The sequence below is a fragment of the Pseudopodoces humilis genome, chromosome 3 (assembly GCF_049639895.1).
Source record: "Pseudopodoces humilis isolate 2021_Gansu_Grassland_sample_001 chromosome 3, ASM4963989v1, whole genome shotgun sequence".
In the NCBI taxonomy this organism is placed as follows: Eukaryota; Metazoa; Chordata; class Aves; order Passeriformes; family Paridae; genus Pseudopodoces; species Pseudopodoces humilis.
In genome coordinates this window covers 93,440,610-93,562,006 of record NC_142202.1, presented here as the reverse complement: position 1 = coordinate 93,562,006, position 121,397 = coordinate 93,440,610, and the positions used below count along the sequence as shown (strand labels likewise).

The 121,397-nt window shown below is 38.1% G+C and overlaps 1 protein-coding gene across 2 annotated transcripts; it reads left to right on the top strand.

Moving 5' to 3' along the window:
• Positions 1-34,460: 34,460 nt before the first annotated feature.
• Positions 34,461-110,463, top strand: MYOM2 (myomesin 2). 2 transcript variants are annotated; one of them, XM_088052717.1, is made up of 39 exons: positions 34,461-34,559; positions 39,452-39,525; positions 41,393-41,525; positions 42,508-42,627; positions 44,311-44,449; positions 44,635-44,792; positions 45,642-45,734; positions 55,160-55,248; positions 55,329-55,379; positions 55,658-55,822; positions 60,132-60,293; positions 62,124-62,265; positions 63,863-64,062; positions 64,775-64,828; positions 67,415-67,542; positions 70,487-70,670; positions 73,868-74,042; positions 75,386-75,507; positions 76,306-76,326; positions 77,682-77,869; positions 80,288-80,414; positions 83,469-83,647; positions 83,809-83,923; positions 84,492-84,648; positions 84,741-84,847; positions 86,603-86,647; positions 87,120-87,256; positions 92,301-92,445; positions 92,562-92,621; positions 94,003-94,070; positions 97,835-97,948; positions 99,332-99,419; positions 102,486-102,524; positions 103,204-103,309; positions 105,967-106,130; positions 106,454-106,490; positions 106,613-106,635; positions 107,422-107,477; positions 109,392-110,463. In XM_088052717.1, the coding sequence occupies exons 3-39, from the start codon at positions 41,419-41,421 to the stop codon at positions 109,716-109,718; spliced, it is 4,392 nt and encodes a 1,463-aa protein (XP_087908843.1). In that variant the 5' UTR covers positions 34,461-34,559; positions 39,452-39,525; positions 41,393-41,418; the 3' UTR covers positions 109,719-110,463. The 2 variants fall into 2 exon arrangements, with proteins under 2 accessions (XP_087908843.1, XP_005521996.1); XM_005521939.3 differs by lacking the exon at positions 76,306-76,326.
• The last annotated feature ends 10,934 nt before the right edge of the window (positions 110,464-121,397 follow it).

The window sequence follows — 121,397 nt, the reverse complement described above, 5'->3', positions numbered from 1 at the left end:
TTATGCTCTCCATTAGGGATTTCTGGGTAATTGTTGTTTTTTCTTTGTTATCCATCCAATCAGTAAATGTTATTATGTTTTTTCTTACAAAGGAAAGACAAAATTATACAAATTATCACACAGGTAAATATTTATGAAATGTTTCTAAGGCTAATAAAAAAAAGAGAAATATTTTCATTTCACAATGCCCTGGGTGTTTGGAGCTTGAAATATTCTGCAGCAAAAGCATTTTCCTAAATGCAGATTAGGATATACTCCAGTTAACTTTTATTTCCTTTTTATCTTTTTTGTTTGTCAGTATGTTAAAGTGCATTATTCATTTATTGAAGTTACATGTAGGTTCTTCCAGGATACTTTCCTGTATTATGTCACATATGTCAGATTTTTGGCTAGAGTAGATTTACAGCAGCATAAGTGAAAACAGAATCAAACACAATTTAAATTTCCTACTTTGTCTCCTACTTATTTTCTCATCAGATATTTTGCTTGACATGAGGTCATATGACCTAGTTGAAAACTCCAATATTCATAGATTATGTGGGGTTGAACTTGCTGTAATTTCTTTCATTTCCTTACCTGTTGCTGGCTTTCTTACATTTTCTTAAGAAGGGCTAAATTCTGCTGCTGATTAAACCAGGGTAGATCTGGAATAGCTCAATAAAACATTTGAGATTAGCAGATTTTTTTTTTCCATTCATCCCCAGAGTTTTGAGTCTGTTACAAAATGACCGGGGGCATCCTTTGGAAAACAAAAAGTTCTGACTGAATAAGACTCAACCAGTCAGTCACTTGAATGTGTTTTGGGTTTTTTTTTTCTTCACTAGATTATAAAATTTTTAACTGTAATTTTTATTTGTGTTATGAACTACTTATTGGGAAGTTTTGTGGCAATGATGTTTTGTCTCAAGTATATACTCCTGCTTGATTCACTGAACATTTTGCACATCTCTCAGGATGCTTAGACCCCAGGCTCAACCTTCAGGTTTAGTCAGGTAATTTATGTGGCTTGGTCCAATAACCTGTGCCGTGATTAATTTTCCAGTTCTGAAATGCTAAATCAAACAATTTTAGCACAAAGGATTTGGATTTCAAAGACCTCTCAGTTTGGGCACACAGAATCCCCTGTTGTTGCCCATTTCCAGGTGTAATGTGTCACACATGTCCATATATTCAAAATTCACAGTAAGTTTTCATAGAAAAACATCTGCAAGCAGATGGTGTTGACCTGTATTCCTCTGAAGGCAGAGAAGTCTTGCTGGAAAGACAAATACTCAGTTGTTAGACTGTGCAAACAGTCACATAAAGCTGTGAACTCGCATGTCATACTGAGTAATTATCAAGTGAACAACAGTGTCATCAAACATGACTTTACAGCCTGTGGACAGACGTACCCATCATGGTGGGGACAAAGGAAACTTAAATCTATGCCTAGAGACAAACCCCATTCCTGTTACAGGATTGGATTATCCAGGCAGGTGTCAAGAGAAGAAAGAAGTCCTAGGCTAAATAACAGCATGTTGCTAAAAGTAGGTTAGGAAGCAATAAGTGTGGCAGTACCTGCAGTCTTCTTGAAGTGTCTGTGAAGAGGATCTCTGTCTCATAAATCCCAACCAGTGCAGCTGCTGGTGAGCAAGCTCAGGCAGAGGGAGGGGAGCACGACTGCCTGACAGCAGTGACACCTGCCTGGGAGGTCACTGGCAGTGAGCAGTGACAAGAAGGAGCTGAATGAGCATCCTCTGAATGACAGCTGTCCTGAGGCAGAGTCCTTGGGAAGGGGAGAGAAAAACAGTACATGCCTGGCCATCTTGTGCCATGCCCTTCATTGCTGTGCTCTCCCCCTGTGCTGGCAATGCTTGTTCTCAAATTCCCTGCTGAGCAGCTTTATACATGGGGAGTCTTGAAGGTAATGACATTTTATCCTCCTTTTTTTTTTATTTCTTTTTTTGCCTGTTTTTTTCTTTGTCTTTTTTTCTTATTCAGTCTTTTCTTTTTTTACCTCTCTCATGCACTTTTTTTTTTTTTCCGTTTAGAGATTGTATGTATTTGTCTCTCAAACATTTCAGTAGGTAACACAAGGAGTCTGTTAATTTGGAAAAACTACCTATTGGAAACCACTGAAACTCCTTTCCTCAGGAGGCAAACTTTCCTTCTATCGTCTAATAATTTTCTTTCCTTAATACAGCCCTAAATTTTTAGATGAAGTGTGGAAGACTTAATCTATGTGCTTTTTGGCAAAATGGAACCATGAGCTGTTCACTTCCTAAGAAAATAGAGAAAGTTATGAGCAATTAAATTAGTCATAATGCAGACTTAAGAGTTCGGCACCTTTTGTTAAGCTTACCTGAGCTTTTAGTCGCTGCAGAACTGCAGCTACAGCAAAAAGTAACTGCAGGATTAAGGTATAGACCAACTAGGAGGTCTTTGAGGAGTAAAATAAGAGCACAAATTGCAGCAGAATAAAGTAAATTCCCACATTATTTAGAAACTGTTATCTCAGTGATCAGGGAGTAATTCACTAATTACAGATAAGGTGGTTCTCTTTTCCTGTGTCATCATGATCCCCATCTCCATGTCTCATCCCATTCTGTTCCCTGACCTGCTGATCTGCAGTTCTTTGTCAATGTGAAAAATCATTGCAGAGTTTGACAGTAGAAAATTTGTAGGAATTTTAACTGTTCTGCACATGTAAGGGGATCTGTCATCTGCAGTGATGGATCATTTGTCTCTCCCATATTTTTCTAATTAAAGAAAAACACAATCTTTATTAGAACTAGAGAAATAAAAGCTGAGATTAAAAATACCTTCAGGGAACACAAGGAATATATATTTTCATCATTGCCAATCTCTTTTTAGATTGTAATGAAGTCCTAGACAGGCAGAGAGTCTTCTTAAAAATACAGTTTAAACTATTAGGAAAATGCAAAGTCATGCAGGTCCATGAAAGAGTTCCTGGGTTGGGAGCAGCATGGTGCAGGAACTTCCATGAGCTAATTAAGAGAAGATGAACCTCTTTCCTTTACATTCTTACTGAAGTTCTCTGCTCCTGTGTATCTACTGAAAGCAAATGCTGATTCTGACTGTGTGATTCAGTAGCATACCTTGGAGTGCAGTACTCTTTCACCCTCTTCTAAAGCAAATTAAGTATTTCAAAATACTTATTGAAAGAAAAATTGAAAGAAGTTCCTTAATTAATCATCAGCTTCCTTCATATTGCCTTCTAACGTGCTTCTTCAATCAATCCAGTGTTACTTAAATGTAGATTCTGTCTGTGTTCAAGTCTAGTTTGTCTTTGACAGAGTTGGAGTATAAGGGTATGATGGCAGTGCATATGGAATGTTTGACAAGCCTGGTCCATAAAAAGCTGATGCTGGCTCTTACTCATCTGGCAGGCACACTAATGGGAAGGAGCCCAGCCTGTCGTTTATCTCATCATACCTGCTGCCATTGCTGTATCAGGCTTTTTGAGCAGGTTGTTGGTGTACAGATGTGTGTCAGAGTACCTATCACTACATATGCCTGTAACATGTTTTTATCCCAGTCTAGCTAGGGGCATTGTGCCTCCAGGCAAGAAGAGGAAGTCTCTGCTCACCTCATACTCTTTGTTCTGGCTCCCACTGCTTTCCTGACCAGACTGCCTGGCTCAGTGCCTGCAGAAATGAGCAGAGCTGTATATTCCCTCTCCCAAAAACAAGAGGAGCACAGCGGCTCAGTTGTTACTCCTTTGTAGGTCTCTGGGGAGAGTGCACTTCCAGGCTTCCTCTTACTCAAATTACAAGGTTGCCCTTCATTCCCAAGAGCCAAGAAAAAAGCTCAGCTTACATGTGGTAAAAAAGAACTTGTACAAGTTATTTTTGAAGGGGCAGTAAAAAAGTCAGTATTTGCAGTGGCTACCCTTGATGTTGCTACTGTATTTGAAACAGCTGGAGTGTAGGTCCCCTCATTGGACCCAGGGCTTCCTCATGCGCAGTTTAAATGTGAAGGGATTCAGGCAAAAGGTTTGCTGTCTTTGAACTTTCCCTGCTATCTAGAGGCACTAAAAAAGGCAAAGGAGCCAGCTGAGTGACTGCAGCAGTTCATCTTTCACAGTGCTGCACGGGCACTCTGCAATGCTGTGCTGTGGCAGATGGCAGCAGGTGAGGAGAGAACATGGGAGCAAAAAGGGGCTTGAGTGGAGCTTTCTTAGTGAGAAGAAATCAGGTGCAGATTACCTGGGAAACAATTCCCTGTTAAATGTTTTTTTGACTCATACATATGCTTGCACATAATTTGAAAAAGATAGATAATTCTATGGGCAATGAATAGTTAGTTCCTGCTGCTCTTGTATGAGGAACTAGAGACATCAAGAAGACCTAGTTTCATTTCTGATTCTGCCATAAAATTCCATTTATTACTGGAGAAAAGCTGTTAAAGCTTCAGTTCTCTCCAAAGAGAAAAGTGGGGAGGGTCGGGATGGAGAGAAAGGTGATTCAACCCATTCTGTGTTGGAAATTGGGTTTTTTTCATCAGTAAATGACTTTGGGAATACTGGCTAATACTGTGGAGTGCATTTTACTGTTTCAACATTTTACTGTATTTGCTCCATGTGAACAGAATATTTTCTTCCTGTGAAGCTGACCAGAATAAAAAATGAGTGAAACTGTTCCTACTTTTGTTCCTGTTTGTGGCCTTCTGCAGCATCATTCCTGGGCTTTGAAAAGGCAGTGGGATGCCTGCCTTTCTGTAGAGGCACAGATATCTGCAGTGGAGGAGCCAGGTGAGTAAAAACCCTGACAGTTTGGAAATGATAATACCTCTGCTGTGACTATTCCTCCACCTTCATCTCCAGCCCCTGTATTTTATATTAGCAAGGATGTGTAGTTTTGAGAGAAGCGTGATGAAAAAGTGGTGCTCTTCCTCACAGTCTCTTTTGAGAGACTTTATCTGAAGTTATGTTCAGTGCCTTGCCATCTGCACATAGTTAAGGTTACAAATCAATTTTCAGTTTTTTCACTTCAAATTTTTAAGATTTTGGGTGAGATTATGTTTTATGTTTTTATCTTCACTCTCAAAAGTTATGTCAAAAGTACTGAACAGGTCATTAGAGTACTTTGCGTGAATTAAAACAGATAGGACCTTCCTTTTTCTTCTTCTGAAATCCTAAAAGGGTAAAATCTCATTAGTGTTGAAATGTTTCTTTTTGTAAACTTCAGAGAATTTTGAATTCTGTCAGAAGAAAAAAAAAAATAGTAAATCCCTAATACCTAATACAAGGTAGAAAAGAGCCAACCACACATTCCCTGGAAAGGGTTGCATTTTCATTATATTTCATAGGCCTTGTCAAGGGCTGCAAATCTGGATACATGAAGTCAAGATAACAATGCTGATCTGTGCTTCCTGAGAAACTGCTTCTGGGACAGCTCTGCTGGTGTCTGTCGAAGTGCAGTTGTAAGGATCTAAGGTTTTAAGGATATCTAAAATACACTAGCCATCCCCATTAAAGACATTTTAAGTGTTTCTGGTGGTGTAGTTCACCAAACAGTCAATTCTTGCCTCTGCCAACCACTGGTGATTGCCACAACACGTCTGGTTTAAAATTTCAAAACAGAGTAAGGAGAAACACTCAGCAGTTCCTTTTGGCAGTGTGGTAGCTCTGTCTTCATCCAAACCAGCTAGCAGGAGAGCTTTGCTCCATTTCAGATGCACAACCTGCTTATGGAAAGAGCTGTTTCCAGCAGTCCTTTTGCATATAGCTTCCTCTTCCTTTCAAATCTGGAGACTCGGATGTCTCTATGCTGAAAACCTTTTACAGATATTGGAGTTTAGTGAACAGGGCAAATTGTTTCTTTTGGGTGCTCAAGCATCCTGTGCAGCCTCTTGCATTCACCACTGACAGCCGTTTGAGAGGGAAAACTCACAAAGAGGTGCTATAATACTTGTTAATAGTTTCCCCTCATATCCGTTTGCCAATTTTCTCCTGAGTAGCTGGCCTATATGTGAATTGAAGCCAAATGTATCTAAGTTTAGCTGGGTTCTTGTGATAGTAAAGACAGCAATTTCCTGTCGGCGGGATGGGGCTGCTGCGGACGTGGAGCACAGCCCATTGATCCAAGCTGCCATTTGTGGATACGACTTACTTTAGCCTGATTATAGCTTCAGCAGAAACTCCACTTGGGAAACCACACAGTGTGCAGGTAATTGGAAACAGAGCCTGGCACAAATATCTTTTAAAGTTTAGCACTGGCCTTTGAATTTGTAAATAGAAAAGGTCTGTGACTCTGTAGTAAAAACGGTGGCTGCCCTAGTAAATTTCAAGAAGGAAACAGAGATGTTATTGTTTTCTCCCTCCCCATATAGTTTGCTTTTTGTTTCTCTCTTTGATCTAAGAAAACTGTAGGACAGCTTCTTTAATTAAGGGGCAGTAGACAAAGCTTTGCCTGGAGGGTGATGTTTGTGTTGATGCACACAGCTAAGCTTACAGGCTGTTTTTTCCTCCACCTTTTTATTCTGTTTAGAAAAGCAAGACGCTTTCCATATGACCTTTTTAAAGCTTATAATATCCCCTGTTTTAAAGGATACCTCCCACTGCTTTCAAGAGTTTGTATCTAGGCAGATGACTTTCTTTCTGGTTTTTGCACTTTTTCTTTCTGTTTTATTCATGGGTGGGTTTATGAGCACAGCACTCATGGTAATAGTTTACATAATTATATATAGGAAACATAAATTTCACTTCTTTGTCGTTAAGTAACTGGGATTTCAGTAATTTCCTTAGCCTTTGTGCTACTTCTCCATTTTTCATTGTTCTTTTTTCTGCTTGTACACAACTCCTTTTACTACTCCGTAAAATGCCAGATGTGATCACAGTCGTTATCAACTGTATTTTCAGCAGAGATTATATCAAATGTTTTATTTTTCACTTGTCACACGGACACCTTTCAGCTACAGAAAGGATCATCTGATTCACCCTGGAAAATACGACTTTTCAAAATCATCTGTGCTAAACTCCTACTCATTCAGCATCTCCTAGGTGACAGTGACTGCACGTACTCCACGATCATTTAAAATAAAATATCCCATGGTTACAAGCACTGGTTGAATTATGATGGTGATAGCAGGGTTTGTTATCTAGCCCAAAAAGCTGCAAGAGATCACTGGGAGTGTGAACACTGTGTTTTTTAATGCAGTTCAAAGATCTATGTAAGACAGAATTTGGATACTAGTAGCAGTATTTTAAGTTGGGTTGTCCATCTGACTGTTGCAAGCATCACTGGAACAGAACTAGGAAAAGGAAGGGAAAAAATCAGTCAAAAATATCTCAAGATAAAGAAACAGTATTTTGAGTCTTTTAATGAATGTTTATCTGTTAAAAAATCAAGTATTTCCAGAGGTAAGTTACTTACTATGGGATGTTAAGATATTAGTTATTAGTACAGAGATACCTCTGCCCAAATTAAGGTGCAAAAGAGACTATATGCTGAAATTCAATAGTATGGATTTTATTTAGCAGTAAATGTGAGACAGGGAGAAAGAGAGAGAGGGAGAAAAATAGGAAAGGGGTGGGGGAGAGAAAGAGTGACAAGAAGCAGGCTGAGTGGAAAACCCACTGCTCTGTGGATCCTGGCAGCATCCCGCTGATCCTCTCCTGGTCTTATTGGTTGTGATGGTCCCACAAAAAACAGAGTTCAGTGGGTTAATAGTGTTCAGGCTGGCTGGGACCAGGTACCTCCTCTGGCAGGGAAGTTTTACACTTCCTTTCTTGCCATAGGCTCTGGATTGGTTGCATCATTTTGCATCAGGTGCAGTCCTCTGGTGCAAGGCCTCAGGAATGAGTCTGGGGGTGCTTTGGGGGGGGGGGGTGGGTGTCTTTGATGGGCTGTGATCCCTCCTCAGCTGCCTCTCTTGTGAATGACCCGTGGATGTGCCCTTCCTGGGGTGGGAAGGTTTTACAACTGAGCCAGTTTGTGTAAGGGAGGGTGGATGCTCCCTCTGACCCAAGTTACACCACACACCCAAAAATTCTCCTCCTCTCACCCTGGCCTAGGGAAAGTGTGTGCAAACCTAGCCTCAGTAAATGAGTATGTGGGGTTTGGCTTTCCTTGTGGATGCATTTCTTTCCTAAGACACAAGATAATTGGATGATAATGCCACCCTTATCTCAAGTTCCTGTTAGGTGGCTTAACTCACAGTCCAGTTCCAGTCAGGAGGCATATTCAGACAGGCAGCGGGCTTAAGTGGTCACATCCTCTTTATACAATTTTGCTATAATGGGCAAAGTCCTTTTAAAAAAATGTGTAAGCCATTAACCATAATATTTCAGTGTCTCACATGGGAGGAGACAGAGCTATTGACTTACTGCTAGTAGGTGGCATATAAATCTAAATGAAGCAGGCAATAGTAAAGCAAAAGACATGAAATTTGCATAAACATGCAAACTGGTGGGTTGGATGACAAGTAATGATAGTGGCAATGCAGAGGTGCTGGGACAGGCAGGGGATAATGATCTCTCACAGCAGATGAGACATGACTGGAGCATAAGCATTGAGGAAAGGTAAGAGCTGTGTTCTGACAGAAGGCCTGTTCCCATACCCAGCCTGCAGTTTTATTCACTAGCATTAATGACTGCTACTCTACTAAATTCCACTTGGCATAAACAAAGTAGAGGCTTGAGAGTGAGAGATGAAAGGTTTATAGTCTGAGAGCTGTGCTCAGCTCCCATTCAAATACCTCCCCTGGGTCACATATTTGGCTTTCTGTTACCTATTGCACCTCCTTGAAACAAGAAAACACACTGTAATTTCAGATCAGAATATGGAGGAAAACCTGAAATGCTTAAAAAAAAGGAAAATGCTTTGGTTTTCACCTTTTGAAGATTTGAAAGAGCTTGTAAGTTTGTCGGTCTGGGCAAAACAGCATTGAGCATTATCCATTGCAGAGTTAATACAAATTTAAAAACACTGATGGAGTAACAGTCAGTCAGTTAGAAATTGTGTGGGAGGAGGGTGTCAAACCTGTCCTGTCTCTAGCTGCAATCTATCCAAAGTGCTTAAATCCAGAGCTGAAATGGGTTGTCAGATAGCCCTGGCTCGGTCTCCCCAGCAGCCTGTGATGAGCAGGGGCTGGGAGCTGTGGGCTGCTCTTCCCCACTCTGCTTCCTCATGGATTCATTTAACTGCCTAAGGGCTGCTCCCAGCTCTCCCCATCACAGGGCAGGGAAGGCTGAGGAGCAGGCAGGGATGGGGAGGAGGCTGTAGAAGCAGAGGCATTACTTGTGTGGGCTTGTTCACCTGCACAGAAAATCAGCGACTCATGGTCCTAGTTACAGCTCTACATCCTATTTACAGGATGGAGGACATCTCTGGTGCCAGGCCTGATGCCTCTACACTGTTTTCACTCTCTGGGCTATCTGAAGCAGATCAGCTTTTATAATCATGCCTAGAGCACCCAGTTCTGCAGAAGGCTGCAGTGCCCTGCTGCATCGGGAACCCCTGACAGCCTCAATCCTTCCCCATCACGTCCATCTCTCCCTCATTTTTAATGGCAAATTCATGACCTCAAGCCCATACTAGATGGTAGTGTTTTTACTAGGAGAACTCTGGTGCTTCCTATCCCTTTGGCTGGGTAGCTTGGCCAAGCTCATGATTTATATAGAGGTAACAGGGACATCTGTGAAGTATTAGGGCCTTCACAAGTAAGTCAGCTGTTTGTGGGAATGACCTGGTATAGATGGAGTGAGTTAGACTGGCAGAAAGTTTCTCTGTGTGATTGATTGTGATCAGTGGAAAAAGTAACACTGTAATTAAGGAGACATTTTTTCTACTAGGGTAAGGTACAGTTCACTTAGGGAGGCTTTATGGCAGAGCTAACTAGGAAAGATGGTATGATCAAAACCTTAGAGTTTAAATTACCGAAATGCTTGCGTATGCCAGTATTCCAAATTATTTTTAAACAATCCTGAAGGAGTAACTAATATCTAACTCCAATGTCTACTCTCCAAAATAGCTAGAGTTATTTCCCTCATACAGGCGATCATATGTTTTATTATTTCATGCCATATGCAGCAGTTTGCTCAGAAAAATCTGAGAAAGGCATTTAGAAACACTTCTAGACTGCTGGCTGCATCAACAGGATGTGATGATAAGAGTTCACATTTCCCTGGGCAGAGAAAAGGGATGAAATAGTTTATTCCCTCATATACAATAAACAACAGACAATTGTCTCTGATACACAGGATTGATCTCTCTCCCTGCATTTTGTGCAGTTCCTGACCCCAAAAGGAGGTTCTGAGAGGTCTGTCTGAATTAGAGATTTTTAGTGTGATAGGTCTAGTTGGTGGACTTGGAGATAATGTAAAAGGAGCTGTATGACAGTGTTGTAGGTTTTCTGTTGTGCCCAAGGAGGCATTTATGTTCCCAGGGCATGTGGACTCATTCTGTGATGCAGTGGAGATGAGTAAGTTTTGTATGCCTGGAAAAAAATCTGATATGAATGAATTAGTTTCATGGAATCATTAAGATTGGAAAAGACCCTTACGATCATCACAACGATTGATATATTTACAAAGGGGGCAGTGAGCACAAAACTGGGTTTGTCATAAATCTTGTCTGTATTTGGAACAGAAGTACTCTGGTTCACTGGGATTTACCATGCACATTCATACCTTGGCTTTGCTGCCTAAAAAGATTGTTTTCCATGTGGAAACATTGAGAGATAGGATATAAAAATGTGCTGGACACTGAGGTTTGCTGCAGACAGATTGCTTCAGATTCTGGTCCCTTTCTTGGTTGAGCAGAGTTTTAATGCATAAGGCTCAAGAGCCCCAGGATCAGGAGTAAAAACCAACATGATTGATTCTTTCTCAGCTGTGAGCCACAATCACTGTAGGCAATGGTGTCTCTTGTCATCCCTCTGATCTAGAGTTTGCATTCCTCTCAGCAGAGAAGCCCAGTTTGCTGCAGTGCATGTCTTCCTTAACAAGTGAAGTCAAAATGCAGCAGCAACACTATGTGGTAAGCTTATACTGCGCTTTGCTACTCTAGTTTTTCTTCAGCTGTAATTCCTACCATCTTCTCCACTGGCTGCTGTGAGTTCCTCTGGCATCCCACATCGGGTCACTGATGTGGCAAAATGAGGCCATCACTGGAAACTTGGTGCAATGATTAGAGTGGCAGCTGTATCTGTCATTTTCTTACACAGCTCTCAGAGCTCTCCTCTGCTGTGTCCTCTCACAGCAGCTTCTCTTGCTGGATCAGGTTTGCGGTGAGCAATACTGCTGATCTGCCAGGCTGGGCCCCTGCACACAGGATGCTTCTTTCTTGTTGACAGCTTGCCTAGGAGGGATTTTTTGCTGCAGACCTTGGAAAAAAATTAGAAAAAACAGAAGAGATAAATGTTGCCCTTCCTTCTTTGTCTGTGTGTGAAAATGAGCATTTGGGATTCTGCCTCTGCTGCCACACAAAAGAGCCTTTCTCTTTGCCTATCCTCAGGCTGAGTTTCCTCACTGGTGCCAGTGTTCTCCTTTCTGGATACCATTCAAAGGACAAGTAGCAGTAACTAAATGTCCTCTGCTGTTCAGAGGGGTCACTGCATCTCACATAAAATACATTATGTCTCTAAACCCTTAACCAATCAATCAAAGACATTGTTCTGTTTAACTGTGTAACTGAGGTGGTTTTTTTCTGCATTTGAGTAGCTTAACCAATGCTTAAAGGGTATTGTATACTCCCATACACATGCATTATTTTTCTCCTTAAATACATATAAAATATCCTTGAACCTTAAGAATAATAGCTGCTGTGTCAGCAGATGCTTGTGCTGAGCTTAACAGTTTGTGCCAGCATAGTCTTGCTGATAAAATGCTGTACCCAGGTGAGACAATCAAGAACAGGTCTTTTTTTACTGTAATTAGATCAAATTTCACCTCTGGGATTCAGTGACATTATTCTATGTGGAAACTAAGCATATGTCCGTGCCACACTGGTGCCATATATGCAGACAAGCTCAGAAAGAGAAATACCTCAGGGAGAAAATCTTATTTATTGGCTTGTAGATATATTAAAAATGTGTATTTTCTTGAGGACTTTGCTCCAACAGGTTAGTAGTGAATGAAATACCTTAGCTTTACCTTTTTTCTTCTTTCAGGAGAAAAGAAGCTTTGAAAATGTGTAGGGAATTGCAGGACAGTGTAGGAGAAGCTGACTACGATGCTGTCAAAGGGAGGTAGCACAAAGATGGCAAATAGTAAAATGCAGAACTGGAAGGTGCAGCAGCAAGATGTGAAGTCTCTTAACTAGGGAGTGTAGTATATCCAGAACTGTAACAAATTATGTGAATATTTTGGTAGATGCAGGTCTTGCTTTTCCTAACTCAGGCTATGACTGAGCTATGCTGTTTTCAGGGAGACTCACCTGAGACTGCTTTATGTTGTACATAATGTTCCAGGTGGACAACAAGCTCAGGCTGTTGATTTGAACATGTTATTCCTCTGAAAGATCGTGTTCTGGTGGTCTCAGGGAAGAAAACTCAAAATTCAAAGTTATTAATCTTCTGGAATTAATGAAAGGCTGGTTTTCTTTCCATCCCATTCCCAGACCGTTTAGGCAATGTGATGCTTGAAATAAGTTTTACGGGGTTTATGTTTTTGTTTTGTTCTGTTGGGTTTTTTGTTTTGTTTTTTTGCTGGACACTATTCCTGGTTTAGCCATTTGGTCTGTGTCATGTTGCTCCCTGCCTTGTAGTAACAAATGTATCAGTTTCCTCCTGCTTCCTCCACAGATCTTACCTTCTGTGTCACCCACATGGAGCCTGAGTGTGTCTTTTCTCCCACATGCCACGGCTGGCAATAAAAATGAGCTTCATGGAAACAAGGAGGAGTTTGCTTTCCAGAAGTGCTTTATCACACAGAGTGTCCCAGTATGCAGCTTTTTCTGGGGATGAAGTCATGCAGATATTGCAAAAAGCAAGGGGAGGGCAGTACAGCAAGAAAGCTGTGGGCTATTCCTAAGTGGAGTAAAAAAGAAAGGAATTCTCTTCATACCTCGAGCAAAAGTAATGAATGACACTAATTTCATATCTTGTGGATGTGAAATTAAATGTGAATTGTTTTTCACGTTTAATGAGGTAGGGGGCAGCTGGCCAGGTGACAGAATCCCATGGAGTCCCTCAGGACAGAATGGGAAGAAAAGGATATTGGGTTACCATGTGAGTCTGTTATATATATAAAAGTAAAATCTACCATTTAGTGAAAAGTTTGAACGGGAGCATTATTTGTAAAATGAGGATTAATTGCATGGGTGAGACAGGCTGAAATATTGCATCTACTTTCAGGCATTGTCCTTGACTGGAAATGTGGACTCAGGGGAGAGAGTTCAGAGGGAAGCAACATGAGTTTTGGGAAATGAAAAAAGCTTCAGAGCACTGGCTATGTTTGATTTAGAAAAAGAAATTCTGAATGAGGAACATGAAAAGTCTTTCATTATGTAAAAGAGCACTATCAATGATTGGTCAATCTCTTTGTTTAGGAAAGAAACTAGATTAATTTTTGCTTACTCTCCAGATAGAAATATTCAGGCTGGATGCCATGACAAATTTGTTAAGGTAGTAATATTCCTATTAATCTACTAATCTAAAATTGCACAACATCCTTTTTTTTTTTCTTTTAGTTTATTGCTAAAAATCTCAATGCCTGAAATGCATTACTCTGTATTTTGTAAGTTCTAGAAGTGTCTTTAGACCATACATTAGACCATTAGTACTATTAAGTAATTTCAGGACAAACTGAACAAAGATGCCATGTTTCTAACAGTATATGTTTCTATTTATCTTGAGAGCACTGTCTGAGGACTTATGGGCTCACCCACTCACGTGTAATCTCACGCTGAACTTTGGGAAGAGCTCAGCAGACTGCAGTCTAATAAAGCACAGGAGGAAAGTAACTTTGAGAATGAAAACCCTCAAAGAGGATAACAAACATGGAAAATGATTGATTGATTAAATGATTCATGAAAAGGATGTGAGGAGAAAGAACAATTGATAGCATGTGAGAAAGTGACCTTGGCAAAACAAGGCATGCAGGTGACGAAGGAATATCTGACACAGAGCTGTACAAGAACTGTGTGAAAGGGGGGGAGTGGGCAGACTTCAGGCAGTGGCAGATGAAGTGTAGGAGGCAGCAAAGAAAAGCTGCCACATACATGAGGATGAAGTAATAGATTTCCTTCCCCCTTCCTTATATTACTGGATGGAAGGGGAGTGTTTTGAAAGCTCTGTAAAGCAGAGAGATGGCATTCTTCAGTATGGACCTACTCTGCACAGCTCCCGAAGAAGGCTTAGTTGTCATCAGGAACTAGTGGCTCTTCCAGGCCTGCCTGTTCAGAAGCACTTTCCTATTTTGGTCACTACAAATATTCAGTGTTATCTGGACCTCATGTTCCTTCTCCTGCACCAGCCTTATGTGTGAACATAGACAAGTCTTGTCTGTTTTAGTTTCTTTGCTCCAGTTAAACCCTGAATTTACACTTTAATGATTCCATTCCTTTTTTAGGGTTTTTTTTCTGTTCTCATAAGGTATGCTGTTCTCCCCTGCTACAATTACAGACTTTAAAGATGTTTGGTCACCCTGCCATATATGCACAAGCTGCTTCACGTCCATACTCCTCCTGTGGTACTTGTCTCTCCCCTGCCCTCACTCCAATATTGCTTAGCAATTGCTCCATTTTTAAGTCTACCAGATTCTGGTATGATAGATAGATAGATAGATAGATAGATAGATAGATAGATAGATAGATAGATAGATAGATAGATAGACAGACATACATACGTGTATATACTATTAAAATGAAGGGTTATGGCTGTCATGGCTGATCCTTAGAACTACTGCATCCCTAGGATACTTTATACTGCACTATAAAACTGTCTTACCTACTAGCAGAGGAGGACTGCCTCCAAACTGCCATGGCCAATGATGCTTTGCTCAAGCTGAATCCTGCCTGTGCTCAGGAATTGTTTGGGAAAGAGCCATGTCTTATAGTCCAAACGAGAGGAATTTAAATACTGTTACAGTATTGACGACTGAATTGCCATACCTGGGAACCTCCTGTTATCTTCACAGAATCACTGGATTGGAAGAGACCCCCAAGATCATTGAGTCCAACCCAGCCCTAATACCTCAACTAAACCATGGCATCAAGTGCTACATCCAGTCTTTTTTTAAACACATCCAGGGATGGTGACTCCAGCACCTTCCCAGGCAGACAATTCCAGTACTTTATCACTCTTTCCATAAAAACCTTTTTCCTAATATCCAACCTATATTTCCCTTGGCACAGCTTGAGACTGTGTCCTCTCGTTCTATCAGTTGCTGCTGGGATAAAAAGACCAACCCCCACCTGACTGCAGCCACCTCTCAGGGAGTTGTAGAGAGTGAAAAGGTCACCTCTGAGTCTCCTTTTCTCCAGGCCAAACAACCCCAGCCCCCTCAGCCACTTCTCACAGGGTTTGTGCTCCAAACCCCTCACCAGCCTCGTTGCCTCCTCTGAACGCGCTCAAACGTCTCAATGTCCTTCCCAAACTGAGGGGCCAGAACTGGACACAGCACTCCAGGTGAGGCCTCACCAGTGCTGAGTACAGGGGGAGAATGACCTCCCTGCTCCTGCTGGCCACACCATTCCTGATTCAGGCCAGGGGCCATTGGCCTCATTGGCCACCAGGGCACACTGCTGGCTCATGTCCAGCTGGCTGTCACCAGCACCCCCAGGTCCCTTTCTGCCTGGGCACTGTCCAGCCACACCATCCCCAGCACTATAGGGAGTTATTGTGGCCAAAATGCAGGACTTGGCACTTGGGCTTATTAAACATCATCTTGTTGGACTCTGCCCATACATCCAACCATTCCAGGTCTCTCTGCAGAGCCCTCTTTGCTTCAAACAGATCGACACACCCTCCGAGCTTAGTGTCATCTGCAAATTTACTAATGAAATACTCGATACCCTCATCCATGTCATCAATAAAAATATTGATCAGAACTGGCCCCAGCACAGACCCCTGAGGGACACCACTGGTGACAGGCCACCAGATGGGTGCAGCACCGTTCACCACCACTCTCTGGGCCCGGCCATCCAGACAGTTCTGAACTCAGCAAAGAGAGCTCCTGTCCAAGCCAAGGTCTGCAGCTTTTCCAGGAGTGTGCTGTGGGAGACAGTGCCAAAGGCCTTGCTGAAGTTGAAATAGACACATCCACAGCCTTTCCCTCATCCACCAGGAGGGTCACCTGGTCATAAAAGGAGATCAGGTTGGTCAAACACGACCTACTCCTCCTAAACCCACTCCTAAACCCCCTCCTAAACCCATGCTGGCTGGATCTGATACCCTGGCCATCCTGTAGGGGCTGCATGATGACACTCAATATAAACAGTTCCATTACCTTACTGGATACTGAGGACAGGCTTATTGGTCTATAATTACCAGAATTCTCCTTCCCACCCTTCTTGTGAATGGGCATCACACATTGGCCAGCTTCCAGTCATCTGGAACCTCACCAGTGAGCCAGGACTGTTGGTAAATGATGGAGAGTGGCTTCACAAGCTCATCTGCCAGCTCCCTCATCACCCTGGGATGGATCTCAACTGGTCCCATAGATTTATGAATGTCCAAGCAGCTCAGCAGTTCTCTGACTGCCTCCTCCTGGATAACAGAGGGAACATTCTGCTCCCTGACACCATCTACCAGCCCAGGAGGACAGTTGTCCTGAGGACAAGCTGTCTTCCCACTAAAGACTGAGGCAAAGAAGGCGTTAAGCTCTTTGGCCTTCTCCTCATCTGCAGTTACTAAGTTCCCACCCTCATCCAATAAGGAGTAAACATTGGTCTTACCTTTCCTTTTACCATTAATATTTTTGTAAAAACATTTTTATTATCCTTTAAAAAAGTTGCCAATTTAAGTTCAAACTGAGCTTTGGCCTCTCTAATTTTTTTTTCCTACATGCCCTGGCAACCTCCTTAAATACTTCCTGAGAGACCTGACCCTCATCCCAAAGATGATGCATCCTCTTTTTATTCCTGTGTTCCTTCAAAACCTCGTTGTCCATCCAGGCTGGACGTTTGCCTCATTGACTCGTCTTTTGGCACACAGGGACAGTCTGTTCCTGTGCTCTCAAGATCTCTGTTTTGAAGCACACCCATCTTTTCTGCAGTCCTTTGTTTTTAAGGGCTGCTTTCCAAGGAGCTCTCTGAATAAGTCTCCTAAATAGGCCAAAGTCTGCCCTCTGGAAGTCCAGTGTAAGATTCTTATTGATGTTCCTCCTGATTTCACCAAATATTGACAATTCTATCATTTCATGATCACTGTGCCCCAAGTGGCCTCCAACCACCACATCTCCCACCAGCCCATTTCTATTTGCAAACAACAGATCTAACATAGTACTCTCCCTGGTGGGCTCACTCACCAGCTGTGACAAAAAGTTGTTCTCCACACACTCTAAGAACTTCCTGGATGGCCTCTTTTCTGCTGTGTTAAGTTCCCAGCAGATGTCTGGCAGGTTAAAGTCACCTACAAGAACAGGGGCTGGTGATCGCGAAACACTCTCCAGCTGCTTATAGAATAAGTTGTCCACCTCTTCTTCCTGGCTGGGTGGACGATGACAGACTCCCAGTAGGATGTCAGCCTTGTTGGCCTTTCCCATAACTCTTACCCACAGGCATTCAACTTCATTGTCATTAGTTTCAATACCCATGGCATCAAAAGCTTCCCTAATATAAAGGGCCACCCCTTCACCTCTTCTTCCTTTCCTGTCTCTTCTGAAGAGCTTGTAGCCATCCAGTGCAGCACTCTAGCTATTTGAATCACCCCACCACATGTCTGTGATTGCGACTACATCATAGCTTTGCTGTTGCACCATGGCTTCCAGCTCCTCTTGTTCATTGCCCATGCTGTATGCATTAGTGTACATGCACCTCAGCTGGGCTGCTGATCTCACCCCTAACTCAGGGTCTAACTTGGGCCTGCTTCCCAGGAGCCCAGCTGCATCCCCTTCCTCCTTAAAACCTAGTTTAAAGTCCTCTCAACACGTTCTGTCAGTTCATGAGCTAAAAATCCTTCTGCCCTTAACAGAGAGATAGAGCCCATCCAGTTCCAGCAGGTGCCATAAAAGTTGTCCCACGATCAAAGAACCCAAAATTTTGCTGATGACACCAACCCTTGAGCCACCTGTTGATAATGTGGGCTCTCCTATTCCTTTCAACATTTTTGTCTGCCACCAAAGGGACTGAGCAGAACATTACCTCTGCTCCCACCCTGTCAAACACTGTTTAGGACCCAGTGTCCTAAAGCCCCTTTTAATTGTCCTGATGTTCCTCTTTTCACTCTCATCACTGCCAGCCTGGAGTATCAGCAGTGGATAATAATCAGAGGCTGAATCAGCCCAGGGAGTCTCTCAGAAATATCCTGTACCTGGGCCCCAGGGAGGCAGCAGCCCTCCCTGTGTGGTGGGTCAATATATGGGGCCCTCTGTTTCCCTCAGAAGGGAGTCACCCACTACAACTACACTTCTTTTTCTTTTAGTGTTAGAGGTGGTGATCTGTCTGACAGATGAAGCTTGATGAGCAGCCAGTGTGTTCCACCTTCAGAAGTCGCCTTTAGGGAAGGCTGCCACTCCAGGGTCTGATCCAGACAGACAAACAGGATAACAACCCAGCCAGCCTCACATTGGCTGTTATCCATGTTGGCATGAACAAGTCTAGGTTGTCTTCATCAAGCCGAGGGCATGCAGTTTCTGCATGGGAAGATATCATGCACTTGCTGCTGTGCAGTGATGATATACAAAAATAAAGCTACTTTGCAAATCTGATGAATCTGAGAGAAAAGCTTATGTTCTTACTCAGAGGGCTACTGCATGTGCTGTTAAACACAAGGCTAAGAACAATGTCCCCTCTGAGAAGTAGATACAGGGGCTGTTTTTGCACACCTTTCACTAAATATGCAAAGATCAACATTTTCTGTAGATCTATGTGTATCTATGAAGCAGAATCTGGGAAGGGAAGCTGGTGTGTTTTTGTGAAAAGCTGAGTTCCCAGCAGAACAAGATAGAGCTGAAATGACTCTGAGGACTGTAGCTTGTTGGAAATGTATTTTCCTAAGGGATGGTGGCACTGCTGTTGTCTGGACCAACAGGGAAGAAACACGTGGTGCTACTTGTTACACATGATTTTGTGCTTGTCCTCCCCTGCAAGTAGGTGTAGCCATAATTCTATGTAGTCAGATCCAGTTATGTGAAAAACCTTATGAATTTTATTGGTGAAATACAGGGACCTTTTAAGAATGTAGGGTTTAAGGATTAGGTAGACAAGAATTTGTGTGGTGGAGGGTCTGTGCTTTCCTTCTGGAAATATAGGTGCTGATAGAATTTAAATACCCTTCTGAACTAAATTACAAATTCAGCTCGAACTCTTAAACACACTTGGGGTTCTGATATTTCTGACCACTTTTTGCCCTTATTATAATAACTCTCTGGAAATGCAGCTTCTCGGAGTGAACCTGGTGTTGTGAGCTGACAACTTCTTGCCTTGGGGCCCCATCTAGTGGGTAGTGGCTTCTACTGAGCAGCAACAAGGGCAACTTTATTTGTGTTGCTGAGAAATGAAAAGCAGGAAAAAGAGCTGATACAAAAACTCCCTACAGAGCTTAATAATCACAAATGAAACAGTTGTTCGTTCATTCTTGTCCTGCTGTAATTTTTTACTTTCTCTCTACAATGACAATGTTACTCTGCATTTTGTGCTGGGGGATTTTCATAACATAGTGGCGGCATACCCTAATCACAGGGGAAAAAAAAGATAAAAAAAAAAGATGAGCAGAGAGGACAGAAGAGAAATCAATGTCTTCTCTGTACCCCTGCATTTCTTTTATTAATGGAATGGCTGTATTACTTCGCTGAGTGTGCTGCAGTCGTTGGTAAGTGACACAAGGATATGAGTATTACTCTGTGAAGTTAACCATAAGTTAAGAGGCTTCTTAGGTAAACTTGAAAATGGAAACCATTCCAGCCACACTAAAAGGTCTGTCAGAGCCAAACATTTAAAATCTCTATTTTTTCTTGACAGAAGTGCTTATAAACCAGATGCTACAAAGTTAACCATGTTCAGACAGGACCTGTTTGTCATATGCATTTATTAGAAAAAGTAAATGTCTTGATAAAGGAAAAAAGGTTTTGTGGCTATGAAATTTTCCTAGTTCATCTGTCAAAAGAATTTAGTGAGCCAAATTGGATTTCAATTGCACTTAAGTCATTCAGAGTAGCTCAAGGGAGGAAGATGAATAACTAGACAAAACATGTGGCCATAGCTGTCTAATATTTTGCCTTTTCAAAATAAAAAGAAAAAAAAGAAGGAAGTAGCTAATCTGTCTGGTAAGGACAAAGCTGTTTTCTCTGGCCAATGTATTTTACAGAACTAGCTGTTTTGAAAACAATGCCTGTAATATAGCTAGTAGGCTTTCAATTTAACATAAACCCCAATAAAAGCACTTTCTGATGTGCTTCTGTGCTATCTATATCTTCAGAGAACATCGTAAGGGGATGGAGATTGGGTACTCATTTGTGTAATAGAGTTGTTTTGCAAAAAAGTTATTTTATAAAGGATAGTCTGATTATTTTTATTAAGCTGCTTAGTGGGTTTATTTAAAAACTATGGATGAAATTCCCAAGGTAGAGATATTGGAAGATAAATGAAAGTCTGGCTAAAATGAAAAGACCATGGTTGAGAAATAAGCCTTTCCATACTTTGACTGTTGACCTTGAACATCTCTTGTCTTAGTTATTATTTCTTGGCCTATTCTTTTTCTTTTTAGATTTAGTGTGTGTGTGGAAAAGACAAGTGAAGTAACTTTCCATGCCTTGAAAATCTGACTATTTGGTTTGCTATTTATAAAGGAGGAAGAGTTTTAAAAGACAGTATGTGAGTGTGTTTTATTACGAAAGAGTAATCAACAAATAATTTCTCCTTTTATTATTACTGACAAATTTTTATTTTTTTTAGTATTTTCTATTGGTTTTTAGCCTCTTTCTTTTGTTCTTTAGCTTCTATAACTGTCATCCCTTTAACAACACACTTACATTTCCCTGTTTTTTTAACCTAGGTTAGTTTTATGCTGTCTCAGGAGTCATGTGGAGAGTGGGAAAGATCTTTAGCTGTGCAAATCCTGGAGAAGCTCCAAATTATTTTTTTTCCCCTTCATTCTGTTTCTCAGCCTGTAGAGACTAAAATAGTTTCCAAAATAAATGATCCTGGAAAAAATTACATTCAGAATAAATTATCTGAGGCACAGTGCTGGAGTTAGAGCAGCTGGAATGGTCCCGTAAGTCCCATTACACTGACCAAAAATTGACCTAGCTCAGCACCCCAGGAAAAGCATGAAGGTCTGACAGAGGTGAATGCTTACATGATTTTTTAGGAAACAGATCTTATTTGTGAGAGAAACTTTGTATCACAAGTACATATGTTCTACTCTAGACTAAATAGCAAATGCCTTTTGCACTCTGATTTTTGAGTTTCAGAAAAAGTCCTTGGACTGAAACAGTACTGATTCTAATGATAAATGGAAGTCCTTCTCTTGCCTGTATTGAGTGTCCCAGGTTTATTCTATATGGTCTCCTAGGTAAGCTAGTTCAATTTGATATTTAATAATCAAATTTCAGAGATTGGGTAGTGTCAAAAATAGCCATTCAGAGAGGGAAAAATCAGTCTCTTTTTATTCCATGTGGAAGTCAATACTGAAGAGGAGGAGTTGCAGCAGAGGAGCAGAGCCCCAGCCCCCCCTAAACAGCACAGGGATGAGGGGATGGGCAGAGGCAGGGCAGAGTGCTAAACCTCCAGCTGCATGGCCAAGAGCTGTGGCTGTCTCCAGCTCAGAGGGCAGGCTGTCCCTGAGGAGACCTTTGGAAAAAGGCCTAATGCTTCCTTCATTCTGACCTTGGTCTCGGTCTTGGTGAACCACTAGCAATAAAAGCTATGAGGCTGGAGGGAGCAGCCTTACATCCAGCCACTCTCCTGGCTCATGGCTGATCTCCAATCTGTTCCTCAAACTACATGGTGCAGGCTGGGCCCTACACCCATGGCTGATCTGCTGTCCTGAGCTTTCCCACTCAGGGAACCTCAGAAGTGAAGGGAAGACAGAAGTGTATCCTAAGAATTCATAAACAATGTAAGTAAACCTTCATTGTGGCCTGAAACTCCTCCTTGGACATGAGAAGCCTTTGCTAGCAATTCCATATTCACAGATGTACTTATCTGTTGAATACAAGCTAATATTTATATAAGTATGATATTTAATATGAAGTTTGACATTTATCATTACATTGCAGCGTAAAGTTTAAACAATTTGCAATATTGAAATCACTGAAACTTGCCTATTTAAAACTGGAGTTTTAAATATTTAAGTATCATAATATATTGCAGAAGTTAAATGAAGCTTTAAAATAAAATCCAGCACCTGAACGGACCAGTTTTCTAAAGGCAAATGCTATTTCATGGAAACCTTGCTCTATTATTTTGGATTCCTTACTCACCAAAAGCTACATTCTGTGGTATAGGGCAGGCAGTAGACATTTCCTGATCAAAGCAGTTTCACTGATGGCCAACAAAATGCAATGTGATTGAAGAGAACTCAGAGGTGTGGAAGTGACTTTCACCAACTTTCCTTCCCAAATGTAACTTTGGAGTTAATAAGAGCCTCCTCCTGCCCTGCCCTTGGCCACATCTCAGTTCCCCAGGGCCAATCTACAGCTTATCACATTCCTGGGCATCACTAAAAAGAGCCTGGCTCTGCCTTCTTTATACCCTCCCTTTAGGTATTTATACACATTCATAAAATCCCCTGAAATTTCTTATCTCCAGGATAAGCAGCCAAGATTTCTCATCTCTCCCTGTATATCAGTTGCTCTAATCCTTTAATCATTGTCATGATATGTCTGTGTAAATATTTATGTATACAAATTTTAATAATGCACATAACAGTTATTCCAAGTATGGTAAATGAAATACTAGTTGGTAGTCTTGTAAATGGTGGCCAGAATTATTAAGTCATGAAACTTCCTTGAATGTTTTAAAGAAATCGGAGGTGATTCTGGATATTATTAATTTTAAACAACTTTCACAGGCAGCTGTCTTTGGATAGCTGCTATTTAAATTATTTCCTGGAGGAAGTTGTTGATCTTTGGTGTTGATCTTTAGCTGTAATGTATCTGTTCTAGAAAGATATCATCATACTTGGTTCCTCTTCAGATCTCTTTCATACACAATGATTTATCTTTCTTCCTGACTTGGTTGCTGTTCTCTATTCTTTTTTTTCAACAGAATACATTCACAAACAAATGTTCATTAGCTTCTGGAATGGCAGATCAATTCTTTGACCTTTTCCTCCTTAACATCCCTGGTGTACATTTAATAACTTTTGTCTTAACATAAGAATGACTTTATTTCACCAGGCCTAGAGGTACATTTGGTGTCCTTGTCCTGTCTACAGCAAATAGCAGGTCCCTAGGAGGAATTTTAAGAACAAAGCAAATGTATGTGTTGTGCTGCTCCTACAAGCAGTTTACATCAGCTTACCCAATTGCAGGGCAGGTCCTGTACGGAAGGAATATAACACCTCTTCAGCTGTGAATTCAGGAGGCCTGGATATGGAGGGCTGCCTTCATGAACTCACCATGTTCCAAGTACCTGTGAGTTCCATCAGCAGGAAGTTTGACTGGCTGCAGAGAGACCCATCAGAAGACTAATGGATGCCATTATTATGTTGGTAAGTTATGTGTTACTCTGCTTGTTACATGTCTGAGTGGTGAGAGAGAGTGGCATTGTCATCCTGGTCATTGTCTCATCCTCTGGGCTGGCACTAATGATGGGACATCTGAACATCTCCCTTTTCTTCTTGAGAATTATTAAGGGAGGTATGGGGAGGAGGGAGGAGGTAGAATATCAAACAATAATAATGGAGAAGGCACACAACAAATCAGAAGTCAAACTGTTGAGACAGCTGCTCTATGTTACCTGAGAGTTGAGCTGTAGTGGACTATTTCTATGTGGTTGTCACGAGGCACAATTGTGTCCCGGGGCATGTGCCACATGAGGAAATTCCTGTCATACTTCTGTTAGAAAGGGAGTTAATGCTGCATGTACGTTCCTTTCTGCTATTAGGGGGATTTCATGTGTAGTCTGTTTTCTTTTCGGTGCCATATCTTTTGTCTGGCTGAAAATGGAGTCAGTAGTTCTGTTCCACTTGTATCATATATGAGTTAAAATGTGTGATTGATCAAAAGTGTGCAGAAAACCAGTTAGATATTAGTTAGATGGGCATATTCTGTTGCCCATCTAAATTCCAGAAAAGACATCTGTAAACAGGCCTCTGTTTACTGGTTTCTTTCATGATTCCTGCAAGGACATGATCTTCCAAGCTGTCAGGCAGTCTCTTCACCAGCAGCTATCACAATCAGCTTTATACTCTTTACATCTTCATACTAATTCTACCTTGGATTTAGCAGGAAAAAACATCTACAATGGATATTTGTCTTTTTATAGACACAAAGCTGAAGCTCAAGTCAAAGCTTTTATATTACAGTTTAGGAATGCAATGCAGGTTCCTTAATTAGCATTTCCTAGAAAGCTTATAAAAATATCATAATCCTAAGGCGTCCTTTTTTTAAGGTTCCTTTTCCTACACACTTTCTATTTTTGGTATATTAATTTTTTTGTAAGAGAATCACAGAATCAGAGGATGGGTCATGTGGAAGAGACCACAGTAGATCCTGTGGTCCAACCTCCCTGCTCAAGCAGGGCCATCCTAGAGCACAGGATTGTGCCCAAATGACTCTTGAATATCTCCAGTGAAGGAGACTCCACAGTGTTTCTGGCCAATCTGTTCTAGTGCCCAGTAAAATTCTTCCTCATGTTCAGGTGGAACTTCCTGTGCATCAGTTTCTGCCCATTGCCTCTTGTCCTATTGCTGGGCACCACTGAGCAGAGCCTGGAAACATCCTCTGACACGCTCCCTTCAGATACCTGTAGCCATCTCAGTCATCCCTTCCTGAGACTGAAAAGGCCCAGCTCACTCACCCTTTCCTTGTACAAGATGTTCCAGACACTTAATCATTTTCATAGTCCTCTGCTGGACCTGCTCCAGGGGCTGCATGGTTCTCTTTCCCTGAGGAGCCCAGAACTGGACAGAGCACTCCAGACGTGGCCTCCCCAGGGCTGAGCACAGGGGCAGGATCACCTCCTGTGACCTGCTGGCAATGCTCTTCCTAATGCACCCCAGGATATTATTGGCCTTCTTGGCCCGAAAGACACACTGCTGGCAAGTTCATACTACTTCTCTGATATGAACTATTACATGGAAGGTAATGATAGGCAAATTTCAACTCTGAAAAAAGCAGCACAATTTTTTTACACTAAATATAATAAAAAGTTGGAGAAAGGCACACTGCTGGTAAGGTATCACTGCAAACTATTTCTTCCACTGCTTAATGTTTGCCATGATCTATGTCTGTCCCTCATCTCTGGTTGACTATCCACTATTATGTCAACACATAGTTCCAATTTCCTTGTTACTTCCTTGCCTGCTTGCATTATCTCCAAAGAATCATTCTCTTTTTTCACACATCTGGAAAATTACAAACCCAAACTTGTTTCAATTCTTTGTTTTTTTTCTACCTTGTTCACAGAGTACTATTTCTTTGTTCTAGAATACTGCACTGCCAGAATACAGTCAGTATATTGAACCAATATTCTGTCTAGCAATTGCAGTGCAATAGCAGTGGGAAGGTGAAGTTTGAGGGTTAGTATGTGAGCACCTTCAGAGGAACAAAATACGGTGTTTTTTTAAATCCGAGAAGCCAGCAAAAAACTACAGTGCAGAAAGTAATGCTAAGCAAATTTAAATTCTAGAAAAAAAGGCACTTCTTTTTACATACACTAAACAATTAAGAGTAGGAGAAAAGTGTAAGTAGTAAGTAAGGATTAATTCCTGTATATATCCAAATTAAGACCTATTTCCTTTTATAGTACAAGTACTTCAGCCAGCTGGTGTTTAAACCATGTTTTATCAATTGTGTGGTGTCACTGCACAGAAGTAGCCAACACAACTAAATAGACTCTAAGGTATAAATAAGACAACGATGACTGTGATACTCTGCCCTCAAACTATGTGTTTCCAGTCAAGAGTTCCTATGCATTGGAGATTCCAGGCAGCTGGTTTGGGTCCCTTTGTCAGGTAAAGAATATCCATCTATCATTTACTGAACTCATTGGGGATCTAGGCAACCTGAATGGTTTCTGTAGTGTTGTGATGTTGCTGTTGTTGTCCTGTCTTAAATACACAGACATCTTGACGACCACACTCAGCCCAAGATTTTTTCATCTCCTGTGCTGCTGCAGTATTTGTGTCACTTGGGAAACACTGCCAGTGGATGGGATTGGGTACAAGTGTAATCAGAAAGGCCACCGAGGCAGGGAAGGAGGACAGCTGTCCTAAGCATTCAGAGCTTTACATTCTGTGCCGTTCTGAAGTGACGTAAGCCTCAAGATATTTATTAAGCTGGATGAAAGCCTGCTTTGGTCTTGCAGCTCTCTGAATATGCCTACCGTTTATTTAGAGTATGTTACAGTAGATACCAGATGCTGGTGGTACTTAATGCTGCCTAATTGCAGTTGAAAATCAGAGTAGAAGTAAAAAAAGTAAAAAAAGAGTAAAAAAGGTGCAAAAATTTTACTGCCATCTCAATCTATCTGTGTACCTGGGACACATAACGATCTCAGATTAAAGTTAAGACTAATAGAAAAATTGTTCGATTCAGATATCAGTAAGGTAGAAATCAAAATATATGTAATTATATCTTTAAGATTATCAATCAGTAATGTAAACATTACCTTGTGATTAAAATACAGTTGTAGAGCAGGCCAGTATGTGAAAAAAAACCTGGTCTGGATGAATGATGAAAAAAAGAGAACAAATTGAGAATAACTTCTCTAAGTTTTATTTTAATGTGAACAGTGTTTATGCAGGGAATCCTACAGTTTTTATTTGGGTAAAAACACCCTTTGAAATGAAATGAGTCTTTGAAGTGTTGTCAAATGGGTCAAGGACACTGGTGGATGACTGATTTAGTGGCAACTGAATGGCAAAGAGTGAGAAGATTAAATAATTAGTTAAATGGCATGGACAAAGGTTTCAGCAAAACAGTAGCAGGAATGGAGAAAACTGGTGACCTCCAAATGTAGCTTGACCTGAAGCACCATTATATGGACCAGAGAGAGAAACAGTATTTGGAGATTGTCATGGAATAATCAAGTAGGTCTCTTCAGTGTGAAGATGTAATGAAATACTGCTTTGTTTTGTATGCACTATGGCATTGCTCTTGAAGACCTGGAGAAGCAATTACTGAGTAGTTGGAGAAGAATCAGTGTGGTTCATTAACACTTCTGCTAAACAGAAGTTTTTTTATTTGTTTTTTCTATCAAAACACTGCAAATTTGGGGCCTGCCTGAGACCATCAGTCTTGGCACACTTGTTATATCTACCCATGGTAAACTCATTCTTTTGGCTTATAGCAACTACAGAATCCAAGATATACAGCAGTAGTGAGGAACAGGAATTAAGGGGTCCAGCTTTATATTATAACTCCTTAAGAAAATTGTGCCTGATCTGCATTTGCAATAGTTCTTGCCCATTTACAGTGAAATCTTACTAGATCTTTGTCCTGGGGTGACTTTATGATACTGGTATCCCCAATCGTCTGGTTTATGTTATATATTAAGTTCTGCACCTTTAAGACTGGCTTTGAGAGCAAGAGAGGGGGAAGAAGAAGCGCGCAGTTTGTGTTAAGGAAAAACATCACTCCCACACATCCCGCTCCTGGACTGTGGTGTCTGCAGCACGGACAGACAGCGGGACAGAGCTTCTCTCTGGCTTTTAGTTAGTTTTAGCTAGCTGAGGCAGAGGAGTTCCCTGGACCTTTGTTTGGTTTTTTTTCCCAATTTTCTTGGATCTGTGCAAGCCTGCTCTGGACTGAACACCCAGCCAAACCCCGGGAGCTCACGCCTGTGGCCCACCGGGGCCTGGGCCTCGGCACTTTCCAGCGCCGGAGGGACTGATAAGAACCTGAGCGAGCCGAGCTACACCACATGAAAAGGACTTTTCTTCCTAGACTTGCCATCCCATCGAAGAGGAAGAGGTTTTATTATTTAATATTACTCAATTTCTGTTAAATAAACAGCTTTTTCCACTTCTCTCTAAGGAATTTTTTTTCTTTTCCCGGACCAGTTAGTGGGGAGGGGCATTTCCCTGGGGAAATCCCCATTTGGAGTTTTCCTTCCTAATTTGCCCTAAACTAAGACAATCTTCTTTCCTCGGAGCTGTTGTGGATGTAAGTCATTTAGTCCTGAAATAAAAAAAAATGTAATTTTTGTAATGAGAGTTACCTGCTTCCAGGAATACAGTAAAAATTCATTATTCTAAAGTACAGTAATGATCATATATGTCAGGCAGCATATCGTATGCCATGGGACATACACGTCATGGCTCTGTGCTTTCAGTGACATGAACTGTTGGATATGCCATAAAAAGTTCAATGACCCTGAATAGAGGGGTATGTCTGAACTTGATACCATTTGAGGTTTTCATGTCAGCTCTCACGTTGGACTCATGCAGGTGCTGCCGTGTGATCTGCTATGTATTCCTTTCCTTCTCTTTTTCCTCTGTGAAACAGGAGCAGATAATTTCCACATTATCTGTGTGAGGATATGTGGAATGTGAGAAGATTTTACCTGAAGATGTTGGGATGGGGTGAGTGAAGATCCTGAGCACTGGACCAGGGGTGTGAGAATTGGTAGACCTGCATAAAGTGATGAAGAAATGCTTAGGGGAAGAAATCAGAGGAACAAAGAGAGGATTACCTAGAAAGGGCTACAGAAGGGGCTGACAGCATATCAAATACACCTATCTGACTGAGCCCTGTGCCTGATCACCACAGTCTGTCCTGTCTTCATTCAAACCTTTCTTAACTGTATATCTGTGACACCTCACTCTTCATCCATGCGTGTGAGTATTGCATAGACTGACTGACAGTCACTGGGGGAACTGGCTGCTGGCTATTGGTGTCAGACTGGGGGTTTTAGGTGCCCTTACACCCTACATATAGCTATCTGGGGGACTCATGGGTGTGGGGTACCTGCAACATCAGCCATGGTGAGAGTGTGCATCGTGAGAGTTTACAGCAAGCATGACACAGACAGAGAGAGAGTGGGCAACCAGGCAGCGAATGTGTGTGTGCTTGTGAACCTGGAGGGTCTCATGTCTGTGCTTTCACCAGTGACCTTTGGCTTCTGCCAGCCCAAGAGGAGAAAGAGACAGAACCAGAGTCAGTTCCAGTCAGAGACACAAACCCAGACACAGAGGTTATGAACATTAGAAAATTTCTTTTTGTCTTTTTCTCCCCTACTGTGAGAGTACCCAAGAGCCGGCCCTGGCTGCCCAGAGAGGTTTTGTGTTCTTGTCATGGTCTAACCCCAGCCAGCAGCCAAACCCCCCACAGCCACTCGCTCACTCCCAGCAGGATTAGGGAGAGAATTGGAAGGGTAAAACGTACTCCTGGGTTGAGATAAAGACAGTTTAACAGGAAAAGCAAAAACTGCACACGCAAACACAGCAAAACAAGGAATTCACTTCTTCCCAAGGGCAGGCAGGTTTTCAGCCATCTCCAGGAGAGCAGGGTCCCATCACACACAGCAGTTACTTGGGAAGACAAATGCTGTCACTCCAAATGTCCCTCCCTTCTCCTTTCTTTCCTCCATTTTATGTACTGAGCATGACATCATATGGTCTGGAATATACCTTTGGTCAATTTAGGTCACCTGTTCTGGCTCTGTCTCCTCCCAGTGTCCCATATACTCACAGTTCCCTTGCAGCATGACAGTGTGAAAAGCAGAAAAGTCCTTGGCTCTGTGTAAGACCTGTTCAGCAATAACAAAAACATCTATTATCAACCCTATATTCAGAAAAATCCAAATCACAGCTCTATATCAGCCACTGGGAAGAAAATTAATTCTACCACAGCCAAAACCACCACAAGTCTTCATTTTGGAAATATTCAAAATCTGGACATGGTTCTGGACTACCAGCTCCAGGTAGCCTTGTTTGAGAAATGGGCTGGATAAGATGACCTTCGGAGGTCCCTTCCAACCTCAAACATTCTCTGACTCTGTGCTCAGTTGTCTGTGCTTGTCTGATGTGAATCCTGTGTGTAAATGCTGTCACAGGAAGTAACTCCCACAGCTGACAGCTACTGAAGCCCAAAGACATTAAAATAGACTTTCAATGGTGCTGCTTAATCGTGGATTCCGGACTGCAGCTGCCTTGCCTTCGTTTCCAAGTGTGGCAAAACCTCTGGAGCACACCACTGCAGCGTTAGTCCCAGTCTCTGCCTTCTTACAGCCTATGGTTCTCTCTAGATTTAATGTGCTGTTGATGATACTGGAGTTAGTGATAAAGATAACAGTTGCAGCAGTAGATATCTGCCAAGTGTGTTGTGCGACACTGGAATAAATATACCAGGAGAAGACAAACATCTTTATGGCCCTTGTCTTTGTGCAGGACTCATTGTGAAGGTAAATGAAGAGATGCCACTGAGCTGATATTAAATCAAGAAGGATACAAATCTGAGCTTTCCTGATTCAGTAAAACCATAGCACTGACTCTGATGGGCTATAGAGTGGCTTCTTGGACATCAGGGGGACACACTTCTGTTTAGATATCTAAAAAAAATAATTGATTTGCTGTAGCTCAGTGAGTTGTAACTCAGTGGTGTGTTTGTCTTCTTAGATATAAATGAGGATACTTACCAAAAGATTTACTTTGCCTTATATTTCAGGAAAAAAAATCCCAACATTTTGTACGCTTAGTATTTGTTCAAAGACTTATGCTAAAATTGTTTGATGTTCTAGTTTAGTCTAGCTCATATAAATTGCTGATTGAAAATCCTTGTCTGGCTATTTAAAACACCTTGCATCTAATGTGGGTTTTTTTGTTGTTGTTTTGTTTTCCTTCAGCTGCCACTGTCCTCTCTCCTGGGAATTGTACACCCTTCCCTTAGTTGGAAGTGTATTTTCCTCCTTCTCCTCCAAATTACTTGACTCTTCTCTGGTCTCATGTCCACACAGCATAGTCTCACTTCTGGGAAGGGTAGTTTTAGCTTTTGACAGTTCTCAGCTGCATGAAGCCAGACTTAAAATGCTTGCAAATTGTGCACTGAAAAAAAAAAAAATCGGGAAGCTCTAGTAGAAGAAGAGAAAATGCATCAAGAAAAAAAAAGAAAATAAGCAGAAAAGAGGAGGTACAGAGAGAAGTGCTTAGGCTTCTTAGAAGTCAGTATAGGTTTGATCTCTCCCCATATGAAAGAGGCAGTAAGGTGTATTTCCCTTGGGGATTTGTGCTCAGCTGCACAAATCTGCAGATTTACAGTGCTGTCAAGTGCATCTGTTACTGTTCTCTTGCTACCTAATCTTCATGAGCAGGTGCACTCCCTCCAAAAGTGTTTTGAGTTCATTCCTTCAGGTGGTGATATTCTCCTCTGAGACACATTCTATTTGGTTTGTATGTGGAGCCCATAACTGATAATCCTGAATTTCTGACCAATGGTCAATTTCTGACCATTAACAGAGGAAAGAATATGATTTAATTTTTTAAGTGGTTGAAATTGCATGCACTGTTTTGTCTTTCATTTGTAATACCAAGGAAGATGCTGGGACTTGGGTAACTGTGAAGAGAGACTGCTCAAAGATCACCAATGCACAGTGTCCATTGTTCTAGCATGGCTTTAGAAACCTCACCACGAGGCTGTGTGAATAACTGGGACTGCAGCAGAGATGAGGAACCTCATTGCTAGTTACCAATCTTTTAATTTATAAGAAGCTGTAAATATACATCAAGAATTTGAAGAAATCAGTAGTTAACATATTAACAAAGCTGGCCTTCAGAAGCTGCCATACAAATATGCATTAGGCTTTCTTGGAGTTGGAGAAAGCTAAAAGCACAAGGCTGCTTTAAGGCACTCTTACTGGCTAAAAACATACCTCTTTTAACACCATTACATTTCATTTCATTACTATTTTGATGTTTAATCAAATGGCTAAAAAGCTAACACCTCTTTTTCCTGAGCTCCAGTTCAGTTCTTTGTCCTCCCCTTTGCTGGAGTAGTTGAGACATTACTTAGGCCTCTATCAATTGAGCAACCCCACCAAGAGACTGGCATAAGATAAAGAAGTAATTCTAAAATATCAAATTCACAAAAGGATTTTAGCACATTCTAAGTTTAAAATGCTTGAATAATCCTTTTGGTACCCTGTTAAATCTCTGCTTTAGAAAAGTACTTAGGGAAGATCTTCTGTTTAGGAAGTGGAGGGATCAGGAGAAGGCACTTTCTGTGTTAGGGGCAAAGTAGGAATATAATGTAAATTATTTCATAGTTAAATCCTGGATAATTTTTGGTGCTCTGCTGCCTAAATTTCACCACCAGTGAATAACACAATATTGCAGTTTTCCCTTCTATCTTATTTTGTAACATCTATGAAGAGAAGAAGAATTTATCTATTGTCTTTCCTGGACATAACCTGGGACTGGCCCTCCTACATGGCTTGTTCTTGCCTTTGGCATTTTTCCCAGAGTCCTTAAGATGCACTTCCATATTTCTGTCATCCAGCCACACCCTGAAGAAAACTTAAAATAGAAGAGTGCTCAAGTGTAAAGGCAGACAGAGATGGCTGTAAATGCCTCCATTTCTGTAGAGATAATAAATATAGAACAAGAAATGAAAAGCAGAGCGTAGTGAGAACTTTAAAGTTTTCCTGAAAAATGACCTTTTTCCTCCCACAGGAAAATTCAATAGGGGAGAAGAGATGGAGCTGGATAAGTAAAGTGGGTTTGCTGTGGATTATTACATGCTAATTACTTTGACAGCTGCTTCTGAAGCAACATCTACATTCAGGACATATGCAGTCATTCCACTCTGCCTGTCTCTGTAGATCTAATTCTGTCAGACTGAGTTATAATTCAAGATCAATGGGAGGAAGGGAGAAGTCTGTTTCAAGCAAATGGTAGCCCTAGATGATACAAATGTAAGAAAGATCCTTACCAGAGCTATTTAGGAAACTTGGATGAACACTGTAGATGGGATAAGAATCAGTTATTTAAAGGCTTTTCCACCTTTTGCTCTGCTTTCCTGTATGTATACATGAGAATAATACATGACTTAAAAAGAACATTGTTCATATATCAGTGTCACATACCAAGCACTGGAGGAGATTGTCATTTAGTGACTTTGACCAGATTTCTATATAAGTAAATTGAAAATAGATCTTGTTATATCCAAATCATTTTAAGATCAATGAATTCTCTACCTTCTGTATGTTGCTGACTCACTGATTATTTGAGTAATTATGGGCTAAGTCATGAGGTGTGAATAGGTCTGCCATATAGCCAGGTTTTCCGAGTCATGTTGTCCTATTTTCAGACAGAATAAGAGGAATGTGATTAATTATTCATGCTTGTCACAAAGCCTTGTCAGAGGTCCTACCCTTCCTTCCCTTCCTCCATATGGGTGCAATCTCTGTGGGGCTGCCTACCACCAGAATGGGGCAGAGTGCCTGTTCCCAAGCCTGCCAGCTCTGCAGGGCCAGTGCTGCTACCACATGCCATCTGGACATGTCAGAGACACCACAGTAGTGCCTTGTGGCTTCTGCACAGAAACCTAGGAGCCATAAAGGCAGCAAGCATCCATTTTAGTTAGCAATAATTGGGAACCATCAGGGACCACCAAGGTCTCACAGCGTTGACTGATTTGGCTGTATTTTTGCCTCTGCATGTTTATGTATCTGTGCATATTAAATTCTTCCCATTTTACCTACAAGACATAGAAAGATTTATCTCAGTCAGATTGACTGGTGATGTAATAGAGATGGAAACAGGGGTTTTATACAACTGGTATGCCTTCATATGTTGCAGACATTCTCACATCCAGAGAGCTCTTAAGGAAGCAATAGGGAGGCTCATTTTACAGCCCAAAGCACCAAGGGAATCTCATGTCTCTACTAATAATATTCTGGAGTTTACTTCTCCTCACTGGTCTTCTAAGTTACTGATTATTTTAAAACTTCAAACTTTTCTAAATAAAAGATTTAAAGTGTTTTCTGACATTTAATTGCTTCCCATGTGCTTGGTGTTGCTGGGAAAAGAAACCCCACTTTTAACATAAACAATTGCCTTTTTAAGGAATGAGATTTTTCTTTTATTAAAATACTGCATATTATTAAACTGCATATAGGCTAATGCTTTTCTTTTGCCTTTATATCACTCCCTTATTGCGTATCAGGCTGACCTCAGTTTTGGAAGAATCACTTGGTTAGTTCTAAATATAGCACTGCATCTGCCCTTAAATAGGACTGAAGGGGCAGTAGCCTTTAGAGAGGGGAATTATTTGTTTTCCTCGGGCAGTGTTTGCTAAGCTGGAAAAGGCTGGTCTTCCTCTCTGCTTTGCAGTTTTTCTATATCTTTTGGTAAGTCCATTTTCTATCCATGTTTTTCTTGTACAGAACAATGAGAGTGATTGTAGGAGGAGGCTGGGTGCTTCCCTGTAAAAAAAAAACTTTCCTCAGGGAAAACAAGCGGTAAGTAGGACACGAATTGATTAATGAAGAGAAAAGCAAAACAAAAACATAAAGTAAGGTTGTTTTGTCCTGTGCATAGTTTCCATTATTGTGTGTTACATTTCCTCTGTTTCTTTCTTCATATAAAGAACTACATTGAAGAAATCCATAGCTTTATTCGTATGTATGCTTCTCCAATTACACAAATATTGGCAATGCCACTTTCTTGTGAGCTTATACCGTATGATTTTTCTGAAGTCTGTGTGTAAATAATTAAGCATAAAACCATACAGTAGCTGGAAAAACTATTCGGCCTGTTGAAGAATGGGATGTAGCTAGGTCAAAAAACAGTCTGTTTTTATTTTCTGTCTGCCATGCTTTCAAGTACACATTTCCAGAAGATGTGCTTCTGGTGTCTGTGTTGCTCTAAGCTAAGTGATATGTTCTGTGCCACATGAAAATTCCTGCTAAATACCACTGATAGGGTCTTGGGAAATCAAGTTCATGCTCTTGAAATTATGCATGTGTGTTGATAATGCCTATGAGCTAATAAAAGTACCATAACAAAGGATAATGATTGTTGGGATGATGGGAAATTATTTTTATCATCTCACTGTCCAACATTTTTAGCTGTCCCATTGAAGGGAGATAATACACTTGCCAAGTGAAAGGAAGACTTCAAACTTTATCAGAACCTGTTTCAACTCTGTGTGTTTGGGATGTTAGAGTGGCAAGGATTCAAGTCAATGTGGACAAATTTAGCCTCATTTAATTCCCAGTCTTGTATGATCATGAATTCATAAGGTAACATCCACATTAGTACCCTGTCTGGGATGTGTACTGTTCAGCTTCTGTCAGAGACATGGGAAGAAAGTCAGTTTGGAAGCTTCCACTCCTTTCCTTCATGAGAGTCATAGAAAATGCAAAGTTACATTATTTTATAGACTCACTAGAATACAGGAACTGGTGCTTTCCTCCACAACAATTACCTTGCTGGAGGGAAGGGTACCCATGGCTCTGCCTGCTGCTCACCTCCACAGAGCAAAGGTCCTGACCAAGGGTTGTGGATAGGACTGTGACCACCCATTATATATTTCAAATTACCTCCACACTAACTGTTCTGGCCAGAGTGTGAAGCAAGCCACCTGGGGACTATTACAAAGTGAAGGTGCTCATTCTAACTAACCATAGATGTGCTGTAGCCAAATGATTGCATTAAATTGCTGAATCTACCTGTATGTCATTGAAAACATATGAAATTAATAAAAATGATAGGCAGATCTGTGATGGCCGGTGCTGTCAGCTGCTTGAAAATGTTGCTTTGCTGGATATTCAGATATGTAGAAATAGAGAACTCAGTTTTTTTAATTTTTTTTTTAAATTTTAAATTATGTTTAATGAAAAAAGTGATGTATGCATTGTGGGGGATTATTTGACTGTTTAAAATTGATTGGTGAACTGAGGAAAATACTATTTCCATGAAAAGGAGGTATGATCAATAAACATAAAACCAACTAAGATGTAGCTAAAAAAATCAAAGAGAAAAACACAAAAGGTGTTCAAACTTGCTGAATGATGTCTGGAATTCAGCAGAGTAAGCAAGTGGGAATTCCATATAATTTTTTATTTTTTAAATGATAAGAATTTGTGTTCTGTTATCAAAAAAGCTAGAACTGAATTCTTATGCAGTATGAACAAGATCATCAATGGAAAGACTGAGACATCTTAAAATGACAGTATATTTGAGAAGGTTTTTTTATTCACAAAACATAATTTTCTGTGGAACATCAAAATATACACATGTGTACAGAGAAAAAAGACTGGAGAGACATATTAGGAATTCTGTCAAGTCAGTTTTTTATCAAATTAGACAGTTTCTTATCAAAATGGAGAAGAATTAACCAGATCCTCTGCATCCCATTCTGTTAAGACTGCAGTGCCTAGAACTGCATAATGACTCAAGGTGGTTTTACAAGATTTCCACCAAAGGCAGTTTATGGGAGAAAATGATAATATGCTATTAAGTCTACAGTCTCTACAGCATGGATATAACCATTTGGAAAGGATCACATATTTTTTGAGGCAATATGGGATTTTTTTTACTGGTCATCAGGAGCAACCAATTAATAGAAGGTGGCATTTTATTCTATCTTTCATTGTGGTATGTAGGTGATATGGATTTAAATATATTTTATCAATTAAATATCAGGAGCTTTTATGCACCATAAAAGTAAAAGTTGGCAGCTTCCTGAAAACACTTCACTTTGAACAATGTAGAGAACAGCTAGCAGAACAAGAGACAGACAGAGAAAAAATGTCTAAGTTGTGGGAAAAACAGAACAAGCCCCCAAATAAGTGCAAATGGTCAAAGAAATTTCTGGAAACTCGTGGATAACTTTTGGCACTTCTGCAGAATGCCAGGAACAGAGATGAGCAGAGAAGTGCATGTTGCATGCTACAGCACTGGCAGGTCAGGCTGAGAAAATACATACTGTACAGTGCATTGCTCATGACACGAGCCTTGTGAATCTGGGAGTGCAAGTTGTCTATCTATGGCGAGTGCAGCCATGTTCTTCTTACCATGGCATTTGTCAAGCCATCCATCAATTTAGTTGGTTGTGTGCCTGCTCTCTGGGGCAATGTAAATGATCATGCTAGAATTTACTGCTTGTCCTTTAAATCTTAAATTAACTCACTTATCAGACTAACAATGTTTATATCAGACCCTTGGCTTCTCTGCTCAAGAATGTGGCCCCTTGTCACGTGGCCCTAGATGATGGCTTTCTATTCAGATCAGTATTACTGTGCCACAAAACTATGCATATCCTGACCTGGGAGCTTGGCCTTTTACTCACGGTCAAGTAAAAATTGTTATATACATGGTACAAAACATGAAGAAATACATATTTATGTTGAATAGTCTAATTCACCTATGGTTTATGCAATTAGTCCTTAAGGACATTTTGATGCAGGTAATATTTTTCTTTGTATTTAATAGTCTTGTGAGTGGTTTATACAGCACATAGATTAGTACACTTTAGGTACTTTTGATTCTCAGCATTTACAGTCATAGAAACAAATAGGAAAAATAGTAATAATAAAAAGAGAGGAGTACAATGGTGCTGTATTGCACTAACCATGTAAAGGTCAGATGAGACACCAAATGTTTTAGGATCAGTTTTTTTCCTGTAATTCTAGGCCTTTTTCTTGAAATCCAGCGCTGTTCATAGGATGTGCATGGATGTAACTCAAGGGTTGTTTATGACACACAGGCCATGTATTTCAGCCAGGCCTCCAAAATTCTTGCAGTAGAACTTGGTAAATAAAACTTGAGATTTACTTTTTTAATTTGTTATAATTAGTCAGATAATTAATTTGTCTTTTTCTGGATTTAAGCTTTGTTGTTGCTGTTGTTATTGGATTCTCAATTTTCCACTGGGATTTTTTTCCACCCAATTTCTCTGCCAGACTACTTCCTTCATCTTATTTTTGAGTCAGTTCTACCAATTCACTTACCAGTGTAACTAGGTCTCCAGACACTGTCATTAATAAAAATTTTGTACTGGGGTTAAGCTGTCATCAGCATATCATGTTCTCTAACTTTCTTAGTGGTAGATTGTCTAAATATTAGAATATATTTCAAACATCTCATATAAATGTGTATCAGTGAAAAACTGCTAAAACTGTCAACATATTGTTCCTAGGAATACAGTATAAACTTCTTTTATCAGGAGCTCAATACCCAATATGCTGCTTTTACAGTGGGACTTTGATTTTGCTCTTCTGATACTTGTCTTTTCAGCCTTATTAAGTATTAAATACATACTCTGCAAACGTTTTTGTAATTAACTGGTGATTATTATTACATTTGGAATTGTTGCCAGGCAGCTCCCCTCTGTGTTAACAGAAGGCAAAGTGAGCCTGGCTGCTAACAAGCTCAGTGAATTTCTTGTATGAAGGCTGTGAGAGGATTGCTACACTTGTTCTATACTAAAGGTGTTTGGGTAATGTGAAAAATATATGAACCCAAATTTGTGGAGTCCTAGGTGCTGACAAATAGAAGAAGATACTCTAGTTAAAATGTAAGTTTTACATTTAGTGAAAAAAGCTGGACTGTAAATAGCAATGGTGTTTTCTCCTCTCTCAAAAATGAAAATAACTTAGACTCAACCATCCAGATAAATGTGAATTTCTCTACAATCCTTATAAAGTGGATCTCAGTGTGAATTATATACATAGCAAAATTTACATTGCATGTTGATAAATTCACAGAATTATTTAACATGGCCACATGTAAACCTGAGTAGTGCTGAACAGTGGCGTGAGCTTAATCTGTATTTGTCTATTGTACCTTCATTTAGGCAAAAGAGAGCTAATTAAAAATAGGAAAAAAAGTAAAATTATACAATTAATTATCCAGTTAACATATGAACTAATGTGGAAATCCAGTGTCATATACACAATAGTCACAGTTAGCAGGAGGAAAACCAGTGTTTGATGTCTGCAGATGTAGCATTACATCATGTACAGATATCAAAACTAGGAGAAGCCAAGGCTGCTCATGAGTCTCTGCAACTCTGCTCATGTAACCAAGACATTGTGTCATATGATGAGTTAATAGGTCCATGAGGGATCCATGTCAGCTCAGCATTGTATGAGGGCATCTTACTAAGCCAGCATCTCTGTGAGGTGCTGAACTAACTTGGGTCATGCTAACTTTCTTATTTCTCTATAAATGTGGCAATATATTTCTTTAATGCCCCCTAGTAATGTTGTAAAACTGTTTAATTTTTGTTTTGCAGTGTCTTGTGCTTTGCCTAAAGCTCTCATTACTGAACCTGTGACTTGTCATATCTCTTGAGAAAGAGCAGAAAAGGTAACTCTAAGTTATGCAGAAGATGCAGTTATGAGGTGATAAATTGTAAAAATCTCTTTAGATCTCTGAACATTTTAAAATAGGATGTGACTTCTATTAAATATATGCACTGTTTGCTTCTTAATTTTTCTTGGAAAAGTAAAAATAGCTGATATGAGAACATCATAATTTGCGAGCAGCTCACTCTGCCCTTGATAATCTGCAAGTAAGAATCAGACACAGCTACAGCTTTTCACTCTACTTCACCAATGACTAGCATTTAATTTGTTTTAATAAATACTATATGCTGGAAACGTGGTGTATACTGTCATTTTAACTTGTTAAGTGTTTTTTCTAAATTAATTTATAAGACTTCTATTCAAATCCCTTTGAGTTTTCATTTAATATTCATCATGAAGCTGCTTATTTATGTGACTTTTAGTTACAAATTTGGACTTTTGGTGTGGGTCTGAGGCAGGTTCTTCTTGGCATGGTCCATGTCCAGGCAGGGCCAGGCTGTGGGAAGCTGGAGACTGGTTTTGCTGTGTCATTTCTGGGGCAGAAACTGATGTCCCTGGGGACTGACATAGGGTCCTGGGCTATGGGCAGGGTAGGAGGAACTCTGGGGGAGTCTGGGCTGGGACAGTCAGGTCCATTGCTGTCCTTAGGACCCTGACAAACTCCTAATGTGTTCCCTGGGTGAGCTGGTGTTGCTTCACTTGCCATGGGTACCCTGAGGTGGATCCCAGGCAGTGCCTCAGCCTGTCCCCTGGGTGCTGGCATGGAGCTGGCAGCCTGCACTGTACGGGGAGGGTGACAACAGGGATGCTCCCCTCAGCTTTTAGCAGGGTATTGGATGTTACTGCAGTAATTTACCTGACTAAATCTTCATCTGCTTTACAGATTTATATTGGGAGCTTGCTTCTGTTGTCACTGAAGTGCAGGTGCCTTGTGGGGGAGGTTTTGGCTGTTCATTTGTGATCCCTCACCACAGTTTGGGATAAATGGCGCAGGAGTAGAGAACCCCATACCTAACTGAGACTGCAGTTATACAAGATGGCACCTACTTACAACATGGCTCATGATATTCCTCACTTTTTCAAGAAGTTGTCATCATATTTCTAATGAGCACAAAGGCATGCAGACACCTCTGTGTTCTTTTAATGATATGGTTGGTAATCTGCTTAACTCCAACTCAGTGGGAAACATGCTCTATCCCCATCCACTCCTTCAGGAGCACCCTGAGTGTTTCTTAAAACCTTCTATCCAAATATTGATCAAAAACTATGCCATGCTTTGGAAAAAGTGTGCAAGAAGGAAACCAGAATGATTGATAGTCCAGAAAAAAACCCACAAGGAAAGATTGCATGAGCCAGCTTTGTTGAGTTTAAACAAGACCGCAGGAAAGAAAAGTAAAGAAAATCTTCAACAGGCTCACAAAAGTGAGCAAATACTGTCTATTTGTTGTCATGGTGAATTGGACAAAACATAGGGAGCATAAATTGCCAAAATGGAAAAAGTGAAAGGTTTGAAGAGCAGAGAGCTGAAATGTCGAACAATGGCCAAAAACCTGTCAAATTTTCATCCCTGGAAATTTCTCTGGAGGCGTTAAATGACATCTGCAAAGAAGGGGAAAAATGATCTAGGGAAATATCTTTTACACTGTCATCTATGATTCCATAGCTCATACTGTATGACTGATAAGATACAGCCTGAGGTACCCACGTGTGTGGCTGATAGCTCTATTTGTCACAAATTGGTGCAATTTTATACATTTGGACATGTTCACACACATGTCTACATATCAAAAAATATCAAACCAAAGTGCCTGAAATATATAGCTAAATGTGTGCATGGCTAAATATATGGCTAACTTCACTCTCTGCAGGAATTACTGGTTGTCACAGAGGAATTATGTCTTCAGTAGCAGTGCCATTTTACCAGAGGAGGCACAAGCACTTTGATCAGTCCTATCGCAACATTCAAACAAGATATGTACTTGAGGAATATGCAGCAAGAAAGTAAGTGACATGTTTTGGGTAGTCAGTTCTTAAAAACAAGAAACTTACCTTTCCTCTCAACCCCAAAAAAATGTGATTTCTACAGAATGATAGTTTTGCACTTCATTTCCTTGTCTATAGTCTCCCACCAGCATAGCTAAACTTCCTAGCAGCATTGCAAGATACCTACACACACCTTGTAGCTTAGGATCTGTCTTGTTTGGTACCTCTGAATTGAAAATTCTTCCTTGTACGCTAAAATTGAAACTCTGACTTATGAAAAATTACTATGAAATTTATTGTAAGCCACAGAAACAGATTTTTACCCATTTTTCCACATGACATAATGATATTCCTTTTCCTGAAGTTGGCTATAACTATAGTTTTTGTCATTCAATTTCCTTTTTTTAAACTTAAATGAAAGCTCAATGCTTCTCATTTGAAATCTCAGAATTTTAATCAGAAAATGCACATTCTTTGTATGGTTGGTTGTGTGCCTGCTCTCTGAGGCAATGTAAATTGTTGTGACACTTTGTATTGTGATTGCTTCAGAATCACCCTTCTCCCTACTTGGTAATTAACATGCCTACCTAGCTGGTCCAGATTCCCTTATGAAAGAGGACAGTTGCAGAAAGTTCAGTGAAATATAGAAAAGCTTACTTAGAAATAGACATTGCCGTGGGGAATCTTCATGATTTGTGTGTTAGACGGGCCAGTACCCTTGGGGTTCACTGAAATGCTATCATTACACCTGAATGATTGAAGGCTGAAATAAATATAAATTTAATAGAATGAAATAAAACATCTAATGATCCCCTGTGACAGATGATAGGCATTAAGCCCTTGAAGGACAAGTGTAGTCAATGAAGATGCAAAGGTTTCTCACTGAAAAGTGCTCAGTCGTGGTGTTCAGCTCAATCAGCTCAAAGTAATTTCTTTGACGTTTGTGAGTTCATGTTTTACCTGAATTGCTGGGTTATAACAATGTCTCTTATATTTGAAGGGCTGCATCCAGGCAGGCTGCTTATTATGAATCGTCTGGCTTGGGCAAAACAACGTGTAGACTTTGTGCCAGGAGGGCACGCACCTTGGCGCATGAAGCAATGCAGGAATCCAGGAAAAGGTAAAGCTCTGTTGGTCCAGTCTGACCTGTGTAGTGGCTCTGGTCCCAGCTCTTTTGCCAGGGCTCTTTTCAGAGTTGACAAGACTGGAGGCTTCTCTGTCACTGTTCTTCACTAATCTATTTTGGCTGGAACACTAAATGACTGAGTGTCACTTTCAGTCTCATATTTCAACCCAGAGTTGTTCCCCTGATGGCCACTCTGACCCTTGAAAACAGCTTTAAAACAAAAATAAATTAGAATCCACCTGGTACCCAGAACTCGTTTCGAACAGAGCTGCTCCACTATTCTTAAATTTCTAATTTGCATAAATTTAAACATTTTAAATTCTTTCCTGAATATCAAAAGCGATATTACTGTCATGTCTCAGTTGCCACCTTGATGAGAAGTCCCAGAGTAACTGTGCTGATGACAATATTCCCCTTCGTGAATTTCACTGTTTCTGCTCTGCTTTGCTCTACAGTTACTGCACTAAAGACATGGAGGATTTACATTAAAGGAAGGAATTCTGTCTTGTTTGTAGAAAATATGTTGTGCAAATCATATACATCCATTTGGTTCTGGTAATTGGATTGATTTGAAATATATAACCTCAGAACAGAAATCTCTAGAAAAATAAAATAATTTTGTTTAATTTAGGTTTTAAAAACTGTTTTTTATTTCAGCAATATTAGAAAAAATGGCAAGACATGGCTGGTATTTAAAGTACATTGAAATGTACTTTATGAAGTATGAAGAATGAAATTGTTTTTAAGCATCACACAAAAAATATCTTGATTTGCTGAATTTCATGGAAGTTTTCTTATTTGGGTTATGCTTTCAGACTCTTGCCATGTGTTGACTATATTGACAGACATGTTAGAAATACCTGATATTCAATACCTTCTTTTGTCCTGGGTAGGAAAAGAGTAGCATAAGCTGTTTACTGAATCAGCATGAATGAAGGAAACTGAGCTAGCTCCTCCTAAAAACATTTATGAGTTAGGGTATTTTTAGGAATTCTGAAAAATTTATGGAATTAGGTCTTCAGGGAGCAACTCATAAATTTGTCAAAACTTTATATTTTCCTGTTAGTTTCTATAATATTTCCTGCTCATCCTTGTCAAGGGACAGCTTTTTTTTTTGCATGCAACTATTCATGAAATTCTTGTGAACTCCTTGGTCTGTGTCTTTCAGGTGAGGTCAGGTGATACAGCCCATGGAGCTGCAACAGCTCCAAAGTTCTAAAGCTTCTGAAGCTAAAGGTACTATGTAAGCAAGGCACAACTTTTAACAGGCTGTGAACAGGCACAGAACTTGCTGTCACTCATCTGCCTTCTTGTGTCCATGGAAATGAAAATCATGGGCCAGAAGGAGGCCAGGCAGGTTCTTGATCTTGGTTACCAAAGGACAGTGGGGAACCATGTCCATGCAACCACAGCAGAAGTCAAGACTTAGAGCTATGGCCCCACAAATACAGGGGGAAAGAATATGAAGAAAAATTCACAGGATCTCACATACTCAGGGTACACAGATAGATGCTAAGAATGATTCCTAACCTAAATTGTGCATCCTACTGGTATGGTCTCAGAGCCTTTTGTTGCCTGATATGTATGATGTGTATGAGTGTATGATGTGTATGATGTGTATGAGTGACAAACTTAAAGCTTCACAATGGTTACCTGATTTATTTTCTTGTCCCATAGGAGTCATGAGCAAAAGTCTCATGTAAGTGATGAGAAAAGAATCCGTTTTGCCAGTGAGTTGTCTGCTTTGGAAAAAGAGATTCACACAGCCAGGCACCGTGCTCGAGAGCATCTGGATAAACTTGCTGTGCAAAGAATGGTACCTGCAGAATCTTTTTACAAAAATTTTTCCTATGTAAAAATAATTACAAGATATATTGAAATTTAGGCCTGTGTTTTAAATATGAGTAGTTATTAAGCATCTTTTTGTGAATTTAAAGTTAGGTCTCCTACCCTGTTTGAGGCTGGTGACAGATGCTTCTTTTCTTTTCCCATATTTAATAGGTAGAAGAAAATATGGCTTTGGAAAGACATATCATTGAAGAAAGAATAAGTCGAGCCCCTGAAATTCTGGTTCGCCTGAGGTCTCACACTGTCTGGGAAAAGATGTCTGTGAGCCTTTGCTTTACTGTACAAGGATTTCCAACCCCTGTTGTACAATGGTAAGAGACTGGCCTTTCATAGTCCTCTAAAAATGTTGTTAAGCTTTTTTCATTTGAAAGTTATGCCATAGCTGATAAGTGTCATGCATATAATGGCTTTGTTAAATCCCCTTTATAATCCTCCTAGATGTGCTGGATCGTAGCAGTTGATACTGCAGTGGAAGGAGTGGGAGGAAAACTTGTTGAGTGGCCCCGTGCAATGTGAGAAGCAAACTCAAGCATTTCAGAAGGCTGACAGTGGAAGGCATTCCAGTCTTTCTGGACATTGAGTTTCCTGTACACAAAGTAGCAAATGGCAAAATACACAGAACTCACAGGCTTCTTTCTAAGCCTGGATAGTCATGCACAGCACCACTGTTGTTATGGGCTGTATCTGTGGTCACATCGTGTTAGCTTCTGTTGAGGAGGACATAAAGGTCCTTGCAGCTGCCCTCCTCTCTGGGCAGGTGCTGTCCTGTATATATGAAAACCTCAGGCTGCACCGTAAAGACCTAACACAAGACATAATTCTGTTGCTGCTCCCCATTTTTGTGCTGAAGCATTTTACTGTGGTGCAAGATAAAGTTTGCTTCCCATCTTGTGTCAGGACTAGTGGACTTGAAAGTTCAAGCCCCATGCTATCCTCTCTTTACTTTTTTTCCTCATCTTCTCAACTGAGGGCACATCTCTTTCCACTTCCTTGCTGCTACGATGGTCCTGCTTTGCCTTCACGGCCCAATATGTACCTATCCATACATACTGGAAAATACTCCTTGCAAGTAGTGAGAGTTCAGAAAATAGTAAATGATATCTTGAAATGAATAAATAGTTGCTGATATTTATGAGTTTTATTTTTTTCTTGATTGTCAGGTACAAAAATGAGGAATTGATTTTTCCTGCAAGTGATCCAACAAAGTATAGAATTGAAAGCAAATATGGAGTACATGTGTTACATATAAACAGGTAAATCTTTCTGGAGAATACAACAGATTTTTTATACCCTATAAAAAGTAATTTATATCAAATACAATTAAAAATTCACACAAACACTGAATCATTAAATTCAACACACTTTTCTGTTGGTATTCACTTTTAGGCTGGAGAAGGTTCACTGAGTATTAGATTATATTAGATTTATTAGATATTATTAGACATATTAGATGTATTAGATATATTAGATTATATTAATATTATATAATGAAAATGAAATGATAAATTAGATATTTGTATTCATTAACTTCAGCAATCTACAAGATATAATAAGAAGAGGCAAGTAGCTGAAAAAATGGTAGTTCCTTTATTTATTAGAATTATGTCTTCTCAGCATTTGAAGTGGAAGATTTTATGTTCTTGTCATGATGAAACTCTTTTAGGTAAACAAAATTACAGCTGGACAGGGCAGGGATACATAGATGTATTTGTTTTACTATATGGTAGGTTCTGCTTACTTTTTTATCTCCTTTTTTTTTTTACTTCCAAAAAGTAAGGAAGTGTAAATTACTTTTTTAAAGTTTCTAATTTATTTAATTTTATTTTTTCAAAATGTTAACTTTGTGATATAGAACATGCTTGGTATAACAGCTTCCCATAAACTAATCCCATGCTTTCTGAAACAAATGAATGTTTACATGACTGCGTGACTTGATGTAAGCTTTTTAAAAAATAGAAAAACCCAAATAAAAGTGATGACTGCAGTATTTAAAAAGAAAATTAATATCTAGAACAGAGACCCAAACCCTTTTAATTTCTCCAGACCATGAGCATCAGATGTGCTGAAACAGCTGGAATATTCGTGGCTAACACTTGGCTGGCCAAACATTTAATCTTCTATCCTGTCTCCATCTGTCAGCAGTGGAAGCAGCCCTGAGCACAGCCTTGTGGCACGAGTACAGAAAATAAGTGCATCATTCCTTCTGCTTTTGGGAAAAACTTCTTGCCTTTGTCATCCTGGAGCCAAGTCCAGCCCAGCTGTCAATCTTTTCCTAGCTCAGGATGGGAGAAACATATCCCTGTAGAGAGAACCTGGCAGCAAGAATCACCAGGTTGTTGCTTCCTAAAATGCTTCAAAGGCACCCAGTCTTCTACCCCCAGGCCATGGATAACTTATTAACTGCTCTCTGTATCCATGAAACCTGTCCATACTGCTGCTTCTTCCCACCAACATTACTTTTGAAGACAATAACAGGAGGTTAAAAAATAAAATCAGCTTGTCCTTTTGCATTCCTCTCCCTTTTAGCAGGGAAATGGAAAACTCTCTCCTTTGTCTGGATATGTGTGAGTGCCAGTCAGGAGATGAAACTTTGGTCACTTCCTGATGGTGAGTGATTGTGACTATTTCTCTTGGCTAGCCACTCCTGAGGAACTGCTTGGCCAGTCCAGATGCCAGTTTGTAGTATGGAGGTCCTCTTGTGACATTTTGGGAGTAAATATCTTTCAGAAGAAATGAGAATCAGTGCTGATGCTGCTTTCTGAGCACATGTAACCATCAGGCTGAAGGGTAATAATGGCTTACATGCCTCTGGTGCTTTTTATCTCTTTTCTCTGTGGTTATCAGCCATGTAGGCATAAACAGCTTTGGGAATTTAAGACCCAGCTGTATTTCAGGCAAGTTCAGACATATCACAGAGTCATTTATTGGCACCCACTCGGGTTTCCCCATCCCGTGTCTGCTAGTCCCAGACCTGTATGTACTCATGCAGACTCCCTCACATTCAGCCAAGCTGCCATCTTCAGAGACTCTTTCTCCATTTCTCTTTCATTCTGTCTGGCAGTGTGGTCTTTTTTGTCACCTAAAGATTCCTGGCTGCTCTCCCACAGATTTCCCTTCTACACTTAAAGTATTACTGGGGGATGGTTATGATTTATACAGTTTATTAAATTAGAATTTCTAATTTAAATATTTTTTCTTTATTACTAATCCATTTTATTTCAAAACTTGATCATCAGCTGTATTTTCTGTCCTAAAAAGCAGAAAATGGACACACAGGAAATGGAAGAAAATTTTGCTAGTGCATAATTAACATTAAGTGTATCTTGTATTGAAAGAAATAGATATAAAGGTAATGGTTAAATTATATAAATTATTAACGTTTTTATACAAATATGTAAATTAATTCTGTATATTCCATTAATATCTTTGTGAACTTATATTTTGTATTTTATGAATAATTTGTTCTTCTGGGAGGTGGAGCCACTGGGAGTTTCTTCCTATCCACTTTTTCTCTTGTGCTCTTCTCAGCTGTTCATATTAAAGTGCTGAGCTGAATGTAATCCTATCCACAGCCGCTCAGAACGGCCTTGGAATTTCTTGGCTACTTTTCTAGCACTTCAGCGAAGCCCAGGGAGTGAACTTTTTCCTTCTGATGCAAGTGTGATATTTATTCCCGTGAGTATTCCCTGATCCCAGTGGAAACATTCTTGAGGCAACGAAACCTTACCATCACCTTGTTGTCTTAAAGTAGTAACTGGACACAATTTCATCCCCCACTGTTTGCTGCTCTCCAGAACCCATAAGCCTATACAGTAATAAGATAATTTTAATTTCTCTGTCTCATATTTTTTGTGATGCAACATTCTCAATTATCACATTTTCTGTGTGCATTCAGTGCTATTATGATCATATACTGTCTTTTCCTTGCTCCTTTTAAACTTCTTCAAATGAGAGTTTGAGCTCAAGATCTCCCTTGAGCAGTAAAGAAAAGGAGTCTGGAGTTCAAGACTATTTTTTGCACATCTTATAATTATAGCAGAAGAGATATGCACTGGGGTAGTGGTTCATCCCATCTTTCAACTCTCATCTGATAGGTTATTAGGAGGAGACTGTGAGGAATCCTTGGAGGAAAAGCTCAAGGTAGTTGAAATGAATCATACGTGTCTGAGAATGTGCGGGTTTATTTAAAATGTATTTTTTATCCCACATAATTTAGTTGTGGATAGGCACATATTACAAGAAAAGATTTCTGTATCAGTGGTAGTCAAAATGAGCGCGGTCCAGCTGCAAAGTATTTTCCGTCTTAGTGAGTATCTTAGTAATTAACAGCTGTAACATTTTTAACTTCTTAGTTGCTACTGCTTGTTTAGCAACAGAGTTGGGCTTTTTTGTTTCTTTGTTTATTGTGATGACTTATTAAGTGGATAAATTGGTTTTATTCAGCTGTGGTTGACTGTAATATTCCCGGCTATGTTGGCTGGTGCGTGGAGGAGGCAGCAGGATACTCCTGCCTGGGTTATTGCGGGAGGCTGGGCTGAGCTGGGCTGGGCTGAGCTGGGCTGGGCTGGGCTGAGCTGGGCTGGGCTGGGCTGGGCTGAGCTGAGCTGGGCTGGGCTGGGCTGAGCTGAGCTGAGCTGAGCTGCAGGAGCAGGGAAGGACATTCCACTTCCCAGAGCGCTGTCAGTGTGGTGTGGCCGCACAGATTCATAGGGCTCAAGGTTTGACAGCATTTTGCCTTTTATTAGGGCCTCTTCCTTTCCTGTTTAGTGAAGTCACAGCCTAGCAGTGCGTGTCAGGGCGGAGGAGGAGGTTTGCAGCTGCACGGGCAGAAGCGTGCGGCAGAGCCAGCAGAGTGCAGTGTAATACCTGAGCCAGCGGCCCCTCATCTGCCGCTCCATCCTCAGCCCGCTTCAAAAGGAAAAGCTTACAAATTGAATGAATTCTCTTCTAGCTTTCTCGTTTAACAAATGACCCTGTGCGATCAGTAGAGTGCTATTTCAGTTTGATTAGGCACAAAAGGTTTGAGATGATTTAATCTGGAGAGGCAGAGAGCGAGGCGTGCCCTTCCTCGGCTGCAGGTGGAAGCAGTGCAGAGCAGAGGTGTTGAGACAAAGGCGATCCTCTGGCGTAGCCCGCAGAGCCTTTGAGCTGTGCAAGGTGGGTGGGTGATAGACTGCAGCTCCCTGGGTTCTGCAGGTACGCAGTAGCCAGAAAAATGGTGTACTGCTCTCCTTTCCTTGCTGAAAGGCAAACAGCCCCCAAATATGTGACCTTCTGACTTGTCAGTCACTGTCCCCTGTAGCTGCAGTAGCTGTGGGCTTCAGGAAGTGACCACCACATAACAGAGACCCTTCTTCCTTAAGCATGAAATCCAACCAAACAAAAAGAGACAGTCAGATTCATTCTGACTGGAGAATCAGGAGATGGCAATTCTGCAGAGTATTTCCAGATTTTGATATCACAAAGCCATAACACTGAAAATTTTGTCATTTGGATCCAAAGGAGTAATTTTTAACTCTGTAATTTACTACATACTGCCTCATGTTCTTTACATGCACTAAAATGTGTTCTAATTCAGGCAAAGATGCTATTTCACTCTTAACTCCTGTGTTTAAATCTACACTAGGCAGTTGGATGAATATATGCATCTTAAATAGATGTTTCTGCCTGGGGAATATTCCCCGCGCAAGTATTAGCACTTCAGAACCTCATGTGGATTCAGAGCAATTTAATTTTCACAAAAAAGTATTAGTACCTTGGGACAGACACAGTTCTGCACTCACATTTTATGCTCCCTAAATGTACTCTATGCATATTTTATCTGACCTTTGTAAAGGCTGAAAAACACATTCTCCACCATAAAACAAGAATAACTGTTAGACCACACCTTGCCTCCTGGGTACTTCAAATGTAGTTTCTAACTGGTCTTGACTCAGTGCACTTTACAGTGCAATTTAGGAAATCTAAGATTCTTTTAGCATACAAGAAAATAGATAATTTCCAGGATAATCCTCCATCTGAGCATTATCTAGCAGAAAAGTCAGAACCTTATGTAACTTGCTAGCCTGTCCAACTCTCTTCAGAGTGGATATGAAACAAAAGCGCTGTCTAGCTCCTAGCCACTAAAACTCTACATTTTCAATATAAGATTTAAAGGTGTTTCAGTGAGTACTAGGCTGTCTAAGATGGTTTATTTCTCTTCTGGAGAGTCAGATGAGTGATCATAGAAAAGACATATAAATTGCTTTCAAGGCAGTCAGCTACAGAAAATGGGTAGAGTCGTTATGACCTCTTAACTAGCAAGAAGTGTCTGGCCTGTGAAGTTGTGTGTTCATAATAACAGTCAGAACCTCATAGAACCTCATTTCTCTTCATAAAAAATCAAAGCATGCTGTAAGAATGTGGTCAGCTATTTGGTCAGTTACTTCTTTCTCATGTTCTCTCTGAGAAAATTAATTATAACTCTATCTTTTGTCAAATATTTGCTTTCAGATTTTGAACTCCCTTTGGCTAAAGATATGACCCTTTTATGAATCTCCTGTCTGTTCTAGAGACATTTAAGATCATATTCTGTTTTCTCTACCTTGGACACCATCACAAACAGAAAATGCTCATCAAAAATGTATTTTACTGTTTATTAGGAGAGCAAAACTATGGGGAGGGAATTGAGATGAGCACAAATATATATCCATTTGAAAAGTTAGTCATGGTATCTGCCATTCTACTTCATTTTTGGGAGACAACTTTGCAGTTCTTACACCTTTAAATTTCTAACACTTTGAGTGGTTTAGCACAGTTTGGGACCCCAAATGAGTTCACAATACATGTTTCTCTGTTTTCTGTATTATTTTTAGGCCACCTATTATTTAATAATAAATTTCTCTTTAGATCCTAAATCCTGTGTAATGCTTACAGATATTGGTTCCTATTTGACTATTTTATCTGTTGTTCTGCTGAAGAATTAAGCCAACACTGAGAGCAGATAATGACTGGTTTTAAGTGAGATTTAACCAGAGTTAACCTCAGTCAAGCAATGCTGATTTTTTAATCTTTGTTGTTAACACTCTATAGCAACAACAAAATGTTAGAGAGCAGTTAAGTTGGATTTGAGAGAAGTGAAGCAGCCTGAAGTAATTCTCTGTTTATGTGAGGAAATGGCCTAGTGCAGCTGTGCTGGTGTGATGTTCATCACTCATTTATGAGCTGGGTGCTGTGTGCTGTCTAAATTATGTCCGGGCCAGGGAGGGATGCGGCCTGATCAGCATACACAGGGTGGCTCTCCCAGCAATGTCCTGCCAGGTGTTAGTGTGCACCATCCTTTGGGAGGGTCTAGCTCATCCAGGAGAAACCTGGGCATGCAGGTGAAGGCACTGTGCACCTCTGTAGGTCTTTTGCAAGATGTGGGTTGGGCTGTGGCTTGAAGGGCAGGAAACCTCTATAGGGCAAGTACCTGGGGGCAAGGGTGGGCTGTGGCATGTACCTGCCAGCAGTGCCTAGGAAGTGCACTCCTGGCTCTTCCTGACAGAGCAAATTAAAGACATGCTCTACCACAGTGACCTCCTGGCATGAGATATACTAATTTTCTTACCCTTCAGGACAAGGCTGCCAGACGTCCAGACTGCTTTCTGGAAAAGGTCCCTTACTATCTCCTGAGCTGTGTGTGGGAATCCTTTTGGTGAGCTGGAGCACACCAACGCTTGGCAAGGGCTGTTCTAAAACATCGACATTAGGGCAATCAAGATCCAGTTTCTGGGGATGAATGCTATTTAATTTGCCAATGTGTAATATATGTTATTAAATATACTAAGTACTATATTTACACTATTCACTGTATATTCTATATATAGTTTCTTAAATTAGGGCTATAGCAGAGTGACAAAAATGCCTTACAGTTCCAAAACAGTTAATTCTGCAATGACCTTTGTAAGAAACTTTTGAGCCTCTTCATTTGTTGTTAACTTGTTACGTTATAGTAAGATACTGTACCAGACTGTGATAAATGAATGAACTAAGTACATTCCAGTATAGAGGCATAACATGCCTTAGGAAATTGTCCTGTACTGCAGTTTTATATAGCTTTTTGGCATTTTATTACACAAGTGTTAAATAGTGTGAAACTGGGATAGTAAAAATAATGTTCTGCTTTTAAAAATTGATAGCAAAGAAGTGTTGTCAAGTCCGACATCTCTCAAACAAGTCCAGGATCAGTTAAGCTTTATATAGCTCTGGGAACAGGTATTGTAATTTCTTTAAAATCCTTCATGAAAATAAACTGTTTAATAACATCCAACCCAGAGAATGGTGATGAATGAGATTACATCCAGCTAGTGGCTAGTCACAAGTGGTGATCTCCATTTCTCAGTGTTGGAGTAAGAACTGTTTGATATTGTTGTCAGTGTGATGTGGATGAGGGGAGCGGGAGCAGCCTCAGTCAGTCTGCAGATGTCACCAAGTTGGGTGGGAGTGTTGATCTGCTGGAGGGTAGGAAGAGTCTGCAGAGGGATCTGGACAGTCTGGATCAATGGGCTGAGGCCAACTGTGTGAGGTTCAAGAAGGCAAAGTAATGAATCCTGTCGTTGGATGGAAACAACCCCAGGCAGGGCTACAGTCTGGGAACAGAGGGTCTGGAAAACTGCCTGGTGGAAAAGGAGCTGGAGGTGCTGGTGACAGCAGCTGAACATGAGCCAGAGTGCGCCCAGGTGGCCAAGCAGGCCAAAGGCATCCTGGCCTGTGTCAGCAGTAGTGTGGCCAGCAGGACCAGGACCAGTGATTGTCCCCCTGTACTGGGCACTGCTGAGGCCACACCGTGAGTGCTGTGTCCAGTTCTGGGCCCCTCACTGTGAGAAAGACACTGAGGGGCTGGAGCGAGTCCAGGGAAGGGCAGCGGAGCTGGGGAAGGGTCTGGGGCACGAGTCCTGTGAGGAGCAGCTGTGGGAAGCGGGGGTGTTCAGCCTGGAGAAGAAGAGGCTCAGGGGGACCTTGTTCCTACAACTGCCTCAAAGGAGGTTGTAGCAAGGTGGAGCCAGGCTCTTGTCACAAGTAACAAGTGACAGGACAAGAGGAAATAGCCTCAGCTGCAGCAGGGGAGGTTTAGTTTAGATATTAGGAAAAAATTCTTCACTGAAAGGGTTGTTAATCATCGGACCAGGCTGTTCAGGGAAGGGTTGAGTCACCATTCCTGGAAGATTTCAAAAATCATGTAGCTCTGTCAGGAAGTCATGTTTTAATGGTTTAACATGATGGTAAGTGATGGGTTGATAGCTGGACTTGATGAACTTAGAGGTCTTTTCCAAACTTAGCAATTCTATGAATTAAATTATTTTAAATTGTTTTTCAGTCTCAGTGTGCCTCTCCAGACTGTGCTAGGGTTTCCTACCCAACCGCAGGCTTTTTGGTTATGTAGTCTAGTCTTGAGACTTACCCTTATGTCTTTGATAATTCATTGTATGATAAACTTTGTAATTGATTTCTTGGTTTTGTGAAATATGTGGCTGAAGGATTGCCTCCAGGAGGAGCTGTTAGACCTGTAAATTTAGAGATAAATCAAAAGTTGATGAAACTATCAAATATCAAGTTGTGCTTTAGCCATCACAGTACATGTAGTATCATTTTTATGGTATGACACTGTCCAGAACATATGTACGAAGCCAACAATAAGTGTCCGATGTGTCTGTAACAGCTGCTACATACTCCAAATTTGGCATCCTGTTATCAATTTCCATAAAGCACTCTTACATATTCCTTCTCCCACCTCTGGGATATATGACCTCTTAGAGGACAAGTGTAATCAGAATTTCATCACTTGGCAGATGCCAAGAAGACACAAATTGCTGTTCTGAGAGGAAACAAAATGAATGCATGCACAATATTGTATCTCATAATTGAAAATTTTTGAGTGGCCTCCATTAAATTTAATACTAAATATTATTCCTAATGGATTCCATTTTAAATAAGAAAAGAACTGGAACATCAACGTTTATACCTATATCTTAACAACTGGTCATATACGTAGTCACAGAACTTCAAGGAAGGAAGTAAAACACAATCAGTGTTTTGCACCAAGTAAATATTTTTTGCTTTATATTTTTTTATACTGTCCTTGTATAATGAATCATTTTTCTCACCAAAAAATACAACAAACCAAGCCATGTATGCACATAAACAATTTTGATCAGTGTTCCTGACTTTTAATCATTTTCCTGGTCTGAGATGTGAGAGAGGCAAGAAATACTGCTGTCTGCCAGCTGGGAATAGCCATAGAAGGTAGAATTTTAGAAAGAATTGCATATACTCTTTTTCCATGTCTCTCTCCCAGAATATGGCAGAAGGGCAAGATGAATTAAGGAAGGCTACATACAGAAAGGGAATAGCCACACTGGCATTGTCCACCTGTCTCCTTTTGATCATTCTCTAAAGGCTGTTTCCAGTTTGCTCAAGTTAATGCAGCCTTTGCACCAAGCTTGATAAAACTGCAGTTAAAAACAGTAGCGGCTTTCTGATTGTCTTTCATTGATGTCTTGCACTGTGCGGAAAGCAAAGAGCTTTCTACACTTTCCCTACTAGTAAAGAGCTTTATACACTTTCCTTAAGGTTGACACCATTTGACTTGTAATATCAATCATTAAGAGAATTTTTACTTGCATGAAGAGACATCTGGTTTTCTCCTCTCCCTTTTCAGAGCTGACTTTGATGATTCTGCAACCTATTCAGCAGTTGCAACAAACGTCCATGGTCAGGCATCAACTAATTGTGCTGTGATTGTGCGAAGTAAGTCCTACTTTATATTTAAGACAATAAATAAATATAATCCTCATGTCATTGAATGTTTCTTGTATGTTTATTCGTAGGGTTCAGAGAGGATGAAGAGCCTCACCCAGCTGCGATAATGCCCTTCCACTGTAAGCCTTTTTATCCTATTTGCTTAGATAATTTATGCCCTCTTGTCAGAGTAATGTTTTACAGATTAGAAAACTGGATACAACTTGCTTCTTCTGACTTTGTTTTTTAATAGTTGAGTTATAGCAGGAGCTGTCCAGATGCTCTTGCTTTTCTGCTTGAATTTCTAGATCAACATACAGTATAACAGAAAACTCCATCTCCTGCTCAGATCAGACACTTATCTGTGCCAAGTACAATTCACTTGTACTCAGTAATGCTTTCATTTTCTCATGCATAGTGCCCCTGTCATATGATGTTTGCTTCACCCACATTGACGTGCAGTTTCTGGAGAAGTTTGGAGTCACTTTTGCAACTGAAGGGGAGACACTGACCTTGAAGTGTTCTATGCTGATCACTCCAGAGTTGAAAAGACTAAGACCTCGTGCTGAGTGGTATAGAGATGGTAAGTTATTACATTGAATAGAATCTACCTGGAAAATGGTGAAGGAGATTTTGAGGATACAGGTCAGGTTTAGAGCATCATATTCTCAGAATTAAATCTGGAATAGAGAAAAAGAAGTATCTCTAGTTAGAGTTTATAATTCTGCACTCTCAATTAAGTGACTTGGTCAATGTTTTCTTGAGCACACATTAACAGCAGTAGGAGATAACCTCATATTGTGATAGCAAAAGAGTTAGAACATTTACTTGGAAGAGATACAAAGCCAGTTCTTAGGTTTCACAATGACCCACAGTTGAATACTGTGACCACTGAGCTGAAGGGTCCCCACAGGGCAATAAATTAAAGTTTGAAGTACTGAGGTATGGGTGTGGGTCTCCACTTTATTCTTGCTCTAGCATTTACTGTGAATTTTATATTAAAATCACATGAATGTATACTTAGGCAATACTTACAGAAGTCAGGCCTGATAAACATACGTTTGTTCTGCTGTTTATGTGCCATGTTAGTAGGTTTCTTACCTTTCCTCTTTCATCTGTGAAAACCTGTTATGCCAGGCAAAGCAGTCTTTACCATGAAATACTCAGAATAACATCACTAAACTTTCCATATACTGGGGTAGATGGTACAAAAAGCCTGGATGAGTAGTGTTTGTTCACTGCAGCAAAAAAGGGTTTTGAAACACAAAACTAGTTACTTAATGGATAGAAGCCTGTTGTAGATATTTAGCACACCATTTTTCACCAACCACAATTTGTGTAGGATTCTAAAGTAATTATTCTACCTGATGGTTAACCAAGGAAAGCCTTGGCTATTTTTGAATGGTTAGACCTTTCCACAAAGGGACCATGTTTGATGATGGTGGACTTCCAAGACTGATGTTTGGACTGGTCCCAAATAAAGTTGGCAGAAATTTCCATAGTGGAAAAAATGTGATGAATAAACTAAGAAATGACAGTAAGATTAATAAGGCAGTGAAGAAAATTCAAGAATAAGAAAATCAGAAAAAGAATGATTTTGTTACTGTGTGCTATGCCTTTGTTTAATGTATATTATGGTTTTACATAAATTCACATCTGATCCCTCAGGGAACAAACTACTACTTAATCTTTCATTCCTATTTTTCTATCTTTGTGGATAGTTCCTTGTGATGAACTATTAGATGTCACTAAAGTAAAAAAATATGAAATAATAAAAATGGCTTTTCCTGTCTCGTGAATAAGCAAAAATCTAAGGCTGTTAGTTGAATTCAGATTCTGTCCCCACAGGAATTTTGCTATACACTTCAGAATATTTAGTAACTAAAAATAATTGCTCACTTCATTCTCAGATGAACCATAATTTTCAAGGGTACCTTTACTTTGTCTCTTACTGGGCACACTTTCTCAAGGTGCCAAATCTCTCAAATTCTAAGTTTTAGGCTGCAGCTAGGAAGAATTTCTAATTTTCAAGGAATGCACAATATTGTTCCACTTTTCATTGAACATGAGTTTTTCTTGCACTATGGAAAAAAGTTCATGACCCTTTCTCTTTCTGCCTTCATAATGACAATTCCTTCCTCATATGTAACAATATCTCTTTGTTTCCCCACTTGTTTAACTTAGTAAGTCCTTACTTGTGAATACCTGAGATGAAAGCTTGGTTTATTTTAAGCCAGTATGTTTTTGCTAGGGAGTCAGATAGCTGCTCATCCCATTATTCTACTTCTGTTAAGTGAAATAGGATGTTACAAACAAGCTTAGATTTGTCCTTCATTACAAGTACACAGATCACAATATTTCCAAGAGACGTACAGGTACATTAGCTGGCAGAGCTTGTTCCCAAATGCTGCAGGAATTCATGCACTATGAACCTTTGTTATATGCTACAGTTCCCTGTGTTGAGTCCCTTGAGAGTTGGAGGCAATGCATAAATATAAGCAATGAGAAGTTAAAAATTTGTCATATGTCATGTGCTTTAGACATTCTGGTTCTTTAGAGAGATAATATTTAATTCTACTCTTGCATTAAGATTTTACTCTTTCTAAAATTTTTCAGTTTGTGTTAATCAAATAATAGCAACTAAAGCCCTGAGAAGGATATGTATGATTTACTTCTAATAATTATACACTTGAGAAGTATGTGTTTGTCTTGCATAAATAAGCTTCACATAAGTGAGCCTTACTGAGGGTATCTAGTAGACTCCTAGGGGCATATAAGTCAGCTCAATCAAATCCTCTGAGCTGATTTGGGATTTCATGAACATGAATATGATGTCTATTATTCATGGCCCACTTAAAACAATTTAGGAAAGTTAAAGAACCTTTCAAGATACTGAAGGAACAAAATGAAAAGAATACCTCAGGAATGTATATCTAAACTATATCTATAACTAATCTGTGACATGACTTCAGCTGATAGCAGGAAGTTTCTGTTGTTGATCTCTAATGTAATATAAACACTATAAAGCTATATGTACCAGCATTCTGCAACCATTTATGCGGTAATCTAGAATAAAATAATTGAATTCAGAAGGAAAAATCATGGAGTGAAGATCTAGCTGAAATTTCAGCAGAACAACAAATACACGATGAAGTTTCAGTATATAACAGTTCCGCACTCTTTGTATGAATTTTAATTAGAGTAATGTATTAGGAAAATTATCTTACATATTAAAAACAGCATGTGAGGCTTGAGACACACTGCCTCTAAGGGTTAGTCTTCTAAATGTAAATTCTGGGAGAAATAACAGAGCACAACACGTGAATAGACTGTGAATAGTGAGAACTTGTAGTTGTAATATTATTGCGGTGGCAGGTTTACGAATACTTGTTCTATTAGAACTTTTAAATACGTTTGGTGCCTCAAAACTTTATTCTAATTGTCTTGCTACAAAGTCACTCATCCAAACTGCATTAAAAAAAAGTGGGCTTCTGATGATTTCTGGTGGATCTTTGGCCTTGTGTGGGGAGAGAAGGTTTTCTGCTCTTACTAAACACAACTGCCTCCTCAATTTCTGCTGTTTGGTACACATAAAGAATGGAAATGGATGATTCTGGCCTTAGAAGCATTACAGGCTTGCCTATAATTTCTATATATTCAAACTATGGTGGCTATGAATCCAATAAAGCTTGCAGTCTAAATACGTGACCAGCTTTTCAGAGATGCTGGTTAATCAACGTTTTTTTTTGCTTAGGATTTTCCACAGGGCTCATGTACTGGCTAAAGTTCCTAGATAAAGATGTTTTCTGATTTAATTTAAAGTATGTCATGTCTCTCTACACAAAGTACCACTGTGATGGGCATGACAGAAAGGGGACACTCAGGTTTTCTAGGTAAGGAGCTCATGACTAAGGATCTCTTGGGAAGGAATGTGATTAAATTTAGTTTGTTTGCTTCTCATAAAACTACTACATGCTTAGCTGGTTATGGAATTAACTGCTGTAAGATTTAGTAGGCTGTGTCTTCCACATACTCTATTATAATCTGAATGTGTGTCATGTTTTATACCTTCTTATGCAACTCAGCTGGTATGTGAGAGCACTGATTTCTTTGCAAATGTTTGAGTACCAGCTCCAAAATCTATCTAAGCAATAGAATAATAAACATTCATAGGTATTCAGATCTTTTATATAGGGTTCTGCTGCACTGATTACAATAAATTTGTATGTGATTTGCCTTAGGGAGTTAAAAATCAAAAATAATCCAATCAGCTATTTAAAAGGATGATATGAGAAAGTCCCTTGCCTAGCATAAAATATCCTGCTCATTCTTTTGCTCTGGTTTCACTAGGCAATCAGATTAATGTGCTTTAATCATGGGTCACCACCTCTCACCTCAACAGGCATGCCTTGAACATTTAAGTTTGTTGTATATTTATAACATTTTTCAGACTAAACTGAAACCTATTTTTTAAAATTTGGAAGAAAAAATTGAGTAAACTGACATTTGACCTGAACAGGAAACAAAACTTATTAAATATGAAACAAGATGCCACCCTGCATTCATTATAGGGTGTGGCAGATTTTCATGTCAATATTTCTAAATGTGGGTAACATTTTGTCTCTCAGTGTATTAAAAATTATAGTGATAGGAATTTTGTTGTTATCACTGCATAACATAGTACTAGACCTCATGTTCTCTAAAATTCATTGATCAAATAATTTTAGAGAAATTCAACTTACACTCTGTAGAGTTTTCATAGCATCAAAGCACTGTCATTCTGAATATAACTGGCATAAATATTAGTTTGTGTCCCAGGTTAGCAGAGAAGTGCACTAGATGCAGGTTATTCTAGCAGCACTGTAACGTGTCTGATGGGTCTTCTCTTCCAGATGTGCTGATAAAGGACTCCAAGTGGACAAAGCTGTATTTTGGAGAAGGCCAGGCAGCCCTTTCCTTTAGTCATCTGAACAAAGATGATGAAGGTTTATACACCCTGCGCATGGTTTCAAGAGGTGGAATCAGTGAATGCAGTGCATACCTGTTTGTAAGAGGTAAGCTTTTAATCTGGTTCTAAAGGAGAAATTCAAAAACATTATGAAGTTTAGTTTTATGAAAAAATCCCATGTAATAACTGAAGTATGAAATTCATAGTCTGTGGAATTTCATAGTAATTTGATTTGTACATAGTAGTCTGCACTAAAAAACCAGTCACCTTACCTGAATGGGGAGCTTCAGAGGAGCATGCTCCTGAGGACATTTTGTTTCCTGAAGAACCAGAGAAACCATGCTTGGGAAGAAACCACTTGTTTCTTTCTTTCTCATCTCCTTTTCTGGTAGGAAATAAACATCTTTGCATATAATTGGTTCTCACTGTGATGGTTTTTGGCTTTAGAGATTGGAAACTGGGAATGAGCCTTGTTGGGCATTCTTGAATCTTGTGCCTGGTCTTAGGGATACATGCAGGAGAAAGCAAAATAAATATTCCTACTACTATACCTGTCACAGTAATATCATTAACCAGAGAAAAGAAGCAAAGTAAGAAACTAGCTGACTGAAGAAACAGAGTTTTCACAAGAGATATAGATAAAAGGAGGTAAATGTATTAAAATAGAATAAAGGTCAGAGCTTTTCATCACATTTCCAAGCACAGCTCTCAGTGAAGTAAAAATGAGATTCTGCACATACCTGCGAGCATGACTCAGTATTCAGTTTTATATTTTTTTCATTGAAAGATAAAAATATTTCTGGTTGAGCAGTTCTTTCACTCTCTTAAACACATTGGACAACATCCTTGATGTGGTCAAACTGGAACAGCCCCACTGAGGCCACTGTAGCTGTATTAATTTTAAACCTTGTTCTTCTTGAAAACATATTGGAGCATATGTGCCTTGTGGGAGTGTCATCCAGACAGTTTGTGTGGGGTAGAGGGAGTGAATGTCTTTTCAGTGGTTTGAAATCCAGCTTCCTCACAGGACAAGTGCAAGGGCTTCATCAGCTTTGCAGTGTCTTGAACAAGTCACTCTGGCACCCTGTTCTCATGAGAAATAACTTGTTAAGGTTATTTATGTCAAGGTTACATTCCAAGAAAGACATTATTCAGGTGAAAAACACCCATTAATATATAAAAACTTTCCTACAAGTTTTTGTTGTAGTGATGGGTAAATTTCAGGTATCTCTCTTGTCTATTTTATATTACATTTGATCCCTTTGCATGCACAGGACCCTGGCTATGTGCTCTGGAGTCTCTACTGTTGTCTGTTGGCCATTCTCTTGCCTTTCTTCATGGAGGCTGTGATCTGTTACTGGTCACAAACTACTTTACAACTCCTTTGAAGGGAGAGAACTTTACCTGTTACAAGATTTCTTTAGGAATTGTGGGTCCAGATTAGTCAATATCTTTCAAAATGAAGCCACAAATGAGTATCTTAAAGGTGGTATACAAGACTATAAATGAAACATAGCATTATAAATATTCCAGGAGTTTGCAAATTTTTTATTTAAGAGATTTGTTTTCCTGATCTACATGTTTTTCACTGAGTACCTTGGTCTGATTGGTAACACACTGAGACACAGCTTTCAGTGTGATGGAGCATCAAAAACACATGGGTAGGTTAGGCTTTTAATTTTCCTGAAAGATAATAGGTGTTTGGTTCCTAAAAATCTCTTCTGTTCTCAAAAATATCCTTGAACATTTTGTCTGTATACAAATGTAGACATTATGGTCCTGAACCATTATTGCAGTGAATTAGTATGCCATGAAATGTTTGGGCTTCCATTCACATAAACAAGTAGCACATTGAACTAGAAGTCTTCCCTTTGACTTTTTGATGTATGTCAGAGGAGTTGGGGGAAAAAACAATTTATTTTTGTTTGTGGTCCAGATGCCAATGCATTGATCGCAGGAGCACCGGGGGCACCAATGGATGTTAAATGCCACGATGCTAACAGAGACTATGTTATTGTTACCTGGAAACCACCGAATATTACCAGTGAGAGCCCTGTTATCGGATATTTTGTTGACAAGTATGTACACATTAACATTTATTTAATTTTTTAATCTCCAGAAATATGTATATACTGAAGAGGAAAAAATACCATTATATCCTTTCAATGTGTGTGTTCCTTGGATATATTTTTTCAGACACTTGGCACTGCAACTCACTTACACACTGTGTTAAATTACTAGATTGTTCTGTGGCAAACTTTTGGCCCAGATGATTTAGTACTTTCACAGGCAATTCTGGGCACAGTCTGGGAATTAGCAGGGGCTGGAGGCCATTCCAAGTAATATTTGCAGGCAGACACATTTTATCATACACTTAAAATGTTCAGTAGTACGGATGTGGGCACATTAGAGAATGAGCTCTGACAGTATTTAATTTATAAAAGCTAGATCCATGGGCATCTTGAATGAGATTTAGTCTCTTTAATCTCTATACTGCAAAAGCTGAAACCTAGGAGTTATTACATTATCTTTTTATTTCTTTCTTAAATGTAGTACATCAGGAGCTCAAGGCCTGGACTCCACGGAGCTGGCAGTTTAAATCAGACTAGCAGGCCTCTGTCCTTCAGTGAGCTTTGCACTTTGCACTTGGAGTTCCAGCTCAGTGCAGGCAGCTTGTGAGCAGGGGATCCTGCAAGCACTGTTTTGCTCTTCCACTGAAGTGAATTCTTGCTCCTTGTAGCCAGCGCAGGTTGTCTGATCCTTAGTGTCTGAAACTGTCAGTCATCAAAGCCTTACTGAAATGATTTCATAATGTATATTGCTCTGCACTTAAAAGCAACACTTGCAGCTCATTGCTATTTGCTACCCTGTCATTTGGTCTAATTCAATGACAACTGTCTGGGAATAACTAGAAAATAGTGGTTTATGAATGGCAGTCAGTATGAGGAAATTAACTTGAGACCTGGGGACTCTACCATCTATATCCAATTTATGCAGGGCATAGATCACAGGAGTATTTCACCTATATTGTGTATAATCTGGTCAGATGTGCATCAGTGTGTGTCGCTTGTATCACTGCAGTGCCAAGGAGCCCTTGATCATGCCACAATTTTTTTCTGGTACATTCAGGGCAGAAGAGTCTTCTACACAAAAGTTTATAGTAGTAAGACACAAACTATGTATGTACACACAAAACAGTACATATTGGGACATAACTTCTTGATTACTTCTATACTCTGTGGCTCAGCCATTTTGGGAGGGAAAGGCACAAAGAAGTTTACTTGGAAATATGAAAAGGAAGAAATGAAAATTATTAGGCAACTCTTGCAAATTCATCATGTTCTGTGGAGATGAATATTAAAAATGAAAGTGAATAATTTATTCTTTACATGGCAAAGAAGAGAACCAAAAAGAAGGGAAGCAGAGAGATTTGAAAAGGCCAAGAACCATGGAAAAAAATGACCTTTACATTATGAAAAACATAGGAAACAGAGTGGGAATTGGATCTCTGAACAGAGAAGAGTGTGTAAAGTGTGTGACTTTCATTAATGAGATGTATGGTTTAGCTCCTCAGCCTAGCGAAGGTGGCTTCTGTGATTCTGACTTAGCATGGGTAGCATGGGGCATATTTATTGTGAGATGATATTGACAAATGCTGTGTTCTGATATTCCAAGATGTGAAGTAGGTTTGGAAAACTGGGTGCAGTGCAATGATGCCCCCGTAAAAGTCTGCAAGTATCCTGTGACTGGTCTTCAAGAGGGACGGTCTTACATATTCCGTGTGAGAGCAGTGAACAGTGCTGGCATTAGCCGGCCTTCTCGAGCCTCGGAACCAGTTGCAGCACTTGACCCCCTTGACCTGGAGAGAACACAAAGTAGGTTATTCAAGGTTTCTTTTTTTTTAATAAAATATTTAAGATTCTGTTTGCCCAGTTAACCTAAGGAGTGGAGTTTATTTATTCCTTTGATTGAGTATCTCACTACAGACTGCAAAGCAGCGTTAGGAGAGCTTCTCCATGAACAGAGTAAGCTGACTTGCTCTGGGGAGTAGTTGCATTGATTTAGCCTTGTCCTAAACCCCTGTGCAGATTCTGTATATCATGTACTTGCACACCTTCTGTTTTGTGTCCTCCTTTTAGTCAGAGGGGAATTAAAGTAATTATGAATACCTTAAAGCACTGCCCCAGTGTTGCCTGTGAAATCTGAGCTGAATATGCAGTTTCCTTTACTCATGTTCTATGTATGTGTGTATGCTTTTTGACTAATTTCTATAACAAAAGTACAGTTCATGATACAATTGATTACTAATCTGCCTCAAAATCAAATGTGTGACCATGACTCTTGCCTTTTAGCACATCTTTGAATAGTACTGTCTTATCATACCCTGTTTTCCTATGAAAGTGAATAAAGCAATACATGACTTCAAGGTGACTCTCTCTGGGGAAAGGTTTAATAACAACATTGTAGAAAAAGAGGTATCCAGGCTTTTGAACAGATAATAATTTCACAATATTTGAGCAATAATTTGAAAAATTTGTACATATACTGGACTAGTCTGAGAAGCTAATTGAATATTTTGATTAACAGCTGTCCACGTGGATGAAGGGCGAAAGATTGTGATCAGTAAGGATGACCTTGAAGGTATGTAACATTTCTACAATTTCAGTCCATCTGCTCATACTCCAGGAATTTCGCATCATAATTAGAAACATAACTTGAAAAGCAATCCATCTAGTGATAAACTCTCTATATTAAGAAATAAAGATACATTATGACTTGCAAGATTGAGAGAACACAAGTGAACAGTGAGGTCTAAAAAGATGGAGAACATCACACTCTCAACAGCAAAACTTTTATGATATGTTGACAGCATTTTCTCACCTTTTTGCCTTCACTAGTGCTAAGCTGAGTTAAATGGCTGAACATTTAATTGCCCATTTGATTGGGCATTTGATTGCCCATATTTCCCCTCTTTCTTGCTTTCTGGGAGCTGAGTATAGTTTTCTTATATTGATTTTTGAGTACCTGAGGAAGTTATTGCCATTCTCATAAAAACTTACACAATCCATTTCAATTCTTTAATTACTGTATCTACCTGAATATAGAGGTTATTCTTAAGTTTGATGTTATAGACTAAGTAATGTTTTTCCTCAGGAGAATTGGAGCGATCCCTGACAACTTTTGAGATAAAGCTTGAAATTTTTCTGGTTTTGGTTGTTTCTCTATGGAATGATTTGGGTTTTAGGCTTGAATAATGACCTTCTTTACACTTAAATTGTTAAAATTATTAACTATAATGGCACAAAATTTTTAAAAAAGTGTCTGTCTCTCTCACAAAGGTTATTAACTTGTAACTCCAAAAATAACACAGTCAAAGAGAAATTACCTGAGAACAGATGTAGTTTGAAGGAGAATCAGACATTAAATGTCTTTCCCAGTGAATGGACAGGACAGATGAAGTTTCTCTATTTTTATAATAGTACTCTAAATGAATTGATATGGGTATTATAAGATCACAGGCACACTACAATATCAGATTGTAATTGTCTTGTTTGGCTTCACAGATCATTCTTCTGCTCTCAGGATTGCCTTAGAATTACCAGGTCCAGGAAATGGCCACTTTGGAATAGTCATAAAAATGATATTTGGATTTCTGTCACATGAATGTGCATATTTAATACAGTATGAATATTCAAATCTCACTCTTTTTGTAGATCGCTACTTTCATCAGCAAGATTGGAGACTATTTCTGAAAGAGCAATCTCACAGATCACAAATGGTTTTCCTTTTTAGTGCAGGCTGATGTCTCATTCTGGCAACCATCATGTACCAGCATGTTATATCATTACAAAGTATGAGAGTTTTTTTTTTTGAGAATGAAAGAAAACATGTTGAGATATTTTTACCTGAAATCAGTTGGAAGCCTTTTGTCTTAATGCTGTGAAGGAATATTGTAATTTTCTTGACTATACATCATCAATTTCATCTTAAACTCAGCTGATTCATGTGCCTTTCTGAAAGAAGAAATACAGTTGTGGGAGATCAAATATAGAAAGCATTGTGAGAAATAAATTTTCATTTGATATATCAGTTTTCTTTAAAAAAGGTTTGGTTTTGATCTGGTAAATATATATGATGAAATAATATCAGTGTACATTTTGAGCCCGGTTTGTTCTATGGTTATGTATAATCATTTAAAATATCACTGCCATGATTTAGAGATTATTACTGAAATGCTTTTCTCTTTTTTAAAGGCAAATCTTAAACATTTAGAGGATATATGCTCTTTTCTTAACCTGAGAAATAGAAAAAATTACCTTCAAAGAACAAAGATTTTTTTCTTTTTCTATCACAAGCCATAAAGATAAAATTTTTAGGCGTCTGCTGAATTGCTATTTCTGACCAACCACTGAGTCAAAGCTCCTTCAGGGAGCTGTGCCTGTGTAGAGGTCCATCATGGGTCGATCACAACTCACTCTCCCATCTAGTGCTGTTTTACCCCATGGTAAAGCAGAACCAGCTTTTTCTCATGTTGGGCTCAGTGAGCAGGACCATGAAAGACTGAGCTGAATTCTAACCTGGCCCAGGCTAGGCAGGTTGTCTCTAACACTGCTGGGAATTCTGCAAAAAGAGTGAGGAGAGTGATCAGGCCACACTGTGTGGTGGAGCCATCAGAGGGCTGATGACATATTTTTATGTCTCTGATTCATAGATTTTACAAGTGCTTCAGACTATATAGATGATAATACCATCATGTTATAGGATATACTGCTATTAGGTTTTCCTGCTTTCCTCTTTGTTTTAAAGGTGTTTTTCTGATTGTACTTCCCTTCCAGCTATTTTCTTTATTCTAATTTCTCATAATAACTCTTTAGACTTCTGACTTTGATCAAAAAATATTTGCATATAGTAAGCAGGTTTTTTACTAGCAGATTGAAGTAATTCTAATGTGATCAAAGGAAAAAGTGTGACAAATACGCAGAGTTTCAGGGAGCAAATTTAACCTTTACTGAAAGATTAAGTAAATAGCTGTTAATACTGAAGTTTTATTTATCAAAGTTTAATTGAAGTGATCAGGTGAACTGCACAGATGATATCACAGCCCCTAATAGATGAGCATTGCAGTGCAGGGTGGGAAGGTTGAATCAGAAAGATGATCTGTAGCACAAATGCTGACCCAGGAGTTAACCTGCTTTTTAACGCTTGCTACATTTATTAATCTTACAGGGGATGTTCAGATTCCAGGCCCTCCCACCAATGTACATGCTTCAGAAATCAGCAAAACATATGTTGTACTCAGCTGGGATCCACCTGTTCCCCGTGGCAGGGAGCCACTGACGTATTTCATTGAGAAGGTACTGCACCTTATAGTGGTGTTCTGTTGAAAGGTCCTTCATTGCTGTGTGCAATTACATTCAACCCATTTTCAGAACTGCAGAATGAGCAATAAAACTAACACTTTCTGTGGTCTTGCAGGATTTGAAAGTGGGGTATTAAAGAAGCATGGATAATCAAATGTCTTATTGCAAGTTTTAATGAGCATTGAAATTCAAGGTCCAGAGAAAAGGATTCCCCTATGCTATTTACTTACTGCTGTCTAAATGGGAACAAATTATTATGTAAAGTAGCAGTTAAAAAAAAAAAGAAAAGAAGCATCTATAGTTTTCACAGTCCTACAGGCATGATTGTAAGTTTTCAGTGTCTGTTAAAGGGAAATTTCTGTTTGTCCTGCAGTAGAGCAAGGAATAAACAGTAACTCATAATTTGATCCTTGCTTTTGCAGGCTTATGGCAGCCTCTACTATACACTGACATTTCCAATTTATCCTCTGTAAGGTCAGCAAGGAGGCAGATGCCTGTCTCAGGTTCACTGGTCCCTGGTACTCTTCATGGCTGCCTCTTTGAATTGAAAGGGGACTTCAGTGTTCACAATACAAGAGGTTTGTTCTTCATCCACCTAATTGAATAAAATTTATATAAATCTGTCCCTGAGGTATGTTTCTAAAGTATATTGGATTACATCAACTTGTTACAAAGTTTTCCTGACAGGTAAAATGGGCCTCATACCTGACCTCTAAAACACAGGTCAAGCTATACTTAGTTTTTATGAATTATGCCTCTAGCATATGCACCCTCTTAATCCACAAGCACTAAACCTCTTCATAAAACTGCCACACGTTCAATTTGCACCATGAATATTGTAACAGCCTTTTCTCAGGCCCTTACTATACAAGTTGTTTTCTTCTCACATCTAAAATACTGCACATTCCTCCACAGTTCATTTCCCACCCATCCTGTTGATGTCACTCCTCTTTTTGCAGCCCTCCCAGGTTGTCTTTTCCCTCTCAGACACACAAGAAAACTCTCCACTTCCAAAGGAATCCATAGGCCTTTAATTTTATTCTTCATCCGTTCCTTGCTGGATGTTGAACAAATCGATGTAAAGTGAACACCACTCACTGGTTAAATTTTCCAGCAAGCATGACCATTTCTCCCTCTGCTTATACATTTCATAGAAGTAATGAAAATTTTTGTCAGGATAATTATCTAGTTTTTCCTTCTATGCAATAAAATAGAATGTTTTTCTTGCATTTATTCCCAGTTACACATGTCTTTGCTTATCTATAAATTTCAAGAATATTGCTGTAAGGATTTTGAACCGGCTCTTGTCATGGAAATACCATATTAGGTCCAGAATAAGCAGAAATAGCCCAGATAAAAAGCTCAGAGGTAGATTTCCGTTGAGTGGACACCTACACTTGGTTAGCTGAATTTCATTCTAAGAATGAATTGGAAAATATACATTATCTGCTTTTTACAAATAAATTTATATAGCTCCAGAAACAGTATAGAGCAGTGAAAATGTTGAACAAAAAAGTCTCAAACCCTACACTCACTGAAGGAAAGGGAGAATAAAGACTAAATGGCTACTATTAGAAAAAAGATGTTCATTGTACTAATTAATACCTGAATCTAAAATCTTTGCATGGATAACTAATATATATGAACAGCTTATTTAGTTCATAGGTTAATGTTTGTTCTTTGCTTTCCACTGTCATCTGATAATTTAAAACAGTTTCTAATTATTTTATTTCAAATAAAGAAGATTCAGTCCAGAAGAATAAAAATGTATTTGTAAAGCCTTCAAGAGACACAAAATGGAAATGAGTTTTTTATGTTCTCTGGAAATACTTTTTTAACACATAAATCAAACTGCAGAACAAAATGTGATGCTGATTCTTTGTGAATAGAAGAAATTAATGTTTTTCATGGCACCAAGTAATAGTATACATATAGTAAAATATATGGCAAAATAACATTTATTTCATATTTTACAGCTTTTTGTTATGAGGAAATTTGATGTAATATTTCTTTTTCTGTTGAGAACACTAGGTGGGTTCAGTACCTATGAGAAAGATTTTGATATATGGATTCCAGCTGTTTACATTATTATTATTATTTGTCTATTGTAGGTGTCATTATATACAGGGTATTTTCCAAGCACCAAGGAAACACTGTTCCTCCTCTAAGAAATTCGCAGTCTGTCAGATTTTGTTCTCAGAATATCTGTTCCAAAATTTTATAAACATATAATTTGTATGCACTTATGTGCCAAGGAAATTTTCTTCAATCTGTTTATTAGGCACTTAGGTTTTCCTAAAATTTCTGAAAGATTCCATGACTAATTTTTGGTTAGAGTAAACAGTTTATGTGGGAAATCTAATGGACAGCACACTCGTCTCAGAGTGCTGATTTGCTGGCTCTCCTCCATGTGCAGTTGCGGTGATGATAAACTCAGCTGCTGCACTGAGAATACTCAAAAGTAATTACTTCATTTGATGAATGCTTTTAGGGGACATGACCTTACTCAATAGAATAAATAAAGTTGTGAGTAAAGTAACATTTCCCTCCCTATCTTTCTGCAGAATTTGGATTAGGGCTTGTTTGCTTGACTCCAAACCTTTGGGTGTTCACATGAGTTTTGCAGGACATGAAAAGGATTCTTCTGGGACCAGTCACAGTAGACAGTCACAGACCTAAAAGAAAGCTGGCTGTATGTACAAGTGTGCATGTATTGAAGTCGAGACATACAAGGAGACAGTGAGCTATTCAGACCTTTTTGTAGAGTAATGGAATGCACGAGCTATGAGAATTTGCATATGTTTAAGTCAGGCATTTGAGAGTGATCCTTCTCTCATAGCTCTTAAATAAATTCATGACAAGATGCAATACTCCAATATGTTCATATTTTGACAGTTCACAGAAATGATTCATGGCTTTTTTTTGTTGTTTTTTGTAGTCCATGGTTGGCAGTGGAAGCTGGCAAAGAGTCAATGCACAGGTTGCAGTAAAATCTCCTCGCTATGCAGTGTTTGACCTTGCAGAAGGAAAACCATATGTTTTCCGAGTGTTGTCAGCAAACAAAAATGGTATCAGTGATCCATCCGAAATCACAGAACCTATTCAACCACAAGATACTATTGGTAAGGTATTAATTGTAAGACATTAATATTAAAAACAATAGGTATTTTACACAATAAATAGACAACTCTCATTAGAATAGTATAACTACAAAATAGTACTCTATTTGTGTTCAGTTCTGTGAAGGGTTTAAAAAAGACCAAGATGCTAAATTTTAGAGACTTTCCAGAATTTTCCTAGTGATCACACACCTCACTACTGAAAACAATAATCAGTATAAATTATTTTTAGTTATTCACTCTTCAGTGTTCTATTAAAGTGACATCAAAAAATAGGTTAATCACTAACTTTGATAATTATATTTTCTAGCTCAGGTAATTATATGCTACCTAATTCCCTACAGTTTCAGCTAGATAAGGTAGCCTTTCATTTCTTTCTTAGTATTCTGAGTTGCAAATTACTGCTTCTGCACTGTTCCTGTGTCATACAGATGAGTAGACTCCAGGGAAAGGGGAAGATACAACTACATATTCAGTGGTGATTTTCCAGATGAAAATGAAGTGTTTATCTTGGGGTCACATTCAAAAACACAAATGAAAATTTAGGGAGTAGTTATTAATCTTGTTTTTGAAATATTTATTTCCTTTTTGCAGTTTTGCACAAACCACACATAACAGCTAGATATTTTGATAATTGTCACCTTAAGTGCACATATGTCACCAGTACACTTTCTAGTAATACACAAAATATATATCTTTTATATGATATACCATAGTTAAAAAATATAATCCATACTTTCAGCTTGATCTGTAACTACATGATAAATAAAAGCATCTTTTGCTTTCATATATTCTTGATTTGATGTCTCATTAATGCATATAAATTATTTAAAGCATTCAATATTCCCCAAGGTAGGCAAGAAAAATACTGCATTTAGTATTGCACTTAGTACAGAAAATAAGCTATCCCTTAGGGGTTAACACAACACCTTCTGCATAACTCACAGCTTTAAATAAAACACAAAGCAGAAGAATTTATTTTAAAGAGAAACTTCAGCAGTATTTTCATACACAGAGTTTGCCACCTGAGCTAAAATCTATCAGAAACACATTTTTTTTGTTGTCTGCACTTAGTGTCATTTGATATTCTTAAGGAGGACTGAGACACCTTCATGGGGACTGCAATCATTACACAGAAATTATGGGTACCTTATGAGCAGAAACTAAAAAATAGTTGGGGTATCCTAGGCCATCCTAAATGACACTTAACATGATACAATTTAATTAAGTGGTAAAAGAGTATTCAGTTTGAGATTAAAACCTAAATAGAGGTGTTTCCATGTAGGTATGTGCATGTGCAGTAGATACCTCTGCTCTGACTGTGGCAATTGGAGCCTGGAAGATAAGTTGGCTGATGCTGTCACAAGTTGCCCCATGTTAACCAGCTGAACAGTGTCTGTTTTGGGGTGAGATGAATAGTTTTCAGGACCCTACTGATCTCTGATGGAAGGCTCAGTTTAACTGGCCAAAGAGACATCCTTTTCAAATGCTTTCAGTTTGCCATTTCAGAGGACTGTAGGTACTATCTCCCGAGTCATATCTGACAACTCCATGAAGAAATGACAAATGGTCCAAAATGGCCCTAAATTAAATTATTTGTGTAACTGAGTGAAGGCCTAGCCCTTTGACTATAGCAGCAGATCAAGAATATGTGGTTGTAGACATACAAGAAAGCCTAAATGTAGGTACATTTATCAGACTGAATCATTTGATCTTACAAATTTATTGCATAAAGTATAGTAGTGTGTAAGTATTAATTTTTATTTTAATATTGAAAGACTAAGTGGACAACATGCTGCCTTTTGTTTCATGCTGCTTGCAGCTCTCTGCAATATCAATCTGAGGAAACTAAAATATCTTCAAAAGGCGAGTACTGGGTGCCTCTCTTAACCTGTCATGTTAGGCTGAGACATCGCTTTAGTTTCTTATATTATGAAAGCTCAGATATTTTATAGTGTACAGACCATGTGCTGTTTTTTTTCCATTTGGATCTCAATATTTCTGGTTCTATTTATGCACATTCATCTGTTTAGATTGATGCAAACCAACAACGAACTTTCTTTGCATGTAAACTAAACTGCATACCACGGTACATTGGGAGAACTGTAGTCAACAGATTGAAGAAAGTTTTATCCTCATTTTCTTGGTGGTGTTGAGGTCGGTCCTGAAATATTATTTCCTAGTTCTGGCTTCCTTAGTTAAGAGGGATGGTTGTAAAGTGGAGAGGTCCTCTGTATGGCAACCAAGATGACCAGGGGTTAGAGATTGTGACCTATGAAGAGAGGTGTTTATTTAGATTGAAAACTTACAAAGATGATGATGTCAAACTTTCCAGCATTGTCAAATGACAAATAGAGGCAAGAGGCAAAAATTGTAGCTTATGAAGTTCATTCTGGACATACTCTTTTAATGAGAAATGTGCAAGAGTGCAGTACTGGAAAAGTTTTGCAGCTAAGCTGTGAAATCTTCATTGTCAGAACATTTCAAGATTTGTACAAATCCGTGACTGACACTCTAGTTTGGTGTTGGTGATGATCTCACCCCCAGTGATAGGGTGGATGGACTAGATGATCCCCAGAGTTGATCCCTTCCAACCAGTGTTCCTGTGCTTCTATGACATTCATCTAGCTACTTTTAGATAAACTTTTGGCATGCTTAAAATTGTCCTGAAAATCTCATATTTTTGGAATTGAGGCTGTCATTAGTTAACTGTAAGACAGTATTTTTTAATCCTCATGATATTATATCTCTATAGTTTATGTGCATTTCTTACTGAAATGCTGCAAGTAATGCTGCAGGGACATAAGCTATACATCAGTCTCTTATTTGAGAAATAAATGTGAGAGTGAATATTTTCATATCAGTATGCTCTTATCCACACTCATATTTGAAAATATGTATTCCTATAATTGACTATCATAAAACCTATATAAAACCATATAGGTAAGGAACCTCACAGCTTAGAGAATTCTGAGAAAAAAAGAGAAAAAAATATATTTATATACAGATATATATAAATATCCAGAGTTAGAGTGAAAGAAATATATTAAAACACATATAATATAACAATATCAATATGGTAGGAGTAGTCATAACTGTAGTGATTAAATATGATCAAGTTTTACAGTGTTTCATCTAGTTCAAATTACTTTTATTTTTATGTATTTTCTAATAGTATATGTTGTATCTCTTTTTCTTAGTTTTGCCATCTGCACCTGGTCAGGTGGTGGCCACAAGGAATACAAAAACATCAGTTGTAGTTCAGTGGGATAAACCAAAACATGAAGAGGATTTATATGGCTACTACATTGACTATTCTGTGGTGGGATCAAATCGCTGGGAACCCAGTAACCATAAACCTATTAAATATAACAGGTATTGATAATACTTCTGTATTTTTGGGAAGTTTGAAAACTGTACGATATTTTTAAGATATTTTATGTGCTAAGCCATAGGGTATTATAACCCTAGAAGAAGAATGTTAAGTGACTGTGAAGAAAACCAGTCTGCAGACTCTCAGAGCCAAGATTTCCAAATTGCAGGGAAATTCTCCTCACAGTTTTTTTTTTTTTCTCTGAGGAGAAGCATATTTTTTTCTATTCCATGACTTTGAGTTTTAAAAGCAGATTCTAGAGACATGATTCTGAGTGTCTTGGACATGAGTAAGTGCAAAATATGCCCTTTTTAAGTATGAATTATGTTGTGGGGTAAAGAGATCTGATGAGGAATAGTATGAGGAAGGAGAGGGAATTATAAAGCTTTATCATAGTCCGTGAGTAACAGAGCAAAAGGTCAGGCCATTTCTGCTATAAATATGGTGGCAAAAGTCAGCTTTGTCAGCTGACACTATTGTGCAGGAAAGCCAAGTGTCCCATTCCAGGAATATCAGAGCTCCCTGATCTGTTACATCTCTTCATAAAGGACAGTAGACCCTGTTTCTATGTCCCTTGTCATGACACTAGCACTGTTTGAATTTCTGATGATTTCTTACTCCTTCCTGAAGATATCAAACTTCATTATGGCATTCTTCAAGAAATTTCCTCTGTAAAAATCATACTTATTTTTTATTGGAATCAATCACCAGATGCAAAGTTTAGATTTGTTGTTTGTATTTTCTATAACAAGCATGTAATTTTGTTTAGTGTATTATGTCAGTCATTAACTGAGTGACTTTGTGTTCTGATGAGTTCTTTTTTCAAGTAGTCAAGAAATTAAATCAAAGAAAAAGTAGAGACTAATTCTTGGTCAAAGTTGGTTGGGAAACCACAGAAACTAAGAAGAAGCATTTCATTTCTTCATACGTGAACATATTTTACAATAGAAGAGCCCTGAGTATTTTATTTAGTACAGTAATTACCTAGAACTTCAGATCAAAATTGAAAACTATTTTTGACAATGACTATAAAACTACAGTGAAAAATATGGTTCCTTCCCAGAATAGATTAGAATTTAGCAAACCTAAATTCAGCGAAGATATATTGTATGTTATCTGCTTCTCCTGCTAGATCAGTACTAACAAACTAATGGGTACTGTGATTTTTGCTACAGCATCCCATCCAGTTATAATGTACTAAATCATGCCATTATATTGAAGTTTCCCTTTCGGAAATATTTTCCTTTGTGAAGCACTCATTAAGTTGAGCTTTTTAATTGATACAATAATTTCATGTTACTTGTATAATACATCCTAATATGCGATGCTATTTTTTTTAACCCAGGTTTGTTGTTCATGGTTTGGAGACTGGAGAGCAATATGTCTTCCGTGTGAAAGCTGCAAATGCTGTAGGACTGAGTGAAAACTCGCAGGAGTCGGAGGCTGTGACAGTGCAGGCAGCCCTTAGTAAGTGTGATTCTGTGCAACTCAGCTTCTTGTTTCCTGAATGAGTGACATGTTTTCAGCAGTCATCTCCTTTGGCCTGATTTACTCTAACTGTATACCTTGCAGCCATCATGCACATCTGTTTAATGTCTATTCTCTGACATGTGGCTATTCTGGAGAAAAGGCATTGTTTTATAAAAAAAGTTTTTTATACTGACTGTTAGAAATATTGGGTAAGATGCACTTTAGGGACCAGGTTGCCTTTTGCTCCTAAGCTGTATCAAAGAAATCTAAGTACTGATTAAGTTAGACAATTAGTTTCTGAGTGACTTGGAGTGGTATGAAGCATTTTAGCATGGAATCTGCTCCATTTAGAAGAGTTTCAGAGTAAGAGTTTAGAAGAGTAAGCTTTATTACTGTGAAGAAGTAATAGAAAACAAAATCCCCTCTGTTTACTCCAGGTTGGAGCACAATTTAGCTCCTCTGTTGTCCTAAAAACAAAATTTCTGTGTAAGATCAGTTGTGCAACATTCAGTGGGAATGGTACATGTTGACTGAAAGGTTGAATAAGTATTTACAACAAAGAGTACGTAGATCTGGGCTAACATGGTCCTATTTGAACTAAGGAACAGAATCAGCTCCATACTGAAAAATATTAAATAGGACGCATTTTCCTCAGGAGAGTGCCCTCCACCTATTGGAAAAGACCAGTAAACATACTTGTGAGAAATAATCCTCTAAAAGATTTATAATTCAGGATAGTCAATAGAAAGTAAATTTGTATGTTACTGACAAAGTTACTCTATTTGACATTTTTAGGAGGAAGTGTGTCTCATATGGGTAGGTGGTGCATGGACACTTGCACATCTATCCTCACAATGCTGTGAATGCACTTGCACTTGTTTGTCACTGTGTGCTTTGGAGATGAGGGTTGCATGGGGTATATCACCAAACACAGAGCACGTGGACCTTACATACACTTGTGGGATGTATGGGTGGCTTTTATCCATTTTTGTAGCCTTTACCTGAATTTAGTAGGACTATTTATAGATGACTTAACATTAACATCTTTCTGTAGTATTATTTTAAGACTCTTGACAGGAGTTTGCTATGGTCATTCTTATTCACCAAGAAGTGGCAGTAAGCACAAAGGCCACATTTTGCGACCTCTGAGTATAGCACCATATCTGAAAAAAAATAAAAAATAAAGAAGTATGAAAGGGCAGTTCTGCTGATTACTTCTGCTTTCATAATGATCACTAGTACAGCTACAAGATCAGCAAAGGCCTTTGCTAATGTATTCTCTTCTGAATGAGCTAAGTTACATTCTCTCAAGTTATACTGGCAATTGAACTGAAAGTATCAGATCAGCTTTAGGGCCAGGTGTTTAGCTGTACTGTTTGAAGCACCCCAAGTGTATACCCAAAGGGGTATCTTTGGGCAGACTTTTATGTATGGATGACAATTGCAAAACTTCTTGCTACAAGGGGTGCTTGCCAGTAGGAGGGGATTAAAAAGCTCAGAAAAAGGGTTTTCTTCATCCTAGGGAAGGTGCCTTGGTGACATTTCTGCTTCTGCTATAGGAGGGAGCAAACCCACACAAGTAACCTCATGAAGGACATTACTTTTCTGCCTCATAGGTTAAGTTACTGAAAGTCTAAGTATCTGCTATTCTTTCTAGGGCAAACAGCAGTCACAGTCTGAATAAAGCATATACTATCAGGATCGTACAGGAAATCTGTGGTGGCCATAGACCAGTCGGTCATATGACTTACTTTCATGCAAGTTTATCATCTTTGTTCTTTTTTTATTGGATGATTTTTGCTGTATTCCAGAAGTATTTGAGAAGCTTATTTTTTTCTTACTAGGAAGAGATCTTCTGACCCATTTAAATCTTTTAGCATAATTTTTGGTCTGGAGACACTGGCATTACTATTTCTCTGCAAAGTTCATCTATTTTTCCTTGCTGCCTTCTGAGAGGGAAAAACATTAGGCAGATATTTTAAAACCCTCCTTGTTTATATCTGGTGATAAAATGAATGTTGGTTAGCAAATTTACAACTACATTGCAATCATTATGCAGCTGAGAGCAGTATGCTGCAGAAAACAGAAGCAATGTCAAAAATGCTAAGCAACTTCTATACTGCAGTGTTTTAGCCTCTGTCCTAACTCTCAGGTTGTTTATTTCCTTGTAGCTTGTCCTTCATATCCTCATGGTATCACTCTTCTGAACTGTGATGGGCATTCAATGACCCTTGGCTGGAAGGCACCAACATACAGTGGAGGTTCACCAATCCTTGGTTATTATATGGATAAACGGGAAGCTAACCATCAAAACTGGCATGAAGTCAATTCCTCCCTTATTACCAGGACGATTTATACGGTTAGTATTTTTTGATCATTATATTTTTGGAGGTGATTTGAATTTTTTCTTTGGATTTTTTTAAACGGAGAAATTTTTTAAATACTTACTTCAACAAAACTAGGCACTTCCATTCAGAATGCAACAAGGTTAAACTTGGGCTGAAGAATTAGTGCCATCCCCTACTATGAAATTCTAATACAAATAAGGCCATCCAGATAAGAAATTTTTTTGAGCAAAAAGTGTGAAACGCATTTTTCGGAAGGAACAAGATGAGCTATAGGGTGTTCCACAAGCCATTTTTATTAATGATCACTGTATGCATCACCACTATAACAACATACAGACAAAGGATAGAAGAATTTAGCAGGACAGGTAACTGCTCTCTGTAGAACTGGGGACTTATAAATGAAATGGAGATGGGTTGAAAAAAAAAAAATATAACTGTCCCTGCTCTTACTTTCAAAATCTGCCTTCAGCTGAAAAAGCATGTATATTAATGAATTCAGCCTTATGTCCTGTCACCTCCTTTACAGAGTACCAGTTTTGAAATAAATTGCTTCTGGTTGCACTTGCAATATATTAAATGTTTCTTAAAATAGGAAAATTTGAATGTGAACTTCCATGAAGAAATGTTAGGGAGGTAGGCTATAGCAAATAATCAGTGTGATGCTTTTAAAATTAAGTTAATCAGATTTTATTCACAAATACTTAAAATTATATTTCTGCAAATTTCCTGTAAACCTTAGGACAGAAGTAAGTCTTGCAGGTATTTGACACTGAAGTAGAAGATAATGATGAGCTGAGGAAGAAAGTTTCATGCATAGATAGCAGGCAGCAATACTCAGGTGCATGTGTGCTTGTGACTGATTCTAAGACTGGCATCTCTGATGTAGCAGATGGAGCATGGATGGTGAGAAATAAAAAAGGGCAGGTTGGATAGGCATGAAAAGGCAATACTAAACAATGCTTTCCATTTTTATTTCTATTATTTTTATTTGTAATGCATTTGTAAACAAATGAGTAATGTAAATTAGGGGCCACCATTGAGAATTTAGATATTTAAGTGTCAGTCCTGCCAATAACTGTATTTGTGCCTAAAGGTGCATCTTCATACATTAGTTTGAATGACTAGAATGTGAAATACTGATGGGAAATAAAACCAAGACAGCTTTTAGTAGCACAGAATATTTTATGACATACTGCAAACAGACAATGCCCTGAGATATTCAGTGCAGCACTGGGAAATCACTAAAGATCTAACCTTCTCTTATTAAATAATTCTATGGAATTTCTCTTAATAATCTGGATTTCTTATAGGCTGATCTGTTATTCTGTCTTGTGGGTCACACTATATAACTCCTTGTCTTCAGTAAATTATTTTAGTGCCTGACTTTCCTGTGTTACCTTGTTTGCTTTGATCTTATATTTGAAGCTACCCCATATATTTGTTACCATAATGTTTTTTATCTTTAAAATTATCACACCAAAATCCTTTTTTATCTCACGTTTTGAAAGATAACTCATGAAAATCTAAAACTGTTTGGTATCTCCACTAGAAGTACTGCTCTCAGCTGTCTCTCTTGAAACCTAAGATTAAAATATAATTGTGGGAAAATTATTCAAGGAATCAGGTGTCTAAGACTTGTTTGTATTTAGGTGCTCTGGAAGAGGCAGGATGGATAAGGGCTGCTGCCATGAGGCATTCTGGGTGTCAAGACATTCATGCATTTTAGTCCTCTATTTTGATCTCAAAATCTGAGATGCTGGTGTGGGGATGGGCTCAATCAATAAGTCAGGGATCATTTACCTGGGATGTTTGCAGAGGAACATTATGGATTCCTCTCATCCCATTACCAGTGCTTACTTTCTCACTTTGTAATGGTAGGCAACATTAAGAGAAAGATTCATACAAGACACGAAATACTACTTAAAGTCTCTTTCCTGGAGACACGTGTCAGTAGGTTGTGGAACAAATTGGATTGTTTTTTCTTTTAGTTTCCTATAATTACCTTTTCTTCCTAGGTCGGTCCATTGTGACCTTTTTAACCAAAACAGAATTTGAACTCTTGCTTAAGTGAATGGCTTATGAACAGCCACTCACATGCAATGCAAGAAGGTATTTCATTTTAGAATACTCACCCATAGTATCTGCTAGTGGTCATTCATTGATTGAGCTCCTTGAACCTTTGTTCTAAACTTAACAACTTTTCATGCCAATATATGAGTGATGTTACTCCTAGGATTATGTGACTGAAACATGGACATATAATATAAAACTCTGAAGTGCATTTGGTTTAAGAGTAAAATCTTCAAATTAGACCCTTCAGTACAGCAGTAAGGCCTGGTAATTAATTAACTAATGTTTATGTTCAATTATTAATTTAATATAAATAATGGCTTTTGATATATTGAATTGTTTTCTCAAATGAAAAAAAGGTAGAGGATTTGACTGAAGATGCCTTCTATGAATTTAAAGTTGCTGCTGCAAATCTGGTTGGAATAGGTCAACCTTCAGATCCCAGTGAGCATTTTAAGTGTAAAGCCTGGACTATGCCAGAACCTGGTAAGTCTATTAGTTCTTCATGAACCTCAAAGTCCTTAAAACACAGCCACAGAATTTCAGCCAAATTCTGCAGGATGTCTTTTGCTTAATGTCTTCCATGGTACATATTGAGATTGCCCTTGCTTCTGAGATCTGTTAAAAGTTATCTCCACACCTCCAGTGGTGACACTGAATCTCCTGGGAAATAGATGACCTTAGCTTTTTGAGTGTCCCTTTCCTTCACTGCTCTCACCAGCTCAGGAGAATGTTAGTCTACGCTAGAATGAGCCTTTAGTCTATGTTTGTGTCTCTATCACCTCTTCAAGCCCCACAAGCTCTGCCTCACACTCAGCATCTGTACAATATCTCTGCACCATAAATGCAGTCTATTAAGAATATTCCTGGAGTTTTAGACTCCAAAACTACTTTAGTTTTGGGTCATAAATAACACATAAGAGGGGCCTGTTTTTGACATAGAGACAAGTAGGACAGATAGTCTTCTACTTTCAAACAGTGTGCCCGTGTATTTGTGTTTCTCCCGGATCATTTGTACCTAGGTGTTACCTGAGAGATCATTATTATCCAGGTGTTAGAACAAATGTGCTAACAAACATACAGTAGGAATGGCTGTGTGCTAGTACTCAAACCCTGTGGTTGTCTGTTGTTTGGCAGTGTAGATGTAGCTGAAGACTGTTAATTGTAATTATAAGTACTGTGAATTTGAGACCCTCACCAAAAAAAAGTTAAACTGTAATCTAAAAAAAACCAAAAATTGCCCTATAAAGGTCCAAGTTTAGTTCTTTTAAATGCCCATATTCTTTGCTGAAAAGCTGCTTATGTTTTCCAGATAAATTCTTCAGAGTTCATAAATCTTGCCATATGAATTTCATTACATGACAAAGCTGTCAGTAACAAAATAGTTAATCTCCTGACCTTAATCCACTTGACTTTAATTACATTTACTCATAATCTCATAATATTTAGTGCATCATCATTTGAATGATTATTTTTCTCAAAGAAATTATCTACGATTTATGCTCTCTACAGTGTTTTCAAAGCACCATTTAAATTATGTAGTGTGTAAAGAAGTGAAAATTATCCTTCATTTTAAATGACAGATAAAGAAATTAAAAAAAAAGGTGTTTTCAGGAAATGAAGATAGTAAAATTTCCATAATGTATAATCTGACCTTTTTATTGTTTGGATGATTATGTTGTTCTCATTATGATATGAGTTGAATAGACAGTGTCGCTTTCCTCCTGCTTAAAAAAACCCACAACAAGCAAAGAACATTGCCCACCCTGCAAAAAACCCCAGATCTCCAAACCTGTTAAATATTTCACAAACCCTTTTTAAAATGCATTTTTGAACAATGGATTAACAATAAAGAAAGGAAATTGAAATTTAAGACTAGGAGAAAGAGCCTGACCCTCTTCCCTGACTTACTAAAGGTACTGAGGACTAATGTAATATGACTGCAATATACTTTCAGTGTCAACAGAATATTCTTCCACCTTTTGATATAGAAGAAAGGTTTCCTTCCTTAGAAAGGCCATAACCTTTTGCTGGATTTTCATCGTAAGTGATGGATTCTTTACCCAGAGTCCATAATTATTTCATCCTTCCACGCAATTTTAGTGGTAGGTATCTCTGTGAGTTTCTCTGAGTCAGCAATAATAGTTAATGGATTATCTTACATTGCTTTAAATAAAAAGAATTGTCTGGGGTCTCAGACTCCTCAGAATAGAACATGCTTCTTTACACTTTTCCTTCAAGATTTCTATTGGGTCCATTTGACGGTAGAATTTTAATTATCTGTGGATATATAGACATCCAGATTGGGATTTTTAAAGAGCCCTGAGGGAAGGCTTTAGGTTCCTTGTAAATGGTAGTCTTTCCATGAGAAATCTAATATTTATCCCTATAAGGTCTGCAACAAGTATTTAATCTGTTTCTTTTCTGAAATGTGTTTATCCACTTTGGAGAAAAACTTTTCTAATTTTTTTCTTTCCCCCAGTATACTTGCTGAATATAATCCTTTACAAATTTTATGCTCATTCATCATTGGTTAACAACTTGTAGGCTGGAATGGCAATCAGATCTATTTGTAAGGTTTTCTAGTCCTTTTTTTTTTATTATTCCTTTAAATGGTAAGATGTGTTGTAAGGAAAATAAATATCTTGAAAACTAAGGAAATCCTTAAGCTGTGAGTTAATTCTTAAGTCTTCAGCTTTCCTTGCTCTACATCTAAAGCAAAAGAAGCCAGTAAGCAACATAATTTGACTGAATATAGAAAACCTATATGATTATGCCTTTACATTTATATTTATTTACTAGTGTAAATAAATATCAAGAGTATAGTAAAAAATAATTGCTATAAATTGGACTGAATGGTGCTTCAACAGTTAGGTGAAGGAGAATTAAAGTATAATAAGAACATAACCTGGTAGCTGCAAACATAAACTCTCACTTATTTGTAGAGTATCAGGGTATTTTTGGTTTAAATTTTTCTCCTAACAAGTATCATTCATCCTGACAAGTTCCTCTTGGCTGTAGCTATCCAGTTCGTAATAAAAATTCTTCTGGCAGGGAACAAGAACCCAGATCCAAAGTCCCTTGGTGCCACTGGATTTTGGATTACTTTGAAAGATCATGTCTCATGTATACTAATGAAAAGATAAAAATCCTGATGTTAAATTATGAACCTGAATCAGGCACAGTGAAGCAACTTTGATGTGAGGCTGGTGAGTTAAATAATAGACAAGAAGCCTCTCTTGCTTGCTGGAAAATCTTAAACTGCATGGATTTTCCACATGATTAACTTAAATAGAGTTACTGAGATCTAGCTAAGGAAATATGCTTCAGAATACTAATGTCACTCACTGTGTGAGACAGGTATTGCTGTATACAGCCATGAGGGAAAAATTACCTAAATACCACATATTGTATTGTAAAGGTTGAGATTTTTGAAAGCAAATACAGTCAAAATTATAGCATTACATTTTGGCCTCCACAGGGACAGCTTGCAAAACTTCATTATATTGAAGTGAATTTCCAATATTTGAAATATTTTAGGTCCTGCCTATGATCTCATGATATGTGAAGTTAGAAATACATCACTAGTTCTTCTGTGGAAAGCTCCTGTGTATGAAGGCAAAAGCCCTATTACTGGGTATTTAGTGGACTATAAAGAAGTAGATTCAGAAGACTGGATCACTGCTAATGAAAAACCTACTTCAAAGCGCTATTTTAAGGTAACATTTTCATGACTTAATATAAAACTGAGTACTAGAATTTCTGATTGACTATAAAAATATATGTATTTGAACTTCAGCTTCTGCCAATATCTTCATATGAGTAAACAAAATAATTTAGATTGTTTTTTAAATTGGCTTTGTCCTTTATCTTATTTAAGGTTACTGATTTACATAAGGGTCATACCTATGTTTTCAAAGTTCGTGCAGTGAATGATGCTGGGGTAGGCAAATCATCTGAGATATCTGAACCAGTTCTTGTTGAGGAACGGCCAGGTAAAATGAACTGCTTAATCTCTTCTGTTTCTAAAATACTAAAATACTTAGAATTGAGTTTAATTAACCCAACTTGACATTTTATCATGTATAAGTATTTAAAGAATGAAGATGCTCTTAGCCTTAAAACATAAAGAAAAAAAATCATGTGGATAGTGGAGACAGTGATTAGAATTTTTTCCTTTACTTACTGCAAGAGTTATTTGGTAATCAGTTATTCTGGTTCTTATTCTAACAAAGGTGCTACTTTTTGTGAGAACACATTTATTAAAGCTTCAGAAATGATAATAAAATTGATTTTTTTAAACATTCATGTATTCTCATATTCAGTTATACCTTATTTATTTGTTTCTCACATTTTTTAGTAATATTATTCCTTTCTTGCATGTAGATTAAGAAATTTACTAGAATATGGTGCTGAGTCAGTATATGACATAAACCTGCTTTAAGATCTGCTAACAGAATCAGTATCTCTTAGGACAAAATGGATGTGGGCTTTAGTAATTGATGAGTTACACCTTGAAAAAAAAATGCAGTCTTGATATTTGAGTTGATTCCTATTTTGCAGGAACAAAAGAAATCTATTCTGGTGTGGATGATGAGGGTAATATTTACCTGGCTTTTGAGTGCAAAGAAGCAACAGATGCATCTCATTTTGCATGGGGTAAATCTTATGAGGAGATTGATGATTCTCATAAGTTTAAGATTGAAACAGAAGGAAATCAGTAAGTCATGCCAATCTACCAGAGGAAATCAGTAAGTCATGTTAAAAATGTGATACTCAGCTAATTATATTCTTCTTCATTGGTGATTTTAGTTCTAAGCTGTACTTCAAAAATCCTGATAAATCAGACTTGGGAACTTACTCTGTCTCAGTTAGTGACACAGATGGGGTTTCCTCCAGCTTCGTTATGGATGATGAAGGTAAGGCCCTTACAATTTCAAATCTTTCTTCACTGTATCACCTCAAGTGCACTAAAAATTGCCCAAGGAAAAAAAGAATAGAACCCTATAACTCTTACATTATTTCCTATGCATTGAAGAAAAGCAACAGACTTTGTGTGATTACTTATTTTTCTGATTATCATAATAATGAAAGCTGGGATAACTTCAGGCAACATTTTCTAGATAAAGATAAAAAATATGGCAAATTAAAATTGTTGTCTTTATGCTGGGATTATAATGATGTTTGTAAATATCCCTTACACTTTCATTTGTGCTTGGGGCTCTAGATGCAGTTTCTCATAAATGAGATGCAGGAAATTAGCGAGAAAAACGATGATGTTTTAACAAGGTCTTCATACATTGGGTCAAATTATCATTTGGCTTACATATATATTAGTTTTGCTTTTTTGCATTGTAGCTATTTTCTTTCATTAGATTGGCAAATTAATTTGCTTCAGTCTCACTTTGTTTTATCATTGAGAAATGCTGACACAGAAAGCAAAGAGGAAAGTTTGCTATTTCACATAAAATAAAAATTACTTTGGTGCTTTCCCAGTCCTTGGCGGTAATTGCTCTGCCCAGTTCCTCAAGTATTAAATTCCCTCTTCTTCTCAACCAACTAAGCCATTTAAGGAATCACAGTGAGAAACGTGTTAAACCACCCTTTTGAATCAGGTGTTGAGAATAAATCCATGTTCAGGGAGAAAAAAACAAAAAACAAACAAACAAACAAACAAAAAAAAAAAACCAAAAAAAACTCGAGAAAAAAGAGTTCTCCAGGACATGGAAGATTTATGAGCCATCGTCATAAGAACTGCCCTTTGGCTAAGTTTTGAAGCATCACTCTGAAGTTTTTCTGTAGGTCTTATCACCATCTGCTCTACCTTTGAATTTCTTTTTGTATAAAGCGCTGAAGGTGTTTCCCATCCCATACTTCCCTTATGTGTTTCCTGATCATATGTCACTGAAAATTACAATTTTATTTTTATTAGATCCCTGCACAATTATCAGATTTTGCATCTTAACACTGAAATTAATTAATTAATTAATCATTTCACTCTCTCAAGAGTATAAATTCTCCTGTAATTTTGCTCAATTTGCTAAATCTATCATGTCATAAATCCATGCTAATATTCTCTGGTCTTTACATTATCTGTAATTTTGGAATTGGTAGTAATGTTCATTTTCCAAATCTTTGTTGGAAATGACTATGATAAATAGGATTAGTATGAAAAACTAAAAAATTGAATTCTAGACTCTCACACAGCCTTCATGAGGATCTAGTGCATTGACTAGAACTTTCTGTACTGTTTTCGGACTAACATGCATTCAATCTTGTTTCCTGTCTCAATAAAACAAAATTTGCAGGAACAGTCTGAGAAAGGAAGTCAGGAGATAAAGGAACCTGATATACTGCTTAGAAGCTATTGTTTCCCACCTTTCTTTTATATTGCTATTTTTTAATTTTAAAATAGCTTTTGTCTTTTGTTTAGATTCCCTTGTATAAGAGAGTATGCACTAAAACACATGCAATAGGAACATTTGCTAAATCCATGTATCAGAATTTATGTTTCCTAAATCTTATTTTTCAGTCATTTTCGGAGGAGTTGTGTATTCATGTACAAGCTTTAAGAAGATAACTTTGCTGATGCTGATATTTACTTTTGTTGACATCTGTTTGTTGTCTGTATTTTTCAGTCTAAATTAAAACATGAACATTTTTCTTATTTTCAGAGTTTGAACGTTTGATGGCATTAAGCTATGAAATAAAGAATCCAAGTAAGTTGAAGATCTGAATCTATTAGATACTTCTAGAAGGAATATAATTACATGCTAATGACTGGAGTTCCAAAAGGATTCATCCTGAGACAATAGCAACTTCATTTTTCATGGCAGCTTCATTTACCATGGAACACCTTGCTTCCTTGTTTTAGTTTAGAAGAATATTAGTTGACATCCTTCCTAAATGTCACTGAAGTTTAACTTTGACAATACATTATAGATTGTCACTAGCCAAATCCTTACACAAGGATTGTAATGTCCAAGCAGTCAGCTGCAAATTCTCTGCTCCCTTTAGGAAATTAATTTAATAATCAGCCAAAGGCTGCATTAGAGGACTTTTCCTTGTGTAAAATTTATTTGATACCCAGAAATCTATAAATAATAGGGAATTGCTAGTATTTTACTATAATATTTCTATTTCTCACAAGATTTAATTAACTATTGATTTTTGATTCTTTTCTTTTTGTAGCAATACCTCTGAAATCAGAATTAGCTTATGAGGTTCTTGATAAAGGAGAAGTTCGTTTCTGGATTCAGGCTGAAAGCCTATCTCCAGATTCTACTTTCAGATTTGTTATTAATGATAAAGAAGTTGAAAACAGTGACGTGAGTAGATAATGAGTGCTATACGTAAGTGATTTTGTTTAAGAAAACTGCAGGTTTCTACTGTTATCACAGAATCATAGAGTCATTTAACTTGGAAAAGACTTTTAAGATCATGGATTTCAACATGACACTACCAAGTCCACCACTAAAAACAATGTCCCTGAGTGTCACATCTACTTGTCTTTTAAATACCTCCAATGATGGTGTCTCAGTCACTTCCCTGGGCAGCCTGATCCAATGCTTGACAACCCTTTTGGTGAAGAAATTTTTCCTAATATCCAATCTAAACTTTCTTGGTGCAGCTTGAGGCTATTTCTTCTTGTCTTATTGCTTGTTACTTGGGAAAAGAGACTGATCCCCACCTGGCTACAACCTCCTTGTGCTGAGCATTAATGGTCCCCCCTGAGCCTCTGTTTCTCCAGCCTAAACAACCCCAGATGCTACTCAGGACTTGTGATCCCAACCCTTCACCAGCTCTGTTCCCCTTCTCTGGACACACACCAGCACCTCAATGTCTATCTTGCAATGATGAGCCCAGAACTGAACACAGGGTCTGAGATGTGGCTCAGAACAGAACACAGGGTCTGAGATGTGGCTCAGAACTGAACACAGGGTCTGAGATGTGGCTCAGAACAGAACACAGGGTCTGAGATGTGGCTCAGAACTGAACACAGGGTCTGAGATGTGGCTCAGAACTGAACACAGGGTCTGAGATGTGGCTCAGAATAGAACACAGGGTCTGAGATGTGGCTCAGAACAGAACACAGGGTCTGAGATGTGGCTCAGGACTGAACACAGGGTCTGAGATGTGGACCAGAACTGAACACAGGGTCTGAGATGTGGTCTCACCAGTGCTGAGTACAATCATTGCCCTGGTCCTGGTGGCCACTCTGCTGCTGATACAGGCCAGGATTGACCTCCTGGGCACATGCTGAGGGTTCATGCTCAACCAGCTGTCAACCAGCACTTTCCCTCTTGGCCACTTTCCAACAACTCCTCCCCAAGCCTTGTTTTGACCCAATGACAGGACCCAGCACTTGGATTTGTTGAACCTCATGCAACTGGTCTTGAGCCATCTATTCAACTTGGAGAGATATCTTTGCAGAGTCTTCCTACCCTTTGGCAAATCAAGACTCCCACCCAACCCGATCCTTTCTTCTAGATCATTGATAAGGATATTAAACAGGACTGGCCCCACTGCTGAGCCCTGAAGAACATCATTTGTGATATCCACCAACTGGATTTAACTCCGTTCCCCACCACTTTGTCCCTGGCTGTCCAACCAGGAGCTAGTACATGCATCCAAGTCATGAGCAGCCCGTTTCTCCAGGAGAATGCTGTGGGAAAAGGTGCCAAGGGCTTGACTTAATTCCAGGTAGACCACATCCACAGCCCTTCCTGCATCCACTAAGTAGGTCACCTTGTCACTGAAGGTTATCAGGTCAGTAAAGCAGGGCCTGCCTTTCACAAGACCGTGCTAGCTGGGCCTGATCCCCTGGTTGTCCTGTGCATGTTGCTTGGTGTCTCTCAAGATGTATCTGTTTCTTAATGGCACTGAGGTCAGGCTGACAGGTCTGTAGTTCCCTGGATCCTATATTTTCTTAATATCATGTTATTAAGGTGTGATAATACCTGAAAAGAAAGCAAATCCATAACTCAAATATTTTTTGCAATATAAAATTCCTGTTGCAGAGTGAGCCTATTCATACTGGAAAAAGAGTTGGACTCTTTTCACTTTTGGTACTAGATGATCAACAGCCAACAAAAGGAGAATTTACACACAGACCAGTGTTAAGCAGAAATATTTTTGAAAAATATCTGAAGAAAATGTCTGCTTCAAGTACAGTTTCGGATTCCAAACCAACAAGATATGCTGTTCCCAAAGACTCTCTGGGACTGATATTACCAGTTTTATGTATAATGTGGGAGGCACTTGACAATGCAGGAGTGTTCATAGACTTACAATTTTTATATGGTATCACTTTCTATTTTTTTTTTTTTTAATTTTGGATTAGAAACTGGGCATTGAACAGCTACATAGAGATGAAAGGATAGGCCACCAGCTTCCTGCATTTTTATAGCTCTAGGAAGACTTCTCATATAAAGGGGCATAAAAAAGCTCTTAGATTGGGCTGAGAAGAAAGCAAGGTCATGCCTTTTCAGGTCAAGAGTATGATTCATCTGCAGGCCATAAGCACAACACTGGAAATATATTCCTGTGAAGATTTTACCTCCAGTGCAGCTGTTTGAAAGATTCAGTTTATTCCTGAGAATGCAGATCCTGGTTTGGGTCAGAGAAGCTTTATCAGCATTTTTATACCATAGAAAAGCAAAGAGCATTTACTTTAATTACATATTGACAAGTAGAAGTATTTCTGAGTAAAATAATTCAATTTTTCTTGCTTTAAGAAGTAATAAACCATAGCACTGAAAACCTGAATATTTGTGCCTAGGATGTATTGAAATGACAATATCTGCTGTGGCAATGTTCATGGAACAGAATGAGCTATTTTTAGTTCGCATATGTTTTGGAAGTGTTGACATCAGAAAGGATCTTAAAGTGAAGCTACATTATTTCACCTCTTTAATTAGTAACCCGCAGGTGACATTTATGTTTGGAGACAGATGATATTTTTGTGGAAAGTCACATAAAAGCCTAATATTTATGATGCACATAAAATCATTGAACTTCATCTTGCTGCATAATGGCAATAGTTAGAAGGCTAATTGCACTCTAAAACCTGTCTGGAGACTGGGCTACAGTCACTGAACATGTTCAATAGACCATTATGCTGGTGAATTGTGGCCTGATTCTTGACATTGGCTGAAGTGATAAATTTTTCCTGTTAGGTCGTAAAAGAGAGTGTTTTTGGTAAGATTTCAAAATAAGCTTAAAATGGAATGAACTGAGCCCCATTTACCCAGCTTTAATTTTAATATTTTAATATTTTATCTAATAAAAGTAGAAAATTTAAAGAAAGTGTAATAGAAAATCAGATTCAAACATACATCTTGCTTTTTTTTTTTTTAAAAAAAAACTTTTCTGCTTCTGGCAAAATTTAATTTAATGTTCTCCCTGGGAACTCATGAAGTAAATGCCAGTGTAGTCTTTGACCTCTGAGGGGAGGGGGCTGTAAGCAAGAATTTGACTTTTGCACATAGAAATTTGCATTTTTGGACAGTTTAGGTAAGTTTACTAATGCTTCTTTTAACCTTCCTCACCTATCATCTTAACTCTTACAGATAAACTCTTACACAAGTAGATTTTCTACTTAACTTCCCAATTAATTTAATATTTTCTTATTCTTTGACATTGTATCTTTGCACTATGTATGGAAAATTCTGTATCCAAATTAACAAGCATATTCCTTAAAAAATTATTATCCTGATCAGTCTGTTAGCTGACTGCTTTGTTAATTCCACATCTTTTCTTTTTCTTCATTCTTCCATTACCCCATTAAGAATTAAAAGATTTATATATTTGAAAATGCCAGTATGAATGCTAAATATCTTGACTGTGACACTGTTCTTCCACACTTGTTATCCATACACCAGTGAGTCTGTTTCTGAGGCTGGCCAATATGCATCCCTTGAAGCTAAAACAGATCTATCTGTGAGGTTATTCCTACTACTTTTGGATCTTAAGGGATATAGAGGTTCTTCCATTTCAATAAGATTTTAGAGAGATTAATAAGTAACATTTTTACTAGCTTTTTAAATGTTTCTTCTTTCTTTTCCTTCCTTAAACTTTATCTGTTACTTTAGTACCATTTTTTTATTTTTGGAGACCAATAAAGAGGTTCATCAAAACATTCTATTTATAAGACCTCATGTCTCCTTTTCACAGTATGTATAATATATTTAAAAGTAGCAGGGTCTATAGTAATTCACTTCATGTAACTCCTTCTAGATGGTGACATTTACTGTTCCATTCAATTGTGACTGGAAGTTAGAGTGTAATGTCTTTGGCCACATTATTTGCCTAAAAGTATTCACCAAGAAACTTATGTGGGTTATTTTTACTTAGCTTTAGGAATTTGTTAGTAGAGATTCAAAAGACATCACTGCCAGTGGGGGACATCGTCCTCATAGATGTAACTCACTGAATAAAAGAGGATATTAGTAAAACATGTTGTATCTAAAATAGTACCAGAAAATTCAAAACACATATTTTGCAAAGATTGTCCAATATTAGCTTGTAATTTTCCATTTCCACGATGATGGTTGCCAATAATTTATCTTTCTGGAATATTTAATAAAAAGCAAACACATAAAGGACACAAACAGTGAAAAGCATATTTAACTTTGAATTCAAGTCAATATTTGGTGTTTTGTGTATTCTGCAAACACTTAAGTGGGTAACTCTATGTCCTGACAGAACTATACTTCTCTTTTGCTGGACTTGGTCAATCCCTTTTGGTTCCCAGAAAATGTGGGGCTTGCACAAGTTACTTTTCTCATTGTCATTTGTTTTAAGTGTTCTTTGAAAATGACACTTAGCATTAAATGAGAAAATCATTTTACTCTTCCTAGATCAACTATTTTTATGAGAAAATAAGATCCTCCATTAACTACTATATGTCTCTCAGATAATTAGTATGGATGAGTTTTTGAATTTGGTGTGATGGATTTATTTGAAGGTCCACATTTGTGTCTAGAAACATAATATTTCCAGTTTTTTCTGGACTCTGCTAGGTATAGTGCTTCTCCCTAGCAAACCCCCTCGAACTGGAACCTGTAATGCAGCTAAAGGCTGGCTGTTAGGCTCTTCAAATATGCACAGTGCCATAAACAATTGTTTTCAAATACAAACCAGCTATATTATGATGACTTGGGGATTCCAAATGCAGCTGCACACAGAGGTTTCTGTTATCACAGGGATCTCACTGTACAACAGTAAATAAAAGCAGAGTCCTCTTCCCTTAGTTTACAATTAAAAGGACATGAAAAAGGTTGACTGTGGGGGAAGGAATATAAATAATAATTTATTAAATAGGAATCATAAGTAATTTACACTATACTAAAGTACTTTTTTTTTTTGCAGAGGCATAAAATAAATTGTGACCGTTCAAATGGCATTATAGAAATGATGATGGAAAAATTTACAATTGACAATGAAGGTACCTACACAGTGCAGATTCAGGATGGAAAGGCCAAAAACCAGTCCTCATTAGTTCTCATTGGAGATGGTAGGTTCACTGAAACATTGAAACATTGAAACTTTGACTCTGATGAAGAAGTGAACTTCAATTATTCTTTGAGTAATTTTGTGACTAATTTTTCATTCACCTCTTCTAAAACTTAGCATTCAAGAAAGTATTGGCTGAGTCTGAGCTCCAGCGAAAGGAATTTCTCAGAAAACAAGGTAAGACGGAGCAGACTGGTGACTTTAGGCCCAGTTTGCAGCTAATGGTTCATCCCTGGTGAATGCTAAGTGCTTGCAGCTTCTGTTCTTTATTAGAAGATGAGTATATTGTTCAGTCTTAGGAGACACTTGAAACCTTGGTGGATCTTATTTTCTAACATGGTCAATTTGTGACAGAACCTTCACTAAGGAGAGAAAAAAGGAGTTCTCACAAGAGGTTATCTTTGCTCAATACTCATGAGAAGTGTGCCTTCTGTAGGCTCCGGTCCAACAAAACATAATTGCATTTAGTTTTATGCACACAAGTTGTCTGTTCAATATAATTGACGGAAGAGTAGACAGACAAGTTGTGCCAGAAAAGGAAGATTAAAAACTTGACCCTATGGTTTCTTTTGAGGCAAAATTCCAGTAAATGTATATTTGTTGCATAGTTGCAATACAGTTGTAGAGTTTATACACTCGTTATTGATATTGCTTGCAGCTGAATGAGAAAATTACTATTGGATACCTAATTCAGAATTCTGTCCCTGTGAAATCCTTAAAAAATTGAACTTGAGCTCTAGTTTCTAATTTTCACTTGTAAACATTTTCAGGATGAAAATAACAATAATAATTAAAAACTTTTTTCCTAAATAGGTTAGGTAAGATTCTGTACAGAAATACTGTAATTCTATTTTTTTGTTTTTGAAGGCTGTTTAAAATTTATTGAGGAAAGAAATTATACCACTTACAACATAAACTGTACCTTTCAGTACTCAATGATTTAAGTTAAAAACTTGGACTTCGCAGCTTCCTGGGTTTGGGTATCAAAATTATGGGCCCTGATCCTGCCAGCACAAAGACATATACATTTATTGAGATAAGCAAACACAATAATTTAAAAGGGGCTATGTATGTCAGCAAATATTTATTGGCAGGATTGGAACTTTAATGGGGAAAAGAAATATTTTCTGTTCTGCCTGTAATATTTAATACACTTATAAACTTTACATTATCACAGCAAACAATGTTTGTCATTGGTTTGTTGCATTTACATTAAATACCTGTACATTTGTTTGTAGCTACTTTGTTTCTTTCCTTTAATTGGCAATTTGGCACAAAGGTATATAATAAACTAATTTCTCTAACCCACCATTTTATATTTTGGAACACTACCCAATTCATACAGATGCAGAGATGAGATTCAGGTTTCTAAGCTGTAATGTAGACACTAGGTAAGTATGATACAAACTTGTAGGATTTTGCTTCTAGTGCATGGGTGGTTCAGGAGATGCCTCTTGTTTTGGTGTAATGATATTGTAATTGTCATCCTTTTGCTCTCTTTCACTGGATCTGATACTCTTCATTCTGCAACATGTTTTAATATTATTTTGTTTCTTAGGTCCTCACTTCTCAGAGTTTCTGTATTGGAAGGTTACAGAGGAATGTGAAGTTTTACTTTCTTGTAAGGTAAGGAAATGTACTTGAAATGATTTTTTTAGAATATGTTGATGAAGAATTGAGGTAGAAAAATGTGAAAAAGGATTTAGATACCTTTAAAAACAAGTTTAGTATGAAAACTATTTTTTATTATTTGGAAAATTTTAACATTAAAATTTCTGACTTCTTACTATTCTTCAACAATAGTGTTAATGAAAACAAAACGAAAATATAAGACATTTCTAAATGCGTTATTAGGTGGTCCAATTCCTTGTAAAAATTTTAAGCCATAAGAATAATTTACACAAAATATACTTCCCTTTTCTTCTTCTTCAGAAATAGCTAAAAAATTCAGAGTTCAAAATCTTTCTTTACTGTTTTCTAATTTCTCTAACAAGGCATCTGTTATATAATCAACTGTAATCAAATGTGTTACAAAGACAAAAACGTGATTTTTAAATTATTTTTGGTTACTGACTTTTGAATCTTAAATAATGATAATGTGTATTGATTTCAGTGTAACTTCTGCTATTAACATCTTTAAATGCCTTTCTGAACAGATAAATTTTCAATTGTTTTGCTCCTCCAGAGTGACTAATTAGAGGTCTGAATAACTAAGTACATTGAATTCAGGCATCAAAGTCTTCTTCATTCCCTTTTCCTCTAATATGGACTCTTTTGTATTAATTTTCTCCTCTTCTTTTGAATAACTTTTGGCTTATAATTAGACTAACTTGAATCATTCATTATGAGCAATTTACATGCATATTTGTGGGGATTTTTTAAATTTTTTAAATTTTTTTTTTTTACCCTGCTCATTAACTAGGAGACCCTTAAACCCGAGTTATTCCCAGCAGAACTGACCTGGTACTGAAGCTGCCATTCCATGTGCTCCCATTCTAGGGCTCAACACTCATTAGTTAACACAGTACCTTTGCTGAAGTACTTTATAATCTCCACATGCATGTGCCTCAGGCATGAACCCTGCTTATCCTTTCATTCACATGGGGAATTAAATGTTGCTGAACCAGTTATGCTAGTGTTAATTCTCTACAAATTAATCTGAAATTATCCTTCTTTCATTGACTGTCAAGCCTGTTTATAGCACTGAAGCTGTGAAAGGCTGAGCATCTGATTATTTGCTTTTCACCAGTGTGCTTTTTTGTTCACAAGGTCAGAACATTTTATGTAAATGAAATCTAGGATGTGGGCTGCTTGCACACTCATCATTTTAACTATGCTATTGACCTTATAATGTTTGTTACTGTTAGTATGTGACTGGCCATTAGGTTCACATGGTACTGTTGTTTATGGCTGTTTAACTTATATTTGTACATAGTAAGAGTTTGAAAAACAAAGCCTGGGTTTGTCCTTCAGACTCCAGATACCTGACAAACAAGTTTTTTAGAAGTGTGGCCACTCCATGCTATTTCTGTGGTAATAAAAACAATCAAGGAGTAATCTCTGCCATCTCAGGCTGTATCACAACACTTGACCCAGGTCTCTTCCAGGCTCTCTTTAGTGCTCCCCTGGAAAAAAAAAAAAAAAAAAAAAATCAAGGGAATTTTTGCCTCTTCTAAAAGCTTTTAAGAGGGATAATATGAAGGAAGTATCTGTAAGAGAGGGTGTTTTAACTTGACTTTTTTAAAGGCCATAGCATGGCATAAGGAAACAAGGAAACCATGCCAACTGGAAACTTGTGTAGGGCACAGGACAGACTGTATGATCCAGGCCCATAACAGAAACGATGGACAAATATGGATTGTGTTATAAAAGAGTATATCAAATATTACCTCACATATCCCTTATTTACTATATGATTGGACCTGACTGAGTTTTGATTGACTTAGTATTTAACTCTGATTTAGATGGCATTGATGACCATGTTCTTGGTTTTGTATCCCCTCAATGTCAGTGGAACATGGTTGTCCATCTGAAATATTGAAATAATTTTATGGTGTTTGCTTTTTTTTGCTTTTTGTTTCGTGTTTATTTTTCTTCATATGCCAGCAACTACTGTCATTTTGCTTCTAGTAGTTCTAAATTTCAGAACATTCAGAAGCTACTTGCTCTTGCACAACTTTGGCCCTTACTTGTTCTGTGTCTGTTAAAAGCAAGATTTTTTGGTATGTGGCTAAACAGTGAAAAATGTAACATTTTATAGTAAATGCCAACATGAAATAACTTCAGCCCTGCAAATTGCATGTGTCTGAAACTCAGTCTATGTATTGTCAGATTGAGTGCTAACAGTCTTTGATGAAAAATTGTTGAAAAGCATTAAAGGCTTGTTCCTTCAGGCTTTGTTCAAATAAAATTGCCAATCATGTCATAGGACTACAGGAACAACCACTTTGTAGTTACTGGTAAATGTAAAATGCTACTCACTTTTCTCCAGCAAGTCATTGTTTTGGGCCAAGTGGTGATCTCAAATACTGTCAGAGATCCATAGCAATCACTCTGGTTATTGAGCAAGAATAGATGTGATTAATTTGAGCATGTTTGATAGAGATGTCTAGGAATCAGTATAGAAGACCCACCTATCTGTCACCTCCACAGAGAGCTGTCATAGATTTGCTCATCTGTGGAATGACTTCTCTAATGTAAAAGGGTTAGAAATTGGCAAGTGTTTTTTCCTTCAAGCAGGCCACTTGAAAGCTATTGCAGATCTTTATTAAGTTCCTGGCTGCCCTCTAGCCATTTGTTCAGTTTTTCACTTTTTCTTTAAGGAGCCTTTTTAAAGCAACTGCCTGGGGACTGAGAAATATCTTGCTGGCTCTGTCCCTCTACCAAAGCCACAATGACATCGGAATTCAGGCTACACATGAAAATACCATTGCATTTTTACAACTTTTAGAAGGGTATGGGGATAGTGATTTCAAATAAACAAAAGTGATTTTGAGAGTAAAAAAAAATTAATATTTAAATATATATATATATATATATATACAGGGATTCTAGAAAGGGCTGCACTTTTATCTTCTTTGAATTCACAGTTTGAGGTAATTTATCCAGCAGTATTTCAAGTGTATCCAACATACAGTTTTTATATCAAAATCAGAACAGTGCTTCAGGTAGAGCTGTACTCTATTTAAGCATTGTTTCAATGAACTGCTGCTGCTACAGCAAAATTCTTGCTTTCAAACGACTGCTCTGCATATGTGGTACGTTTTTGGGAGAGACTGCAATTTGTAGGATTCCCCAGGTCTCTGTATGCCCCATAGGACTCAATGTAGAAGGTAAAATAGAAAAGGATTTTTGGTGCAGTTCACAATTTTGAAGTCTTGGATCCTTTCAGAATAGTGATTTCAGTTGCTTTCTGCAGCTTATCCGTGAGAGACATTGCTTAGGTAGCTGGGGTAAATCTCCAAATTGGCCGAAGATTAAGGTAGGGCCTAAGATCTGTGTTACAAGTCTCTGGAGTCACAGGGCAAAGACAAAAAGGTAAAGGAGAATTCAGAAGCTCTAATTTGAAAGATACTTCTGCAGCTATTTCTAGACAAGCTACAAGCACAGAGCAAGGGTGCCAAACCATCTAAGGGAAGAGATTGCCAGGATTTTCTTATAGAATTTTACAGGGCTCTGAAGTTGTAATCTGTATCCTGTGCTGCAAAGAAACACTGTAGGACTGAGATTTGCTTAGAAGGACTTGGTTGAAATAGATTTTTTACTTAGCTTTATTTGACATGTGTTATAAAAAATATGGTTCATATGTTGAAAGTACCTATGTGACTTCCCGCAGTGCAATACCTTTCCTCAGGACATAGCCAGGCTTATATGCCTTTTCTGTTGTACAGGTTGCAAACACAAAGAAGGAGACTGATTTTAAGTGGTATAAGGATGGTTCTGGGGCTGATGTTGAGGAGCTGCCTGATCTGCAGAAGGGAGAATGTCACCTCAGTATTCCCAAGGTACTGTATCACCTGATGAATACAAATGACATCTTCTGCTTGACACACTATAGATTTGCCAGACAAAGAAGCAAGCCAGCTATCATGATTTTTTTGAACAGTTGTATGAAAAAACCCTTATTTTCTACTCTTCCAGTGAATAACTATTGCTAGCAAAAAGTATCTGTTTTTGTAGTCAGTGAATAACTATTGCTAGCAAAAAGTATCTGTTTTTGTAGTCAGCTCAGAATTCATGCTTAAGTTCCTTCAGAGTCCTTTGGTGACTTGTATCTCATCCTTTGTTATTACTCCTTAATTTTTAACTTGTTCAAGCACCTGATTTTTGACAGTTTTCAATTCTATTGCCTAAAATGAACAAATTCAAAGTTTATGGCTTCTTAAGATCTATCTTTATGCAAACAGGATAACACAACTTCTATCTGAAACCTTGCATAGACGCTGCCTTTGTGAAGTGACAAAACCTCCCAGAATGAGATTTTCTGCTTTCAATAATATGCATTCCATCTAAATTGTTTATTTATTGGCTTCATATTCTTCTAATTTCCTTCCTTCATTTCCCTTGAAAGAGGATACTGACTTACCAGCCTCATTTTTCTTGAGCGGACTTTTTTTGGGAGGGTGTTTCTGTTTCTGCTTGTCTTGGATTGCTCTTGTTAGTTGTCATTCAATTTTATGTTATTTGTGCTATGGTTTATATGCTTGCAGATTTTTATAAGTCTAAGTATTAAGTAATCTCCAACCTATATATAAATGTTTGTATATTTTCCTTCAAGCCTTAAAAGGAATTAAAATAAACCCACAAAACCTGAAAATCCCTACTGCCTTTAATGCAATATCACTGTGATAGATTTCAGAATGTAAAGTCTCCAAGGTTAATGAATTAATTATTTACTTAGCACAGATATAATTTGACTAGAATTTCTGCTTGAATGCAAGCAGCATGAAGGAGCTGATATTACAGGATATAGATTTGTTGTTACGATTTACATAATTAGAAAAAAAAAATTGTTGAAGAAAAATTACATTTCTAAGGTTTGTGTAGGTTGCAGTTATGCCTTGTTACATCTTACTACAGTGCTTGTAATTTCTACTGACCAAGATCAATGCTGTCTTTTTGGAGCAAGGGAAAAACCCTCATGGTTTTATTTCCTAGAGGAAATTGAACTGAAATCAGAATAGGGTTCAGGCTTAAGAACTAAATGCTAATCTATAAAAAAAAGCATGAACAAGTTATTCATAGTTTCCATCACCTCCTTGGTAAGATTATTTATCCAGAAGACAGCACAATGTATGTTGTTTAGAAAATTATGCAGGGGTTGAGCAAATCTAGTACTATCTAGAACAACCAAGTTCATCAGTAAACATCTTGTGTCTTCCTTGCAGCTGTCTCGCAAAGATGAAGGGGTTTATAAGGCGACACTATCAGATGATAGAGGTCATGATGTATCTTCTCTTGAATTATCAGGAAAAGGTAACATTCAGTCTACTGCAATGGAATAATGATCTCCACATGTTCTCCATAGGTGTCAAAGATCTATCCTTGCAAATGTCAAATTAGCATATATTTTTGGTGTTCTTTGAATTTAATTTCTCTTATGTTATAGAGACCTGAACTGCGGATCAGCACTTTAGGAGGGTGACACTGGGTTTTTTGTAATTAATCTCTAGCATTTTGACAAGCAGGAGATGAAGTATGTTTCTAACTAGACAGACACTCCATTTTATGGGAGATCACTCTCTCTCAGGTTTGTTAAGCTTTAATATCTATGAAAAACCCTAAAGAAACAAAGTGCTATGTTCATGTGGGACTCAGTGGGGACTGAGAGTGCTTTTGATTCTAAATCATAAAACTGTTTCGTGGGTTAGCATCAGCTGGCATCTCAGCTCCACACAGCCACTTGCTCACTCTCTTTCAGTGAGATGAGGGAGAGAATTGGAAGGGGAAAAGCAAAAAAAAACCTGGGTTCAGCTAAAGACGGTTTGATAGGTAGAGTGAAAGCTGAGTATACGAGCAAAGCAAAACAAAGAATTCCTTCACTGTTTCCCATGTGCAGGTAGGTGTTCAGCCATCTCTAGTAAAGCTGGGCTCCATCACACGTAACATTGACTTGGGAAGAAAAACACCATTGCTTCAAATGTTCTTCATTTCCTCCTTCTTCCCTGAGCTTTATATGCTGGGTATGAAGGCATATGGCACGAAATGTCCTTTGAGTCAGTTGGGGTCAACTTTCTTGGCTGTATCACCTCCCAACTTCTTGTGCACTCTCAGCCTCCTCTTGGTGAGGCAGTCTGAGGAGAAGAAATAAAATTCCATTCCACGTTGTACAAGTACTGCTCAGGGACAGCTAAAACATCCCTGTGTTACCAACACTGATTTAATCACATATCCAAAACACAGCACTATAAATCTGCTATGAAGAAAATTAACTCTATTCCAGCCAAAACCAGTACCATTTCTGTCCCTTATTCCATACCATTTATGTCATGCTCAGGTCCCACACTTTGAAATATGTTCTCATTAATCACCTCCTCCTTTCCTGTCCTTTGATATATATATATATATAGATATCATTCCCTTGGTCTGTGGATTTGTGCATGTGTATCCTGAGCACTGAAATAAGAAAAAGGTACAGTAGGTCTCCATCCTATGGTCAGGTGTCCTTCTTCCAGTGACTATACTTCAGGTATGGCAAACTGTGTTGTGCTTGAAATATACAGTGAAATGCCCATTTAGAGAATTCACAGTACCTGTGGGCCCAGGAGGCTTTCAAAATGTCAACCAGAAAACCCATGAAAACTGCACTATTAAACCAAATTATTAAACCAAAATATGGGTCTCCTAAATGATGGAGTTAGCCTTGAAACATAAAGGATAAAAAGAGAAGTCTAGCAAGAACAAGGAAAACTGCATATTCTAAGGGACAGGTTACTTCAGGCTCTGTATCCACTTATATTCAAATGATGTTAAATGCAAATAAGAGAATATAATCTAAAATATATGCATGGTAGACATTTAAAAAAGATTTCATATGATATCAGACATCACAGTGAGATACAGCAATTCTATTTACATTTAATTTTTTTTAATGTAAAAAACGTCAGTTTACCTTGACCCTGAGATGAGCTCAGCTGGTTACAGTACAGTGCTAATAATGCCAAGGCAGTGGGTTTGATCCCTGTATGGGCCATTCACTTGAGACTTGGACTTGATGATTGTTGTAGGTCCCTTCCAACTCAGAATATTCTGTGGTTCTGAGTCGATAACAAGACCTGATCTGTTGCCAACATGAGTGAATTTTACTTAACTTTGGTGAAGCGTGCTTCCCTGGATATATCTGCTTAGATCCCACCAAACAGGCCAAAGTGAATCTAGATTCATCCCAACTGCATGTAGACATTTGTCACAAGTAATAAGTATTTTTTGGATGGCTCCTAGCAGAAGGAGAAACACATTTTAAAAAATTAACTCAGTTTACCAAAAATCTTATAATTCCTTTTCAACAGATGGAAGAAGTACCTGTAACAAAAGGAAAAGATGAGCATCAGGTGGAGTTCTTAAGATGTGGTTTACTGCAGAAGGCTGTATTATCAATTGATGGTCTCACAGGAATTTTTCTTTTGCATAAATTCTGCCCATTATTCTCTCAGAAAAAAGCCCCACCCTCATTTAGACGGTATGGGTAACATAACCCTACCTCCTCAGGCATTTGTAATGTAATATATAAATAATATGCAATTCATAACCTTATGTCACAGTGTCAGTAGAAGCATACTGGAGATTGCTAAGAATTATGGAACTGTATCATGATTTATTTTATCTGAGACAAAATGTGCATATACAGATCAATACAGAACAAATATATAAGTTGTATTTTATTTTCTGAATACTCTGTCTTCCATTTTCATAAAAATTTATCAGTGTTGAATATGCATCCTTCAGACTTCACATTCTTTAGACTATGGTGGTTTTTTGCTCTTTTTGCTCTTTTTACCTTACATAGTGTCACTGGATATGATTCTTCTGCTATGGAAGGGTTCCCCACTCTTGTGCCCTTGGCTCCAGGGTTCTCTCCTGCCACAAACCCATCAGCTCTGTGATATTTCAAAGGCTTGATATGATACCTGCTTTATTTCACTTGCTGTTAAAAGACTTCACTTCTATCAAATGCCACCCTACAGGGAGAAGGTGAAACTGTTTTCACCAAGAAGGAGATAATTTCTTTTTCACCTGCACTTTCTTTTGAATGTGAGCTATTCAGTTTTAATGACTTTTTTTCTTTTTGCTGGCCTAAGGGAGAGAGACAAAGAGTTTGCAGCAGACAGCTGACTCCACAAAAGGCTGAGATACTCAGAATTCATATGCTGTACACAGACAGTTTCCAATTTGTCCTGTACACCTGTTGCAATTTTAATGGTTTTCTTTGCTTAAGGATATGAAAATTTCCCATATTGCTTTAATTAAACTGAACATAAAAAAGCTATATTCTGATTGAATTTTGATGGTACATTTTCTCCCTTTTTTTCTTTCTCTCTGCAGTTTATGATGATATAATTCTGGCATTGAGTGGAATGAGTGGTAAGTAAAAGCTGTCTTGAATTTTCATGTAGTTTTTTTTTAATTTTGAAATCACATGAGGATGAGACAGAAAACTTACATTTTAAGTGGGTAATCTCTATGAGTCCCAATGCTTATATTATTATGGATGTTGTTAAATTTCTGAACAGGCAGTTGACCTTTCTAATTGTCAGTATTAAAAGGGAACAAAGTATTATTCCACCTGACTTCTTTGGTTTAGATACTGTGAAAATGTTGCAGCAATAATTTTCTTCTTACTTTCCATTAGTAAGTGAACCTTGATATAGAGAGAATGAGGTTCTGAATCTGTTCCCAGTGAGAAGCTGTTCCTCCTGCTTAAAGAACAGGGTTTGCACAAGAATAAAATTTTTATGCAAATAGAACTATTACACTTCTCTTTCATGGCAATTATATGACTAGATTATTATTTCACAATGGATCTTGCCAGTCCTAATGCTTGTATATGACAATAAAGTCATAAACTTATACTGAACTTTCACCTGATATAAATCAGCAGATGCTCCCTGAGGGGTATGACAATTGTCTCTGTAATACTTGAGAATTGTGACCCAGGTCTTAAATTTTCTTTTGTCCAGTCAGTACAAATAATCCATTCCTCTATTTCCTGTTCATTCCACTATCTCTCATATTTGATCCATTTATACTCTATTTAATCTAGGTAAGTCAGCCTCCCCACTGAAGATTCTTTGCACTGAGGAAGGAATAAGGCTCCAGTGCTTCTTGAAATACTACAATGAAGAAATGAAAGTCAGCTGGTGCCACAGGTAGATGAGAATATTTTTTTCAGTTTAACTTGAGAAACAACAACTCTGTGGCTATTCTACTATTCTATTAATATTCTATTCTTTATTCATTTATAAATTGGACCACATTAATGAATTTTTCTTTCCAAAACAATATATTCTCTTTTAACATAAGAAGTACATAAGGTAAAATAAATATTAAAAGGCTTGTCCAACACCCATCAGGAGGGCTGTATTAGAAGAATACAAGAAAGAAGAATACAAGAAAAAGGAATCTACTATATTGTGTTCTTTTATTCGACACAAGATTGCTTGTCTTCTATTGTATTATCTGACTAGTTAAAAGACAGCAAAATATTTGGGAAAAGTTTCTGATTCAGGGCTGCTCTTTTTCTAAAATGGATGAAACTCTCCTCTAGGTCTAGGTGAATACCAATGATCTGCTCTCACAGTTTAATAAAAGCCTGTATTAAGAACAGTATTATTTTTTTCCAAAGTGTCACAGTCTTAAGTAACCAAAAATATTTTAATTTTGATATTCCTCTTTGAAAAGATATTCAATGGGGCACAGAATACCTTGAGAATAACCCTCAGGGTTGAGGATATGACTGAAAAGGAGCTTTAAAGTTGTGAACAGTTTTCCACTCTTATGTTACATTAATCTTTTACTTTGAAGACAGTCAAATCATCAGTGTATTTACAGTTAAATACGGGTTCATAGATTCTGTTATGTCAAGTCCTTGCTTGTTGGAAAGTGTAGGTAATATTTGAAAGGATTTAAAAACTCTTCAAGAGTTTCAACTTTCACATTTCTTGATGGCCTACAAAGATGACACACAGTGAGTTGGTCTGACTTAGACAGAAATAGTCTGGCTTATCAATATGTTGTCCTAGATTTGCAATGCTTTCTATGAAGACAGGAACTCCAACAGGGCATAAATTATTACATTCAGGGAGCTCAAGAGCACTTCTGCAAAGCCATGCAACTGTATTTATATCTCAGACTTTGTATTTACAAAATTCTTCTTTCATAATAGTGATACTAGTAATGATGACAAGGAAAAGAAAAAAATATTTGCCTCTGCCTTTTACTATATCTGCTTGAGTTTTAAAAGTGACAGTCTATCCTACCATCCATTTAATAGAAGTATAAACATAATGAATGCTACATGGCTAATATGGAAATATTGGTGTGCATATTTACATTTACATTTATATTTTTGTTTATGTTTATGGTTATATTTATATTGTTTATATTTATGTTTATCTTTATATATTATTTATATTTACATAGAGAAATATTTCAGATTTTATTATACCTTACACTTTGATTGTCTTGAAGATCATTGAACACAGATTCTGAATGAGTAAAATTTCAATTCTTATATGAATACAATGGCTATAATCAGAGCTGTTAAAGCCAAAAGAAAGACCAAAATCAACCAACCAGCCTTTTCCAGCTTCCTATGTCCTTTAAATGGGATTATAACAATTTTTTTTCCTCTAAAAATTAAAATGCTACACAACCCATGATTTTTTTTTATTTATTTTTTTTACCATGTAAATTTCTAGCAAGCATTTAATTATCCACAATCTTTCATAGCATGAAATACAATACAAGTCCTAGACCTAGTATTCATCATCCATTCAGGGCACAGTGGGAAACATTATATGTAATATTTTCTAATATATAGCTGTTTCTATCCAGAAATCTAATTTGGTAGACTGAATTCAATAAAGTTGTCTTAAAGAAAGGAAAATGGTAAAAACACTTTTTCACCATCAAATTAATTCTAGCTATGCAGTCAAATTAGCTCAGTCTAGGCAAATAAAATGAGTGATCAAGGAAAATCTAAAACTGACTTCATTTATTAAAAATTCCAGCTAAAGATGCTTGGGGAGGAAGAAGGAAAAGAAGTATTTCTTTAGTTAATGAGTGAAAGAAGAAAGTTCTCTTTGAGCCATTGAAAATGGTCTGGTTTATATGCTCTCATTAAATAGCTGCTTCTATTTCCTCTCTTTGTGACAGACTGTGGATCAGAAGACCACCTGATCTGAACCTGCAGAGCATTTCTTTTATTCTTAACTAGGAAGTGATTGATAAGTCAAGCTAATGCCATAGTTTTTTAAAAGAGTTTTTAATTACTTATCTGCAGTTAAGAAATTTTTATTGTTTCTTTAAAAAAAGCAAAAATGCCCTTTCACTTGATGCAAGAGTAATTTTACACAAATCTTTTGCTAATTGATTTTTGAAGTTAATGAAAGACAGAAGATTTGTTTCCTTCATCAAAAAATGTGATTTGCCTATGATTTACAACCCTTATGTATTATATTTTACTGTGTATGAAGTGTACAGAACCCTAAGCACTTTCACACAGTTGTGCATGAAGATGTAAGCATAGCTCGGTGTGAGGAGAGAAGGAGGATGAGAAAAGGGTGAAGAAATGAATCTTAGAAATGAAAACACAAGCTAATATTTTCGAAGTGTTTTGTACTCCCACCCTGAAGCAGAGAGTATTCTGGAAAAATGAGCCCATTAGTCACACTCTCTTTATAGCTTTGGAGCATTATGTTATCATTTGTGACTTTTTACAGATGATTTCCCATGGACAACATACAGGAAAAGAATATTCAAACTCATCTTTATTAATTTTTTTTTTATTTTTTTGCTTTTCCAGGGAATCTAAGATTTCTTCTGGTGAAAAGATGAAGATTGGAGGTGGAGATGATATTGCCTGGCTGCAGATAAGTGAACCCACTGAAAAGGATAAGGGGAACTACACATTTGAAATCTTTGGTGACAAGGAATCGTACAAGCGCACACTTGATCTGTCTGGTCAAGGTATATTTATTTATAAGATCAGATTTGTACTGTGCCTTTTCATGGATTATGCAGATTTTACTGGAAATAGAGGAATTACAGTAAAAACAGATAGTCTTTGATCAGAAGCAGTCATAGCTAAGTTTTATAACTCTTATTATCTTTTTAATCTTGTATCTGTTTCCAGCAACAGCTGCATTAGTTTTCAGGGCTCTGGTTTCTCATTGCGCTACTGTGTGACCCTGTACAGGTTTTAAAAGATCTGTAACATGGGTGTGTGTTGAAATGTTTATAAGTGCAAGTTATGTCCATGGAAGATAACCCTCTCAATTGTTTTATTACAGCTTTTGATGATGCATATGCAGAATTCCAGCGACTCAAGTAAGTGCTGCATCCTTTGTATTTTAATGCCATAACAATAGTATCTTTGCTTACAAAAAATATTTTATTATTAATTTAATCAATAACATTATATGTTTTTCTTTCTTTTTCAACAATTTTAGGGCAGCTGCTTTTGCTGAGAAGAGTAAGTTTGTTTTACATTTTATCAGAGGTGTTTTACAATGTAGTCGAGTATTCTTTTTAAAGCATCCATGATGACATGCTACCATAACTTACTGAGTTCTGTGGCTAGAGAAATCCTCTATTGACTCAAACTATGGCAATAACAATAGCAATTTGTGGATTTAATTGTAGTTTATTGCAATGGAAACCCACTAAATACTTTACATATTTTGCAAGCCTCTAGTGTATCTTTTGACCGTAGAGATTTGGCGGAGTGTGAATTGTGTGTCATGCAAGGAGGTGTTGATTCTGAGAATACTGAATATTGGGATCTCTCTATTAAGTAAAAACCTGCCTGCTGCTGTCTGTTCTGCACTGCTTGCTGAGACCCAGACTGTGGGGACTCTAGGTGTACTGGAAATTATATAAATTCCCAGGTGATGACATGATGCTTCTTCCCACAAAGACCGTGGCTGAACAAATTTTCCTTAGGTTTTGGATACCACCAAGGGGAGTGCCCTTCTTACTTTCCTCTAGGCCCAAAACACAAACTGTCAAGCTCAGCAGTACCTTCAAGGTTGTTATGTCTATCAGTTTAGAATGTTGCGGCACAATTTCCGCCATAAAAATCTAAGGAGACTATACAACACATTAAAACCTTCCCAAAATATCACAAAAATTGTTTTATTGTTAAAGATTATAAAAAAAACCCAACAAACCTGTTAGTCATGACACCAAAACCATTAAGAAATGAGTAATTCTGAGGTCTAAGCTTCACAAATTCACCATATTTTTCTTCAACTCCTAGATCGTGGTAAAGTCATTGGTGGTTTGCCTGATGTCGTTACTATAATGGATGGGAAGGTAAGGACAGCTTTCTTCATGCTGAGCAGTGAGATGTTTACTTTGATGCCAGAAGGTGAGGGAATACAAATGGTTTCATAGAAACTGAAAGAAGAAGAAGAAGGAGAATAATTTTAGTTTTAGTTCAAATCTATAATTTCATAAGTAGTAGAGCCCCAAATTATCTTTTAAATGACTATGGAATATATCTGCTAAGTTTATGACTGTGGAATTTATCTGCTACATATTAACTTAATAAGACTTGATTAATTATTATGATTTAATTATTAATTTCTCTTAAATGATGTCACTTTTGAAAGCAATTGTAATTAAATGTTGCCATGTTACAAAAAGGACAGAAAGAATATAACTCACAATATTAGAAAAAAGGTTATTTTCCCAATATTTTATTTTTGTGTTTGCATCATCATTCTTTTAAATATTTTATAGCAAGTCTAGTTTCTATATGCTATTAGTTAACTTTGCCTCCTACACAATATCACTTCAAGTATCACTCAGACTTAGCTTGCCACTAGATTGTACCCACAGTATGTAAATCTTCCTTCAGCATTCTGACTTTGGATGTATGAATTGTGCAAGACCACTTCTATTTGTGAGCATATGGTGCTTTCAATCACTGAAAATTTCTTCCTGTTTTATTTTTACTCTGAGTTATATCACACCTATTCAGTCATCGTCAATCAAGAAAAACATTTCTCAAAAACGTGCATGTGTGAACACAGATGGACTTTCTCAGCTCCCTCTTCATCAGGATTTGGTGAAACCTGAAGGGAAATGTGGAGGGACTATAAGGAAGAATTCTGGTAGAAATTGTCAGTTTGGGGTTGTTAACAGTAGGGTTTTTTCTTAGTTTTATTTTTTTCCTGTTTTCTTTTTCCTTTTTCTTTCCTAACACAATGCTGCATATGTTGAATTCCTAAAGTGGCATAGTTATCTAGGGCATAGTTATCTAGAGTGAGTTTTCAGCAAAGGTAAACAAAGTACAGACTAATCAATAAAGCTTCTCAGATTTTTCTTTCATTTTTTCTGTGATCACAATACCTAAATACATACAGTTTACATACACACACTTAGAGGGTGGTTCAGCAGTATCTCTATAAAAATTTGGAGGAATGCTCACGAAAATTTTACAAGCTACTTAAATCTCAGTTCAGCTTTTGAAAAATGCCTTAGCTGTCAGGATGGTCCATTACATAATGTCAGCTATTTTCTGAATATGCTTCACATGCATTTAACACATGGCCAGGTTGGACAGGACTGTGAGCAACCCTGCCTAGTGGAAGATGTCCCTCCCTATGGCCAGGGGATGGCAAGCAGATGATCTTTAAGGTCCCTTCTAACCCAAACCATTCTATGATTTTAAGAGCACTTTACCAATATTTTGGTATTATTTATTCTTCATAAAATATTTCCACTTTACCAGTCAGCCACACCTGGAATCAGTGTCCAGAGATTCATGTTATGTATTCTATTTTGAAGTGATTTTTTTTTTAATCATCTCGAGCAATAACCTCAGGAGGCCTTGGTCAGAAAAGATTTGCTCAGTTCTCCTCCCTGCTGTGTACAGGAAAGCTTCAAGGATGTTTTTAAAACTATCATTGCCTGAGCCTCCTGTCAGACTAATGGGTTGTCAGGAGTCTCCTGCAGGCAGGACTGTAATGACAGTCCAACTTACCATCTTCAGACACTGTAAGCCTGAGGCTATTACTGTATCACAGTTACTGGTGAGATGGTGGAAAGTCTGAATCAAGGGAAAAAGAAATATTAAGGACTACTTTTCAGTCTTCAGGAACAAGGTATCAAGTCTTAAGTTTAATTAGCTAAGAATAAAACAATGCATAAAAACAATACAGAGAACATCCTGGTTAAACAAATCTTACTGATCTCAACATTACTTCTGTTTTTCTCCCTCAGACACTAAATCTGACCTGTACTGTATTTGGAAACCCTGACCCTGAAGTGGTCTGGTTCAAGAATGACAAGGCCTTTGAAATTGATGAGCACTATGCATTTTCACTGGAACAAGGGAAATACGCCAGTTTAACCATCAAGGGGGTGACTTCAGAAGATTCAGGCAAATACAGTATCCATGTCAAGAACAAGTATGGTGGGGAAACAGTGGATGTCACTGTAAGTGTGTACAGACATGGTGAAAAAATGCCTGAAATTAAGCCTGGCCAACTTGCTAAGCCCAGGCCAATACCACCATCAGAAGAAGTCCTCAAACCTGAGGGCAAGTGAAGATCCTGTAACAAGTGAAGTTCCACCTTCTCATAAACAGAATAGAATACTTGTGCTGTATTTGAGCTATTGCCACACAAAATTCATTGGTAATGCCAAAAGGGAAACTGAGTTTTTAAGTTTGCTTTGGGAGGTAGCTGTGCTGTGGTGCTGTACACCTCTGCAGCGATCTCATTTTGAATGCATATAATAGAGTAGGACTTGCAAACAGTGAAATAGCCAAATTCCTGCCAGAGGTTCCCATATGAAATGGCATGTTTCAAAAACCTACAAACCTACAGTAAACCTTCATTTTCACGCTTCTCAATCTTGTGCAAAAAACCCCCAAAGTCCAAGCAATACAACAAGCCTCTGAGAACAAAAGCCCCAACAGTAAAGGCAGTGAACTGCAGTCAGACATTCAGAGCTGGTCCTTTTGGCTTTGAAACCCTTGATCCTGTAAGTTTAGTGAATAGTCTTTAGTAGTGATACTCTTGTTCTGTCAATAGTGGGGTTTTAGTAGACCTTTACCAATGTTCACTCTGTACTCACTGAACCATAGGTCACATGGTTGTGTTTTGTTTTTCCTGCTTTGTGCTAATAAAACTTTAAAAGTCACCTTTGCTACTCACCGCTCCAAATCACACCTAACTAGTTCAATTTACTCTTCTTCATTGTTTAATTATTGGTTATTGCACAATTTCACAGCTGGTAGACTAGCAGACTATTGACTTTCAATAAAGAATGCAAATTATGGTTAATCACAGTCACTGGGTGGCACTTGCAACATTAATTTTACTTTTTACAATAGAGGTCAAGCTTAAACTGGCATCAGAAGATATGTATACAATTCAGTCACTTAAGATAATGATGTCTTTGGTTCTCCTCTCAGTGAAAAGAACAAGAGAACTCTTCCATGGGTGAAGTGATGCTCTTCTAGGCAAAAATTTCAGTACATTCTTATTGTGAAATATTCAAGTAGGATGGGCATCTGTTGCTCACATATTTCTCATGTGATATATAATGGAGTATTTGCAGTGATGGCTTTTTTAGATCAAATTTCCTGCTCAATAAAGAACCACCTATGTACCTAGAAGAAGCCTTTCTCCTTGCTAAGCAGATTCCAGCAAAGACCAATGGTAAGTAACACTTGCGATACACATTGAAGGCAGCCGTCCTCTCTTGTCACTTCTTCCAGTCTCTAGGATAAACGAGATGGAAAGGGAGCATTGTGGGAGATGGGAGCTTGGATGAGGGGTCACATGAAGAAATGGCACTGCAAAATCTTCACTGAAGAAACTGGATGAAAGCGTTTGGCACAAGAATATAGACTATAAATTTGCGTTTGGGGTCACTGCTGAAAGCTGATGCTGAGTCTTTCACTCTGAGTTTCAGCTTCTGGGCCCAAGTGTGAGAAATATAGAAACAATTGTTCTGACTTTTCTTCTCCCCCCTGCAGTAGATGAACTGAAAAAAAAAAAAAAACAGGAAAATTGATAGTTTTTGGAACAAATTTAATTTCAGTGTTTCCTTCTTTTTTTCTTTTTTTCTTTTTTTTTTTTTCATATTTCATTTCAGTGACATATAACTTTCATTGTTTTGTCTGAAACCCAATTCACCTGAACCACAATGTTTTTTGTTTTGGAGAAAGATGAAAAGCAGATCAAATGAGAAACCAACTTATAATCAGTCAGATGCAGTGGGTTGGAGAACACATCTGGGAGACAAAAGAGCAACAACTCCCTCCCTCTGCTTTCCCATCCATGGAAATTTAAAGCAGTATCTCTGACTATCAAGGGTAGTGCACTAATGCTGAGTTTGGTTAGCATTTGGAAGTGTTGCTTCTATTTTTTTTTTTTTTTTTTACTTTATCTGGCTGGGTAAACAGACTGAAAAGAATAGATCTAGGTATCTTGCCTCTCACATGAGCTTCTTAAATGCTATATTTGAGAGGTTCTCTTCCTTTCTTGTATTCTATCCTAACTTTCAGTACTGAAGGAGGGATTGAGGGCATGGTAGTATAAACTAGTTAGGAACTTGATGGTTTGAGCAAGTAATGATGAGGATGTCTTCAATGTAGTTTCAAATTCTCCAAAGACTGCAAACCGCTTTTGCAACTCATTCATATCTGTGAGTAGTCATGAGAAAAAACAACAGACCAGCTCTGGAAAGCATATAGCCTTTGATCACACTTTATTAAAAGATGCTTTGATTTTAAATAAAAAACTTTTTGAAAGATTTTTGTACCCAGAGCAAATGAACAGTGAGTTTATATTTAAGTACAGTATAAACGTCCAGGAATTATACTGAATGGTGATGAAAAATACTTTTTTTGGGGGTGAAACTTGTGGCTAAGAATCCACATTCTGCATCTGGTCATTGAATGAAAGTGTCCAAGAGGTTTAAAGACTGAAGAACATGGTACTAACATGAGGTTGCTACCTTTAATATCTTTAGTTAGGAGATTTTAGGACACAAAGAAAAGTAAGGATTTACCATCCGAGTATCTGTCAAAATATGAAAATATATTTTTATAGGAATCCATCACCACAAGAACTTCAGCAAGTCTGAACAAAATAAACCATATTTTCTTCTTTTCTATCCTAATTTCTTATTAAAGGTATTTAAGGTTTTCCAAATCTTATTATGGCAGGCTCACACAACATCAGAGCCAGTCTCTGTAGCATACAAAGTGAGTATCAGCAGGAATTTAATATTATTCTTATCTCCTTCTACCGTACACAGGTTAATTTTAGCTGACACTTATCAAATTATTGCATGTTATGGCAGCTTTTCAGAGGTATCCTTGGGCACAGGAGACAAGGTTAGTCTCATCTCTGCTTTACCTTTTGCTGGCCTTCTTAGTTAAGGAAGTTTCACTTTTTTCCTTCCAGGCAAACAGAAATAATTTACTATGACAGCTAATCCTCTGTTGAAGTACAGAAATTATCATTCACAGGAACATTGTATTCTAAAGGCTAAGGACTTCCTAGAAACTCTTTCACATATTTCAGTGTTCAGTGTGCATTTGGTTCCTTTGTACACATTTAAAAATCTTGTTATCAGTGCTAGGAAATGACTTGGTTCACCTCTGTTTAAAAGGGACTATCTTTCCAGAGACAACGTGCACCTAGTTGCCTGGAGGGGCAATAGAATTGGATGGATATCAGAGGGACAAAAATGATGCTCTGGTAATCTATTCAGATGGAGTACATGGTGAGGCATATTAGCATTTGCCTTCCACAGACCTGGGGTTAGCATTAGTTTAATTAAAAACATTTGAAGGGGCAAAACAAGAAGGTAAGATTTGCTCGAGAAGGTCTGATGCCAAATTAACCTCTTCACACTGAGGTCAAGGGAGATGGACTCATTTATACTGCATGTGAACCTATTTTTTTTACAAAGCCAGGAGCCCATTATGGTGAATAAGCTGTTTCTGTTACCTTTGAGAAGAAATGTTCTTATTAGAATGATTTTCTGTCGCACTGGTGAGTTTTGTGTTGTCTGAGTTTCATGTTGTGCCTTTCTGAGCAATGCTAGCATGAAATGGAGCATCGCCACCTTGTCACAGGAGGCAGATGTCAGCCAGTTGTGCTGGTGGGCCAAAGTTGTAGCTGTGCCTGCCATGTTGGCATTCTGCTGCAAGGCTGGCAAGGCTGCCTTTTCTCCAAGCACCTGCTTACTTTGAGGCTGCTTTGATATGTTGCTGTTTATTTGCTGGAAAACAAGTTCTATGAAAATTCCTTCTAAGGCAAATTTACAGGTGCTATTTATGAGCAAAAGAATTTTTTTTATGGCAATGTTTGCCTCTAGTATAAATCTTACTTAAGCCTATAAGGCTCACTTGCATCCCAGAGATCAAAAACCTGTACACAGTTCATTAATCTGGTCTTGTATAGAGATGGAGGTTCAGTGATAATAGCACCTTAAGTGATGTTAAGGTGCAGATAATTTTTAAGGGCAACTTTGAAATATAATAAAGCACTTTATTTTCTTCTTTGTAAATCTAAGAATAAAACCTCTAGATGGCAGCAGAAGAACAAGATTGAAACAAGTAGATCTTAAAAAGTTCTGCCAGCTACAGCATATCCATCATTTTGATGCAAACACATCACTTAGGCAATGGGAGATTATTAAAAGCATTATACTTATGCCAGTGACAAGGACAGGTCCAGAAAATGACTGTTTCCTGGAAATAGCAGGTGATTTTGCAAGCAATAACACTGCCTCTTAATCTTTACATGACACACATTAAGAGGTTAAGTATGCCTTGTAAAATATTGCAAGGATCATTTTAGATCAAGTTTCTCCTTAGGATATGAAAACCCCAGAGTATCAACCATATTTACGAGGGAAGAAGATTTGAGTTCGAGCTCTGAATGCAAGGCTCTCAGACTCAGCATCTTCCACAGGTTTCTAAAACACTGTTTGCAATACTGTAAGGCCCATGCCCTACAATTTTTATTCACTTTTTACAGAGGGATGATTCCATTTAAAATTAATGTGAGATGTGTGAGCAAAGAGCACAGGTCTGGCTCTGAGCACTGCCTCTGCAAGATTCAATGATGTCAAGACCTGTAAGAAACGACCACTAGCTTTCTAGATTAATATTTAATTACTCATTGGAATGTGTATGTAACTCAGGACTAGCTTTGTCCTCAGGTAGCTCAAGGTTTATCAGACTGTTGTATTTTAAAAATAGCGCACTTGTCTTCACGTCATTTCGTTTGTGAACATTTGAACTTTGTGTGGGTGCAGTAAAGGACTGTTAACTTGTAATAAACACTTGCCATTTTTTAGGTTAATGCAACTTCATTTTATGTTACTGTTTTTCCTCTGTTACATTCATATTGTACAGCTGACATCTGATAGGAAAAGGAGACTTAGACACCCTAGTGCAGTTAGAAGTGATATGGTTAATTGCTGCAGTTAAAGCCTTTCCCATTGTGTCCTAAATTATCCAGCAAGGTTACCCAATGCAGATTTCACCAGGCACCATCACATCCCAAGAGTGAATCTGCCCTCCACCCTGCTGAGGGCCTCTGTGGGAAGCCATTATCCATCCAACGGCATTGGTGCACACAGCATGGAGAAGAGAGGCAGATGGAAAGAGCTACAACTTCTGTTAAAGACAGAGCCAGTGCAGCTCTTTACCATTTTAAATCACAGTACAAATGATGATCAAAATTTTAGTCTGCTGGCTTGGTGACCTCCACTGGACCATTTTGAATAAAGAAGTGCACTAAAAGCCAATCCAACAATCGTAAATCAACCCAAAGCCAGCCCTCCTGATTGCAAGATAGTATGTGAAAAAGAACCCCATATAGTCATGTGCCACTTTAGCTGCCTGGGAAAAAAATTCCTTCCACATATGAAAATGGCAATCAACCTCCTGCATGGTGCTTAATGGGAGGTAAAACACAAGATGACTCCCTGGCTGGGAGTTATGAGGCCACATGCAGATGTCTCCATCTGAGCTAATCACTGAAACTCCCTTCTTGGAAATGGAGAGAAACAAGTACCAGTAGGGCACAAGTCATGTCATTCTAAAGCAGGTCTCTCAAATAAGTGAGATGAATCATATATTATTTCCACTGTCTGTAAAGGGAGTTTAGGATAAACTGGTCAGATGGGTGACATCGCACAGGCAGATGCTTAAAGTCACGTGTGATAAATTCTGCACCATCTTTCTCTAATTTAGCTCTTTAGCTGATGAATTTATTTACAGATTTCTTTCTTAATACCTGATTTTATTTTCTGTGTTTTTACAGGCTGTCTTCATCTACTGAACTCTTGTAATTTGCTGCCTTCTTTGTGATATCCATCTTATTTCAAAGTCTTTGTTAAAGCATTTGGCTTCCATCAGTCACTTGGTCCCAACTCATAGGTGATTCTCATCATTTGGCCTTTATGAAGACACAGCAGTATGCCTTCAAGTCTTTTAAATTTGTAGGTCTTCCTCCCACTTTTTGATTGTCTCTGATGCTGCTGTTAATGTAGGAATTGTTTCTGCCTTTGGTCCTCTCAGTGCCATCTCCCTGTGGCAACTTCTCAACCAATGGATGCCATAAGCCTTTCATGCTCTGTTTGTGTCCTTTAGCTAAGCCCATAAGATGGGCAGTTTCTCTGTTGTGCTGGCAAAGCACACCCTCTGGCTGGAGAAGCACCGTTCTGTGGTTCTCATAAGTCCAAGTTCTTCTGCCCAAGGCAGCTCAGTAACTGGCAAAAGCTCTGAATCCTCCTGCTTCTGGGCTGGAATCTGTCTGCTTTAGTCGTCTGTCTGATTAGTTCCAGTTGTCTTTCTGTTCAGCTCTGTTACTCTCTAGGTTTTGTGATTTCTTGGTATGATCTGTCTTCCTCAGTCATTCCATCTGCTGTCATTTAATTCTGCTTTAATTTTTTATTCCTTGGGACAGGCAGAACCTGTCCCAAGGAATAAAAGAGCACAAGGCTTACTTTTCCCTAGACCAACACCCTGTACATGTCACATGTACTTCTTCTAGTGCCCACCACAAACTTCAGTGTCATCTTAAGGGCCCACTGGACACAATATTTACTCACCCTAACTTCTGATCAAGAGGTGTTTAGGAGTGTGTGAGCTGACCTGCACCAAAACTTTGCTAAAGTCAGTCCAAACAAATAAAAGTACTAGCTAATTAAGTTCAGTGCTGATGCAGTAGTGCTGGTTAATTTTCTCAGAGGTTGTAACCAAAGTGTCCAAGCAGCAGTAGCCATATGAAATGTGTATGTGATAGCATCAAGACTTAGTGACTTACTAGTAAGCAAATAATTGGGTCTACGTGGCCTACTGTTCTAATAACCACTTTTCAGTGAGCAAGCTTGTCCTAATGAAAATGAAATGTTTTGTTCAGCAGCTTGTGAATCTTGTAGTGTTGGTAGTTGAATTCAGCATTTTTGAATGTTGACCCTTTCCTGTTCATGATGCTTTTTTAACATCACTCACCAATGATTACCTTTCCACTAATTTTTGGGTAACTTTGAGGAAAAATATGTTATGATTAACTGGCACATTTATACTTGAACTCATCTGCAAGATAAACAGGACTTTGCAAGCTTAAACCTTAAACTTCCTAATTTTTTTGGCTTTTGGATAGACCTCCAGGTCACGTACAGTAAACACCGGTGTGAGCTTTGGCTGTTAAAGGTTATATTCTGACCTTTCAGGAACAAGTTGGGCTCTTGTGTGATCTTTTTGCTTATCTTGGTGCATATTCCCTGCTGCAGCAGTCTGGCATTTATGACTCGTCAGTAGGATTCCAATTTTTTCTCAGATGTGTCTTTTCCTCTAAGCATGACATGCAAACCTGTTTCACTTTGTTGTGAGGTGTTAGTGTTCTCTTTTAACACAGTAATGTTTTACATGCACAGCCCTCTGATTAGAAAGGCAGTTAATTTCCTATGAATCTTATTTCTTCAGGCTTACTCATATGAAGTGAGTCTGTGTCCCATCCTTTTGTGGCTGCCTGAAGTGTCCTGCTGCAAATCAGAGAATATCTCTTGCAGACCTCTGTCTTCTACATCATGAAGTGTCATGGCTTAACACCAGCTGGCAACTAAGCACCATGTAGCTGCTTGCTCAGTTCCCCCAGCTCTTCACTCTGCTGGGGAGGAGAATGGGAAAGAAAAGGAAAACTTTGGGGGTGGAGGTCATTACAGTTTAATAATTAAAAAAAATAAATATCACTACTACTAATAATTGTAATGAGAATGGGTGAGAGAGAGAGGGGGGGATAAAATCCAAGAGAAACAAGCTGTTTCTTCTCAATACAATTACTCACCACATGTTGACCAAAGTCTATAGCATTCTTGGGCAACAATCAGCAACCCCCAGCCAATTGCCCCCGGTTTATGGGTTAAGCATGACATTCTCAGATGTGGAATATCCCTTTGTCCAGTTCAGGTTTCCTTTCCTGGCTACACTCCCTCCCAGCTTTTTGTACACCTGCTCACTGGCATAGCATGAGACACTGAAAAGTCCTTTATTTAAAGTACTATGAGCAACTAAAACATCAGTGTGTTGTCAACATAATTCTCATACTAAATCAAAAACACAGAACTTTACAAGTTATTAAGAAGAAAATTAACTTGAAACCAGCTCAAATCAGGACATCAAATCACCTGTATTGTAACCCATTTAATTAACCATTAGTTCCCTTCTCAGAAACTTATCCTTACCTCATAGTAATGAAGATTCAGAAACAACACTTTCCAAGCTCTGCACAATACATTCTGATGGGCTCTGATCAGGCCTCATGTCCATCCCATGCCAAAATGTATGACTATTTTATTCCAAAGAACATAGTTAGTAATTCCCTTCCATCAGAGCACATCTCGTTGGGCCTGACAGGCTTTAATTGAAAATGCCATGGGCTAATGACTTTGCAGTAACTGTGCTCCAAGTCTTCTCCTGAGGCCTCAGACTGTAATTAAAGATGCTCCACAGGCATTTCAGGATTGGCAGCTTGCTTCTATCTGTCTTTATTCTTGCATATGATCTTGTATTTTGATGTTAAAGAGACAGGGACATTCTAAGTAGCCGAAGGTACCTTTGTCTTTAGTCTGATCAGTTAAACAAGTTGAGCCTATAAGGGGTAACCCATCCAGAAAAAAACTCAGCCAAGACTTGTAGTGTTTTTCCCTTTCAGGAATGATACTGGGAATCAGCACACATTCCCTAGAGATTGGTCTAACCATTGAAGGATTGCTTATCCTTCTTGCAGGAGCAATCATATTCAGCATAAGCTGAATCTGGTCCACATGGTAACAAGCTTGACCCACAGTGTGGAGACCCTCACGTAATATTGACTGCCTAAATGAGCCTTCTTTGAGCTCTCCCTGCTTTGCAGCATGGCTACATGGTGGTGATCTCCTCTGGAGTTGAGAAACCTCCAGAGGTTTCTACTTGTGGCAGAGAGAGCTTTTACCAGTGACTGATCTTTGGTAGCAACCACTATTGTGCCTAAATTTGCAATATGGTAACTTTGATTTGAGTTGCTAAATTAGATTTTTGTCTTGATAATTTTGAATCAGAGTTAAAATGATTGTACTCTACAGTAAAAAAGTGAACTTTTTCATGGAACTTTTTTACACCACATCTTTACAGCATTGCATTAAAACTGCTTTTGCTAATACATTTGAGAGCAGTTCTTTAAGTGATCTAAATTCATGACAATTGAATGCAGGAGGAGAGGGAAAGGCAATCAGAGGAGCAAAATTGTCTCTCTCTGTCCTCTTCAAAACCTGTGTAAATGTGACCAAGTTGTTAAATTTTAGTTTGCACATGAGTTGTGATTTCCTAGTGGTAAAGGTGTCTGATGGTTCTGTGTACACAGGTCAAGCTCTAGCCAGCCCTAGCTATCCCTTTCTCAGGATCTCTGAGATCTAAACTTATTATGTAGGGTGACCTGAACATGTTATTCATGAGGAAAAGGGACACTCTCTTCTATCTGAGGAGGGGCTAGCTGGGAATTCTTTGAGCAGTTTCTTCTCCATAACAGCTGTTCAGATACCAGTAACAGAGCTGCCACAAAATAAAGATTGTGTTTGGGCTATATAACCTGATTAAATGTTCTTCTCTGGTTGACTGGCAGTGGGATGGATATCATATAGGGCAGAGCAGGGGCTACACAGCTATCAGTATTCTCTCTGCAGTGATTTCATCTGTCAAGCTGCATACAGCTTTTTGCTTTGGTTTTATAGAGCCAAAATCTTTAATAGAAAAAACAATAAGGGATCCTGTGACCTGCCAGTTTCACTGATGTGTCCCTGGTTCTCTGTACCCAGCTTCAGCGACTCATTGTGGCCATAACCTCAGTGTTTATGTCTCTCTTGCTCTTCTGGCATGGTACAAAACAAATCTCAAGAATGCAGCATATATTTTTCTCACCTCTAGAAATACTTTGCTTTCAAAGTTCTCTTTTGTTTTCATTACCCTGTCATTGGGGACATAAGTTGTTTTGTGAAGAGTTGCAGCTCTGCCTTTTAAAAAAAAAAAAAAAGAGAAAAAAAAGGAAAAAAAGTGAAAAAGTGCATATTTTAACTGCCATTTCCTTTTCTGATTTTTAAGCTCTGCTCTGTTTCTAGTCTGTTTTCTTTACTTTTCTGAATTATAATAAATGATTCAATGATGAACTTATACCTGATTTAAAAGACAAGGAGAAGCTATTTCACATAGCTCTTTTTTTTCCCTTTTTATAAATTTTATTTTATTTTGATGCCTAATTCCAGATGGGATATGATTAGTCCATCCTTTTTTTTAATAAGGGTTTGATTGAATGAATAAACTCTTGTGAAGTATGAATCATATTGGAGAAACTTGATAACAACTGCTGCAGTATTCCTGTTCAACCCAGAATGGTAACACCTTAGCTATCATGTACTGGAAATACATTTTGTAGTGAAAAACTGTAATAGATCAGCGTTCAAACTCTTCACAGAAAAGCAAAATTATGAGGATAAGATAGCAGAGAAAAGGTATTGCACTTCAGGCATAAGAAATGTCAGGAAAGAAATGTCATGGGCAACTAAGGCTGTTGAAAAATTGAGGTTGTGACCTGGAGGAAAATTAGTTTGTTGGAGTGCAGGAAACTCTGACAACACAACTTGAAAAAAATAGATGTTTTGTAACTTGTCCCACCTGTTGCTCTCTACAACTACCTGAAAAGAGGTTGTAGCAAGGTGGAGATTATCCTCTTCTTTCAGAGAATGTGGCCTCAAAAGGATATGACCAAGAGAGACTTAGGTTGGAGGTCAGGAAGAATTTCTTCACAGTAAGGGTTATAGAGCATTGGAATGGGCTGTCCAGGGAAATGGTGGAGCCAGCATCCCTGGAAGCTTTCAAGAAATAGCTGGATATGGCACTGAGTGCCATGGTCTATTGGTGGTTGATCAAAGATTGGACTCAAACTTGAAGGTCCTCTCCAATCTCATTGATCCTGTGTCTCTGTCAAAATTGAAAGAAATTAAAAGGAAAAACTTAAGAGAACTTGGGTACTTCTACACAGTAACTAAGCCATAAAAATCTCAGTTTCTCTCAGGAGTATCCTTTCCTAGAGGGATAAGTTTTTCAGAGGGGCTATGACACATACACCTCTACAGACAAATAGATGATTCTGTGTCTTATATGATGCACCATGCATGAAACCAAGTGAAAAAAAGCAATGTATGAAAATACACAGTGCTATAGCCCAGCCATCCTTCTGCTGCTTGAAAAATGACTAATGGATAAACATTCAACACCAGGTATTACGAGAAAGTAACCCTACTTGAGGGCAAGAGAAGGCAGATTGGAAGGAACTTGCTTATTTTCAACATTGAGATTCAATTAATATGTGGGACATAGCTTTGATAGCAATTGAGAGAGAGAGGGTCTTTCTGAATAGATACAGATTAGTTAAATTACAAGTTATTTAATACTTGGTAGTCAACTTCATTTTTGTTTGTTTGTTTGTTTTGGTTTTGTCCAGGAGGGGAGGAGGTGGCTGGCAGCTTTTTTGTCCAGGCTGGTCACTGATTTTCTTCCTGCTGTAAAAATCTACAAAGCAGTATCCCATGTAATCTTGCCATATTAAGTGAAATCTTAATTTTTTCTTCAGATCATGGATTTAGAGACAAGGTCTTGAATAAAAGAACGAGACCCTGTCATGATGAAGGGTGTACAACTCAATAGCAAATGAGGCA

Excerpts from the sequence above, each read along its gene's own strand:
- MYOM2 (XM_088052717.1), top strand. The coding sequence starts at position 41,419 with ATGTCTTCAGTAGCAGTGCCATTTTACCAGAGGAGGCACAAGCACTTT. Across the intron at positions 42,628-44,310 it reads ATGCAGGAATCCAGGAAAAG|GAGTCATGAGCAAAAGTCTC; the intron begins GTAAAGCTCTGT and ends CTTGTCCCATAG. Across the intron at positions 107,478-109,391 it reads TTACTATAATGGATGGGAAG|ACACTAAATCTGACCTGTAC; the intron begins GTAAGGACAGCT and ends TTTCTCCCTCAG.